Below are 144179 nucleotides of genomic sequence, written 5' to 3'. Positions count from 1 at the left end.
TCATGTCTTAAGTTTAAATCTTTAATCCAGTGAGAGTCTATCTTAGTTAATGGTGAAAGGTGTGGGTCCAGTTTCAGTCTTCTACAGGTTGCCAGCCAGTTCACCCAGCACCATTTGTTAAATAGGGAATCTTCCCCACTGAATGTTTTTAATTGGCTTGTCAAAGATAAGATAACAGTAAGTAGCTGGGTTAATCTCTTGGTTCTCTATTCTGTTCCATACATCTCCTTCTCTGTTTTTGTGCCAGTACCATGCTGTTTTGATCACTATTGATTTATAGTATAGTCTGAGGTCTGGTAGCGTGATTCCTCCTGCTTTGTTTTTATTTCTGAGTAATGTCTTGGCTATTTGAGGTTTTTTCTGATTCCATATAAAACGAAGTATAATTTTTTCAAGATCTTTAAAGTATGACAGAGGAGCTTTAATAGGGATTGCATTAAAATTGTATATTGCTTTGGGTAGTATGAACATTTTAACAATGTTGATTCTTCCCAGCCACGAGCATGGTATGTTTTTCCATTTGTTAATATTTTCAGCTATTTCTTTTGTTAGAGTTTCATAGTTCTCCTTATAGAGATCTTTCATATCCTTTGCTAGATAAACTCCCAAATATTTCATCTTCTTTGGCACTACTGTGAACGGAATAGAGTCCTTAACTGTTTTTTCAGCTTGATTATTGTTGGTATATATAAAGGCTACTGATTTATGAAGGTTGATTTTGTAACCTGAGACGCTGCTGTATTCCTTGATCACTTCTAGGAATTTTGTAGTAGAATCCCTGGTGTTTTCAAGATATACAATCATATCGTCTGCGAAGAGTGAAAGTTTGATCTCTTCTGACCCTATATGCATACCCTTGATCTCCTTTTCTTCCCTAATTGCAATGGCTAAACCTTCCAGTACAATGTTAAAGAACAGTGGAGACAATGGGAAGCCTTGTCTGGTTCCTGATCTGGGTGGAAATGATTTATATTTAACTCCATTCAGTACAATATTGGCTGTGGGTTTGCTGTAGATGGCCTCTATCAGTTTAAGAAATGTCCCTTGTGTACCAATTTTCTTAAGTGTTCTGATTATGAAGGGATGCTGGATATTATCAAAGGCTTTTTCTGCATCAGTTGAGAGAATCATATGTTTTTTTTTTAATTTGTTTATGTGCTGAATTATATTTATAGATTTACATGTATTGAACCAGCCTTGAGACCCTGGGAAAAACCAACTTGGTCATGATGTATAATTTGTTTGATGTGTTGCTGGATTCTGTTTGTTAGGATCTTGTTGAATATTTTTGCATCTATATTCATTAGTGATATTGGTCTATAATTTTCTTTTCTTGTTGGGTCTTTTCCTGGTTTGGGGATCAGGGTGAGGTTTGCTTCATAGAACGTGTTGGGTAGACTTCCTTCTTTTCCTATATTTTGGAACAGGTTGAGTAATATAGGTACTAGTTCCTCTTTAAAGGTTTGGTAGAATTTTGACGTGAATCCAAATGGTCCCAGACTTTTCTTTTTAGGGAGATTTTGTATGGTTGATGCTATTTCAGAACTTGATATAGGCCTGTTCAACATTTCCACTTGATTCTGGCTAGTCTTAAAAGGTGGCACACTTCCAAGTATTGGTCAATTTCCTTCAGATTTTCATATTTCTGAGAATAAAGTTTCTTGTAACATTCATTAAGGATGTTTGGAATTTCTGAGGAGTCTGTTATTTCATCTTTGTCATTTCTGATTGATGAAATTAGAGATTTACTCTGTTTTTTTCCTGGTTAGGTTAGGCAAAGGTTTATCTATTTTATTGACCTTTTCAAATAACCAACTTTTTGATTTATTGATCTGTTGTATAATTCTTTTGTTTTCAATTTCATTTAATTCTGCTCAATTTTGGTTATTTCTTTTCTTCTACTGGGTTTGGGGTTGGAATGTTCTTCCTTTTCCAGTTACTTGAGATGTCCCATGAAGTTGTTCCTCTTTTTACGTTCTGTTGAGGGAGGCAGGGTTGCAGTGCGATAAAATCCCTCTTAGGACTGCCTTTGCGATATCCCTGAGGTTCTGATAATTCATGTCTTCATTGTCGTTTTGTTCCAAAAATTTGGCAATTTCCTTGTTAATCTTATCTCTAACCCAGCTATCATTCAGCATAAGGTTATTTAACTTCCATGTTTTTGTATGAGTATGCAGATTCTTGTTGTTACTGACTTCAACTTTTATTCCATGGTAGTCCAAGAAGATGCAAGGAATAATTTCTATTCTTCTAAATTTACTGAGGTTAGATGTGTGACCTAAGATGTGACGGATTTTGGAGTATGTTCCGTGGACTGATGAGAAGTATGTATATTCAGTTTTGTTGGGATGAAATGTTGTGTAGATGTCTGCTAAATCCAAATGTTAGATGGTTTGGTTTAAATCTAAAATTTCCTTGCTCAGCTTATTATTGGAGTATCAAGCCAACACTGCCAAAGGAGTATTGAAATCCTCAACTGGAGGAAATCAAATTTTTCATGTCTGTTAGAGTTTCTCTTATAAATTGAGGTGCATTCTGGTTGGGTGCATAGATATAAATAATTGAAATCTCATCATATTGAGTATTACCCTTAACAAATATGAAGTGACCATTCTTATCCTTCCTTACTTTTGTTGGTTTAAAGCCTATTGTGTCTGCAAATAGAATTGCAACATCTGCTTTTTTCTGATCACCATTTGCCTGAAATATGGATGACCATCCTTTCACCCTGGGTCTATATTTATTTTTTAAGGTAAGATGTGATTCTTGTATGCAGCAAATACCTGGCCGGAGTTTTCGTATCCAGCCAGCCAACCTGTGCCTCTTTAGAGGACAGTTTAAACCATTTTCATTAATGGAGAATATTGATAAGTCTGGTAAAATTTTGGGTATCGAGTTTTTTAAAAGTCCAGTGGACATTTTTAATCCTTTCACCACTGTGGAAGTTGGAGTTTGATCAAAGTTTCTGAGTGAGTTTACTTTTGTGGTAGAGGATGGGCTGGTCATTATGGAGGATAGGTCTGAGAATATCCTGAAGAGCTGGTTTGGCTACGGCAAATTTCTTCAATATAAGAATGTCATTAAGGTATTTAATTTCTCCATCATAAATGAAACTCAGTTTAGCTGGATACAGGATCTGGGGTTGAAAGTCATTTTGCTTTAGGAGATTAAAAGTTGATGACCACCCTTTTCTAGCTTGAAAAGTTTCAGCAGAGGCATCTGCAGTCATTCTGATATTCTTCCCTTTGTAGGAAATGGATTTCTTACGCCTGGCTTCTTTCAGAATTTTCTCCTTCATATTAACTTTAGTGAAGTTAATTATGTTATGCCTAGGGAATATCTTATTTGGGTTGAGTTGTGCTGGGGTTCTGAAACTGTCTGCTATCTGAATTTCAGAATCTCTTGGCATGTCTGGAAAATTCTCTTTCATTATTTCATGGAGAAGGGCCTCTGTGCCTTGTGAAGCCACTTCTTCGCTTTCAGGGATTCCAAGGAGGCGGATATTAGCCTTCTTCCAGGTATCCCAGAGCTCTCTGAGAGAATGATCCATTTTTGCTCTCCATTTCTCTTTCTCTCTGAGAGTTTGGGAGCGTTCAAAAGCTTTGTCTTCAATGTCAGAAATCCTTTCTTCTGCTTGCTCCATTCTGTTACTGAGGGATTCTACTGTATTTTTCAGATCTTTGAGGACTGCAAATTCTTTCTTCAGTTTGTCAAAATCTTTGGTAGTTTTGTCTTTAAATTCGGTGGGGTTTTTTTTGCAGTTTTGGCCAGGGCTGGGCTTGAACCCTTCACTCCTGGTATATGGGGCTGGTGCCCCACTCCTTGAGCCACAGGCACTGCCCCTTGTCTTTAAATTCATTGAATTCTTGAGACAACTTTTGAATTTCTCCTTGAATTTCTAATTCCAACTTTTGAATTGCTCCTTGAATTTCTATTTCCAAATTTTCCTCCATTCTATTAATCTTGTCTCCAATCCAAATTTCTTTTTCAAGAAAAAAATCTCATCTTTATTTTTATCATTAAAATGTTGTTGAAACATAACCATTCTTTCCATCTTCAATGTAGGCCACAAATCTCTATAGTATTAGCAGTGCCTGTGACTTTAGCAGTCCTGTAACCAACAGAAATCACAGATGTTTTCATGCCTTGCTACCAGTGTTGAAGGTATCCCTCAGAATATCAATGCTTCAAAATTAAAGTATTTTTTTATTTTTTATTTTATTTATTTATTTATATTTTTATTAAATCATAGCTGTGTACATTGATATGATCATGGAGCATCATTCACTAGCTTTACAGACCGTTTACCAAGTTTCACATATACCCTTGTAAGATGCACCGCTGGTGTAATCCCACCAATCCCCTTCCCTCTACCCACCTTCCCGCCTCCCTCCCCTCCCTTTCCCCCTTCCCCCTATTCTTAGGTTGTAACTGGGTTATAGCTTTCATATGAAAACCCTAAATTAGTTTCATAGTAGGGCTGAGTACATTGGGTACTTTCTCTTCCATTCTTGAGATACTTTACTAAGAAGAATAAGTTCCAGCTCCATCCATGTAAACGTGAAAGAGGTAAAGTCTCCATCTTTCTTTAAGGCTGCATAATATTCCATGGTGTACATGTACCACAATTTATTAATCCATTTATGGATCGATGGGCACTTGGGCTTCTTCCATGACTTAGCAATTATGAATTGAGCTGCAATAAACATTCTGGTACAAATATCTTTGTTATGATGTGCTTTTTGGTCTCCTGGGTATATACCCAGTAGAGGGATTACAGGATTGAATGGCAGATCTATTTTTAGATCTCTAAGTGTTCTCCAAATCTCTTTCCAAAAGGAATGTATTAATTTGCATTCCCACCAGCAGTGCAAAAGTTTTCCCTTTTCTCCACATCTGCGCCAACATCTCTGGTCTTGGGATTTTGTGATATAGGCTAGTCTCACTGGAGTTAGATGGTATCTCAAAGTAGTTTTGATTTGCATTTCTCTGATGATTAAAGATGATGAGCATTTTTTCATATGTCTGAAGGCCGCATGCCTGTCTTCTTCAGAGAAGTTTCTCTTCAAATCCCTTGCCCAGCCTGCGATGGGATCCCTTGTTCTATTCTTGCTAATGCGTTTGAGTTCTCTGTGGATTCTGGTTATTAAACCTTTGTCGGAGACATAACCTGCAAATATCTTCTCCCATTCTGAGGGCTGTCTGCTTGATTTCCTTACTGTGTTCTTGGCTGTGCAGAAGCTTTTAGTTTGATGAAGTCCCAGAAGTGTATTTTTGAAGCTGCTTCAATTGCCCGGGGGATCCTCCTCATAAAATACTCGCCCAGCCTGATTTCTTCAATGGTTTTCCCTGCACTCTCTTCTAGTATTTTTATAGTTTCATGTCTTAAGTTTAAATCTTTGATCCAGTGAGAGTCTATCTTAGTTAATGGTGAAAGGTGTGGGTCCAGTTTCAGTCTTCTACAGGTTGCCAGCCAGTTCACCCAGCACCATTTGTTAAATAGGGAATCTTTTTCCCACTGAATGTTTTTAATTGGCTTGTCAAAGATCAAATAATGGTAAGTAGCTGGATTCATCTCTTGGTTCTCTATTCTGTTCCAGACATCTACTTCTCCGTTTTTGTGCCAGTACCATGCTGTTTTGATCACTATCGATTTGCAGTAAAGTCTGAGGTCTGGTAGCCTGATTCCTCCTGTTTTGTTTTTATTTCTGAGTAATATCTTGGCTATTCGAAGTTTTTTTTCTGATTCCATATAAAATGAAGTATTGTTTTTTCAAGATCTTTAAAGTATGACAGAGGAGCTTTAATAGGGATTGCATTGAAATTATATATTGCTTTGGGTAGTATAGACATTTTAACAATGTTGATACTTCCCAGCCATGAGCATGGTATGTTTTTCCATTTGTTAATATTTTCAGCTATTTCTTTTCTTAGAGTTTCTTAGTTCTCTTTATAGAGATCCTTCACGTCCTTTGTTAGATAAATTCCCAAATATTTCATCTTCTTTCACACTATTGTGAATGGGATAGAGTCCTTAACTGTTTTTTCAACTTGACTGTTGTTGGTATATATAAAGGCTACCGATTTATGAATGTTGATTTTGTAACCTGAGATGCTGCTGTATTCCTTGATCACTTCTAAAAGTTTCGTAGTAGAGTCCCTAGTGTTTTCCAGATATACTATCATATCATCTGCGGAGAGCAAAAATTTGATCTCTTCTGACCGTATATGGATACCCTTGATCGCCTTTTGTTCCCTAATTGCAGTGGCTAAAACTTCCATTACAATGTTAAAAAGCAATGGAGATATTGGGCAGCCTTCTCTGGTTCCTGATCTGAGTGGAAATGATTCCAATTTAACTCCATTCAATATGATATTGACTGTGGGTTTGCTGTAGATGGTCTCTATCAGTTTAAGAAATGTCCCTTCTATACCAATTTTCTTAAGTGTTCTGATCATGAAGGGATGATGGATATTATCAAAAGCTTTTTCTGCATCGATTGAGAGAATCATATGGTTTTTTTTTTAATTTGTTTATGTGCTGGATTACATTTGTAGATTTACTTTTATTGAACCAGCCTTGAGACCCTGGGATAAAACCAACTTGGTCAGAATGTATAATTTATTTGATGTGTTGCTGGATTCTGTTTGTTAGGATCTTGTTGAATATTTTTGTATCTATATTCATTAGTGATATCGGTCTATAATTTTGTTTTCTTGTTGGGTCTTTTCCTGGTTTGGGGATCAGGGTGATGTTTACTTCATAGAACGTGTTGGGTAGTCTTCCTTCTTTTTCTACATTTTGGAACAGGTTGAGTAATATAGGTACTAATTCCTCTTTAAAGGTTTGGTAGAATTCAGATGTGAAACCATCTGGTCCTGGGCTTTTCTTTTTAGGGAGGTTTTGTATGGTTGATGCTATTTCCGTACTTGATATCGGCCTGTTCAACATTTTCAGTTGATTCTGGCTAAGTCTTGGAAGGTGACGTGCTTCCAAGTATTGGTCAATTTCCTTCAGTTTTTCATATTTCTGAGAATAAAGTTTCTTGTAATATTCATTAAGGATTTTTTGGATTTCTGAGGAGTCTGTTGTTATTTCATCTTTGTTGTTTCTGATTGATGAGATTAGAGATTTTACTCTTTTTTTCCTGATTAGGTTGGCCAAAGGTTTATCTATTTTATCGACCTTTTCGAAAAATCAGCTTTTTGATTTATTGATCTGTTGTATTATTCTTTTGTTTTCAATTTCATTTAATTCTGCTCTAATTTTGGTTATTTCTTTTCTTCTACTGGGTTTGGGGTTGGAATGTCTTCCTTTTCCAGTTGCTTGAGATGTCCCATTAAGTTGTTAACTTCCTCTCTTGAGGAAGGCTTGCAGTGCTATAAAATTCCCTCTTACAACTGCCTTTGCTGTGTCCCAGAGGTTCTGATAGTTCGTGTCTTCATTGTTGTTTTGTTCCAAAAAGTTGGCGATTTCTTTCTTAATCTCATCTCTGACCTAGCTATCATTCAAGATAACGTTATTTAACTTCCATGTTTTTGTATGCGTATGCAGATCCTGTTGTTACTCAGCTCAAGTTTTGTTCCATGGTGGTCTAAGAAGATGCATGGAATAATTTCTATTCCTTTAAATTTACTGAGTTTAGACTTGTGACCTAAGATGTGATCGATTTTGGAGTAAGTTCCACGGGCTGATGAGAAGTATGTGTATTCAGTTTTGTTGGGATGAAATGTTCTGTAGATGTCTGCTAAATCCAAATGTTGGATGGTTAGGTTTAAATCTAAGATTTCTTTGCTCAGCTTCTTGTTGGAGGATTGATCCAACACTGCCAGAGGAGTGTTGAAATCTCTGACTATTATGGAGCTGGAGGAAATCAAGTTGCTCATGTCTGTTAGAGTTTCTCTTATAAATTGAGATGCATTCTGGTTGGGTGCATAGATATTAATAATTGAGATCTCATCATATTGAGTATTACCCTTAACAAATATGAAGTGGCCATTCTTGTTCTTCCTTACTTTTGTTGGTTTAAAGCCTATTGTATCTGCAAATAAAATTGCAACACCTGCTTTTTTCTGATTACCATTTGCCTGAAATATGGACGACCATCCTTTCACCCTGAGTCTGTATTTGTCTTTTAAGTTAAGATGTGACTCTTGTATGCAACACATATCTGGCCTGAGTTTTTGTATCCAAACAGCTAACCTATGCCTCTTTAGAGGACATTTTAAGCCGTTCACCTTAATGGAGAATATTGATTAGTCTGGTGAAGTTTTGTGTATCGAGTTTTTCAAAAGTCCAGTGGGCATTTTCAATCCTTTCGCCAGTGTGGAAATTGGAGTTTGATCCGAAGTTTCTGAGTGAGTTTACTTTTGTGGTATAGGATTGGGTTGGTCATTATGGAGGATAGGTCTGAGAATATCCTGAAGAGCTGGTTTGGATATGGAAAATTTCTTCAACATATGAATGTCATTAAAGAATTTAATTTCTCCATCATAAATGAAACTCAGTTTAGCTGGATACAAGATCCGGGGTTGAAAGTTATTTTGCTTTAGGAGATTAAAAGTCTGTGACCACCCTCTTCTGGCTTGAAAAGTTTCAGCAGAGAGATCTGCAGTCATTCTAATATTCTTCCCTTTGAAGGTAATGGTTTTCTTTCTTCTGGCAGCTTTGAGAATTTTATCCTTCATGTTAACTTTAGTGAAGTTAATTATGGTATTCCTGGGCGATGTCTTATTGGGGTTGAGTCGTGCTGGGTTTCTGAAGCTGTCCGCTATCTGAATTTCAGAATCTCTAGGCATGTCTGGAAAATTCTCTTTCATAATTTCATGCAGAAGGGCCTCTGTGCCCAGCGAGGCCACTTCATCTGTTTCTGGAACTCCTATGATTTGGCTATTTGCCTTCTTAGAATTATCCCAGAGCTCTCTGAGAGAATGATCTGTTTTTGCTCTCCATTTCTCTTCCTCTTTGAGAGTTTAGGAGCATTCAAAGGCTTTATCTTCGATGTCAGAAATCCTTTCTTCTGCTTGGTCCATTCTGTTACTGAGGGATTCTACTGTATTTTTCATATCTTTGAGGGCTGCAAATTCTGGGTTCAATGTGTCTAAGTCTTTGGTGGTTTTGTCTTTAAATTCGTTTAATTCTTGAGACAACTTTTGAATTTCTCCTCAAATTCCTAATTCCACATTGTTAATCTTGTCTGCAATCCAAATTCTGAATTCAATTTCTGACATCTCAGCCAGTTGTTTATAAATGGGATCTTCAATTGCATCTGCCTTATCTTTCCTTGGGGCGGGGGGGTTGATCTATTCTGGTTATTCATGTTACCAGAGTTTTTCCACTGATTCCGCCCCATGATTGTTTTACTCCCTCTGATTTTTTTCCCCTGGGGCTTTGTCGAGGGCCTGTTCAGTGTTGTGGCCTGAGAAACTGGGGCCCTGTCTGGTGTGGTGGGGCTAAGTGGTTCTGTCTTGTTTTCAGCTGGTTCTGTTCCACCCTAGTGAAACAGATACTTTGGATTGAAGTCTCAGCTGTGGAGAAATATCAGGAACTAAGTCACCCCGCCCCCCAGCAGCAAACAATTGGAAAAGAAAAATCAAATCTTCCTACCACCATGCAGCCAGGGCACCACCTGATTTGTCCTCAGGCAATTGGTTCAGTCAAAAAGGTCCAAATCAATTGTCTCAGTCTGCACCTGTCTCGGGTGAGAGAGTTTAAGAGGTCTTTGGGAACTGGATCACAGGGGTCTGGTCACTTCTCTGGTGTGGTTTGCTTCAGGGCTGCATGGAGTCAGCAGAAGCCACCCAGCCAATAAGTCAGTCTGGGAAGGTTGCTGCCTCCTTCCCCACCTTGCACCACTGTCACACCCAGTCACTGATAGCCCTGTAGTTGGCTGACCCAGTTGCCTGTAGTGAATCGGTACTCCAAGAGTTTGTACATGCCTGAATCACAAGGAAGTCTGCCAGGCCGCTGCGCTCTGCCTCTCTCCAGCAGGAGGAGGTGAGGCCTGACAATCAAGTGTGCTTGATGAAGGTTGAGGGGGGGACAGGCCTTCAGACTTTGGAGCGAGAGCAGAGGGGAGTGTGGGGAGTGCTGGGAGCCTGGGGTTGCGGGCAGAGAACACACACAGCTTTATACAGTTTTATGCCTGGCCGTGTTGTCACCAAAAGAGGGCTGTCGCACTGTGCCTCAGGGAACTGCCACTCTGGTGCAGTCCCCTCTCCGCTGACGGACCGGGACTGGCCTCCAGACCACAGTGTGAGTGAAGGGGAGCACTGGGAGCTCAGAATTCCACGTAGAGATATATACAGTTTATACAGTTGTATGCCTGGCAGGAGGATGCCGTGGCACCCTAGTAGGGGAGGTAGGTCCAGTTTTCAGAGGGTCTCTCCTGTGGAGTGTAGTGGGAGGAACTTTGAACTCTGCCCAGTTGTTTGTGGGGCACTCTGAGCCGTTCTCATGGGGGAGGGGACTCCCATCTGCTTGGTGATGGATTTTGTACCTTTTGTTTGTATCCTTGTGGTCGCAGCTCGCCTCAGCCACGTTGACGTGCGTTCTACAACCTTCTCTCTTAGTGTAGCTCAAATCCACCAGGTTACTTGCTGAATTTTTGTCCTTTAACTGTCCTTCTGGATGGGAGCCTCTGTGGAAAGCTGGCTTCAGTCAGCCATCTTCGCAATCCAAATTTTGAATTCGATTTCTGACATCTCAGCCAGCTGTTTATGAATGAGATCTTCAGTTACTTCTGGCATATCTTCAGTTGGGAGGGAGGTTGATCTACTCTGGTTATTCATGTTTCCAGAGTTTTTTCCGCTGATTCTGCCCCATAATTATTTTATACCATTGACTTTTCCCCTGGAGCTTTGCTGAGGACCCGTATAGTGCTACTGCCTGAGAAACTGGGAACCTGTTTGGTGTGGTGGGGCTAAGTGGCTCTGCCTAGTTTTTGGCTGGTCTCTGTCTGAGCCTAGTGAAACAGCTACTCTTGGTTGAAGTGTCAACTTTGGAGAAATACCAGCAGTCAAATCACCCTGCCCCACACAGGCAACAATTGGAAAAGGAAAATCAAACCTTCCTACAACCACACTCTCAGGGTACCACTTGGCTAGTCCTCAGGTTATTTGCTCAGTTCACAAGGTCCAAATCAATTGTCTCAATCAGCACCTGTCTCAGGTAGAACAGTTTAAAAGGTCTCTGGCAACTAGATTGCAGCGGTCTGTTGACAACTCAAATATGACTTTCTCCGGTGCTCTGTGGGGTCAGGAGGATCCACTCAGAAAATAGATTAGTTTGGGAAGGTTGATGCACCTCTGTAACACCCCACCTTGCACCTCTGTCACACCCAGTCACTTATAACCCCACAGGGCTTTGACCCAGTTGCCTCCAATGAGCAGATACTCCAGGGGTTTGCACCTGCGTGAATCACAAGGATATCTATGTCTCTTCAGCCAGGCTGCTGCTCTTTGCCTCTCCAGCAGAGGGAGGTGAGGCCTGACAACCACAGGAGGCTGGGGCTGTTCACTCAGTTCCAGCTCCGCCCCTGATTGATGTTACTAACAGAACAGAACATCTTTGCAGGAATTTGTTTTTGTCACTGCTAAATTCCCCTGCAGAAGAGAAGCTGTTTTGAGTTCCCAGTACCTGTGCCTCAGGCCCTGTCTTTGCCGCTGTTATTAGTATTTGCAGCACAGTTACCTGTCAGTTCCAGGCTCTGCCTGCCCTCCTTTGTTTACGCTGATGATCCCCTGGGGGCTGGGTGCATCTTCTGCTCAGTAAAGTGGTCCTCTGGGTCAGCCCCACCCTGGGAATCTCCTGGTTCTGCGTGTGTGTTTTCTAGTCCCCATGGTCCACCCAGGCCGGTACCGCTTCAGGCAAACCCTTTACTCACGGGGCCTGCATTTCATCCCAGATCTGTTCTGCCAGTGGTTGCCACCTGAGAAGATGCCCGGCCTCCTCTGGTTGCCCAGAGAGACAGGGGGTTTGACTCCAGAATATCCGGGGGTGAACCCTATTGTTGCCAAAAATGGCTGCTGCTCTGCACCTTGGGGCACCGCCACTCCAGTGTGGTTCCTCATTAGCCGACTTCTCCTCACTCCCATGTGGCAGAATCAGCACTGACTTGCTGCAGTCCAGGCCCTGTCCACACCCCTCGAGAAATCACCCTAGAATCTGGACTCCTGGGGGACAGCCTCCAGACCTCAGAGTGAGAGTAGCAGGGAGTGCTGGGAGCTCAGAATTGCAGGTAGAGAATATATACAGTTTTACACAGTTTTATGCCTGGCAGTAGAGCGTCATGGCACCTTAGTAGGGGAAGTAGGTCCAGTTTTTAGAAGGTCTCTCCCGTAGAGTATAATGGGAGGACTTTTGAACTCTTCTCATTTGTTTATGGGGTACTCTGAGCCATTCTAATGGGGGAACAGGACTTCCATCTACTTGGTGATGGATTTTGTACCTTTTGTTTGTATGCTTGGGGTCACAGCTCGCCTCAGCAGGGTTGATGTGCGTTCTTCAAACTTCTCTTCTGGCGCAGCTCTAATCCACCAGGTTACTTGCTAAATTTCTGTCCTTTAACTCTCCTTCTGGATGGGAGCTTCTGTCGAAAGCTGGCTTCCGTCAGCCATCTTGTCTCTGCCCCCTGGCAGGTACCTTTTTAAAAATGATTTCCTTTCCTTTGAGTAGATACCCAGTACTGGAATTGCTAGATCAAATGATAGGTCTACTTTTATTTCTTTGAGGAATCTCTGTACTCTTTTCTATAGATGTACTAATTTGCATTCCCACCAAGAATGTTTCCTTTTCACTGCATTCACATCATCATTTATTGTTTGTTGACTTTTTATTAATGAGCATTCTGACAGGGGTAAGGCAGTATCTCATTATGGTTTTAATTTGCATTTCCCTAATGATTATTGATGTTGACTATTTTTTTCTTTTTCTTTTTTTGGACATTTGTCTATCTGCTTTTGAAAAAACTCAGCTCACGTTTTTCCTAATTTTTGATAGGGTTGTTTGGTATTTTTCATTGCTGATTTCTTTTATAGGATCTAGATATTTATCCTTTGTCAGATACAAGTTTTGTGAATATTTTCTCCCATTCTGTAGGTTGTCTCTTTTATCTGTTGATTGTTTCCTTTGCTGTGTAGAAACTTAAGTTTTTTAAATTTCAGGTTAGTGTGAGGGTATGAACAACTACTTTACAATATTTTCATTAGTTAGGTAGAGTTCATCTTGTAGTTGTGTCCTGCACTCAAAAGATTTGCCACATACCCTTACATTGTGCTCAATAAGTGGGAGCACACCAATCCTCTCCCTTTCTCCCATCCCCACCACGCTCCCCCCAACTTGAATTGAATTGAGTTTTTCTCTTATGTGGGCATGTATTGGATTGCCTACTGGCTTCATATTAGTATTAAGTACATTGGATATTTGCTTTTCCATTCTTGTGATGCTTTACTAAGAAGAATGTATTCCACCTCCATCCAGGTTAATACAAAAGATGTGAAGTCTCCATATTTTTTTATGCCTGAATAATGAGTGTTCATGGTATACATATAACACATTTTGTTAATCCATTCCTGGGATTATGGGCAGTTAGGTTGTTTCCACATCTTGGCAATTGTAAAATGAGCTGTGATAAACAATCTAGTGTAAATGTCCTTATGATAAAATGTTTTTTCTTCTCGATAGATGCCAAGTAATGGGATTGTGATCAAATGAGAGGTTTCATTTGAATTCTTTGTGGATTCTTCATACTTCTTTCCAAAGAGGCTGTATGACTTTGCAGTCCCATGAACAGTGTAAAAGTGTTCCCCTTTCTTCACATCCATGCCAGTGTCTGCACCTTTGGGACTTTGTGATGTTGGTTAATCTTCCTTAGGTTAGGTGATATATCAAGGTGGTTTTGATTTCCATTTCTCTGATGATTATGGATGATGAACATTTTTTCATATGTTTGTTAGCAGCCATTCCTCTGTCTTCATCAGAGAAAGTTCTGCTCATGTCTCTTGCCCAGTGATAGATGGGGTTGTTTGCTCTTTTATTGTTTATTAATTTGAGTTCTCTACAGATTCTAGTTATCAAGCCGTTGTCAGATTTATAACATGCACATATCTTTTCACATTCTGAGTGTTGTCCATTTGCTTTAATTGTTGGTCCTTAGATGTGCAGAAGCTTTTCAGTTTGATTAAATCCCATTTGCTTAGTTCTGTTGTTGTTGCAATTGCCATTGGAGTCTTCATAAAATCTTTCCCTCATAAAATCTTTCTTGACATCCTCAAGAATTTTCTCACACTTTCTTCTAGGATTTTTATCCTCTCATACTTGATAGGATTTCAATTTTTGAAATTTTTCTGAGACTTGTTTGTGTGCTAACATACAGTCTATGCTAGAGAATGTTCCCTATGTTGATAAGAAGAATGCATATTATTTAGCTGCTGGATAAAATGTTATACTAGTGCCTGTGAGGTCCTTTTAGTATAAAGTATAGTTTAAATTCAATGCTTCCTTGTTAATTTTCTGTCTAATGCTAATAGTGGGTGTAAAAGTTCCCAATTATAGGTCAGGTGTGGTGGCATACGACTGTAATCCTACCATTCTGGGAGGTAGAGATGGGTGGATTGCTCAAGTGCAGGAGTTTAGACCTGCATGAGCAAGAGGAAAACCCTGTTTCTACTAAAAACAAACAAACAAACAAAAAAAAAGTAGCTGTCAGTTGTGGTGGGTGCCTATAGTCCCAGCTGCTTAAGAGGCTGAGGCAAGAGGATTGTTTGAGCCCAAGAATTTGAGGTTGCGGTGAGCTTTGATGCCATGGCACTCTTCCCAGGGTGACAGAATGAGATTCTATCTAAAAAAAAAAAAAAAGTCTCCAATTATTATCGTATTTGAGTCCATCTCTCCCTTTAGATCTAATAATATTTGCTTTATAAATCTGAGTGCTCTAGTGTTGTGTGCATGTATATTTAGAATTGTTATATTCTCTTGCCATGCCAATCTCTTTATCATTATGTAATGGCCTTCTTTTTTCTTTCTTTCTTTTTTTTTGCTTTAGAGACAGAGTCTCACTTTGTCGCTCTCAGTACAGTGCTGTGGTGTCACAGCTCACAGCAACCTTCAGCTCTTGTGCTTAAGTGATTCTCTTGCCTCAGCCTCCTGAGTAGCTGGGACTACAGGCACCTGACACAACACCTGGCTATTTTGTAGTTGCAGTTTGGGTGAGCTGGGCCTGGGTTTGAACCCTCCACCCTTGGTATATGGAGCCGATGCCCTACTCACTAAGCCACAGGCACTGCCCTTAAGTGAACAATTTAATATCTTTAAGGTCATTATTGATATATGATGACTTTTCCCTATAATTTTGTTAATTATGTTCTTACTGTTTTGTGATGTTTTGTTGCTTTCTTTTTCTCTTATTGTTTGTCATTGTGGTTTGATTGTTTTCTGTAGTGGTAACTTTTGAGTTCCTTCTTTTCCTTATGTGTGTGTTTGCTCTACCAGGGTATTTTATGTTTTGTGTGTTTTTGTCATGGCAGATATCATCCTTTGATATTGGTAGAAATCATCCTAATGCTTATAACTCCTTTAAGCATTTTGTGTAGGACTGGCCAAGTGGTGGTTAATTCTCTCAGTTTTGGCTTGTCTATTTCTCTTTCATACAGAAAAGATAACTTTGCTCAATATAACATTCTTGGTTGATGGCTTTTTCTTTTCTTTCAGCACTTGAATTATATAAACTCATTCTTTCTTTGTCTGTAGAGTTTCTGCTGAAAAAGCTACTATTAGTCTGATGAGGATTACTTCATATATGACTAGATACTTTCTTTTTCTGTTTTTACAATTCTCTCTTTGACTTTTGACAGTTTGACTAAAATGTGACATGAAACAGAACTTTCTGGGTTGTGTCTATTTGGAGATCTCTGTACTTTCTGTATCTGGATATTTAAATCTCTTGCTAAAATTGGTAAGTTTTCAGCTATTATTTCATTAAATAGATTTTCTATGCCTTTGAGCTTATTTTCACCTTCTGGAAAACCCCTGATTAGAACATTTGGTCTCTTTATGTCACAATAGGACTTCTTCACTTTTTTTTTTTTGCTCTTTTTTCTTTTTCTTTTTTTCTTACTGAATTATTTCAAAAGTTCTCTCTTCAAGCTTTAAAATGCTTTCTTCTACTTGACCTAGCCTATTATTGAAGCTCTTGATTATATAATTTATTCATCCATTCAATTCCTCAGTTTCTGGATTTCTATTTGGTTCTTCTTCTTCTTTTTTTTAATCATAGCTGTGCACATTAATGCAATCATGGGAGTACAATGTGCTGGTTTTACATACAATTTGAAATATTTTTCATCAAACTGGTTAACACGGCCTTCATGACATTTTCTTACTTAAGACATTTATATTCTACACTTAGTAAATGTGACATGTACTCTTGTAAAATGCACCATAGGTGCGATCCTACCGATTACCCTCCCTCCACCCATCCTCCCCCCTCCCCTCCCCTTCCTCTCCCCTTCCCCTTCTTCTTGAGCTATAATTGGGTTATAGCTTTCATAAGAAAGCTATAAATTGGTTTCATAGTCTAGGTCAGGTCAGGTCTAGTCAGATAGTCATAGTAGGGCTGAGTACACTGGATACTTTTTCTTCCATTCTTGAGATACTTGACTAAGAAGAATATGTTCTAGCTCCATTCATGTAAACATGAAAGAGGTAAAGTCTCCATCTTTCTTTAAGGCTGTATAATATTCCATGGTGTACATATACCACAATTTATTAACCCATTCATGGGTCGATGGGCACTTGGGTTTCTTCCATGACTTAGCAATTATGAATTGGGCTGCAATAAACATTCTGATGCAAATGTCTTTGTGGTAAAATGATATTTGTTCTTCTGGGTAGACACACAGTAATGGAATTGCAGGATCAAATGGAAGGTTTACTTTTGTTCTCTCCAAAAAGGCTGTATTAGTTTGCAATCCCACCAGCAGTGTAGAAGTGTTACCTTTTCTCCACATCTACCCATCATGTTGTGTTTTGTGACTTTGTGATGTAGGCTAATCTTGCTGGGGTTATATCTTGCTATGTGATATCTTAGAGTGGTTTTTATTTGCATTTCTATGATCATTAAAGATGATGAACATTTTTTCATGTGTTTTTTGGCCATTCATCTGTCATTCTCAGAGAAGTTTCTGTTCAAATCTCTTGCCCACTTATAGAGGGATTGTTTGCACTTTTTTTTTTAATGTTTAATTTGAGTTCTCTGTAGATTCTAGTTATCAGGTCTTTGTCAGATTCATAACATAAAATCTTCTCCCATTCCAAACACTGTCTGAGAAACAATGTTTAATTTGGGCACCTTGTAGTCCATTCTAGTTGACAAACATAAAATTAACCATTGCTGTGTTTACTGAGGTGATCATGTGTTTTATTCTATAAATATGGTATATTTCATTGACTGATTTTCATATGTTGAATGAAGCTTGCATTCCTGAATAAACTGCACTTGGTCATGGTAAATAATTCTTTTTATATGTTGTTAGATTAAGTTTACTAGTATTTTCCTAAGGGAATTTGCCTTTCTATCACAAGGCAGATTTTTCTTTTTTTTCTTTTGGTGATGGCTTTATTTGTTTTGGGATTTAGAGTAATACTACTTCATTGAATAATTTAAAAAGTAATCCCTACTCTTCAGTTTTTGGAGTTCATGAAGGATTAATGTTAACATTTTAAACATTTGGTAGAATTTATCACTGAAGTAATCTTTTGACCTTTTTTGTGTGGGAATTTTGTGATTACTAATTCAGTATTACTTATTATAGGTCTAGTCAGATTTAAAATTCTTTCTTGAGTCATTTTTGTTGATTCATGTTTGTCTAGAAATTTGTGCATTTCATCTAGGCTATCTAATTTGTTGGCATATAAATGTTCATAGTATTCCCTTATAATTCTTTTTATTTCTGTAAGGTTGGTAGTAATGTTCAATACTTTATTTTTTATTTTAGTAATTTGTTTGAGTCCTCTCTTGTATTTTCTTGGGTAGTCTAGCCAAAGGTCTGCCAATTTTTTAAGTCATTTTAAAAGAATCAGCTTTGGTTTAGAGAATTTCTTTTACTAGTTTTATATTCTTTATTTCTACTTTAATATATATTACTTCAATCTTTCTGCTTTGTTTGGGTTTAGTTTGCTCTTCTTTTTCTTGTTGTTTAAGGGTAGGTTATTGATTTGAGGTCTTTCTTCTTTCTTATACGGGCATTCATAGCATAAATTGAAGCATATTAGAAATATATGAAACATATATTTAGAAATAGAAACATATAGCATATTAGAAAGAGGAAAGACCTCAAATATAAACTATAGCATAAATGAACTATATTAGCTTCATCCCATAGTTTTTGGTATGTTAGATTTTAGTTTCATTTGTCTCAAAGCATTTTTAAATTTTCCTGTGATTTCTTGTTTGAAATATTTTTTAAAGAAATATAATGCTTACATTTTTATGCACTAATGAATTCTTAATATGTTCTTCTCTTTTTGATTTATACTTTCATTTTGTTGTGGTTGCAGATTATACTTTGTACCAGTTCAGTCCTTTTAAATTTCTTGACTCTTACAAAATAATAAAAACTCTAGATGAAAGTGTGGGAAAAACTCTACAATATCAGCTTTGGGAAGTAATTTATGAAGAAGACACCATTAGCAATCACAGCAATGATAAACATAAATAATTACAGTGTTTCTTGTAGATAAGATACAGTTGGATATTTTTAAAAGCTATTTTTCCAATCTTTGTATTTTAATTGGAGTCTTTAATCCATTTACACTTAATGTAACCATTAGTAAGGTAGAATTTATATCTGCCACTTTGCTATAGGTTTTTAATATGTCTTAGGCTTTTTTTCTTCCTTTCCCCCTCAATTCTTGTTTTCTTTTGTGTCAAATGTTTTCTACTGCACCATTTAAATTTCCATGTCCTTTCCTTTTCTAATATTCTTCTGTTATATGGTTTCCTGAGGATTACTATTAACATCTTAAATTTTCATAATCTAGAGTGGATCAATGTCAATTTAATTTGAATAGTATACAAAAACCTTAGAGCTCTATTTTCTCTTCTCTCCTTTGTTCTATCTTCATACAAGATGCGTCTTTATACATTGTGTGCCTATTAATATAGATTTTAAATTGTTAATTTATGTAATTCTCTTTTAAATCAAATAGAACAAATTACAAATAAAAATTCATTCTTCTATTCTTACCTATGTAGTTGCCTTGACTAGTGCTCATTTTTTCTTGCTGTGAATTTATTAGTGCCCTTTAATTTCACCCTAAAGAATTCCCTTTATTATTTCCTATAGTGTAGGTTTCAGGTTCATATATTCCTTTTTCATTTATTTCCTTCAGAAAGGAGGAGGCCATATAACCATGAAAATCATTAGGAATGACTGATAAATTGATAAAACAATAATTACTCTTTCTACAAATTTATTTTACATTCTTTGGAAATACTGTGGTTTCTTTATTTTGAACCAGTTTTAAAGGTTCTCTTGTTGTTAAAACTTTAAAAAGTTATTTTTCTGTAAGAGTGATGGAAAAACTTTTCTTGAATATAACAGTACAAATAATTAAATTATGAAGAATACTTTGGTCTCAGATTATGAAATAAATTCTTTGTGAAATAAAATCTGGATCTGTAAACAATGGCATTTTTTCTTTAAAAAAACAACTGAACAAATAATGGAAAGTTTGGATAAAGGGGCAGAGCATAATTCTTGAATATTAAGTGGTAAGATTGTCTTTCGTAACTCCATTCAAAGTGTTTTATACATATTTATTTAAACCTCACATGTGTCTATCTGTAGATCATTTGTCTACAAATGTTTGTCACTAGATCATTTACCCCAGAGACAGGAGATACAATCAAAGATATAGCTAGAGGAATCTAGACTCATAATTTTCTAACAGAAGCAAATGTTAGAATAACCTTTGTATAAATAATAGCTAGTAAGTTTAGAAAGAGCTAGTAGGTATTTGTCTAGTACCATATGCAGTTACTTATGGACAAAGATGAATCTAAAATAGGCTTTCGTGGGAATGCAAGCCTTTAAGTCAGCGAGAAATTTATTGTTGTTATAATACATGTGTTGGTATCATTGGGACCAAACATATATTGCTTGATCTTACTCATAAATAGAGCATTGCTCAAAGCCATTTTGGGGAGTACCTTCTCAGCATGACATTTTGTTATAAATTAAGTTGATACCTGTGAGCTTTGGTCACTAACAGCCTATATTCTTGTTAAGGCAAGATACGTGTATTTTCTCTTAGCCAACTAAAGACATTTCTTCTAAAAAGAGTCCTTCTGGGGAAAAGTCTGTAATCCTAACACTCTAGGAGGCCAAAGCAGGTGGACTGCTTGGGTCAGGAGTTCAAGAGCAGCCTGAGCAATAATGAGACCCCATCTCTATAAAAAATAGAAAAGCTAGCTGTGTGTTGTAGTGAGTGTCTGTAGTCCCAGCTATTGGGGAGGCTGAGGCAGGCGGATCGCTTGAACCCAGGAGTTTGAGGTTGCTGTGAGCTAGGCTGATGCCATCACACTCTAGCTTTGGCAATAGAATGAGGCCCTGTTTCAAAAAACAATTCATTAATTAACTAATTAACCAAATAGTCCTGCTGAGCCTTTGGAAAATTAAGTGCCTAGGTTAAGTACCCTCCACACAGAGAAACTGGTATGGATCTGGTTAATTTCTTAACTATTAGGAATCCATTTAGAAAACCGTTAACCAACTCAAATTGAAAAAATAATTACCATAAGATATTTGTGGCTTCTACCTGTAGTTCTCAGGCTTGAACTCAAGTCTTTCCTGTCTTGAATGTGATGCATTTGAACAAGGGAAATGTAAATAAAATGACCTTTTTCCATTAATCTTGACACTTTATGAAAATCAGTTCTAAAACATTATTTTGGGGGGTAAAGGGTGTTGACAGAGGAGCTTGTTTTTCTCAGGATCTCTATCTGGCAGGTTATCTGAGGTCTGGTTTATTTACTTCTTCCACTAGGTGGCAGGACTTTTAAGCAAGATTGCAAATGTGTCCCAGAAAGTCCTCTTGGAACAAAGAAATTAGAATTGTCAACATTTGAATCAGGTCAAGGCGTTTGGCTTTCTTATGCCTCTGCATTTCTGTGACTACCTTGATCCACATTCCTCCCCATTATGAAGTTTATTTTTCCAGACAAACAATGCATCAGGAATGTGCTTTCACTTTTGGCATCATGTCTCAATTGTAGTAGTGATTTTAATCACAGATCTTTGATGGAAACATCTATAGTTTCTTGTTTTCAGGAGGAAAGAGAGGTGTATTCTAGACTTTGAAATGACAAGAGAGAATCTTTTATTCCATCTAAAATGCCCAGGAAGGAGGATGGGTTTTTGGTGTTGGTGAAAGAGGGTTGGAGTGTTTGGACCTGAGTAGAATGAAAATAGGTAAAAAAAAAAAATTGATATTAAGATGTGGCAAACTACAAATGTAAGGGAAAGTTGATTGCTTTTATGAATTAGGATCTTGTGGATCACTGGGTCTGAATCATGTTTTACTAAGTTTTCATTACTGAATAATGGCCTTTTTGGCTCATGATTCAATGTGAGTGGCATTTGGGTGATCCTGGCTAATTGAGAAATTAGTCAAGATGCTTTTGAAATCATATCATCAAATACAAGTGGAAAATATTTTCCCAGCTATCTGAAAATAAACTGGTGAAAAATGAAAAGGTCAAATTGCCATAAACCCTTTTGGTTTTTTGTTATGGGCAGTTGTGAATAGCATCACTCACTCTCAGATAACTGGAGCTTGAGTTACATGAAATAAGCCTTTGGAATTAAGTTAATGGGTGGTCTTCACTTTAGTTTGTTACTCTGGCACTTGGGTACCAATACTTAATATTCATGATTAAATCCAAGGAGAAAAATGTTTGAAATTACAACCTCCTCTAGTGTTTGGAGAAGAATCTCATTTCAGCCAAACTTTTTATTTAACCAACATGTTTTACCTTCCTTAATGGAGAAGGGGTAGAGTTCCAAGTACTATTAAATGTTTACCTTTGGTTCACTTGCTGTAGAATGTGACAGGTTTGCAGATGTGTTTCCAACACAAAGACAAGGAACCTGTGTCTCTCCCTGCTCTCTTTTTCTCCCTCCCTCCCTGCCCTCTTTCTCCCTCTCTCTCTCAACACAAAATCTCACAAAAGCCTTATAGTGCAGATACAGCTGCTGCTGGCAAAGTTCAGGCACAGAAATTCCCCAAACCTGTTATCTATTGTCTCCTAGGCCACTCCTGTGGATGTGGGACGTTCACACACAGGTTCTCTTATTTATAAACACCTCTTATGAAGACAGCCAAGGGTGCACCCTCTCAGGGTGGGTGATGGGTGCAGCATGAAGGAGTAAATGGGTGGGATGGTGGTAAGTTGAAACCCAAGCTGTTCTAATCCTTCCCAGCAGGACAACCTAGAAGCTCTGCCTCTCCTCCTGCCTCTTCATCCTCACAGCCCCTGTTGTTCCCAGATCCAGGAGGGTAGAGAGAAGTAAATAAATAGTGTGTTTATTGAATGGGGGGAGGGTTGAAGGGATGCTTGGAGTTAAATCCCTGCCAGGGAACTTCAAAAAGCCTCTGAAGACTTTAAAAAAAGCTACTAAGGGTGGTTCTTTGATTTTTACTTTGGTGGCCTTTGCACTCTAGGCATGCCTTTGACCCACTGCCCTGCCGGCCATGATTCTCTTTCCTGTCTCTTTTGCTCCTTGAAACTCTTTGGGTTGAAGCTAAGGTGCGGGAGGGGAATATTATTTGAAAAGAATGACCAGTGTGATGACTTTTCAGTCTGGTGCGTAATTCCTTTGGTGACTTTTTGAAACATTGTTTGTATCTTCCACAAGGTAGATCATACACTACTCAATTGTAAAATAAAAATATTCTTTTCTCTCATATTTTAGAACTCGTAAATCCAATAGTTTGTGCTTGACTATTTAAGGTGTTACGCTTATGTGACTCTGTATGTACTTTCTCTTGAGTAGGGAAACTCGACTTAGACGCCATCAATAAGCTAAAGCTTTTCTAACAGGCAAAACACTGTATAAATATACTCACATGTTGTAAAGGGATGGCTTTGGAATTAGACTCATATATTTTAAATTTCTGTTCCAATATTTATTACTATTTGATTTTAGACAAGTCATTAAACTTCTTTGTGAGTTGCCTTTCTATCTCTGTAAAAAGTGGATATTAATATCTTTCTTTTAGTGCTCTGGTGATTAGAAGAATCAATGAATGTTAAATATGGAGCATTCATTCTGATGCAGAGTGTGGGTCAGTGTATGTTAAGTCTTTCCACAATCCATGGTAGAATGTGTTTTGAAACAAGGATCAACTATGTAGTAATGCTTCCAAAATGCTATGTTCTTGCTTGTTTTTAAAAATTTCAGATTAATTAGCCGGGCGTTGTGGCCGGCGCCTGTAGTTCCAGCTGCTAGGGAGGCTGAGGCAGGAGAATTGCGTAAGCCCAAGAGTTAGAGGTTGCTGTGAGCCGTGTGACGCCACAGCACTCTACCCGAGGGCAGTACAGTGAGACTCTGTCTCTACAAAAAAAAAAAATTTTTCAGATTAATATGAGGGTACAAATGATTAGGTTATCTCGTTTGCATTTGTTAGGTGAAGTTCAAGTTGCAGTTGAGCTCTTCATCCAGGGGGTGTGCTGTAAACCCTTACATTGTGCCCAGCCAAGGGCATAACAACTAAAGCAAACAGACACCCTTAAGAATGCGAGAAGACATTTGCCTGCTACAAATCTGACAAAGGGCTTATAACTAGAATCTTCAGAGAACTTAAACTAATCAATAAGAAAAGAGCAAACAATCCCATTTACAGGTGGGCAACCCATATGAACAGAGCCTTCTCTGAAGAAGACAAATAGCCACAAACACATGAAAAAATGCAAATCAGAGAAATGCAAATCAAAACCACCCTGAGATAACACCTAATCCCAACTGGTTAATTTTTAAGCACTGTAGAAAAATTTTCTCTGGATGTATTTGAATTATCTGCTGATGGCACTCTTTCCTGGAAGAAATTCTGGGAGAGAAAACAGCATTAAAGACAATATTTGGTGAATGGGGAAAAAAATTAAAACCTGAATGATGCTCTAATCTGGGAGATTTTTTTCCCCAGTAAAAAATCTTTCTTTTTCCTCGTTGATACTCATCTCTAGACATATAAGCATGTGCCATTCTCCACATGTTAGTGCTACTTTTGAAGATATTGAGGTACTTCTGTCTGTTTTATAGAAATCTAACTTCAGGGACAACAAAATCAAAATATTAGAGCTTAAAGAGACTACTCTTATTTTTAAAATTAGTACTTAATGGATGTTCAGATTTTAGGGGTAGACATACTTTAATACATTTGTATAATTTGTAAAAACCAAATCGGTATAATTGAGGTATCTATTACCTCTAATATTTATCTTTCCTTTATGCTAAAAATAGTCGAATCATTCACTTCCAGCGATTTTGAAATATACAATAGATTCTTGTAAACTACAGTCACTCTACTGATCTATCAAGCACTAGGATGCATTAATCGACTTTTCTTCATTCCTCCTCTCCCCTATACTTCCTAGCCTCTAGTAACCGTTGATCTACTCTCTATCTTCAGAAGATCCACTTCTCTAGCTCCCACATATGAATTAGACCATTCTATCTATTTATCTGTTTATCTTTCTGTGAATGGCAGTTCACATGATGCTGCCCAATTCCATTCATATTGCTGCAAAGTAGAGGATGTCATAGTTTTATGACTAAGATTCCCCTGTGTATATGTACCACATTTTCTTTACCCACTCATGCATCAAAGGGTGCTTGTGTTGATTCCATGTGTTGGCTATTGTGAACAGTGCTGCAATAAGGGAGTGCCGATATAGCTTCGGCATTGATTTCCTTTCTTTTAGATATATATTCAGTAATAGAATTGCTGGATAACGTGGTACTTTTATTTTTAGTTTTTTTGAGAAACCTCCATACAGTTTTCCATAGTGGTTATACTAACTTACATTCCCCTTTCTTGATATCCTTGCCAGCATCCGTTATTCCCTGGACTATCGTTATTATTAAAAGAGCATGTTGTGACTCGGCGCCTGTAGCTCAAGTGGCTAAGGCGCCAGACACATACACCAGAGCTGGAGGGTTCAAATCCAGCCTGGGCCTGCCAAACAACAATGACAACTACAACCAAAAAATAGCCGAGCGTTGTGGTGGGCACCTGTACGCCTAACTACTTGGGAGGCTGAGGCAAGAGAATCACTTAAGCCCAGGATTTGGAGGTTGCTGTGAGCTGTGATGCCACTGCGCTCTACCCAGAGTGACAGCTTGAGGCTCTGTCTCACAAAAAAAAAAAAAAAAAGCATGTTGCAGGACCTAGAAAAGGACAGAGAAGCCAGAGTGACACGCAATGAGCCCATGGCGGAGCAGGGATCAAAACCAAAGTGTCTTTATGGCATGAACCTACTTGTCCATCCACAGATGAATGAATAAAGGACATGTGATGTATCACACACACATATATACGTATATATAGATACCCCTGATGGAATACTATTCGACTTTTTAAAAAGAAAGATTTTGTAATTTGTGACAACTTAAATGGAATTGGAGAACATTATGCTAGGTGAAATAAGCCAGGCACAGAAAGACAAATACTGTATGTTCTCAGGTAAACATGAAATCTAAAACCGTGGACCTCATAGGAGCAGAGAGTAGAATGGTGGTTACAGAGGCTGAGAGGTGGAGGAAGTGGGGCAATGAGGTCAAAGGGGACAAAGGGGACAAAGGGGACAAAGCCTCTCAAGTGGAAATAGTAACTTCAAGAAAATAGAGTGACTTTCTTTCTAGATCTAGTGTACAGCATAGTGAATTTAGTAAACAAAATAAAATAAATTTCACTCTTTTGAAATCAGTAAGAGAGTAAATTTCAAGAGTTCTTACCACAAACAATAACAGTTTGAGGCAATAGGTATTAATTAGTTTGATTTAATTATAGGGTGTTTCTAAAGCCACCATGTACAGGGAAATGGGAAATTGTAGCTAAATGTACCTTTATTTACAAAATATTGATTACGAAATTTTATTAAATAGTCACAAAATAGTCTCTATGTGTCAGCCACCTCTTTGTTCAATATTTTGTAAAGAATATTTTGTAAATAGAGTGCTTTAGCTAGAATTTCCCATTTCCCCCTATGCATGGAGACTTTGGGGGCACCCTGTATTTCACACTGCATTTGTAGATTATGACATCATTTTGTACCTCACAATAATATATAACTATAATCTGTCAGTTTATGATTAAAAAATAAAAATAAATCATATTGTACACCTTGAAAAAATTTCAAGCATCTTGACTTTTAATCCAAAGCTCCATATTTCAGAAAGGGTGTTTCTTTGATAGATATACTTTTATTTTTTTATCTCTCAGTGACTAAAAAGATGAGAGCCCCCATTAGGAAGGTGGGCTTTTTTTTACTTGTTCTAAAGTAATCCTCTACTGATTTGGAAGAGAGGAAGCAGGTGCATTCAAGATAGCATGAAGGAAAGAATAGAGAATGACTTTTCCTAACTGGCATTCCCACAGCTGTTTCTCCTTGGAGGGAAATCACAGGATACAGAAACTTGAGTTTGTCATTGTTTTTTTCACCACCAATTACAGATAAGCACAGACTACCCAATTTTGGGAGTAATGAATTAAAATAATTTGTGGGAAATCAGAAGATGTATGTATTAAAGCTGTACAGGTATAGGAGACATTTCTCATGTGGATTTGTTTTGATTATTGCATAAAACTAAATTATAGTGAGATCTCTCAGGCTCTGAAGTATGAATTAAAGGTTAATGAACAGTCTCTGGCCCAGATCTCTCTAACCTGCGTTCTGCATTTTCTTCCAAGAGCAGTGTTTGCTGCCAACCATACCGGATGGGACATCTGTAGCAAAGACTGGAATGGAGAATTTCCTTCTGAGTTTGAGGTGTTATTTTTCCCATGGTTTGATTCGCCTGGCATTCTTTGCTTGGCATTTTTTCCTTTTCCTTTGCAAGGAAAAGGGAGAAATGAGGAGCATTAGTTGCTGACGAAGTCAAGAGGGCGCTGAGGCTGGCTGGGTTTATTACTTTTGGCAGATCAACGGTGTGATGTGGTTTCACTTCCTATTTGCAGAGCCTTTCTAGAAACCTGGGCTCCGTTCTCTGGTGAGTCTACCTTGTCCGCTCCTATACATTAAAAGGGAGGAAGTGAAGGTCCAAAAGGAGGAAAGGAATTTTGAAAAGCAGATTCTTGAAGAAAATAGGGGCCCTCAGGAGAATGCTGTGGGATCAGAAGGGACAGAGCAGAAGACGATCATGAATGTGTTGAAATTGCCTTTCCTCCCGTGGAGACTCTGTAGAATTTGCACGTGTCATCTCCCTTACAGCCCAATGTAGCCGGCAACAGTAGTAACAGCAATAGCAGCAGTTACAAAGGGCACGTGCGTGGTGCTTCCTAGTTGCTTGCACACTTTCATTTCTATAAAGAAGGTATGAAACACAAAACACACTTTTTGAGTATTCACATTAGTTTTAATGTGGCTTTCTCCCAGAGCCTGGGCCCCAGGATGATGGCCTAGTTTGGCACAAGTAGGAGACAGTGGGCCTGGCATCTGCTATCTGGTTTTGAGCTCAGCTCATTTGTTAAAGGCTTGAATGAGGCACAAGTTCCCAGGCCTCTGTTTTTCTCATCTTTAATAAGATAAAATTATATTAGATGATCTCTAAGTAATTCTCCCAGCTCTAATATTCTTATTCTATGATCCATTTCCCTGGATGGGGATAAATTTTTATCTTAAGCAAGACACCATTTGAATGTTGAAAGACTAACTCTGGTCCTTGACAAAGTCCCTTATTGTAACCAGTAGTTTTGTTCAAAGGTTAACACTTAGTTTAAAAAACTGTTATCTTTTCAAGCATGCAGCTAGCTAAGAAAATATTGCTTTTATCACCACCATTGCTATTGGAAGTGGAAATTTCTCCTGGAAAAGATTCGAATGTCTGTGCGTATTCCATGTATTGTATAACTACCTCAACAGTGTAACAAGTCTAACAAAAACAAGAATCACTTAGGAGATGCTGTAAGCCAAGTCTTCTTAAATGTAGATTCTAAGCCAGGGAGATCTTTAAGCTGCACATGTAAAAACTGGTTCTATGACATGGCCAGGAAAATGCAGGCAAATGAAGTGAGAGTGTGGAGACAGAGAGGGACAAGCCAGCTGTGTTTCAGCAATGATCCCGTGTGAGCGTGTGTGTATGTGCAGGTGTATGTGTGAGAGAATTAGAGAACTGGAAATGATCAAAATATCAAGTGTATTCAGAGAGTTAGAAAATGAAATGACTGGAACCTTGCTTCTTTAACTGGGGACTATGATTTTTCTATACAGTTGTTTCTTTTACCCACACCTTAAAAGAAGATCTTAAAACAGCAAGGCAAACTTCAAGTGGCATGGGAGAGAGAGGAAAAACGCCAGTGAGAATATTTTCTTTTTTTTTTTTTTTTTTTTTTTGTAGAGACAGAGTCTCACTTTATGGCCCTCGGTAGAGTGCCGTGGCGTCACATGGCTCACAGCAACCTCCAACTCCTGGGCTTAAGCGATTCTCTTGCCTCAGCCTCCCGAGTAGCTGGGACTACAGGCGCCCGCCACAACGCCCGGCTATTTTTTGGTTGTAGTTTGGCCGGGGCCGGGTTTGAACCCACCACCCTCGGTATATGGGGCCGGCGCCTTACCGACTGAGCCACAGGCGCCGCCCGAGAATATTTTCTTTAGTAGAATACCTACTTCTGGGCTTTGGGTGTCTAGATATATTTCTCCTTAATTTCAAGAAAGATCTGAGGCTTGTTATGAGGAGTTATGTCCTTTTCCCATGCCCACTGTATGCTTTTGTTTTATTTTAGTAGCTTTTTTATTATTCATTCTAAGGACCCTGTTTCATTAAAAAAAAAACTTTTTAAAATAAACTTTTTATTTTGGAGTTTTATAATTATAGAAAAGATGTATGATAGTATAGGGATGTATATTATTGATGTATCACTATTAACTAAACTCCAGACTGTGTACAGTTTTTACCCGTTTTTCCATTCAGATCCATTTTTGTGTTCTAGGATCCAACCCAACCCCACACTAATCCATTAGCCCACTATTTTACACAGGCCAACAGAAAGGTCTGAATAAAGATGCAAATGCCTTTAAGAGGTATGGCCTTTTATCTGGCTTTTCCACGATGTCACAGAGGTCATGCGGCACAGTGGTTAGCTGGATTCTGCTTTGCTGACTGAGCCCTGACAGCTTTGGCTGCTTCTCCTTGGCACTGCTGGTTGCAAACCTCGCCCCGTGCACTTATCAGGCGGTCCTGTACTCTCACTCACAGACACTGGGAATCACTTAGCTTCAGAGCTACCTCTAGGGTGGAGAAGACATGCCTCAGATCCAGGCAGGAAAGGAGTCTCGAGGCCTTTGTTTCCCGGGGGGCCAGCGATTAGCCCTGTGTGGGAGGAGTTGTGCCTGTTTTAGTCACTCCTGTCTTTCTGGGCCCACCTGGAGCCTGACCCTGCAGGCTCTCAGTAAATATTTGTTGAATGAATGAACGTTTGAGAAGGTGAGAAGCAGCAGAGCTGTAGGAACACCAGCTGAGACAGAGAACACCACTGCTTGGCAAAGGAAAAGTCTTTGGCCCTCTCGGTCCCCACCCAGGTGGCCTTGGCAGAGACAGAGACTGGGGAAGGAATCCTCTCCCGACGGGGCAGCTCAGAGTTCTTCAGCTGTTCTTAGCTGGAAGCCTCACTTCACTACATCACACCTGGCTCTATTTCAGAGATTAATGAACAGCATCTTGTCAAGTTTAATATATCGCTCTTGGGGAGTTTACTATGACGATGTAATCATAAATTCCCTGAGCTGCGAATTACACCTTAAGGACTTAAATGAAGTTCTAGTGAGAACTAAAGAAACAGGAATCACCATAAAATGTAAAAAGTGCCAGTTTTGAGAGAAAACTGTAAATTTTCTAGGACATTAGGTTTCAAAAGAAGGATTACACACAGACTAAACAAAGTAGAAGTCATAAAAATTTAAAGACACCACAAAACATAACAAAAATAAGATCCTTTTTAGTTATGACAGAATTCTAAAAGGAAACTTACACCAAATTATGCCACCCAGGCAGAGCCATTAATTAACCTAATGAGAAAATATGTTCCATTTCCATGGCCAAAGCATGTCAGGAAGCCTTTGACATTTTAAAAAGAGAAAGAAAAAAGAAAGAAGAAAGCAGGAAGGAAAGAAAGAAAGCAAAAAAAAAAAAAATAGAAAGAAAGGCAATTGCATCATTTCAAAAAGTTTTAAATGTTAACTTATCAGTTCAAGAACTCTGAGGTACTTTTGATAATATTCTCAATGACTCCCTGGGGGAAATTTTGTAATTGTTACATAAATAAAAGTGTAGATTACAAAAGCAGTATTGGAAAAAAGAAGTTGGAGTCAAGGGAATTATTGGGAAACTAAGGATGAGAATCTTAATACAAGCTTTGCTATTGACTTGGGAAGAACTTCACAAGATGAACTTGAGCAATAAAGAGAGAACAAGAAAGGGCCTCCCTTCCCTTCGTCCCCCTAAAGCTACTTTGCCTCAAATGAAGATTAAAGCAAAGTATGGGGATATAAAAATCTGTATTTTAAAACAAAACTGTATTTTTTTTTCTACTCAATCCTAGGTTGACGTTTAAAATCAACCCTCTTTCTGTTTCCTGGTAATCCCATTGATTCTATGACTAATGTTGTTTATCCTGCAGTCAAATTTGTTTCCTCTCTGGGTTGTCATTTTCCTACCCTCCTTCTTCCTAAGGCCCCTCAATATCCCAAATGTCTCTTCCTGTTTTTAGGGAGCCCTGAAGTTAATTATAAGATCAGAGTGACACCTGGGCAATTCACACACGCTTTCTTTTTTCCTCCTGAGAAGTGGAGATAATAATATTTCCCATATATTTCACAGAAGTTGTTTTAAGGATTAGTGAGGTCATAGGGGCAGAGTGCTTTGAGGTCGTCAGATGAAAAGGGTTATAGTAGTCTAACATGTTATTAGTCAGCGTTATTCAAATGGCTGTATAGTCTTGTACCAGCAAAGTTACAGTCGAGAAGGTATTAGTCAGGGGTTTATGTATTTCTCCCCAAGATTACTCTTAAAACTGAAATTGCAAAGTGGTCCCAGTTGTGAAAGTTGAAACCAGAGTAGGTATGAAGACTCTGGGCCTGGTTCACGGGCATCCCAGGTGGTGTTGTGTGGCCTGGACGGGCTCCAGGTTACACTTTCTCTGTAGGGTAACCTGCCTGTTTGCACTTTCAAAGGTGATAGACAGTTAACAGGGGCCTGGCAGCCCCAGAAATTTTGCCTTAGGGTCCGAGGTTGGAGATATTTTTCCAGCCTACACTGCAAAGGTATTCTAATTCTTATTAACCTTATCAATCCTGCCAATCATTTCAAGAGGTCATCCACTTGACTTATGTCACTGAGTAGAAGAAATGGACTCTCGAATCACCATTCTCCACACTGAGCTTTCTATTTACCTCCCTTCAGGGATAAAACCACGAGGCCACTGAAAATGCTCAAAGATGTGCTTAGACTTCAAGAACTCTAGTGCCTCTTGGCCTAGTATCTACCCTTGCACATTAGAGCCCAGCTAGGATGTTAGGTGTGCCCAAAGATCATATTATTGAACTAGACCTTTAAATGAAGATTGAAGGGACAAATTGTTTTTAAGTGTGAAAAAATGCTACGGATTTTTATATAGAAGTTGTGTCTTGATGATTAAAACATTTTGAAATGGATTTAAATGCTAAACTTTATTTCCTTTTAGTTTTTTAATTTTTTTTTTTTTTTTTTACAGACAGTCTGTCATCCAGGTTCGATGCAGTGGTATGATCATAGCTCATCGTAGCCTCAAACTCCTAGGCTCAAGCAATGCTCCTTCGTTAGGCTCCTGCGTAGTTAAGACCATAGATGTGTGCCGCCATGCCCAACTAATCTTTAAATATTTGTAGAGATGGGAGTCTCTCTCTCTGTTTCCCAGGCTAGTCTTGAACTCTTGCCATCAAAGGATTCCTACTGCCTCTGAATCCCGAAGTGTGGTAGATATGAATCACTGCACCGGCCTCTCTAAACTTCTGGTTTATGTTAGATATATCAAACTTGCCGATTCTACAGCTGTTACTAGATCAAAGTCTGAATACAGCAACTGAAATTCTTTGGTTCACTTGGGTGGCAAATTTTGACAGTGTCTTAGTTCTCAAATTTCAGTTTCTATCAGTCAGAATCTCATGGAGGGCCATTAAAACACAGATTACTTCACCTTTAGGATTTCTAACCCAGTAGTCTGGAGTGAGGCCTGAGAATTTCCATTTATTCACAAATTCCCAGATAAAGCTAACGCTGTTGATCAAGGGAGCATAATTTGAGAACCGCTGTGCTAGGAGCATGGGCTATGAAATCTCAAGTCTAGACCAGACCCTTATCACACAAAGTATGGTCTTGGACTGGGGTATTGACACCAGCTGGAACCTTTTTAGAAATGCAGTTTGAGGCCCATTCCAGACCTCCTCTCTATGAATCTGCATGTCACAATCACCCAAATACTTAGCATACGCATTAAAGTTTGAGAAACACTACCCTACAGGTCCCTGTATATTTGTTATTAGGCAGCATCCTGTGGATTGTTCTGGATTCTCAGGATGGAGGGCTCTTGAGCCATGTACCTTTCTATTTGAACATAGCTCTGAGTGAACGTGGCCAAGGAGCTCCCTGAGAAACAGCTTAAGCACAATGTAGTGCAGGGTTTTACTCAACTCTCATTCATGTCTCATCAAAGAGTAAATTAGACCTATAAGAATGGCCAAGGAACTAAACGAATAGGAGAGACTCTAGTACTGGACCATGAGTGGCGTGACTCCTGTGAGCCAGAACTCTACGAAGCAGATGGAGCCCATAGGTGTCCACGTTTTGGTCTCAACGTGCAATTCTCTGCAGCAAAAATGTTAGTGCTGCTCTCAGCAGAGAGGGCTGCAGTTCTGTGTGTGTGGGGCCAGGTGTTCAATATCAAATAACACTGCCCTGGACCCAGCAGTCCAGAGAAAAATGTAAATGAAACTTAAACAGTTATGATAAGAACGAGTCAGCCACCCGGCCCACTCTCTCCCAAGTCATCCCCATCTCTAGCTCTTTTCTTTGCTCACAGTGCTGAAATTCCTGGGAGTGTCTTTAGAATTTCAAATGCAGTTTTGTTTTGTTTTTAAGAGACTACACAAACCTCAGCAACCAGGGTAGATTTATTGAAGGTTCTGGACTCAAAAGACTTCACCTGGAAGGACTCATCAGGATATACAGCTAAGGACAGAGTTTGAAGGTTGCAGTTTACTAAATGTGTGGATTTTTCTGTTATATCAGGTATTTGGTGTATCTCTCACTGTTTTGCATTCTTCTAGCAAGTCGTTAATTTGACAAGTATATTACTCAGTATGGGGTTCTGTGGGGAAGTACAGAAATGAAACTCCCTGGAGGAAAAATAGGTGTGAACATCAACAAAACAGGAGTACAAGGCTGAGAGAGTTCGGGACCAGGTGTCTTGGCGGCAGGAAACCTTGTCCAGAGTCAGTGCCCATCTCTGAGGTGCAGGATATATGGGAACACTGTGAATGGAAAGTGGTGATGGGGACGGTGGCTGTACTGTCTCTTCATGTCACTCTTTTTCAGCTTCCAGTGGACACTGGAGCCCCTTATTTGGATTAATGAGCAGACACCAAGACAGTGTGGACTGGAGGGGGAGCCTCACAACCCAAGCAGCTGGATAACGGGTGTTAGTGGATTTAAGCCGCCCAGGGCTTCCCAGTGCACTCAAAACGAAACCCAAGCTCCTCAAGAGTCCTACAAGACTGAGCATAATTGTCTCCTGCCTCCATCCCCCCTTCATTCTTTCCTTTGCTCCCCATACTTCAGCCACTTTGGCATCCCCAGCCGCTGTTGTTTTGTCTCCAGGTCTTGGTTTTGTTCCTGCCTTGGATGTCCTCCCAGCACTCCCATATCCTTCTCCTGGGCTGGGATTTCCATGGTCTCCCTGTTTAAAGGAGCTCTGGCTCCCAGTTGCTGCCTCTGCCATCACCCTCTTCATTTCCTTCTTAACTGTCCTATTTAGCTGTCACTCTAGAAGTTGGTGGGATAAAGCAACAGCAATCATTTTATTATATGTTGCCATTTCTTTGGAATAGGAATTGAAGAAAGGTTTGACTGGGCAGCTCCTGCTCAGGGTCCGTCAAGTCATCACAGTCAGGAGGTGACTGGAGGTGGGACACCCGAGGCTGGAGTGGCTGGAGAAGGCAGGATGTGGTGACTTTCCTGCATGTGGTCTGCAGGTCTCTCCATCAAGTGGGCGAGTTTTAGCTTTTTCATAGCATAATGCTCGCAGGGGAGTTCAGCTGCTTACTTGGTGGCTGAAACCTCCAAGAGCCAAGTGTTCCTATGAGTAAGGTGGAAATTGCATCATCTTTTATAACCCCGCCTTGAAAGTGGCTCACCATCATTTCTACTTTTTATTGGCCCAGATTCAAGGGTGGAGGAATAAGACTCTGTGTCTTGATGTCTAGGAAATAAGCGGGATGGGAGATCGTGTTGCTCTCAACCTTTAAAAAATGTGATCTGCCACAATGTCACTTATTGCAACATGTGTATGGTGCTAATTGTTAATGCCTCTAATACGTCTCCCTCCTTAGAATATATACTGTCTGAGGGCTGGAGCTTTGTCTGCCTCGATTATTCCTATGCCAGTAGCCCAAACAGTGTGTGCAATCGTTGTTTAGCTGAATGTTGAATGAATGCCCAAGTGCCAGGACAAATTCACGAGTCAACTCATGGAAGTAAAACACATCATTTGGAAATAGCCTTTCCTCCTTGATCCACCCACTTTCTAAAGGATGCAGCAGTAACTACACAGCAGCAATAAGAAGTCTCCCCTGCCCCTTCTTCCTTTTAAGTTGACCTTTCTCCAATGCAATTCAGTTTTTATTTGAAAGTCACAGACATTCTGAAGCTTTTCCTCTCCTGCTGAGCCTTTTTGGCCCTGGAAGCTCACCATCCAGACCTGTTTCATAGAGATGTAATCACTGCCAATAAGTGCCTTCCTTTCCCCCCCTGCTCAGTGCAGTTTTGCCAGCAGCACTCCAAGTTCTCCAATATAGGACGGTGAGTATGTCGAGGGGATTCCCTGATACAGACACTAATTCACTTGGACCACATTTTACCTAGCCAGACATTGAAGTATTTGTTCACATATTCAATTTGCATATAAATTTTCAGGTCTTGGTAAGGGACTATTTTCTGAGAATTTGAGGGCTCCCTGTAAGTTTTTCCCTCAGTGAGCTCAACTCTTTACTATAATACACATATCTCAAGAGTTTTGTTGAGTTGCTTAGAAAAGCATTTGGGAATGATGAAACTGAGATTGAATACATGCCTTTGAAAAACTCTGTAAATTTTTTTTTTTTTTTTTTTACCAAAGTTGGTAGCAGAGTGAGTCTAGCTAGAAAATGAGCAAGCTTACCAACAAAGCATGACTTCATTGTCTTATATTAAACTCATCACCAGAAATAAATGTTTGAAAACAAGATAAGAATAAATATTATCATTAACTTGGCAGGATCACTGTGGGAGGCAACACAAATGTCTAGGAATTTGGAGTAATTAAGTAATTATGACCTTAACTCGTTTTCTTTTTAATGAAGGAACAAATTTAAATAAACTTCAAATCTCGGGCGGCGCCTATGGCTCAGTGAGTAAGGCGCCGGCCCCATATGCCGAGGGTGGCGGGTTCAAACCCAGCCCCGGCCAAACTGCAACCGAAAAATAGCCGGGCATTGTGGCGGGCGCCTGTAGTCCCAGCTGCTCGGGAGGCTGAGGCAGGAGAATCATGTAAGCCCAAGAGTTAGAGGTTGCTGTGAGCCGTGTGAGGCCACGGCACTCTACCCGAGGGCGGTACAGTGAGACTCTGTCTCTACAAAAAAAAAAAAATAAACTTCAAATCTCCCCTTCTCTTTTCTCCTTACCAGAAGCAATTAATTATGCCAATGAGAAAGGAGGCCATTTTGGTCTCTTAGACTTATAATGAATTGTATTTGTTCCATGAAACACTTGTTTCAAAGCAATTTCACTACATTATCTTATTTGATGTTTGCAAAACTATGCCAGTTATTTTTATATCCATTTTTTCAAATCTGAAAGAAAGCACAGATTTATTCCTGGTCCTCATTTCTTCCAAATATTGATTAAATAGCTCTTGAATATGGTGGCTCTTAGAAGACTACTAATTAGTGACTGCTGAGGCTCTGACTCAGTTTTCACTACTGGTTCAGGACCTTGCCACCGTGTTATCATCTTCTAGTCCAAATTACCTTGGACCTCAAAGTATAAATAGAGATTAATTTATAAAGTCAAAATTAATTCATGGGCATTTAAGAATGGTCTACTTGTTAAATATATTTGATCTTTCATGTGAATTTGTACAGTTACCAAATAATGAATAACCTTTATTTAGCATGAAGTATATGCCAAACACTGGTTCTTTACATGACTCACCTTACTCTATCCGTAGAGGTGCTGTTGTTGCCTACTTTAAAGATGAAGGTACCAAGGAGTACTACTCAGCCATAAAAAGGAATGAAATAATGCCTTTTGCAGCAACTTGTGTGCACCCTGGGTTAAGTATCCTAGGAAGGGAACAACAATACATGGTCATGTAGTGGTATAAAGGATGTTGGCAACTAAGAAGGGGGAGGAGGAGGAAGGATAATAACATATATATTGGAGGTACAATTTACATTACCCTGGTGATGGGTAACTAAAAGTTCTGAGTTCAGCATTATACAATTCATCCATGTAACAAAAACACGTCTATCTCTTAATATTTTGAAATAAAAAACACTTTAATAAAAGATGAGAGGTTTGGGAGGTCAGGATGTATGCTTCTGGCAACATAAGAGAGAAGGGACAGGAAATGGTGGAGCGTGGATTCCACCAGGTCTGTTGAACTGTGAGCCCAACCTCTGATCTTCCTTTCTACACTTCTTATTACACCTCTTGACCACCCTCCAGGGCATGCTGATGGAAGTAAACAGCTGTGATTCCCTTGAACAAAGTAGAAGAACAAGGCATTAAGTTAAAATTTTGAACTTTTTCATGCATTTTCTTTGTAAGGCAGGACAAGATGTGATTACATGCACAGGCTCCAGAGCTATTCTGTCTCATATAGTAGCCACCGGCCATGTGTGGCTACTGAAACACTTAGAATGTGGCTACTAGGACTGAAGAACTGAATGTCTAAATTGCTAAATTTTAATTAGTTTAACTTTAAAAAATGAAGCTAAATTCAGTCATCAGAAAGCTTTTAAGTATGTTTGAAACAATTTTGGTATTTGAATCTTTTTTTAACTGTGAATTTTATGCAGACTAAATATAGATACAATATTTTACATGAAAAATTTGCATCTGAATTGAGATGTGCTATACATGCTGAATATACCATAGTTTTCAAGGACTTAGTATAAAAATGTAAAATGTTTTGGGCGGCACCTATAGCTCAAAGGAGTGTGGCGCTGGCCCCACATGCTAGAGGTGGCAGGTTCAAGCCCAGCCCTGGCCAAAAGCTGCAAAAAAAAAAAAAAAATGTAAAATGTTTTATTAATAGTTTTTATATTGATTACATGTTGAAATGATAATATTCTTGGTACATCGAGTTACATAAAATATATTACTAGAATTAGTTTTACTTGCTTCTTTTTACTTTTTTTAATGTGGCTATCATGGCTACTAGAAAGTTTAAAATAATATATGGGGCTCACATAATATTCCTATTGGATAATGCTGTTCTAAAGCAAGATTGCCTGCATTCAAATCCTCACTCTACCATTTAACAGCTGTGAGACTCTGTGTCCCATTTCTTCATCTACAAAATATCATAAGGGTACCTACCTCATGTGGTTGTTGAGAATGCTAAATGACTTAATATATAAATATTATAACTCATTGGGAGACAATTCTCCACGGGCCTTTTGTTTCTGCATGTCTTCTGAATAAGCACTGAATGTCCTTGTTCTGAACAAGGTTTTCAAGGATGCTTGTATGGCAAATAGCCTTGAGAGGCAGCAATAATTTCTCCCTGTAATGTAAAAATGAGATAGGTTTGTTTATTATCTATAAAGAATTTAGGATCCCTAACTGAAGCCACTGCCTGCACAGATATCACTCGGCTCCTTCTGTGTCACCATGTGAATGCCAGGGCTCAAGGAACTAGTTATTGGTTATGGATATTGCTGTGAGTAATAAATTGTCCTTTGTTTCTGACCCAGGAGTCTCGTGTCTCCTGCCAGATCCACGAAATTGTGGTGGGCTAACTCGTTAGCTTCTGAGTAGAGTGAAACCTCAGATTCTTCACAATCCTTGATAGCTTTTGGAACAGGTGCCTGGCACATGGCACATGTAAGTTTTAACTATCACTACCACAAACCCTACGCATTTCCATTAGTTTAGCTGAATCACTACGGTCGTGTGTCTATTGTGTCTCCTTCCACTTGGGGAGGCATCTTTTCTTCACTTTTTCTTTGGAGCTCTGACATTCCCTTTGGCTCTTTATTGCTTATCCCTGATGGCTATTTCAGATTACATGTGGTGAAACTGCTAGAGCTGAATCTTACAGATCAATATTATGAATTTGATTTTCTTTCTCTCAATATTGCTTCTTACTCCTCCAAAATTCTTCTCTTCCAGGAGAATTTTATAGAAGTAAATGTAAAGGCATTTGGTTACAGTTTCATGCTCCTGGCTCCTTTTTCTGCATTTTTATAATTGAGGAGAATTTGGACATGACTAGCATCAGTTCCCCTTTCTCCTGCCCACCACCAATTCTGTGTAATTCCTTCATTTGTATACACTCAGAGATGTGCATACACTTGATTATAGCACATAGTTTTCACATATGCATAGTGGATTTTGACAACGCTATAAAACTATACTTGGAGTTAAGAATTTTACCTGTTTTGGTCACAACCCAATGTAAAATGTTAAGAGCAAAGAGCATATACAGTATACCATTTGGAATAAACAACAGGATCAAAAGAGAATAAATTCAAAGGGAATATGAAATATTTTGGTATGAATTATAATATAAAGAATTATCAAACAAACATGTTATTTATTTATTTATTTATTTTGAGACAGCATCTCACTCTGTTGCTCTTGGTAGGGTGCTATGGTGTCATAGCTTACAGCAACCTCAAACTCTTGGACTCAGGTGATCCTCTTGCCTCAACCTCCCAACTAGCTGGGACTACAGGCACCTACCACAACACTAGGCTATTTTTCTTCAGAGATAGGGGTCTCGTTCTAGCTCAGGCTGCTCTCAAACTCCTTAGCTCAGGTAATCCACCAGCCTCGGCCTTCCAGAGTGCTAGGATTACAGGTGTGAGCCACTGTACCAGCCAAAATGTTTTAACTGAACTGTCTGAATTGCTTTTCGTTCTACATTTTGAAGTAGCCAATATTAATAATAAAAAAGCCCTCTATTTTCTTATTGGAAACATATTTAAATTTAACTAAAATTACATAAAATTACACATTCAGTTCCTTATTTGTGCTAGCCACATTTCAAGGTTTGATAGTCACATGTGGCTGCCGGCCACCAATAGGACAGTGCAGATAGAGAATGTTTCCGTCATCACAGACAGTTATACTGGGCAGACCTGTTATAAAAACTACATAAATGTTCAGATCAGATAGTAAGTGTTGTTCTTTCACAAACAAAACTCAATTTGTTTCCATAGCTTTTGACATAATTCCAGATAAGCTTACAACTCTAAATAGCATGGTTAGACCTTGTTGTTAGGGGAAAATTATAAAACTTTATTTCTGAAAATTCAATGCACACCAACAACACCAAATGCTGGTGAAAATAGGGAGCTCTCATTCATTGCTGGCAGAAATGGGAAATGGTTCTTCCACTTTGGAAGACAGTTTAGCAGTTTCTTACAAGACTAAAAATACTCTTCCCATTCAATCCAGCGATTGAGCTTCTTGATATTTACTCAAAGGAGTTAAAAACTTGTATCCACACAAAAACATATGTGTAGTTGGATACAGCATCTTTATTTATTATTACCTAAACTTGAAAGCAACCAAGATGTCTTTCAGTAGGTGAATAAGTAAACAAACTGTGGTACATACAGACAACGAAATATTATTTAGTGCTAAAAAGAAATGAGCTATTAAGCCACAAAAAGAGATGGAGGAAATCTAAATGGATGTTACCCAAATGAAAGGCGCCCGTCTGAAAAGGCCCTACTCTGTACGATTTCAACCATATAATATTTTATAAAAGGCAAAACTATGGAGACAGTTAAAAACTCAATGGTTGCCATGGCTTGAGCAGAGGGAGGGATGACTTGGGAGAGCACAGAAGATTTGCAAGGCAGTGAAACTACTTTGCATGATAATATAATGGTGGGTACGTGTCATTCTATATTTGTCATAAACCATAGACTACACAACACTAAGTAAACCTTAAGGTAAACTATGGACTCTCGGTGATAAGGATGTGTCAAGGTAGGTTCATAAGTTGCAGCAAGTGTACCACTCTGATACAGGATATTAATAATGGGAGAGGCTGTGCATGCAGGGGTAGAGGGTATCTGGGACATCTCTGTACTTTCTGCTCAATTTTGCTGTAAACCTAAAATTGCTCTAAAAACTATAGTCTCCTTGTAAAAAATAATTAGTTGGAAAAAAAACCCAGTATTAACACATAAGTTCGTTTTTCAGTTTTTCAGGGTCTTTACCTTCACTGAAATATATTTATTCATGGTGATCTTTTCCATTTAAAATTTTGTTGTCTTAGGCATCGTTCACAGTATTCTGTTTTCACTGCATATTATACTGGCAAAATTTATACAACTTAAAACTGGCATGCATTTTATTTATAGAGCACATTGCTTTAGCAACACAGTTTTAGTTTGAACAGATAGATGAATGCCAACATACACGGCCATGTTGCACTTGTTTGTGTGATTATGATGCTGTCTCTGGAAACCAGAACAGCTGCTGTAGTAACACCAGAAAGCAGCCTTGCTGCGGCGACTGCCACACCCAAACATCTCACTGCCGTGGTGTACATTCTGCTCCATTAAACACAAGCCTGGAATTAAGGTTTGGGTCATATCACGGTTTCCTTTTGGAGGCAGAAGGTCACGCTTCCTTACGTCTTTTCCAGTACTACTATTCTGTCCTTGAAGTTAAAGGTGCCTCTCAACCATAGATTAGATCCTGCTCCTCAAATGTGGATTGTGTTCCAAGAGTGCTAACATGGCCTTGGAGTTAGTTAGGAATGATCTGGGCTCCAGCTCAGACCTACTGAAGCAGAGTCTCTATTTTAGCAAAGTCTCCGTGTGACTGGAGGCACACTGCCGATGAAGAAGCACCAGGGAAATGAGACCGGGGTTGAGTCTGATGGCATTGCTGAGGCATGGTGCCATGGGTTGAATTGTGTCCCCTCCCCTCTTCCCACCTCAAGTTCCTATGTTGAAGTCAAAACCCCCCAGTACGTCAGAGTGTGACCTTATTTGAAAAGAGGGTCTTTATAGAGATGACACAGAGGAGATGGGCCCAGACAGATCCTCCCTTCACAGCCCTCAGCTACCCTGGAGGACTGTGAGCCAATACATTTCTGTTGCTTAAGCCACCCAGTGTGTGGTCGCTGTTGGGCAGCCTGAACAGACGAATAGTCATGGTTCCTATGTCTTCGATGGTCTGGAATTGGCTGCCTCTTACATGATATCAACCAGGCATTTATGCCCTTTTATGTGCCCAGAATACTGTCAGGTAGGATGGCTACAGCAGTCCTCTTGGGGTCATAGTTCACGGAAGAGACAACAATGACGTTTCTGACAGTTGCAGAACCTGACACTGAGGACCCTGGAGCGGGTGGCAGCGTCCTGGGAATAGTAGTGTGCTTCCTCAGGATAAAGGGAATGATGGGCATAGATGAGACAGGACCTTCGAAATTTAGAGGGAAAGCTCTAGAAGACATGAGAGAATTCAAGAAGGAACCTACCAGGATGGGAGGACAGAAAAAGGGACATGTGAACAACATATGAGGCAAAGTGACCACAGACCCACAGAAGGGTGGGAGGAGAATCGGGCGAAGAGGAAGCCGAGAGCCTAGAGGAAAATGGGCAAGTCTGTTGTGATTATGGAGCCCCTCCCCCCAAATCAATGAAATGGAGTAATGTATTTCTTTTTTTTTTTGCAGTTTTTTGGCCGGGGCTGGGTTTGAACCTGCCACCTCTGGCGTATGGGGCCGGCACCCTACTCCTTTGAGCCACAGGCGCCGCCCCGAGTAATATATTTCTAAGACCTGCGATTCCAAGCCTGCACTTGACATGACTCCTGGAATTAGTAATACCTAGTAGAACTACCTCTTGGAGCTGAAGGAACCCCGGTCTCTCATTTTATGCATAAAGAAGCTGAGTCCCAGTGTACTGAGAGATGTGCCCACACCGCCTGGCTAATGAGTTGGAGACAAAGGGCCAGGATCCGCTCCCGGCAGCCCTAGCCCTCACTCTGGTCAGTACACCTGGCGTGCACGGATTTTGGTAGCTGTAGATCACAGAACGGAGTGTCTATGATAAGCAGAATTGCTTTTACGTGAAGCACATGGATTTTACATCAAGAAGTTTTAATTATAAAGCTATAAATATGTCAAAGGGATCTGACAACATCTTATTAAATTACAAGAGTGAGCTCAAGCAGTTTCGGATGCTGGCATAGTCCCAAGAAGAAGGAGTTTTATAGTCGGGAGCTCCCCGGCCTTCTCCCTCCTTCCCTCCCCACTCCATCCCCCCTTTAAATTGTTTACTGTGTAGAAATCAAATATAAGTCAAATTACAAAAATGCAGGTGAAATATTTAATCCAAATTGCTTTTCTCCCTTTTATCCTTTCATTTCTTTGAGTGATGGTAGAAATTAATCTCCAGAAAACCCTTTGGAATTTCGAATTTTCAAAGATTTTTTTTCTTCTTTTCTGATGAGGTATTAAGTATGGCTGGTATCTTAAATTGCATTTCTATTGAAAATAGTACATTAGTCTCCAATTTTCTTAAGAAAAGCATAAAGGAGCGGTTTCACAGAAATAACTGTCACATTAATGTCAGACTCCCAGGGACATGGCAGCTGAGAGTTGTGACAGTACAAATGTGGCCTACAAGATTCTCAGTGACAGCTTTCTATTGGTAGCTGCCTTAGAAAGATGGTTATGTGTCAGGTTTTGAAGAGGGATCCTTCTAACCTTATTTTATTGTGATCACATGGGATCCGAGATAAGAGTTTCTCAATATATCTTCCCAAAGATCTTGTCACAATCCATTCTCATCTCCCCATGTCATCTTTCTTCTCACCTGTGTCTAAGTCACCTGTATTAACATATGTATCAACCAGGATCTAACAGAGGGAAATGGAAACCACATCAAGGGTTTACAACAGAGGGAATTTAAAGCAGGGAACTGATTGGGGATGGCAGAGCTGAGAAGCCAAACAGGGGACAGTTAAGGAAGCTGGAGAGATGAGCAGCAGCTTCTGTTGCTGACAGTATGCATGCAATATTATTTTCAAGTATGTGAGAATTCTTCTTGGTCTGTCATGGATTCAAAAAATAGAACAAAACACACAGGCCCTGGGCTGAGCCACAGCGAAGGCTAAGTGCTGGGAGGGCAGAGCACGAACGAGAACTCTGGTCCTTCCAGGGCCACTGTGGGAATCAGCGAGAGGACCCTTCACAATGATGCCTTGCTTGACTTACAACTTCTAGGAAGCAATCTGAGCTCAGGGACACATTGTGAACAAGCACCCCGTAACACACCTTATTCTCTTAGAAATAATAACCACTTGCAGAGAGAACGCTTTTCCTTTCAATGAGTCAGAGATGTATTTATGTGGGAAGAAAGGGGACTTAGATGAAAGCATTTTGCTCTTCTAAAGAATATTGGCAGGTTTTATATTCATGTTCAAAACAGAACATAAGATCTTATACAAAGACCCTTGGTAGGGTTTACTGAAGGCAAAAGGGCAAGGTCAGCAAAGTCTGGGGCATCTGCGGTCACCTTTTTTCCTGTCCCCTCCCCTCCTCCACATGCTCCCTCCCTTCAGTTTGAGCACTCAGTATTCCTAGCTGCTCTTCTTCCAGCTTCCCTTATTCTTTCTAACTTGGAAGGATCAGGGGTAAGTTACTTAAAACTTAGAATAGATTCAAATCAGTGTAACATCTTCATTGCTGCCTAACAGAGTTGCACAAGGAAAATGACCCTTCACAACAGTAGCTTATATTGTGGAGGGAACATGAATAATGACAAAAGACAATAATATTTTGAAGTAGTTTGAGTATAGAATATTTTAAAATTAGCATTTATATAATCAGTCTGAATATTTTGAAACCGTTTTAAAATTCTGAAATAAAAGAGAATTTTAAAATAGCACATGTACATCGAGTCATAAGATAAAAAGTTTAATACATTTGATCACGTTAAAAAACACAAAACACAGCCAATCTAACCAAATTTCAGGCATGCATTTACATAAATATATTAAATTAAGAAAAGAAATTATACACTTAAACATCCTTTTCACCTAAAATTCATTAAATCCACAGATCAACAATAAAACCAATTCTCTGCATTTACCACTTCAAGATATAATTGTTCTATTTTAAAGATAACACAACACTTGTTAGAATTTATATGCATTATACATATATTATATATTACATAGATAGTGTGTATACATATGTAGTGTTTGTACAGATAGATAAATATATATACATGGGTGTGTGCACACATACAGATACACACAGATGTACTTTAGGCCATCTGTACTATTACTGCCAAAGTCTAAGGTTGAGCTGAGTTGGAGCTGTTGGATGTGATTATGGTCTTTTGCTTCAAACATGCTTTTCATACCCACTGGCCTCACAAAGGCCTTGTCTTTTCTACAGCACATAATCATAGTAGGCACTTCAATACATATTTGTTGAATTAGTAAATGAAGACATGGTGAATAATAGAGGGATGACCAAAGGGAACTGCATATTGTAATAATCTTGCTAAATAAATCAGATTAGTTCAAAATCAGAGGGATTACCTGACCCAATGACATTGTATGTTACTTTTTGGAAAGAATGTGTTACTATTTATAGCAACACCAACTGGTGCAGGTATTAACCCTGCTCCCTTTTACTTGTATCTGCTCTCACTACTTGTTTCTGTAGTCTCCTGCCTCTTATTAACAGAAACCCAAGCATGGACTGGTTCTGGTAGGCTCTGTGAGTAAGTCTCTGGACAAACTGTCCTAATTTTCAGCAACCGAACGGTAAATGAACTTGAGGAACCAAAATATGTTGGAAAAATGATAAAGATATTTATTCCTTAAAATGGGATAAAATCACAGGTAAAGCTAGGAAAGACACAAGAGTTTTCATTTCAGTATTATTCTATGCTTGTTCATTATAATGATTTGATTTTTTTTCATTTTAATTAGATGGGTTTCTTTCAAATAAATAGTCTATTATAGCATGTCCCGAGAAACCAAATTCCAAAAATCACATAGTTCCTCAGTTATCATTTATCTTGTTACTATATGGTTCTTGATGGAATGTATGCCCAAACATATCCTGTGAATACAATGAGATATGGGCGCTATCTCATTTCTCATAGGGTTGTCAATTTGGTTTCTCAATGGTAGTATCATGAAAGGGGCATCTATTGTACATAAAATCTTAATTTATTCTAAAAAAGTTATATCTCAGATTTTGAGAATTGAGGTGAAGAAATATGCAACATACATTTTGGGCATAGACCAAACCTGATCACACCTTGTTCATGTGAATGGAACTATCAACTAGTTACTTTTTAGTGCAAAAACAATTGTATAAGGATTAGTGTCTAACTGTAAAGACAAAGCTTATTTTATATTTAACCATTATAAATTTTCCTTCTCTGTTAACATATTTTATTTTAACTTAGAAGCTTATAGTCAATTGAGAAACTCACTATGTATTTATATTAACTTGCTTATTATGTATACATGTACTTTGGATTTAAGTAGCACATTAATTTATATATGCAAACCCCTCCCAAGAAACCCTGAATGAAAGATGATGTCTGTCTTTGTGGTGTTCACGAGAGATTACCTTAGAATTAATGTTGAGTTGATAACCATTTTCTTCTTCTTCTTCTTTTATTTATTTATTTTTTTGGTTATTATATAGTCTGACAAGAAAATAATAACAGGTTTTAAACATAGAGTTTATGTTGATGAAAGGGACCCATTATTTATTTTTTATTTAGTGAACTGACTTATATACGCCCTATACAAATGATATGGGTAAATGATGGGTGTACCTGGGTTCATGTTTAATGAGGAATTTAAAAGTGCTATTCTCCTAAATGAACAAACCTCCCCATAGCAGCTAAGAAAATCGTCACTATGACTGAGAAAGAAAACAGCTCTACCACACTCCCTCACAATTCCATGAATACATCTTACTCTCCTAAAATGTCATTTTAAGGTAATTTCTGAAAGTTATTCAGTTAAGAGAAATAAGGGTTGAAGTTGGCTAGAATTTACCAAGCTCCATGGTCATGTTTTTAATATTGAAATGCTTCTGTTCTTAGGTTTCCTACCTTTCTTGACATCAGATTAATGAGTAGAGTGTTGGTGTGACAAAGAAAAAGAAGTTAAGATAATAAATGTATATCTCTCTCTCTTTTTAGATATTCATTCTAAAGAGGAACTTTCTGATGGCTTTGCCAGCATTCATGGCAATAGCTCCGCCAACTCTCTGGAAGTAATAAAAAAAAAAAAGTACATTTTCTGGCCATGGGACTTTGGTCTGAGTTCTCTGCAAGTTCAAATCTCATCCTGGGAGAGAGGAAAAGAAGATTCTTTAATCTTTATTAAGGAATTAATTTTTATTTTTCCTCATAGATTGGGAATAACCTTCTTCAAAACTGACTTCCAAGAGATGGTTATTGCTTGGATAGGCAACAGCTACTAACTTTCCCTGCTGTTAGCTGAACCTCTTCCCTGGGGTTAGCCACCATGTCTTTCCCGTGTCTATGCAGAAAGAGCTGAATTGCAGCCTCTGCATTGGGAGTCCTTTATGCTTTTTGTTATCTCTTTCAATGATTATAATAGACCAGTCCAGTAGGTTATTTGTCTCCTATTTGTCATGATATATATATAGAATTTGAGCAAATGTGGCACCAAGAGAAGGTATTTTTCAGAAAAGCAAAGAAAAGATCGTAATTAGCAAAATCAATAGCAACCTACCTCAGGACACTTTCATGATGGCGACACTGTGGACATGTCTATTTAGTCAAAGCCAATAGAAAACAAAGAAGAAGGAAGAAGGGAGAGGATGAAAGGGAAAGAAGGGAGAAAGAGAAGTCATAGATGTCAGAGGTGACATTTTACAGAGATACTCAGACTAATTGTTAATCAGTTAACTCCAGCTGCCCATGTTATACCTATTTTTCCTCTTAAAAATCTGGGTTTGGGCGGCGCCTGTGGCTCAGTGAGTAGGGCACCAGCCCCATATGCCGAGGGTGGCGGGTTCAAACCCGGCCCGGGCCAAACTGCAACCAAAAAATAGCCGGGCGTTGTGGCGGGCGCCTGTAGTCCCAGCTGCTCGGGAGGCTGAGGCAAGAGAATCGCGTAAGCCCAAGAGTTAAGAGGTTGCTGTGAGCCGTGTGACGCCACGGCACTCTACCTGAGGGCGGTACAGTGAGACTCTGTCTCTACAAAAAAAAAAAAAAAAAAATCTGGGTTTGGTTTTTCTTTCATATTTCTTTTTCTTTTTTATTGTTGGGGATTCATTGAAGGTACAAGAAACTCTCTTTCATATTTCAAAGTTAAGAGACTTAACAGAATGTTCGACTAATAAAATTTTAATGTGTACTTTGAAAGACCCTACATACAGCATCTAACCTTGTATTTTACACCTACTAGGCTTGTTTTATGATTCAGAGATTAAAAACAAGGTCAAAAGCAGGTGGATTAAAAATTGTTAGTACAGGGCGGCGCCTGTGGCTCAAAGGAGTAAGGTGCCAGCTCCATATGCCAGAGGTGGTGGGTTCGAACCCAGCCCTGGCCAAAAACTGCAAAAAAAAAATTGTTAGTACATTGTTATGTAATTAATGTCAAAGGAATAAAGAGGGAAGAAATAACTGTTTTGAGGCAAGTAAATGACAAAGAGAACAATTCTCTATTTAGGCTGTTTGTATCTGCTGGTCTGGGTAGGTTTTTGGCTCTTTATGTGATTGCTCATTAATCTGAGAAAACTTCTTAGTATTCTTTGTGATAAAATAAAAGATATTTTACAATAGTTACATTGAAATAAAATTCCAAGAAGAAAAAGCATGGATGGAAGTAGTTTTTTGCCATCACTCAAGTTTCTGAAATCTTTCCTTTTTTTCACTTTCACAATCTGCCAATTCAGTTTCCCTATTATCTCAAATAACTATCAAGAAAACAAGGTTCTATGAACCATGACAAGAATGTGGCAGAAACAGTGGTAGAAAGGTTATTTTTAACTATTTCACTTCACATTCAACTGACACCCAAAGCTTAAGCTTGAGAATGAACAGGGAATAATAATAGACATTTTTCTAGTTTTTTATTTCATCTTTATCTTACCCATCAGTGTTCTTACCGAGGACATTTTTCTTCCATTTTAGACTGTGTGTGTGCTTTATGAACTGAGTAGATGTTGGCTTTCATGTAATGAAGCAATAACTTTTTCCCTAGCTCATACTTCTTAACCCACTCCTACCTGCCTCCCATCATGAATCACGGAAGATAATTCTACAGTCACGCATTTAAAACATCTACTTAAAAGAAAAGGTCAAAGAGAGTTTTTCAGTCAACCACTTAGTTTAAAATATGTAGCCATCAATTAACCAGCGCTATCTACTTTCTTCCTAAAAACAAAAAGAAATGACTCCAATGACTTTATTTACTTTGCTTGGGTTTAATATCCATGGCTCTTGGTATCTTCTTTTGAGAAGAACTTGGTCTTTTATTCTAAGGACTCACAATAGAAAAGGCAATGACACCTGGGGCACATATGTTTTTCTAAGTCACTTGAGAGTCTTTCACTTGGGAAAAAAAGCTGGATTAAAAAATCTGGATCTGGTCAATTTAGATATTTTTAAACAGTAGAACTAAAGGCAATAGAATGTATTTTTTTTTTCTTTTGGGGAAGAGTTGGAAAAATTAAATGTATAAGAAGAAACTTCTGATATTTCAGGTCTTGCTAAATATGGAGCAGCATCCTTATTGTTTTCAGTGAAACTAGGAATGGGAGAATGTGTAATAAAAACTGCACGATTTGACAGATTTAGACAGCTGGCTCCCTCACAAGAAGTTCACATTTTGTTAATGTCACCCATGTTGAATAAGGGACTATTAGATGGTAAGGTCCATTAACAAAAATGGTTGTCAGGACTTTTTTTTTTTTTTTAAATTGTAAAACTTTCTGTGATGGAATTCAGTAAAAGGGCTAAGCAGAGAAAGCAATGGAGACAAAAGATTGCTATTAACCTACAGATGCAGGCAACTCATGGTTCATTGCAAGATTTGTCACACTGTTGGGCCAATGAAGTGTTAGTGTGACTAGAAGGGACCACCCCTTTTCTGGGATAAGAGGGCAATTTGGTCTCCATGCTCATTTAATCCTGAGACTTCTTTGAATAGACTGTCAATTGAATCTAAATTGTGCAAAATTATGCATGCACTTTTTAATGCAGGCTATTGTTCACTAAGCACTGAACCAAGATTTCTCAACCCATTTCCATTTGGCATGAGGTCACTTGAAACTTAAGTAATCATATATGGAAGACAAGAGCAGTGTACTTAACCAATCTTTCTACATTGTGGTTTCTATATAAATGCTCACTGGGCTTTAATTGCAAATCTCTCACTTTAAAACAATAGAGAACTACTAGCTGCAAGTTTTTTTTTTTTTTTTAATTGAGGCTCATGTTCCTAAAGGTAAGGAGCAGGTTTGGAAAGTCAGCTGGTGCTGCATGATTTATACTGCTCTATAATTTAGATTTTAGAGGATCAAATGTTTACAGAAGAAAGACAATGATAATGGTATGTACTTGTCATGAGAAGATGTGTTTTTTCAGTAGTGCAAAGAGGCCTTATAGTTTTGTTAAATTCCAAACAGGAAGAGCTGGCCTCAAAAACCTTTAAGAAAAATGTCTACTAAACTATTAGCAGTTTTAAGTTAGAACATGTCATTTCTTTAAAAACCTGAACAAAACATGTACAAAAAATTTATTGATACATTAACCAAAGAGGATTTTCATTGAGTTTGGAAGGAACATATACATTAAAAGGCATATTTGGCAAGAATTATTATATTAAAAATTTGTACAAGTGACAGCTTACAGAGCCAAGATTTGTTAAAAACGAGTGAGCTCTTCAGAGAGGTTCGATTCAGTGGAGATCTGCAACATTCTAATCACATATACTCTGACAGTCTTGCTATGGTGAAAAGCATTTTACAAATGTTTAATGCTGGAATTTTATAAAGATTGGCTGTTTTCTTGCTTTTTCGTCCGTCGTTAATGATTACATGTTGGCACAAGGATACATTGCTAGATTAGATCCACAGCACATTAAAGACTGTTTGCTTTCTCACTCCCCTTCTTTCCAATTAAGATGGTGAAAAATGTAACTTTAGTATTTTACAGGACAGGGTAAAGGTGTTTCATCTAGGTGATGTCTATATTATAAAAATAAAATAAAAAATATAAATAGATAACACAAACCCAGTGCCTATTGTTAAATCAAATATACAATAAAAGCAGACCTTTTAGGAAGATTGATTTTAAAACATGCTGTTATGATTTAATTATAACACACTTGAAAACAATCTTGAGATTAAGGTGAAGTAACCAGATTTCTCTGCCAACAAGAAAGGTAAGTGCGTAACATTCAGTAATTGGATACACCGATAAAAATGAAGATTACAATTTTATATCGTGTTGCTCACTTAGAAAGTCCTTGGGGAGTTCTGAAACATTCTCTCATCGTATATCCTTTAATATAAAAATATTGCCTTTTTTCTTAGATCAGATTGCACAGCGTTTCAAACTCCATTAAAGTTGACTTCAGTGATTACAGACAGAAAATTCCTAGGAAGTCAAATCATCTCTTCTGGTGACATAAAAATTCCGTTATCAATTTACAATGGAATTTTGTGTAAATTACTCTGTACAAGGAAGTATATATATTTAAAACCCATCTGTTATGTAACCACACGTGTAGGGGTTATGAGTGTATGTGTACGTGCATATGTGAACAAATGTGCCAACACACACACAGAGGATTTCCACATTTTTGGAAATTATTTTTAAATTAATAAAAGAGAATGAAATCACAGGAGTATGTAGCAGGATGACAGTCTCTCTCTCTTTTTTTTAAAATGACAGGATAAAAAATAAATGCCCACTGGAAAGGAATACTCAAAACAGTCCCAGAAACTATACAATGTAACTTGTTAGATCCAGCAAATAAGATGTCATGTCAATGATCTGATCAAGAATACCTGCCCTGGTCACTCTGCGGATGTTTCTGTCCACCTGTTCACACTGAGGACCAAGATATCCTTTCTTACAGAGGCACTTGTTCGGTCTGACACAGACACCTCCATGACGACATGTGGGCTCACATTTTGCTGGGTGGAGACAAAGAACAATAAAGTTACACTCTCGTTCTGTGTGCAAAAACAGCCCCCCTATGAGACTTACAAGTATCTGCTGAGTAAGGGATGGGAGGGAAAAAAGGAGGAAAATGGTCACACAATGGTCTGAAAGATATTAGTAAATACACAGGCAGGAAAACAGGCTTTCACACCCATGATTCCTTGAGAATCAGAACTCAGAGGCCAATGAGAGACATTTCTAGGGAAGCAGAGATCATGAGAAATAAGCGTAATTCTTTGCAGAATTGACTCTATTTCCAACAAAGATTCCAGTCCTTGCAAATCTGTTCCACAGGGGTTTTTCCTACAGAGGGCTTTCCAAGGCCTGTGTTCCTGATCTTTCAAGGCAGGGCCTCAGCACAGGAGGGGCCCAGCCAGAGAGGGAGGCACGGAGGCTCACACATCTCCAATGCAACATGAGGGAAAGGGGTTTTGCTTTTTGGTGGAATATCCGCCATGTACACTCCCTTGGATTCCTCCTCCTCCTTGTTTCCAGGGGGCACACAGCATGTGCTTTACTCCAATTACACATGGAGGTCAGTGCAATTGGCCAGTGAGGAGTATTCTGAGTAAAACTTTATGGGGTTACTCCGCAGCACAGAATTTCTTCATTAAAGAATGTCTACCACTACAGTACACATAGGAAATGACTTACTGATGAGATGGAGACATAACATTGAATGTATAAATTAATCATAATTTACTAACAAGATAAATCTGGGAACTGCAGCCACTGTAGACAAAATCAAATACCTAGAAGGTAGTTCCTTATATGTTGGGGGGCAGGGTCACTTTCACCTTTTTAAAGACATTAATCAAAATCTAGGAGACTGTGGTTGATGCATAGGAAAGAATAAGAAGAAAAAATAGACTATTTTCTCCTTTGAATTTGTGGGAGATGAGTAAACTGTGTGGGTATATTAATAAGGTTCTTGCTTACACAAAAAATATAGTGAATATTTTTCACTGGGCATGGTGGCACGATCCTGTGGTCCCACCTACTTGGGAGGCTGAAATGAGAGAATTGCTTGGGCCTAAGAGTTTGAGCCTAGCGCCTGGGCAATAAAGTGAGATCTCTAAAAAAACAAAAACAAAAACAAAACAAAAAGAACTAAACTAAAATTACAATGAAAAAATCCCAAGTAGATTACTTTTATAAAACAGTTTGTCTTATTTTATATATTCAAGCTATTTAAATTTATTCAGTGGAAAAATTAAAGTATTTTATTGAAATAAAATTTCACGTGAACTCAAAGAATGTCTATATTTATTATAGCACACATTAATATTTTAATATTAAGGTACGTATAATGGCATGTGTTCAAAATACTTTGTCCACCTTCAGTTTAAACATGCTGTCACTAGAAGGCACTCAGTAAATATTAGTTAACCGATGACTTGAGGTGACATAAGAGGTTAGGCAAAGTACAGGGTAGGGAATACAACAGAATGGATACTATATAAAAGAAGCTGAGCCATCAAAGGAAGCAGACTCTGCTTTGGTGGAATATTTGCCATGTACACTCCCTTGGATATAATAGTAAGAATATGAATATTATATATTTGGACACTGATCCCTATTTTGATCAACTAAACAAAAAGGTAGACATAATGAGATCAATAAAATGTAAGCATTTGTTTTAAATGATATAATTAATTTCTGTGGAGTTTTAATTTTGATGGCTCTGTCCTAGATATACAAGCACAGTATTAATCAATCTGTTATATTATTAATGCTGAGCCAATTAAGGCTTAGAATATATGTTGTCTATATGACAATATATAAAGTAGATAAGTTTTGGTTATAACTTCTTGAAACAAATGTATCTTTAGAATAAGGATAGCATTTATGAATTAAGAATAATATTAAATATTAATTTGAGATTTTAATTTTCATTGGCAAGAGGTATTTTAATATTTGAAATAGCAGAGATCAAAATTTTTTCTGTGTGTTCTGTATGCTGGTTGCTAAAGATGCATTTTCAACCTTTACATCTGAAACTCTAGGTTTCTAAATTCATCTGATTTTCCTACTTCGTGTCAAGTAGAACTTAAACATCACTGCGCATAATTGATGAAATCTCAAGTTAAAGGATAGAATGACCCTGGAATAAATCTCTGAGCAGCTGCATGTCTAGTTGATAGTTCACAAGGGAGTAGCAAAAAGAATTACAAAATCTCATAATATGCCTCTAGAATAATTGCTTTTTCCCCTTTTATTTAATAACACCCGCTGAAAAGCCCCGTTTTTTCAGTGTGCTGTTAACAAGAAAGCAAGCAGTAAGGCCGGCGATGGCATTTATGGGGTGTCTGGAAAATGCTCGCACTTGGAGAGGAGCTTTGCAAACACTAAGTCACTGGCCAGTGTGAAATCTCAGAACCCAAGGCCGAGAGCCCCGTGGGGATGATCTGGCTGTGCTATTTTCATTTTTCACTTGTTGAAAGGACTCAATCCTTTAGGTTTTTTTTTTAAATATTTCTGACTAACTTACGTAAGTGAATCATTTACATGAAGAAAATGAGAAAGATTTTCTTTGCAAGTTCAGAAGCAGATGAGCATTCATGTCACTGTAAATGGCTCAACACACATGAGCACCAGGTAATTCCGGAAGAAACAACTAATGTTGAATTCTTGGGTACCCAAGGGTTGTCCCAACCCCGGCGTTTGCTAGTTGAAAATAGAAATACTAACCGATTCTGCAGAAGTCCCCCTCCCAGCCTGGGCTGCAGCAGCACTTTCCAGTGGGGGTACAGTAGCCATTCCGACAGAGCCGGGCGCACTCTGAGGTCAGCATCTGGGCAGGCTGCACAGTGGCTCTGCACTCCTCAGGCACTAAAGGTCTGGTCAGAACACAACAGTTGAAAGTGGATTTTGGGTTGAAAATCAATAGTGGAGTGAAATCTAGCAATTTCATAGTTTACAAAGAATGGCTCTTGCTTTCTAAAGAGACCTTTCAGCCGGGCGCAGAGGTTCATGTCTGTAAACCTAGCACTCTGGGAGGCCGAGAAAGGTAGACTGTTTGAGCTCACGAGTTTGAGACCAACCTAAGTAAAAGCAAGATCCTGTCTCTACTAAAAGTAGAAAAACCGAGGCAAGAGGATCTCTGGAGCTCTAGAATTTGAGGTTCATGATGCCACGACAGTCTATGCAGGGCGACAGAGTGAGACTTTGTCTTCCCCCACCAAAAAAAAAAAAGAAAAGAGAGAGAGAGATCTTTCTAAGTGATTCAGATTTATAGCTTTCTAATAATAGAAAATACACATCAATGAGGAAACAAAAGTGAACATATTAGACATTCTTAGAAACTTTATCATGATCAAAACTCATTGAAGAAAAGTGAGAATTTAATTATATCGACATTTTATATTTAATAACTAAGAATTTCTGTCAAGTGCAATGTTTAAAATAAAGATGGATGGATGTTTTAAAACTTTTTCCCACAGATCTATAAAAAATTTTTAGGAATGCCATCTAAGATAGTTTCATTTGTAGGTGACACGGCTGGCAATATCACTGGGCTGAAGGTATTCCTTAAAAGGAACCCCATAGCCTAAAAGCCTGGGAATCAATTTTGCATTTCTTTTGTGATAATATATTCAGATTGATTTTTCTTGAAGGGGCAACATAATATATGAATGTATGTAGACTAGTCAAAGTTTAAACCATAGGGAAAAGAGGGAAAGAGCCACATATATACGTATAATGGAGATTTTACGTATATATATTTTAATTTGATTTTGTCTTGCTGTGAAGAACTCTAGTAATTGCAAATAGAAACATCTTACTTGCAACATAAAAAGTCATAGATTTTGTTTTAATTGTTCTCTAACTGCCATCATTTATAAAGGAAACCAAGATGCCTTCAGAAGATGTTTTATGGTTCTTTTTGTTTTTGAAGTAAGATGTTGTCTTTCAAACTGGGCCAGGCTATGAACCATAGTCACACTACTCTTGCTGAATCTTTGGAAAAAATTGTGCAGAGGCACTTTCCTGTCAGTCACTGTTATCAGTCCCACAATGTGGTGAGAAAGCTCTTTTCTGTGAAGGAATGTAAACAAACGTTTTCATCACCAGTCAAATCACTAGCATTAGGATAGTCAAAGCAATTGGATTCCTTAAGCACCATCACAAAGAAGGTGATCATTATAGGTCAAAACCACCACAAGAGGTAACCATCACAGAAAGCTTTCTGAGATAAGCAAATAATTAAGTCCTACAGACTCTGTTTTTTGGAGATAAGTTACCTCCATGGTTATGTCCCTAAGGAATATGAACAGCGGTATTAATTTGGGGCCTGATCTCAGGCTGTTTCTGCAATGACATTTAAAAACAACTAGTTACTTCTCCAGCTTCTCTTCCCATTGAAAGTCTGGACTCTACATTTAAAGTTCTACATTCAGAAAACTCTCTTAACTCTATTCAACCTCTTATTTAAGTCTAGAAATGGTCAGGTTATATGAAAGTCCCTTAGGGCATTCCATGGACTGAGCATATTTTTGTTCAGAAAACATTAACAAACATTTTTCATGTATTCCCCAATGGAGTCTTTCTGGGAGTCAAGTTGGGATAAGGTGGGATAAGGCAGAGAGTTCAAGGAGTCTACTAAGAAAAGTAAGGGCATTCATTGCCTTTATCTTCTTGTTGAACAGCCCTCATCTGTCTGCTGTGAGTCTTTCTTATTTAAAATTCTTATTTGGGGGGCAAGACATGATTGCAAGAGGGACTTTGTTAACAAATGCAATCAGTGTAATCTGGTTTATTGTACCCTCAATGAATCCTCAACAATTAAAAAATAAATAAATAAATAAAAATAATAAAATAAAATTCTTATTTTGTTTGTGAGACAATGGTGGCATTTTTGACCACCAGACAGCAGTTTTCCAGTGGCCATGACGTCCTTCTGATTCCTAGGTCATTAGCATTTACTAAGTGGCATTCAGTAAACAGGTTTCATTCTAACTGATATTGTAGAATTCTGTGCATTTCTGTTCTTTACTCGCTTGTTCACCATCTCTCTGAGTCATTTAAGAGAAGAGACTCAGAAATAGAGTGTATCAAAAAGTATTATACGTTATAAGCAATGCAGAATTTACAGGCACACAGCTCGCATGCTGGTCCACGAGATGGTTTATGCCTAATCAGATGGCTCTGAAGAGAAGACATCCCTTAGATCAAGAATGTAGGTGAATTCAGTTAACAAGATGTTGCCTTTTTGAGGTAAAGTATAGGAACACTGACTCATGCTCACTGGGAAAGGAATGAGGGTGAGGAATGAGTGGGGAAATGGATCCAATATGGCAGTTCTTTAGGGAAGGAAATACGACCCTTGTTTCTCCGTTGATCCCCCAATCAGCAGCTTTGACTATTTTCGCCAAACATTCAAATTTACAGAAACTCAGATTATAGAGGGAATTCTAAATTGTTTTTTGCCTAAGGTACATGCCAATTTATCTGCAAATGTAGTAATTATTTCACGTTTGTGCTCGTTTACAGTAGCTTTTATAGGGCTATGTGGCTGTCACATATAAACACTATAGTTCCCTCAAGTTTTTATTTAAATACCTGGCAAAATTATCTTTTTTCTTCTATCAAGTTGATAGCTAACATTGCTTACTTAGCACATTAAATATTCTCCCTCTCCTTTAAAAAAAATACTTATTTATTTCTCTAAACATTAGGCTCCATGATCCCTCTCTTTTAAACTGTCATTCTAACCTGAAAATTATATTAAAAAAAATCACTAGTCTTTTATAGAACCTCACTTCTCTTAAGGAATGAGTTTTTTTTTTTCTTTTTTAGTTATTGTTTGGGATTCATTGAGGGCATGAAGAATTAGGTTACACTGATTGCATTTGTTAGGGAAAGTCCCTCTATAATTGTGTCTCGCCCTGATGAGAGATGTGCAGGATAAAGGAATGGGTTATTTTTTTTTTATTATTATTATTTTTGTAGAGACAGAGTCTCAGTTTATGGCCCTCGGTAGAGTGCCGTGGCCTCACACAGCTCACAGCAACCTCCAACTCCTGGACTTAAGTGATTCTCTTGCCTCAGCCTCCCGAGTAGCTGGGACTACAGGCGCCCGCCACAACGCCCGGCTATTTTTTGGTTGCAGTTTGGCCGGGGCCGGGTTTGAACCTGCCACCCTCGGTATATGGGGCCGGCGCCCTACCAACTGAGCCACAGGCACCGCCCAAGGAATGGGTTATTTTATCTCCCTCTCCCCTTCTCCATTCTCTATTGAAAGGAAAGTTTTCTGAGGGCAGAAGCTGCATACTCAGTACTCAGGTCCAATCACTTACATGGGCAATCTCTGTGCTCTTCATGGGGGGAAAAGACATAAACAATAGAGTGCCGATCCTTACAGAGACCACTGCGAGCATGACAGAGATGCAAACACAGAGATGATGCAGGGTAACCTTTGCTATGGTGCAGGTGCACATGGAATGTCACAGAAAGCAGATGAGGGAGCACTTAGCTTAGGGTTGAGGGACGTGACAGAGATGACATGTAAGCCATGACATGTAAGCCATGAAGTATTTTATCTTCTTCAACTACTTATATTCATAGGAGTTGGGAAAATACTGTGTAGTTGATAAATGCTTATTAAATTAAATTGAATGTCTACAGTAGTAACTTTCTCAAATATACTCTGTTCTCTGGAATATAAACTCCATAAGGAAAAATACTTTCTCTCTTCTACTCTGTCTCCCCAGGACCTAGAAGAGTGTGTTGCACATGGGAGGTCCTCAATAAAAATCTGTTAAATGAATGAATGAAATTACTAAGAATATGGAATTTTAAAAGGGTGTTTGATTCCTATCTATTCTATTGGATGAAGATATTAGGAAGAAACAGAGTATTAGGGGAAGGAATATCACTAAAATCTAATTGCTGTATTCTCGTATCATAAACATAAAACTAAAAACCCTCACTGTTTCTATTGCCTAAACTAACGCATCTCATAAAATTCTTCTAAGGTATAGTTAAATTTATTTTAAAAGATGCATTTTATACTATTTATAATAGTAAATAAACAAAAGGTTAAGAAGTTAAGGTAAGTATGAGATAAAAAGATAGGATTGTTTTCTTCTCCATATGGGTATTCAGTCAACACATTAAAATTTATTTTTCTGTAAACTACACAGCTATGATTTAACAATAAAAAAGATAAAAAAATTATTTTTCTAGTAATATACCTGTATTTGGTAAAATGTCACAAGGATTCGTGGTGACCCCAACAATACCCTTCCAGTCACACTTTGTTATAGTGACATTGTCCCTTCTATGGAAAAGAACAGTGTTCTTTTACATGGAATAAAGAGAAAGGAAAGGGAATAAAATAGTACCTTTGAACATTATTATTATTGTAATGTTATAATAGAGTATCTTACGTATACATAAATACTACACACACCCATCTAGATGGGATCTAAACAAAAATCTAGAGTGTCTATCTGTGATAAACTCATTTTTATACTTATTTCATTAGACTGAAAAACTGGGTATTTTAATGTGTATTCTAATAAGATTCATTTAAATAGTCTTGTTCTTCTTTTAAACAATCACTTTTTAAACTTTTGGACCCTTAGCTCTACTGAATGAAGTCAGAAGTAGCTTTCAAAACAGAAAACGTGCTCAAGAAGGTGTTTAGACTTGTAATAAAAAATATAGCAAGCCCATTTGTTGATAGCTATCCCCACAGCCCTTGAATTTAATTTAGATCAGAAAAACATATTTCCTAATCCATTCACACGTGATAAATAATGAAACACTAAGGGGCTAGTGTAGGAAGCTGCCCAACATTCTTTAATATATAAAGTATTGTTTTCAGAAATGTAAGACATTTTCTTAGAAATCTACTTTGGCTGGCTTTGTGTAGCAGTGTGAAGAGTTGGATACTTTTTTGAAAATAAAGAGAGAAGCTGAGAAGCGTCAGTAATTTATAACACACATACTTGATGACTTTTTGTGAATAGCGAAGGCTGACAATGAATGTCTCTGGGTGGTGAGATTATGGATGGTTTTAATTTAATGATATTTAATTTAATAAATGAAAAAATAAAGTCCCTGTGAGTTCATAGGGAGGCCCCAGGGATATATCCTGTCTGAGCAGCACTGCCCTTTCGAGTAAGGACTGCAGAAATCTATTTTGTGTTTTACAAATGTAAAGGGGCTCATTCTGAAATTTTTGTTAGGCATCCAGATTTTAAAACCGTTTCATTGTAATCCAAGATCGCACACAGATCATCAACAATACTGTTATATAAAATCTTAACCCACTGGAGGTTTTAGAAGGTGGAATAATTCTGTAACCAATCTTGGACAGCAATCTGCTTACGGTGGGATGGTGACACCGGAATCGTCTCACTCCTTTAAAAGTTATGTTGGAACACATGGAAAGGTATTCCCTTGTACCTGTAACATTTAGAAAACTATTTAAAAATCCCCCATTCTCATGAATTAGGAATAACTGGTAAATCTAAATCCTCATTCCTGTAGTGTAATCCCTGAATAGGAGCACCTGTGGGATCTGGGTGTTGATCAGAAATGCAGAACCTCAGGCCTTGCCCAGACCAATTCCAACCTGTACTTCCCCAAGTTTGTCAGGTGATTCACATGCAAGTTCAAGTCTGAGAGGCCTGGTTCTCAAGTAGGACCATTTCCCAGCTAGGAGCAATTAGTGTGGCCATTAATTAGTGAGTTCGGGAGCTTCCAAGCACAGAGTGCTCTGAGGGATTATAATGGGGTGGAGTCTAAGTTGCCGAAGCAGATTCTATGGTTTAATGCATTTCCTCATGCTATAGGTAGTTTGATACACAGTGATCATCCTTCGCCCCTCATTATCTGTAAAGACAACACTCAACACTTCTACCCTCAAAAAGGGTAGGGAAGGGGACACTTTCTCATGATGAAATATAGATGCCACTCTTTTCCATCTGTGCAGCTTGAAGCACAGCCATACACACTAGTCTAGCAGCGGCTGCATCATCTATTTTATTATTCAAGTGCTTTTCTTCAAGGTCAGTACACACACTGATATTTCCCCCCACCCCAATGACCTATTCCTGCAGGTCAGTATTTCTCTCTTGAGCGTAGGTTTCCTCATAAGGAGTAGAAATCTGGATTCTGATGGATTTATCGCAAGTTTTATGAATATTCACAGCCCTTTTGCAGTAGCTTTAAAAATGATAATACATTATGCAAATTCAATTTGGTTGTGAGGAATCTTATACATGTAACACAATCATAATCCAAGAATATTAGAGCTAATGGAATCTTTTCCTGTATAACCAGGCAACATCCAGCTTGTTAGGATTTCACAGGAAGTGAAATGTACATTTCCTAACAGTATTTTCAATTAGGAAATGTACATTTACATCAGCGTGCCTGTGAAGTCCTAAAGTACTGTTTGAAGTACACCAAGAAATTGAATGGTTTAAGAGTTACTGCTTTCATTTCATTCTTAAGGATTATACATTATATAATATGTAGGCTGCAGAGATATACAGAGGGTGCCAAATAATGTGTACACATTTTAAGAAAGGAGAAAACTGTATTAAAATCATAATGCTCAATATATACTGATAACAACAGATGAATGCGACAGTCACAGGAAATGTGACTTGAGTATTACAAATGTAATACAGGGTTTTCCCCATCTTAAAATATGTATATATTTTTTGGCATTCTCTGTATTTGTATATATTTCCAAGTAACCCCAATATTGCAATAAAGAGAAAGAAAACTTAAATTCAAGAATAACTCTAAATTTGTGTACATCATGAATTATAAGAATTTTTTATTTGTATTATATGTTTCTAAAATTCTAATTTAGGAGGGATAAAGCTAAGGTTTTATCTTATTTCTAGATAGTATATAGAGATTTCTTTGTCCTGCAATGTTCTGGATAAATGGGGCTGGGCCTTAGCCTTCTTTTTTTGTGACTGATGTTGTTTTCATTTTGAGGTTTTCTGAGATTTAAGTCTTATTCCTTACCTATCCCTCAAATGCTCACTTAGAAACAGTGTTGACTGGCTTTAACAACGAGGCAGTTTGGGACTGAGTTGGTGCTGAACTCAAAGGGGACAGAAGCAGCACTAACTTGGTGAGTCGAGCTATAGGTTTGGTGGCTGAGTGCTAATAATATTATCAGAAATTTAAAAAATGCTTGTTTAATTTTGTTCTATGGTTAAAGATGCAACCATAATAAAAACAAATAATGAAGCCACCTACAGTTTTCAGTAGCTTTCATATTTAACTTTATCCTCATGACAGAGGGCTGGCTTTGTTATCCTTAAATTGAAAAGATCAGAATGTCAGTGTATCAAGATATTACATGGCCTTCACACCACTAGTTACAGAGAGTTCTGGAATTCTTTCCTAGTCCCATATTCCTTCCACTCAACTTCAGGAAAAAGATGGAAAGGTACCCACATTTCAGCTACTAACCTCACTAACCAAACATCAATCCACAGTCCACCAATATCTAAAAGGGTGGGTGGCTCTCCTGTTCTCAACTTTAATGCACTTTATTTAATACACTTTCTCAGCTATCCCTACACACTTTTTCTGCTTAACTCAATGTGTATAGAGAAAACCAAGAAACGATTATTAAGGAAACTAAACGACAATGTCATCCGCTTTTAGATAAAAAGACAAGGTCCGGTTTTATCAATTTGCCTTAGGTATTTGTTGTATTATATTTGCAATGTCTTAATTTCAACTAAAATGATTATGTTTTCAACTATAACTGTGAACTATAATTATTAGCAGCAAATACAGAAAAATAGACATTTCTACTGTAATTCAAAGTATATGTCCCTGAAAAATCTTATATTCCACAAAAATATATGCTAAAACAATGATGCTGATACGGCCTGAAAGTTTGTGTCTCTCCCAGTTCTTAAGTTGAGGCCAGACACCCCCCATGTGTATTAGGAGGTAAGGCCTCCGGGTAATCAGATTTAGATAAGGACAGGAGGCTACAGCTTCCATGATGGAGTTAGTGCCCTTATAAGAATGGTCCCCAGGGAGCTTGTGCTTCTTCCCATTCCCTCATGGCAGGATGTTGGGCCAGGAAGTGAGCCTGCACCACGAATCTACCATGCTGGCACCCTGATCTTGGATTTCCCCCAAACTGTACAAATAAATGTCAGTTATTTAAGCCACCTAGGTATTTTGTTATAGCAACCTAAGCTAAGACAAAAATTTATGGAAACAAATTGGGTTGAGGCAGACCCTTCAAGATCTGTGCAACTTTGTAACTAAAGGGCTAAGGAAAACAGAAGTTGGTACCTTGGGAGAGAGTGTGGGCACCCCAGTGAGCAGCTGGGCAGCAGCTGGAAGCTGCCTCAGGAAAGATTAGAAACACACAAAAACAAAATGGTGGTGGGAACAGAGCTCTGGAAAGAGGAAGCGCAGCCTGCAGAGAGCCATGCAAGCCTGGGGGTGCTTCTTGAAGGAGGCACCTGGTGCAGGCACTAACTTTTCATTAGCGCACTCAGCTGAGAAGGCTTTCTGCCTGTGCAACAGTTAGGCAGCAGGCTTGTTGCTTTCCTTATAATTGTTGCTACAGTTGCTTGAAAAGCTATGTAACTTTCATGTTATGCAGATATCATTCTCTTTTATATAAGAGCTCATTAGCATTAAAGGAAAGCATACTGTAGCTGAACAGGCTTGGGTGGGGAGCGAAACGGGGGTGAGTTTTGCCCACCTCAGCGCTTCCTGGACCATTAACCTGTCAATTTGTAATGTCTGATGTTCTGGCATAGTTTTTTTCCTCCCTAAGTGCTATTTATCTGAAATAATATATTTTTTAACATTTTTGATAATATGTGCAATCTTCTGATTTAAGCAAAAACAAGCTCCTTAGGGGATAGGACAAAGTTCTCATTCATTTTCTTCCTCCATAGTGCATAATAGAGCATCTTCAACACAGGAGGCATGCAAAAAGTACTTGTAGGCTGATCAAGTCAGGAATCTTGGATTATACGTGTACTTATTCTGATAGAATACAAAAATAAGAACTGAAAAACCAAGGCCCAATCAAAAAGCCAATGCTATTGTTTTCTAGAATAAAGGAAATATATTCGTTCAGAGTTTATGTCTAAAATCAACTTTTAAACTTAAATATCTAATTCATACACCATAATTGAGAAAAATGTTCGATATCAAATATTGTTATGTAAAGTAATACAACGAGTGATTTTTTTCCCATGTATTTATACTTCTTTAATGAAATGAAATTAAGTCAGGATAGTGACAATTAATATTCGCAAACAGAATAAATAAATAACACTTTGATAACAACATAATTCCAAAGACTTAAAGAATGCAGTATTTTAGAGTTATCTAAAACATAAATTCTTGTCTCCTACTTTCCACTTATAAAAAAATAGATCTACCAGTGTTTTAATCTCATATCACATGAAGGTAGAAATTTTAAATATCACTAAATGCTTTCAAGAAGAAGAAAATTTGAAACAAGTTTCTGTCCTATAGACGAGCACAAAAGTGTCAATTTAAATTCCTAAAGATGATTACGTTGACATATTTCCAGATTTTGATGTTCATTTATCATTCATCAATGTCGACAAAAATAAGTCATTTAAGTAACAATTTTTTTAATTCCACAAAAATGAATTAGCAACAAAATGATGCTAAGATGCAATTTTATTTTCTTATAGCTATATCTTCCTCTAGAAAACATCTTTAAAAAAATTGCACGACTGTTTTAGACATATCTAATGCTATAGTAAATCTGCCTTTATCTCAGGTACTGCAATAGCTGATGCTTACACTGCCGTACAGTTCAAGTCTAAGGTGTTCAGGAGATCTACTAACACTGGACTTCTAGCCTTATCCCAGAAGGGAGGGCAGTGGTGATGGTGGTAGTAGACATAAGAATTTATTTTAAAAATATGCTTTTAAGAGTTTTTTACTCTTAATAAATGTCTCATTTTTAGGAATACAGTCTTCATTATTCGTATTTTCCATTTTATATCTTTTGAATGAATGCCAATTCAAAATGGCAATTCGATCAAGTTTTTAGTGCAATGTACACTTACTAAGGAGCTGATATACCAACATTCAAAATTCTAAGTCGACTATACTTAGTATAAAACAGAAAATTCCTTTGAATGCTGTGGTTATATATTACATCTCCAGAAAATAGTATATACATATAAGAAAACTGGTATATATTCTCACCATAAAAAAAAAGCATGAGAGGTGATGAATATGTTAATTAGCTGGGTTTAATAATTTCACAACACATACATTTATTTATCAAAACATCATGTTGTATGCTGTAAATACATACAAATCTTACTTGTCAATTATACTTAATAAAGATGGGGAAAATAATGAGTTTAGATTCTTCTTAATGGCTGTGGGGAACTAGTGAAGGATTTACAGGGGAGAAATAGAGTCAGTTTTGCATTTTATAAATATAAATTGTCTGCATTTTGACACAAGGCATATAATTATTTTAAAAAATAAGACATTTTAAAAATAGCCACATAAAGTTTTTTTCATAACTCATTATATAATATTTATTCTGAAATAGGTGATGGCTCTATGTAACATGGCATGTATTCCCTGAGTATGTTTAAGTGTACTTGCGCATACACTCACGCATGCTAACTGTGTTAAAGTGCGAATAAAATTCTAGTTATACTTAAGCCATTATCAGGTATTATTTATGCATGCTCATCCACTCATTAAAAGTTTTGACTTTGATCTTGCCCAGTTCTTTTGCAATATATCTTTACAATTTCAGATGCTATATGGCAGCTTAGTTGAAAAGGCACTGTGCACCACAACATGAAATACGGTATACTAAGAATAAAATGTAAGCCAGCAGATAAGTGTATATCTACTTTTGGTTATTGGATACGTGAAATAATAGTGAGAGCAAAAATGCAGAAAATGCTTCCTTATCTTTTAGACTTCAAATCCACCATGCTGAATGGATTTTTATAGGGTATATACTTGTTCATGACCTCTAGTGTTAAGAAATTCTGTCATGTTTGAAAACTAGTCCCTCATGGAGCCCGTATCCCTGTTAATAGCTGAAAGGTCAATGGAGCTGCTAAACAGTTTGTATTACTGTCAGGGTGGCCATGAAAACACCACCTGCTGCAAGAGGGCTTGGCAGCTGGGTCAACAGGCACTGTGGGAATTTATCAACTCAGGGGGGCCACTTGCATAAAACTTTGACTGATGAATTGGGACTAGACTGGCTTATGGGGTGAACGCAGTTCTATTATGCATGACTTTCTTTAGGATAGTAGAGCTGCCTGACGGCTCTCTGAGACCTGTGTGAAGGAGAAACAGAACTGATTTCCTCTTATGAAGTGACTTTTTTTTTTTTTTTTTAAAGAAAGCATTCTTGGGCATCCAGTGTAATAAGGAGTAGGGTGAAGATAGTAAGAAAAAAATAGACAAAGCAGTATGTGGGGCCGTCGGGGAGAGGAGACCTGAAGGGCAATTTTTGATATTGGTCACAGAGGAATTTGGGGATACAACATTTCTGTAAAATGACCTCTCAAGCCTGGAATTTGCATTGTTAATTTATAGACCTCCTATGGGAATGATTCATGTGACTTGGTTGGGTAACAGATAAGCAATATGTTAAAATATAGAAACAGTGGGTACACAGTAATGAAATCACCATGATTAAGAATAATTTTGTTTTACAAATTCCTAGAGCAATAAACCCTGAAAGCATTTTGGAAATCAAAAAACAAAGGTCATTTGGTTTAAGTTCATTTGAAGCAAAATTAAGGAAGTTTTGTCAGTAGTGTGAAAAACTTGTGTTCTATGAAAATAAAGCTTAGAAGTTACATACGTCTGTCAGAATTCTTTAATTTCCACCCACCCCAGGAGCACTGGCTTAATTCTGGTAAGATTTAGTAAAGAGAGCAAGCATCCAAGGCAGGACTAGGATATTTGAAAACTAGGTATTCAGAGTTCTTTCGTTGTTTTTTGAGGCAGAGGATCATTATATCACCCTTGGTAGAGTGCTGTGGCATCATAGTTCACAGCAACCTCAAACTCTTGGGATCAAGCGATCCTCCTGCCTAAGCCTTCCAAGTAACTGGGACTACAGGTGCCCGCCACAACGCCCGGCTATTTTTTAGAGATAGGGTCTTGCTCTTTCTCACGGTGGCCCCAAACTCCTGAGCTCAGGCAATCCACTCACCTTGGCATCCCAAAGTGCTAGGATTTCATCATGAGCCACCCTGCCTGGCCTGATATTCAGAGTTCTTTGAAGCTCCATGGACATCTTTATCCTAATTTTGGAACTAAGAGAACCTTAAAAGTCGAAATAGCAACTGAAAATAATCCTGAATTGTATAGAATGAATACCAACAATATTGAAGAATTTAATGTCAAGTCCTACTTTAGCAGTCACTATTTAATAATATTAAATATATATTATTTAATTACTTACACAGCCCTCTGTAGAAATGAGTCAGGGGCAGAATGACGATCTGTATTTTTCTGATGGACAAAAGGGCACAGTAGAGTGAGGTAGCCCACACCGGAGCTCCCATGAAGGAAGGTTCAGAGGCGGGACCAACTGGCTCCCTGTCCCACCAGGGCAGACCCACTCTTAGCCTTGACTAGTTTCAGATGGCACTAAACAGTGAAACTGAAATTGTTGCTTGGATCTTGTGCCTAGTACATACATCTCAATCTGTCTTCCAGAACTGCTAGCGGAAGAAGCCCCACTGCCCCCAGGCCAGAGCATGCTGAACCAAGTACAGAGAGTTCTGGGGACCCTGTGAGTTGGCTGAATCTGCCTGGTGACTGGTGTTGATCCTAATGCCACTCTGCTGTGAGATGTGACTTCTTCATTCACAAAGATATTCCTGAAGTGTGTTCAATATTCTACAATGGAGGAAGAATTCATTCCTTTTCTGCTTCCCTAGGGAGGTTTTTTCCCCCTTAAATAACTCCTGAGTTCTAGATTTTTTTTCATAATAAACAATGGTATTTGAAATTTATAATAGATTATCTTACCATCCTATTCTGAGAAGGCTGCTCATTGTAAGTCATTTGAAACTTAAATAAAAGATTATGTAACTTTTACATACATCAAATTGTTCATAAAGATGGGGGTGGTGATGCTGGGACTTCATCTGCTTTTGCCAAAGTAACTTAAGAGATACTTATATGATTTCTAAACTCCCTCATTGTGTGTGTGTGTATGTGTGTGTGTGTGTGTGTGTATAGTGCAAACATAAAAAACCATAAACGCATAAATCCTATGGTAAGAATGTAACTTCTGTGACACATAATATAGAATATAAAAATTTTGTATTTTTATAATTTGGGGTTTTTCTTTTCCAGGGCCATAAATCAATTGATATTTGAGTTATTCCGAAAACATCATTCTAACAAGCCTGGGGTCTTCTCTATCAGAATACAATTAAACTAAGAGTTTAATTTGTGTTAGATTTTTGATGTAATAAAAAACAACCTACATATTGTTTTTTCTAGGTGATAAGGTTTTGTCCTTCAAATTCTGCCTCAAATGTTTTAGAAAAACAGTTTTGCTGTGGCGCAGGTATCCCGAATACTACTATGCTAGTAATGGCTTGTTTGTTTCCAAAATAATCCTGCTCACATACTTAAGTATCTGCTTATACAGAACTTCAACTCATCCGGGAAGAAATACTGTAATAATAAATGCTGACATCCAAATCGAAACAGCATGAGGCTCCCAACAATGTTTACGAAAATATTTGTTTTCTTATAGTCAGTTCAAATTTGAAATTTATGCCTCTGCCTGTGTACAAGGACAATGTCTCTGGGACTCTGTTACTTCCCCCACCTTCTGAAAAGCAAATACACATCTTAACCCAGGCCCCCCACATGACATGACTCACCAGGAACAGGCACCATAATGAGAAGACAGGCTTTCAGGTATGTCACTCTGAGACCACCCTACTTGAGGAGCCCTAAGATCACAAAGCCAAGGTCCCTCCTGGCAACCCCAGTAATTAGACACTAATAATAGATTGAAGGTGTAAAATTCACCTCACCTCACCCACAGACTAAACAATCCAGATGAAAAGAGAAAGACTTTTGTGAGAAGAGAATTCATTACCATACTCCTAAGGAAGCTTGCAAAAGCGTATCAGCTTTGACAACATAATGGAGTAACAATGACTTACTTTGAAACTAATTGCATTCGATCTAAGTGAAATCCTTACACCTCATCATTAATCATTAGAAAGGCTGCTGTTTTATGAATTAACATTAGTTTGGTTTTTACTCTTAATGTTGCCAATTTTAACTATCACCTAAGTGTCAGTTATTTCTTTTTTTTTTTTTTCATTCATTTCTTTGCTTTTTTCAAACAGGACATTGCTTTTGCACTCAAAGAGGGAAAAAAATCACTGCGATGTATAGGTGGGTATTTCTCTTATTGTGAAAGAAAAAGTATACCAGTTAATAGAAAAGTAAGGCAGTCGGGCTACAATATATGCCATGTGACACTGTCCAGAGACATTCAGAATTGATTATTCTTCCCTTTGTTGTGCAGAAGCCAATGCCCACCTAATGTTTTGTGGCACAGAAAAGGGACAAGAATCTCCATTAGTCAGTGGCTTTTGCAGGAAAATATACAGTTACAAATAATATTTTTTAAAATGGGACTCAATTGATGCCTTTAGTAAAGTTTCAGATGGTTAGAATTTCTGCTTTTGAAAGAGACTTGAAATTCAGGAATTTAAACTTACAGATGGGCTCATGAAAATACGTTAATGTAGTAGGAATATAAAATTTGCTGCATGTTGGGGCCAAAGTGTAACTAGTACAAGTGTTCAATAATAGTCCTGTCTGTGAAGATACTTAGGTTTTGTTACAGTTACTTGTTTCTAAACTTAGGACTAATGTCTATTTGACAGTGTAGAATTGTAGCAGCTTCTGATAGTTTGGGTTTTAGCCATGAAATTAACAGCTGACCAGTGACAATTCAAGATGACTGGAGAGTGTAGACGCTGTGATGGGCGGATGGAAGGAAGCAGGGTAAAGAAAACATTTTCTTTAAGGGATTAGAACAGACAGATCTTCCCTTCACTGAGTCAAATAACAAAACTCTACTTCAGTGTTCATTTGTTCAGCACACTCTTCACGAGAGCTGTGAGCTTTCAGATAGTTTTGAAATGAGGCTCAGATGCTGAACTGCCCAAATAACTTATCCTGATTACCTTACAAAAATCATACTAAGCAGCTGTCATGTCTGCAAGCATGCTGCTCATTTCCTCAACAATAAGGAGGGTTTTATTGCTTCCAACACCAGAGCCTATTCTGCCTCACATGTCAGGGTCTCCTCTGGCTCTCCACTGGGGACTCTGATTCCATAAACATAATTCTGCTCTGTGATGACCAGAGTGACACAAACAAGCTTTTAGAGGTCTGCGGAGCCCAGTCTAGCCCTCATAGACTGGAGTAGAGGGTCTTCTCAGGACAGCCCTTGCTTAGCCTAAGGAAGGGGTGGAAGCATTCATCTTGGCTGATTGCTAAATGTAACTTTTCTATCACTGATTTGAATGAATTAAAATAATTCAAATAAGAACTTTACTTGACTGAAAGGGATTACAAGAAATCTCACCTTTTGGGATCTACAATTTTGTAGAGTTTTCCATTGTGACTCTGGGTCATACTTTTGCTGCTTGATAAAATGTAAACTTCACCTGTTGAAGACAGAAATAACAATAAGTAAATTCACAGCATTATAAGACCTCACTTTCTCTTGCCCAGCAGATACACTGTATGTGTCCCACCTCCACCCATCCTCAGGAGAGTCACTTCCTAAAGGTGATGAAAGACTCCCACCCCTCTACCTCCACAGTGGTGGGACTGTGCCTACCTCCAGGACTTCCTCCCCCCATCCCAGTACTGCTCCAGGCAGGCAGATAGTCGCTCTCTCCTGGATTCTGGCAACTGCCTTCAAACTGAGCTCCCTGTTTCTCCCCTTGTTCTTCTAGGGGTACCCTCAGCGTACCAGCCGCGATTCTTTTCAGAGGAGTCAGATCATGTAAGTTGGTTCACACTCCTTTGTTTCAACACCCTCCACTAGCTTCTCATCTCTCTCACAGCAAAAGCATGACCTGACAGTTGCCAGGAGGTCAACCCTCTGTCCCCTCACTCCTTCTCCCCAGTCCTGCTGGCCCCTGGCACGGCATATGTGAGGCAGCTTCTTGTCTCAGGCTCCCACCTCAGCTGCTTGCTGTCTCAGGCTCTGTCCCAGGTCCTGTCGGTCTCCACTAGATTCCCTTCCCCCTCTTTCAAGTCTATGCTCAACTATCACCTTTCCTGACTGCACTATTTAAAACTGCAACTTCCCCAACTCCTAACAATCCCTCTTCACTATTAGATTTTTTTGTCAAAGAAATTATTTTCTAAGTGAAACATTTATTTTTTATTGTCCCCCCTTTACAATGTAAATTTCTTGACATTAGTTCAGACTTTTTGTCTGTTTGTCTGTTGCCATGTCCCTAACCCTTAGAACACAGCTTTGCAGAGAGCAGGTGCTCAATAAATATAGAATGAGCGTTGAATGGACAAGTTTTATCTTAATTTATTTCTGTGCAACAATAAAAGACTTTGGTTACCAACTTGTTACTGTTAATTATCAAAGGATTTGGGGTATTGTTTTGTAATCTTTAGTTCTTCAAAAGATTCTAACCTATATTAAAGTAAACATGGAAGAAATTGAGAGAGACACAGTGGGAGGTCAAGAGCATGCCTGCTGCTCTGTCTCCACTCTAATTCTCTAACTCTCGGTGCTAGGCCGCGTTCATAATGATGAAATGCGGCAGGTGGGGTAATCTTACACCACCCTTATTTATTACTACTTCTTCCATAAACTCAATGCATAGGATGGGTCACATGGCTAGGAAATTAGTATTTATAATTATATGTCTATAGGGTTTTGAAATTTGTATTTGATTTCCTCTCAGGAAATGGTCCCCATTCCATTCTATTATTGTGCATTTAGGACACCCTACTGCTTTTCTACTTTTTAAAAGGAATTTTATGAGGCTTATAGTAAAAATACAGACACACTGGAAAAAATAAAAATAGAGATAAAAAGCAAAGGAATGTAAGAGAAACAATATTTTATTTCATCAAGTACTTTATATAATATACTTCATGTAATTCTTGCAACAATTCCATCCTGATTTAAAAAAGAACTAATATACAATAAAAAAAGATCCTCAACACTTTTTATTTCAAAAGATGCAAAAACTCAACTCCTTTTTTCTCTTTGACTAAAACTAAGGAGTTTCACGTTAAAATGTAATTCAATAACAGCATATTTACTTTAGTTATAAGGGATATACAGAGTCAAGATTACATATGCTTTATTTTTTGTTTTTGCAGTTTTTGGCCAGGGCTAGGCTTGAACCCACCACCTCTGGTCCATGGGGCCGGCACCCCACTCCTTTGAGCCACAGGCGCCACCCCCATAGGCTTGATTTTTTTGGTTGTGCTCTCAACATAGTATTAAGTATATGTATACAGACATTTATGATATTTTAAGCAGTGGTACTAATAATATGATGAATGATAGGAAATCATTTGTAATAAGGTCTGGAAAATCAAAATAATTTAATCACAACATTATCCCTAATTCTGTCACCAATAATTCAGTTATTTTTAAAATCAGAGTTTGCCAATGAAATTAAAATTATATTGTAGAGGGTATAAGTGAGAAAAAGTATCTTTCTGGTTCCTTTGAGTAGGGTGGAAGAATACCAAGGAAAAAATTAATTATGAAATGCTTTCAATGCTGTAACAAGAAAAAGACAGACTGGACTTCTGCTGTTTAAACTGTTACATTCTTGTGGCTCTGAAATGTCCTATATGTTTCAGAAGTCTTCTCTGAGTCCCTTACTAATTCAAGTGAACAGCATGGAACTATTTGTGGTGAATTCTCCAAGTGATACATGCAAACCAAATCTGGACTTTTAGAAAAAATATTCTGAATTACAAGGGAAACACATACTCTTCTTTATTTATGCCTAGAAATCCTTCTCTGATGCTTAAGGAGAATAGTAGCTATGATTTGTTTGAATATTATTCTTTAAATGGAGTCATTATGACAGCTACATCAACCCCTATAATTTAAAATAAGTAGAGAGTAAAATTTTTACTTGCTGATTAATCTCATTCCAATTTCAACTTCTTTTGCTTGTTAAGCTGCTTAAATTTTGATAAACATACCAAGAAATATATGTTATCCCATAGGTTCTCAATGAGACAGTAATTTCTATTCTGAAAATAAGATCTACAACTTAGATTATCTCAGGCAAATTTCATGCCCCCATGGGCAAAAAAATTAGAAAAGTAGAAAATAGAAGATAAGGCAAGTTTCAAATTCCAAGAAATTTCTCATCTATTCCAAGAGACATGGACAAGTGAAAAGGATTTTAGATAAAAAATATAAACAAATTAGGCTTGGCGCCTGTAGCTTAGTGGCTAGGGTGCCAGCCACATACACTGGAGCTGGTGGGTTTGAACCCAGCCCGGGCCTGCCAAATAATAATAACAATTACAACAACAAAAAAAAAATAGCCGGGTGTTGTGGTGGGCTTCTGTAGTCCCAGCTACTAGGGAGACTGAGATAAGAGAATCGCTTAAGCCCAAGAGTTGGAGATTGCTGTGAGCTGTGATGTCATAGCACTCTACGGAGGGTGACATAGTAAGACTCTGTCTCAAAAAAAAAAAAAAGAATAATAACAAATTATTCAGATGTATAATAAAAAAATCAGTAAAAAAAATTCTCTCTTTGGAACTGAAAAATTCTCTCTTGTTCCTGCTTTCTATTTTTCTTCTTTATGAATCTGACATTAGAATTTGGAAACAAGATGTGAGAAATCCCCGGGAAAGATTACTGGAAAAGAACACGTAACTGGACCATCTTTAATCTCACCAGTAGGTCATCTTTGCTCTAGGTTACAACAAATGGAGGATTAAGATCGTTGTACTTACAAACTGGTCAAATATAGAAGTGCTCAGAATGTTTGCCTCAGCGCAGAACAAAGGCTCTTGAGTACGGAAGTGAGAATGGAGCTTGACAGAAATAGTTTATACTATACCTAATTCATCTTCTCCAAATCCCAAAATGTGGCCAGAAAAGTAGCCTCTACAGGAGCCGCTAGTGCTGAGACACAGTGGTTTTTCTTGCCATTGCTTGGTCCCGGGACTTTGCTGGAGAGTTAAAAAATTCCTACAACAAAAAAATCCCATATACCTACAATGAAAACATGCTTTTGCTTGAAGACAACAGTAAAATGTTTACAATACAATTCATAACAAATAATTGTGGTGCCACAGACCTTGCTTTGAAAGGGAAAAATAATACAGCCCGTAATGTGTGTGAGTGCTGCGAAATTCTCCCCAATTGTGGAGAAAATATTTAAAGATGCTATTTGGCTTGGAGGGGGTACTAAAAGTACCTGAGTGGGAGAAAAGCCCTCCCCTTCCTCTGGGAAATGATACCTCCTGGCCAGGAGTAGATTCCATGCTGTGCTATTAATCAGAGAGAGGGACAGGGAAGAGCATGGAATCAATAAACTTGTATAGTTCCTTGGAGCGACCAAGTACTCAGCTCTGCCATATGCCTGAAGGCCAGGGACTTGGGAAATAAGATTCTTAATTTGGATTGTATCAGATTTTCTCATAATTATCCACAATGTGGCCTTGAAAATTTAGACTAATGCTTAATTTTGCAGCATCCCTACCTATAGAGACAAATTATGTTCTGTTGCTCAAAGTGCTGAAAATCTGGCCAAAAAAGAAAAGAAAAGAAAAGAAAAAATCTTTAGCCTTCCAAGATAATTTTTTAAAAGTTAATATAACTCATGTAAAGTAAGTTCGCAAATTATTCATTTTTATGGTAAATTTATGTTGAGGATGAAGGGAAGGAAGAGCCTAAATACTATGAATGTTTTATAGTTTTATTGAAGTGCTATTTACATACCTTGACATTAACCCATTTAAAATGTACAGTTATATGAGTTTTAGCAAAGTTATATAGTCATGCAACCATCACCATAATCAAAATTTAGAATGCAGTAGTTGACCACTCAAGGGACTGTAACAAACTGGTCAAATACGGAGGTGCTCGACATAGGGAACCAGGCCTCCTGTACGGATCTGTATGTGTGGCGCGTGTCAGGTCAACTTAAGAAGGTGGTTTTACTGACTTATAACATCTCAAAAAATTCCTTCATGACTTTTTGCAGTTTGTCCCTGCTCCCACTCTCAGCCCTGTAATCTGTTTTCTGCTGCTTTATCTGTCACTTTTGCTAGAGATTTTACATGAGATTTATAGAGATTCAGCATGAGGTTTTTGAGATTCATTCATGTTGTTACGTGTATCAGTTTTTCATGCCACAAAAAGAATATTTTTAAAAGTTATTCAGTTAAGCCACTATATTAGTTATTCAATTAAACTACAATTAAGTAATGATATTTACGCATGTTCCAGATCTGCTGCCCAAAGGGAGACGATCATGTGAATGTGTTGTAGCAGTTTGCCATTTCATCAATGGGTACGTCATTTGTTATAGCAAGCTGCGGTATCCCTGGGGGTCTAATGGTTAGGATTTGACACTTTTAAATTGTGGTATCACAAAACCTACCCATTGCGATCTCCGAACACATAGCTTCCATATAGTCTTTCAGACTGGCAGCCTCGGTAAACAAATCCACCAACCAAAGGACCATTACTGAATGGTTTGAATTCTAAAAGTGATGGCTCACTTTCTGGAAAGAAATATAGCATTAAAGCAAATGAAACGTATTTTGATAAAGTAAAAGTAATAACAGACCAAGCAACAATTATTATCGTGATTTAGCTCTGAAATGTGCTCTGTGATGCATGAGATGAGGTGCTTGCTATAGATATTTAGTGAAAATAATTTGTCTTTGCTTAAATAGTATCGAAACTTAAGGGGCCTACATGGATAATTCAATGGAATAAGTGTTCTCCAAGTGCTCACTGTGATAATTGCCAAGACATAGTAAGTTTTCAATAAAATTAGAATTTGGGTATTTTGGAAATCATGATTATTTACTTTAGAACCAAAATACTTTAAGAAAACACTATTTTTTGTAAGTATTAATTTTCTTGCAGCAGTGCTTCTGCATATATTTAGTAAATAGGGATAAACCTCTGTCAAAATATATAAAATGTTTAAAAGCTCACACTAACGAAAACAAAAGCATAGTACATTAAAGGTCTTTAAAGCCACGTTTATCATAGATTTAAAAGCAGTATAACTAAGTCGAATAATGCCTTCATTTTAAATATTCTAGTAGTTTTGTTTATAGAGTTGTATGATCTATTACAATCATTCTTTTTAAATTACATGTGTATGGTTACGTATCTCTTTCTGGGCATGGATTACATACTTGAATACATGTATGTTCACTGCAGGGGAAAAGCTCTTTAGCCAGCTGCAAATTAATCTAAAAATTGCCTTTTATATACTTAATGTCAAATAAGTCTCTATCAACAGGCAGTATTTTGTGCAAAAGTTTCCGTGAAAAAGACAATAATTTTAAAGCCCTCATTGACTTCCATGTGGTTGTGGCTAATATGACATTGTAAAGTGTGGAAAAGATAAGAGAAGTTCTCAATAACCAGCATGCTGGCAGCATAATTGAATGATTGAGGTCACAAATGCAGGTGTCGAGTTGCTAGGGCCCTGCTACTCTATGCCTGGGTTTTCTTATCTGTACGGTATGGCCAATGATGGTCCCTGTCCCACAGATGTATTCAGTGAATTAAAGAAGTAAAGTTTACAAGGTGCTTCCCATGGGGTCTAGCATGTGTCAAGTGCTGTAGAGATGTCCTTAAGTACATAAATGTAGGGCTGTTAATACTGTAAGCAGTTTTAGCTGAACTCGGTTAATGTGATTGTAGAATTTAGATTAATCTACAAAATTTTATCAAGCTAACGACTCATTAGATGTTTTTCCAAAGCACATACATTATTCTTTGGTTTGGTTTTCCTAAGATGCACACCACACCCACACACACACCTGGAAAAAAAAGTAAACTAACTGAATACTACATGAACTAACACAGATGCTTCGTTCCTCATGTTAAATATTAATATTTGTATTGAGTGAGTAAACAGAAGAAGCAATCAATTTAATAATCTTAACCTACTATGTTTCCTGACTCATGATAATATTTGATACATTGCTTCCCTCAAAAGGAATAAATACTAAAATACTGAAAAAATACGAAGTGCTTTAAACCTTATTATTATCTACCTTTGTATTTTAGTGTTCCCTCTAAGTATTCTAGTAATCATGTTATTAAAAATAGTGTTTAAACAGCCCATTTCCATGACTTGTTTTTACAAGTTGATTCCTTTGTTTTCTTCAAAATGAACACTTAAAAAATTATATTCTTATTTAAAACACACATAATTTTCCTAATTGCTGAGATTAGCAGGTTGGGTATTGAGAAATTTCTCAGCTTTAAGATTCATTTTTTTCCTCTCTATATAAGATGCTAGGACACGTTCTTCCTTATTATATTAAATAAATAGAACATATTCATCTTGATTCTCTGACAAGCAAAGTGTAAGCTACAGTTAACTTGGGAAGGTCCATTACATGTTTTGGACCCACCAAGAACCCTTCTACCCCTGGCTATTAATCAAGATGGAACCCTTCGGGCTTGTAAGAATCACTGGACTTTTGAAAAGTGAGCAATTTCTCTCCTCATCTCTGTTTATGCTTTCCCAAATGCTCATTTTTCAGAAATCCTTTTCTCTTCAATTATTAAATATACTAGCAAAACCCCCAAACTTAAGCAAAATCAGCAAATTATATGCTACATACCATAATCTTTCCCCTTTATTATCTGTAGGATTCTGGCTGATGATCTGTTTTTTCCATTGGAATCTGAACAAAGTATTGTTAAATTGATGTTTATGTCAGTGGGATGTCGATCCACAGCACATCTGCATAAAAAAAAGGGGGAGAGGCACACATTAGTTCCTACTGGGGTATCTTACAGGCTCAGACTGGAGATTCCTGATGTGGGGAGAAACCCCTTGTGGCCTGGCCAGGATCCTATGGGCAATTTACTTTGGGCTTTCTAGAAACCATGGAAGGAAACATTCCCACGTGTTCCTTTACTTTGCTGAAGCTTAATGATCTCTGGAATATATTTCTTAATTTATCTTGGTATCTCCTTTTGTTAGGAATGGGCACATGGTCTTAAAAGATTTGTTAGTCTGTTGTTAAGGAATATTACATGTGTAATACACTGGTAAGGTATTAGGTGTAAAAATCAGGGCTATCGTCAACTCATATTTATGCCACATTATTAGCTGTACACTTAGTTTTGTGATTCTTATATGAAATCACTATATCCTAAAGTGTAGGCTGCTCTAAAAAAGCAAAATATGTATTCCAGTTCAGGGAATAGAGTAACTAACGCTGGTCCCCACGAGCACAAGGGTCTTGTATCTTGACACTGTCTTTGGGTTCTCCGACCCTGATCTGAGGGTGCGGCATCTCTGTGAGTTAAGCCGCGGACTGTAAACTCCATGGGGGCAGGTACCATTTCCAATGTCATCACTGTCTTCCTGTCACCTGGCTCAAAGCCGGGGAATATAAAAAAGGCTCTGATGAGTTGAGTATTTAAGTTATTAAGCCACTGGGCATGGGACTTTGGGATAAGGGAAGGATAAAGTTAAGTAATACAGTTTTTGAAGTTCTCAACAATGTGGAAAACAGGCTTGCGCTGTTTTCAGGTTTCTCAGCAGTGGCACTACTGATGTTTTCTGGCCAGATAATTCTTTGTTTGTGGGGGGTTGTTCCGCACATTGTAGGACGTTTAGCAGCGTCTCTGGCATCTGCATGCTGAAGGACAGTAGCACCGTCCACTGCACCCCCAGCCCCCCACAGCTCCAGTTGTGAAAACCAAAATGTTTCCAGACATTGCTAGACGTTCTCTGGGAGCAAAAAATCACCCCATTGGGAATCACTGTTCTAGGCCAATAAATACATTAATTCCTTAAAAACAAAACCAAATCATTGGGGTTATTAAATATATTTTAAATATAAAAACCTTTGAGAGTGGGTGTTGCTTCTGAAGAGACTTTCTTAAGAGTCATGTAGCAATTATTACAAAACAAACAACAAACCCCCAAAACTGTTGGTTCCAAGTGATCCCATTCATGATAGGCCAACTGTAAGCCTGGCCTGCCAAAGATGGGTTAATTGTTCTGTGGCAACAGTCCCTTTATTGTCCCCTTTAGATCAATGACTCACAGAATACAATACCCAGCAGGGATCCTGGCAGAGACACACTAGGACTTAAGGTGGAACTAAATCCACAGCCTGGAGAAAATTTTCCTGTAACTACCTTCCTTTTGAAGATGGAGAAAGTATGACAAAAAGATGTTTTGTCATAGTTCCAACAAGAAACAGGTCTCCCAGGGGTGGAGTTGCTGGGGGCTCTGAGCTTCGGGTAACTACCAAGTCCACTGAGAACCTCTTGATGCTTCTGACCTTCAGTCTTTTATGTGAACAAGGTGCCCGGCAGTACAACTACCTGTATGATACTATGATGGTGGATACATGTCATTACCATTTGTCTAAATCCATGGGACATCCAACTCTGTGGACTGCGGGTGATGATGTTCAAGGTTGTCAGTCCATTAATTCTAACAAACGCACCACTCTGTGGGGGATGCTGATAATGGGAGAGGTGAGCACGTGTGGAGGTAGGAGTCACATCAGAAATGTCTATACCTCCTCAATTTTGCTATGAATCTACAACTAAAAAATAGTTTATTTTAAAATAGTCGGGCAGTGGTATATGGATGCCATGGAATACTATTCAGCCATAACAAAGATGGAGAGTTTGTATTCTTAGTTAGAACCTGGATGGATCTGGAGAACACTCTCCTAAGTATCCCAAGAATGCAAAATCAAGCATCTCATGACTCAGCATTAAATTGAAACTTGTAGATTAACCAACAACATGCACATAAGAGAGAAGAACTCGTTTGCATTCAAGAAGCGGGGAGGGAGAGGGGATTTGGTAAGTTGCCACCTATTGAATACGGTGTACAGGTATATGGCACACTCGCTGGGTGAGGGTCACAACCACAAATTAGTCTTTACCTGACACACACACACACACAACGTAACCTAATTGTATGTGCCCTCATATGGATCTGAAATTTAAAAAAAAAGAAGAAAAATTATTTTGAAAGAGAATTTTATCTTGAGGCTAGGCACTGTTAACACATTTCTAAAATTCTCTTTCAAAAGATTGTATCCATATTAGGAAGTATCTATATGTGTTACCAGTTGTTTTCATTATATGTAAAAATAAATCTCTCTCCTACTTAAAAAACTGGGGTGGGAGTGGAAGGAGGAGGGCTGATAGTGAGTCTTGCGGAGGGGCGTAAAGATAATGTACTCAAGATACCTAGGTCAGCACCCAGCAGCAAAGGCTTAATAAAAGTTAGCTTTTCTTTTAGCCAACAATGAACACAGTTTCCTTTCTATTTTATGAAATCTTCTTTGGTTTAACATACCTTTGGAGGGAGGTGGAACATAAACGCCAACGTTTCCTCCAGTCCTCTCCCACCCGAGGAGGTGGGACTCCACAGCACAAGCATCTTACCACATGCATGTTCAAGCCCTCCCTCCCAGGCTTCTTTACCGAGGTTTAGGACCCCCCCCACCCCAGGAAAGTTTCAAGAAAGCTCCAGTGGAATTGTGGTGATTCAAGCTGCCTGACTTCAAAGTGCTGCTTTTGTGGTGGTATCTGTGAGTTCTGAGCTATAGGAATGGAATGTGACAGTTTCCTCCACATCCTGAACCCACCTTAAGTATTCCCTGTCGCATAGATTTTAAGATCTGCTGAGATGCCAAAAAGGAAATGAACTGTAGACTTGGGCTTTGATGGAGGGGAGGTGAAGGGCATGAGGAATTATAAAAATAAAAAGTTTGAGAAATATTCACCTTGCACATAGTGAACACTCAATAAACATTAAATAGCAATAATAACTTAGCTAGTAAATGAATGAACGTGGCCAGATATCCCTTAGTAGGAATAACAGACCATAGATCGGAATTGCTATGCAAATAGTTCATAGCATTTTTTAGTGTACTCCAAATTTCTCACTCTACGTATTACTTAGTTTTCCTTTCTTTTAGTTCCTTGTAGTATGCCAAGCAGTCATGGTAAATTCTGTTGGTATCTGCAATTTTTTCAAGGGCAAAAAAGTGAACATTTAGCTCAACTCCTTACAAATTAACACTGCATCATCTTACATGAAATGAAGCTATGATAATAAGAACTGTAATTTAATTAAAACCTACCACAGATCAGACACAATAGCTGGTGCTTTATGTAAAGATTTTAATTTAATCATTGCGGCATCCCTCCGAGGTAGTTATTATCACCTTCATTCCTTAATATATAAGGAACTTAAGATTTAGAAGAACTTGAGACAAATCAAAAGGTTTATCTCTCTGGATTATTCACATTGAATTCTTAGTTATTATGTGAATCCAACAGTGTTTATTTGGTAATAATCCCTGCAAATTTTAAGGTGGATTTTTGTAAATGAATTTGCCCTTTTCCTTGTCTAATCTGCCTTCCCCATCTGGTTCTCACTTTATAGAATTAAGAATGCTACGTACTTGGGATAATGACCTGGTGTGATTTTAGAGATACCACCTTTAGCTGCTTAATGCCAGAACAACCTCTTTTTTATTTTTTTCCCACTCCCAAATCCCCACCTGGCTTTAAAGCCGGTGAGAAGATAGACTTGTGTTCTTACCTGCCTGGATCATGGAGCCCGTGAACAAACACTTCGGGGGGCTGGTTGGTACTGTTGAAGTGTGGGTTGCTCCTGGGTATGGAGTAGGGCACATTGCACATGTCCGTGTCCACATCCAGCCGCAGTACTGAGCCCGTGAAATCACTGAGAAATGGGAGGACGGGGTAAGTTCTTTACCTATTAGTTACGTAGTTCACTTACACTAAACGAGGTGAGGGTGCTCTACGGGTAAAAGAATTATCCCTTATTTGACACAAAATTATTAAAGTTCCAAATTGTATATGGTGGGAAATGAAACCCAGAGGCAGTTTAGTTCCAGATGAGGGACTGAACCAAGACACAGCCTGATGCTGGCCGACGGCTGCAGCACCAACAGTACACTGCCTTTTTGCGCCTGTCTTCCTTATTTTTTGGCAATCTATGCATTTTACCCTCTCCCGGAAGGTCTGCGAGACAAGGAGAGGCCATTCTGCAGTGTTGAGAGGTGCCACAGCATGAGGGGCCTCTGCTCTGGGTGCTGGGTGTGACGGAGGCAGCACCACAGCACAGACAGCACACAACTACAGATCAGTAGCTCGTTTATGACAAAATGAAACATGACATCAGCATATTCCTAATTCCTCCTCATCTCATACATGCAGACACTGACCACACAAGTTAAATCTTTGACCCATCCACAAGTTGTTTTTAACTCACTGGCTCAGCTCTTTTCTCCTGAAAACATTGAAAACATTTTAACATCGCGAGTAACCTGTTTGTTGTTAGTCTTTTACCTTAAACCGTCCATTTCTTCCATATCATCCAGCGTGATCATCCCATCGCCGAGGATGATGTACAAAAAGTCGTCGGGGCCAAAGAGCAGTTGCCCTCCCAGATGCTTTCTGTGGAGTTCTGCAACTTCAAGAAATACTCTGGCTGTTCTGAGGTCAACTTGATGGGGGTTTTTCCTACAATATGGGGAGAAAACAATAGCATGATTGTTGAAGTCAGAAGATGACTCCACCGCAAAGTAAAGATGAACAATTAGGGAAGCAAACACCCAGTAGGGAGACAAGGAAACACATAGTTGAGATGAAGCTGAAAAAAAATTCCTAAAACTTTACATTAGTTTCTAAGTTTCAGAAGTAGTGTTTCAATTGAACCACTGAGGAAAAGTCCCAAAAGCCATCGTTTTTTTTTTCTCAATTTCTCTTAAAGGCAAAATAGGTTTTAAGCAAGGTGGAGATTATGATTTAATTATTACCACTTTATGCTAATTATTTGTAGCTTCTAAATGAAACACTTATGAAGAGATGATGAGAGAATAAGATTTAAAAATGTTTATGCTTTGATGCATTTGAGTGATACCTGGATACTGTGTATTCCACGACCCTAAGAATGTGGTCGTGAGGCCCGATAGCCCACCGCTCTTGGTTGGTGGTATAAGACACATACAGCTTTCCATTTTTCTTGTAATTGGGATGGAATGCAAGGCTTAGCAGTCCTCTTTCATCTCCCCCCTGCAATCAAACAAAAAACACAAAGAATTGTGAAGTTAATTATGTTCTTTATTGTGTTTCAACGGGAACCCCAAAAGAGTTTCTTTCTTTCTCTTGGATAATCTTTGCCCAACCTCTTTTCTTTCCTTCCTTGCCTATTGCACAAAAAAGGATTATAAAACATTTCACTTTGTGGAGCTCTTTAAGGGTTAGAACAAGACAATTGTCTCGTGTGGTTATCTATGCTCAAGAGTCTTATACCACTTTTGTCGAGTGATTTGTGTATGTAATCTTGGGAGACTATAAAGGCAAGTTTAAGTGCTGCGAAGAATTCTTTCCTGGGTTACTAGGTTGCTTGTAGTTCACAGAAGACAAATAAAAAGGTTCATAATCAACAGTCACTTCTAATGCAAGTCTCCAAAACCTAAAACACAGTGTGGGCTGCCAACTCCCACTGTCTTGGCAATATGTTTAGAAAACAGTTAAATTGCTTGTGTAATATGTAAACCTTTGCTTTACCCTGGAGGCATCTACATCAGTTGTCACAACGATGGTGGTCTGTTCATCATAGCTAGGTAATAGGCAGCCTTGGCCCATCTATATAGAAATGAGGCATTTTTATTCTGATCCTTTCACTGCATAGGGCTTTTCTTTATCGAAGGATGAAGAAGTGGGAGGAGGGGTAAAGGCCAAGGCTGAGGGACGGGGGGAAGAAATACTAGAGAGGAAAGGGGACACGAGGAAATAAAAGAAAAATCCCAAACAACTTTCCTTTGTTATTATATGAATGTCAAGGATTGTATACATTAGGCATGCCAAATGCTGTAACAATTAAAACATCATCGTGTTCTTAAATAGAAAGGCATTTTATCTTTCTTTTCTGCGAATTCAGCTTGTTGAAATTCAATAGGGTCTTAGCTTTTGGTCTATCCCACAAGTAGTCCAGGAATTTCTATAATGAAATCAAAGTATCTAAAATTATCTAGATCTGAGTCTTAAAGTTCAAATATTAGTAAGCCAAGGAACACTTTCTGTGTAGGGTGATGTGTTATCCACGGTGCTGCAAAACAGGACAGAAACTGAATCCTGCAACTGCCCAGAATTCATCATCTTATTTATGCCATTAAACATCACAGCATCTCCTACGTAAAAAGTATGTGATGTTATTCCTTTTGAGAGGCAGAGGAGAAAAAAGTATTTAATACTGCAACTTCTTCACAAGGTCATGCTCAGCCAACGGAAACACTCACGTGTTTTTGGCCCACAGAATAGTATGTGCCACTAGCAAAGCATGGACCTGTTTGTAGTTCTTATTCTACACGGATTTTAGAATTTAAGGTTTGGGGTATAAAAAGTTCACTTTCAATAAAAATCGCTCGATTTGTCTTCTGGGCTAGAGAAAACTGTTTTTAGATATATGCCACGTGAAGTGGAACCCTCCAACGTTTGAGAGTGTGTGAATTAACAAAGTGGTCGCAACTATCCTACAACTATCAAAAATCATCATTTAAAAGTCAAAAAAGTTAACCTTTCTTCACATTACAATATGTGTAATTTTAATTTTCATTATAAGGGTAAGACTCTAATAACTGATTTGTGGGTCTCTGTTTTCCAGATTTTCTCATCATGATGATTTTAATGTTGACTTCATGTTGCTGTTTTTCTTATAATTTTGTTAAATAAAAAAAAATCGTTTGGCTTTCTTAGGAGACACTGGAAGCTGGGATGTGTAACTAAAATTCAGCTGTAGCGAAGCCACTGCACATTTAAACCTCCTTGACGGATTGTATAAGGAGGCCCATGGGTGGGATTTAGTTTGTGATTAATTCCTCTCTCCAATATATTTCCCTCTAAAGCTGAGAGTGCAGGTTAAGTGCTGCATGGCTGCTTCACAAATGTTTGTGTTTCACTATAAGAAGCTTTCGTTGAAAGTACTTCTTTGTAGTTTTTAATCAAATCATTAGAAATACAATTTGAATTGGACAGCAACATGGTTTAAAACTGTGTTGCTTGCTTTTCAGGAATTAGGAATGTAGAATTAATGCACTGTAGAAAGACAGATGGGAAAAGAGATTTAAACAAATCCACAAGGGATAGAAGGTAATTGTTCACTTTGGAGACACACCACATGGGTGACTTCGGGGGTTTCGATGACATTTACTGAAGTGCTGAATATGGAAACAGAATGAGATGTGAAGGATTGAGAAATAAATCAAAAAAGCACTTTAAAAAATTCAGTAATTCTGAGTTTTCAGGTTATAGGATTTACATTTGATTAATCATTACATAAACGCTCTTTCTCTCTTTTGGGGGGTTAATTTCTAGGTGCAAAGTAGTGTTCTGATTGGCTTAGAAACTTGAATGATCTTAGGTCATTTCAGAAAAATATTTATTCATTTTCATAACTACAATGATGGAAAAATTTAATGTATTATGTAAATATCCTAGATTGTCTCTTGAATCTAGGGAGAAAATTTGAAAATTCTGTAACAGGACTCCTAAATGTTCAGAGATTAGAAAGACAGAGACTCCTGGTGTGCCCGAAGATGAAATTACTGATAGGCTCACATTTCACATGCAATTAGCCTTCAGAGTTATGCTGTCTATTTAACTGACAACCCATGATTTAACTGTCCCATACAAACCTGTCTTTGAGGTCTGGGTCAGTCCTTTTTCAATGTCTATATGGTGAAATACGTTGATTGGGCATTGAAGGGTTAACTTCAGTCAGTTAGAGCCACACCTCAGAGGCAGCACCAGATACTTCAGCCCCCTCCCCACCCCCCACTGCCGGCTCACTGGATCTCTAAGGCAGTGGTTCTCAACCTTCCTGATGGCGTGAGCCTTTAACACAGTTCCTCATGTAGTGGTGACCCCCAACCATAAAATTATTTTTGTTGCTGCTTCATAACTGTAATTTTGCTACTGCTATGAATTGTAATGTAAATATCTGATATGCAGGATGTATGTAGGTGACCCCTATGAAAGGGTCCTTTGACCCCCAAAGAGGTCGCGACCCACAGGTTGCTGCTCTAAGGGCTTTAACTACAGTCTTCACCAACACATTGTCCCAGCTGAGCCTGAGCACTGGCACAGGGAGCCAGGACCAGCCAGCAGACCAGACCTCCCAGGCTCTGGTTCTTCCTTTCTATTGTCTTAGTCCCTTTTATACCAGCTCTAACTGCTGGTGTGAGCCCCAATCCTAAAGGCTCCCTTCTCTTTACTGTTTCAGAATCTGATAACGCAGCTTTCCAGGCTCGGCAGAAAGAATCAAGAAAGCCTTGTGCCAATGCAACTATCCTTCTCCTTGTTGCTCCTTCCCACTCTCCCCTCATAAAGGGTGGCTTGATGGCTCGAAGGAGATGGAATCAAAAACAGAAACTCCATCCAGAAATGGCAATTATTGAATTGAGTCTATGGAGCATCTGGGGAGAATGAGTCTTTGTGATTATCTGAGCCAAGCTGGCTAAGAAAAGGAGAAAAACACAGTAACAGAATGGCAAATGGAAGAATCGTGGTCCAGGGAGACACGCCTTTCAAAAAGACACTGACTTTTAACATTATACTTTTGCAAACTGTTAACCGTTAATCAAAATGTTCATCCTTACTTTTGTGCAAACCAGTGGTTTGTCTAAATAGTCACGTTATACTCTGACTTCACTATTAATAACAAACTCTTCGTACGCATGGTGTGCTTCTGGGAATGGCGTTGCTGGAACAAAACTGAAGACCAAATGCGCAACAAGTAATTTACCAAGACTTTCAAGACTTTAGGGTTTCCTCTGTTTGAAGAATGCTTTCTTTCTTTCTATTTTTCTTTATGTATTTTTCTAAACTGGCTAGAGCCTCACCCAAGCATCCTAGGCCACCATGAGAGCCACCCTGCCCCTCTGCTCAGCTCCCCCAAACTACTCCAGCTTCTGGAAAGCACCACACCAAGCACAGGTGACTGCTCAAATCCGGTTGTTGAATGATTAGAAAATAATGTCCCCATACTCTGCAGAATCTTGAGATTGAGGGTAAAGCAAGTAACCTTTCTCAGGTGGTTTTAATAAGTATTTAATTGTCTACCATTCTAGTCAGTGCTCAGTTCTTAGGGGTGATTTCACAGTGTCCACAGCAAATAGACAAAACCCCCAAATGAAGAGTATCGATGACTTTAACCTAAGTACAAGATCAGACCTACTCCTGTAGCTTTGGGAGAACACTTTCCTGGCGAGCAAATCAAAGTTCTAGCCAATTGACTATTTCTCTTCTTTGAATAATAAAGTATCCTTGTGAAAAAGGTCAGTAATCATACCGTGATTCTAACAGAAAGTATTTTTTTTCTTTTTTAAGAGAAATTGCTGCACACAGTCTTTCCCTGTGACATTATTTTAAAGACAACATTTTCTTCATAATTTCAAAGTAGCTAAAGTTAATTTTGTTTGATTCCTGTCCTTGTTTCAAATTTGCCTCAATCTCCTTTGGGGAATGCTGACTTGTATGTTTAGGAAACAGTACTGAGCAGCATCCAACCAGAACCATGATGCACTTTGCATAGTTTTCAGTGACTTTCTAGCAAGTGCCTGACTTCCAGTTCAGCAGTCCATACTGGGTCCTTTGGTATTAAGAAGCAGTGAAATAATGGGCGGCGCCTGTGGCTCAAAGGAGCAGGGTGCCAGCTCCATTTACGGGAGGTGGCGGGTTCAAATCCAGTCCTGGCCAGAAAAAAAAAGAAGCAGTGAAACATATTAAAGTAAATAATGTGATACTATGTTCAAGATATTATTTGTGACTGCCTTTCAAAAAATATTTTATTTAATATTTATTCAACAAGTATTTATGGAATAACTATTGCATGTTAGACGTGACATTTGGCATTAGGGATGAGATGATAAGAATAAATCCCTGCTTTCAAGGAGTTTATATGTGAGAACAGATAACAAAATGTAGTTTTCAGTTGTTCAGTTCCTACCATATTCTTTATGATGTAGAATTCTCGAGAGGTTAAACAACGCTATACTATGAGCAGTCTTGCATGGCCCAGGGACAAGTATTAAAGAGAGTAAATAAATATTCCTGGTAACTTTTTACACAAAGATTGATTCATATATTAGCGCCTGAGGTTTCTCTATTCTTAAACTTGGTAAGGCAGAGGAAAGAAACTTGGTCATATAAAATCTAAATTACATGAAGAATTAGGTAGAGTTTCTACAAATTGTTAAGACCATCTTGTAATTTATTTTATATACATGACACAGGCACACAGGTGTGAATGAAGGACTCTAGTAAAATCATTGGTCTCTTAATACTGAAGGAATTTCTAAGAATTAACCTAAGAACAGAGTGCTGGTATTTTTAATTCTCTATAAACTATGGACTTTTACTACAAGGCAGGTTTTCACATTTCCTTTATTAATTTCATTTGTTGTTTTGCTGGTACACATTGTAAAAGGAAAAAGAGGACTCACGTGGGCTCCTCCTTGGGCAAATCTATGTTTTCTCTTAGACTGGAACCACTTGCTGTTCAGAAATGTGAAGACAGGTTTGTTTGAGCATTGTTAATTCAAACACAACTCCAGATTGTATTAGTTTTCTATTGAGGCTGTAAAAATTTACCACAAACTTTATGGCTTGAAACACCACCAATTCGTTATCTTAGTAAGTTAGAGTCCAACGTGGGTCTCACAGGCTAAAATAAATGTGTCAGCAGAGCCGAGTTCCTTTGTGGAGGCTCCAGGAGAGAGCTGTTTTCTTTCCTTCCTCAGTTTATAGAAGCCACCTGCATCCCCCAGTTTCTGTCATCTTTCTTCCATTTTCAAACCAGAAAGGGTGGGTTAAGTCCTGCTCATATCACATCCCTCTGACCTCCTGTCTCCCTCCTCTACTTTTAGAATTTGTAATTACATTGAGCCCACTAAGTTAACCCAGGATAATCTCCCTACGAGCTGTTCAGCAATCTTAATCCTATTGCAACCCTAAGTCTTCTTTGCCATGTAAGGTAACATATTCGCAACTTCTAGGGATAAGGATGAGAATATCTTTTTGCTCACAACACGAATAATTTAATTTTTTTTTTTTTTAAAGAAAGAATCCTGAGCATTTATGATTTGTACCTTCTTGGCCATGCCTGCCTAAGAGCACCAACTGGTGAAGTTCATCTAGAAGCTCTCATGGTAAGCTCTTTCTCACAGCCATCAGTATTGAAAGAATAACTTCATTCTTTAGAAAGAAGTGATAGCACCCTTTGGGAGGAAGGGGGGAAGGAAACCATTTGATAAAACGTGGGTGTGTGACACTTTCACATATGAATTCAATTAAGAGCCAAACTCCCATGTTAATCACAAGAGTGGTTACAAGATTGAGACACAGAGAAGGTAAAATTAAATGTGCACAAGCCGTTGCTGCTAACTACAGGACGATCTCTACATTCTAAGCTCATTAAGACTGGATTATTTTGCTTTGTTTATAAGTTGTAAAACACACTGTAAAGTCCTGATTTCTTTGCAACTTCCAGGAAAGACAAGAAGCCTTGCTTTTCAATAGTTCCAAAAGCCTAATTTGGTCTCAAAAGAGGAATCAATCCCCCTAGGACCCTGAGTTAGTTCATGGGAGGGACTGTATGATTTGGTTCTATGATACAATAAAAAATATATGTTTGTTCTTTGTCTCCTGGCACAGATCTCCTAAAACCCTTGGAATTTCTTGAGTGCTAGGACTGTCTTTTTTTATTAATAAGGAACTTCTTTAACCACCTCTGAGTTTATGAGCTAACTATTGGGGGGCCCCTAGATAGCTTTGAGGTGGGGGCTGGTAGCCAGAAGGACCAACTGTGTGATGAGAGAATTAGAACTGTCAGCCTACCCCGGGGAGGGAGGGAGAGAAGCTGGAGATGGGGTTCCAACACCAATGGCTGGCAATTTAATCGACCACATCTATGTGATGAAACTTTCATAAACCACCTAACGACGGGGCTCAGAGAGAGGGTGGCACCTCCAAGAGGGAATGGGAGCCCCTCCCCCCAATATCTTGCCTCGTGAATCTCTTCCACTTGGCTGTTCCTCAGTTGTATCCTTTTATAATAACCCAGTAACAGTAAATAAAGTACTCTCCTGTGTTCTCTGAGTCATTCTAGTGAATTATTGAACCTGAGGGGGGTTGCAGGAACCCTCGATTTTGTAGTCAGCTGGGCGTTACCCTGGGCACGCTCTTTGTAGCTAGCATCTCAGTCTTGTGCAATGAAGCCCTTAATCTGTGGGGTGGGAGCTAAAGCCCGATAGTGTCAGAAGTGAACTGAATTGTACTACTGGACATCCAATGGTGTGGGAGAATTGGTGGATGTGAGGAAAAACCTCTCATCTGGTGTCAGAAGACAAGCCAAAAAGAACATAAGAGGTTACTGACTCCATCCATTCTCTTTTCTAGAGAGGAGGGGATCATGATCAAGTCTACAGAAGAAATCAAAGGATCCTTGGTATAATTCGGTAGTCTTTCTTTCATTTGTATAAATCTTAGTCTTGACATTTTCCCCTCTAAAGTGCAGGAAAGACGAAATATATTGTGTCATTTTTCAATTCACTCTTTAAAGATATTTTTTGTTTTTAACCTTCACTGTTCTCTGATGATGAAACCAGTCATAATACGTGGACTTATTACTTCTAGTACTAATTCTCCTCTTTTTATTAAAATTTCCTCTACTTTTCAAATGTGGCTTTTCTTTTAATTACTGCAAAGTACTACAATTAACTGAATGAAGTACTACAATTAACTGAATGCTATGGTTCAACTGATCTCCTTTTGCTTAATTGTGTTCACTGTTGCCTTTCTCCAAGAAAGTACAGTAACACTTTGCTTAATGACAGTTCTAAGAAATGCATGGTTAGGCGATTTTGTCATTGTATGAACATCGTAGAGTGGGCTCACACAGCCAGGCTATGTGGGTTCGCGACGGCTCCCAGGTTACAAACCTGCAGAGTATGTGACTGTACTCAATACATGCACTGTGGGCCACTGTAACACAATGGTAGGCATTTGTGTACCTACAGATAGAACAGGTACAGTAAAAGTACAATATTATAACCTTCTGGGATCACTGTGGGATACGTGGTCTGTCATGGACTGAAACGTCACTTGGCTTGTGACTATATATACCATTTTCAAATGCTGGTGGCACCCTCACTAGCTCAAGTCCATCACACGCCATCACATCTGACAAAGAAATTCATCCTGCTTCAGATGACTTTGAAGAGCTGCTAGGAAACACCCAGCAATCCAGTATTTTTAGGAGTGTCTCAAGGGATATATTATCTCTGGTATGTAGCAATGGGTATAAGTTAAATCTGTGCTCAGGAGTGCACATTTTATCTTCTGCAAGCAACAAGTGCAAGACTAGAAAAGTACAAATGGGAGAATAAGTGATATTTAATATGGGAACCAGCTACCTGAAAATCACAATAATTTTCTTTTCCATTCTTTCCAAACAGATAAAATAAATCCGTTACAGTAGGTTAAGTTTAAGTTACAGCCCACGCAGAGCAAAGATATTAGAAGTGGCTATTTTTTAGAATTTCCATCTTTGTAGCTCCTTCTTATTCTGTATACTATTGTTCTTCTGACATTTCCACCTATGGGGAAAATGTATATACATACTCAGTTATGTACTTTATTATATTCACATTTTATGTGCTTTTGTATATCACTTGTTTTATATGTAATATATATATTTGTCAAATGGAATGAAGTTTATTATGTCAATATTTCTATTTCCTACCTAGGCTTTTATTTATTTGAACTGTGACATTTGATACATTATGGCATATTAGATATTGGACTGACTTGTATCTATTACCTTATCCTGACAGCGGTCATCTACTGTGAAACATTTAATATATAATAACTTAATAACAGAGAATATCTTGAACACTACAGGTTATCTAGCTCAGTATGAGTCAAATGTTAATATAATCTGCAGTATTCCAAAGTACAGTTTAGTTCGTTGTTGTTTTTTTTTTTTTTTGAGACAGAGTCTCACTATGTCACCCTGGGTAGAGTGCCGTGATGTCACAGCTCACAGAAACCTCAAACTCTTGGGTTCACGCGATTCTCCTGCCTCCGCTTCCCAAGTAGCTGGGACTACAGGCACCCACCACAATGCCCAGCTATTTTTTGTTGCAGTTGTCATTGTTGTTTAGCCTGCCCAGGTCGGGTTCAAACCCACCACCTCCGATGTATGTGGCTGGCGCCGTAACCGCTGTGCTATGGGCACCGAGTCCAAAGTTGAGTTTTCTAAAAAAAATCTTTTTACTCAGAGACAAATGCCTCAAATGAAATTAAACTAATTGAAATAATAAAATAACAACAGTAATAATCCTACAAAAAGCAGACACTCTTCACAAAAACAAATCCTAGCACTAAACACTTTTTTGATGAAAACAATTTACAGAAATGTTGGCAACACTCAGAGAAAGCAAAGCTCTTATTCTGTGCATTTAGGCCAACCGAAGAGAAATTAACAAAGGTTTAACAAGAATTACAAGAATATTCATGGGAATTAAAATAAATAGAGATGACAATAAAAAACTTTGTAACTTCACTAAACTTTTCTATTACACACAGATTTATTGCTTGCTATATCTTAGATTTTAAAAAGTATACATTTCTAAACTATAAAAGGGTAAAAATATTGGGCAACCATATCACTAGACACAACAAAATGTCAAAAAATGTAAATTAGAAACTAGGACAATATTCTAATATACTATAAGCTTCTTAAAGGCAGAGACTACATCCTGGTGTTTTTGGAGTCTCACAAAGCACCTCACCTACAGAGGAGGTACAGACCATACCTTCTTGTCATAATACAAATATCATGTATTGAGCACTTACTGTATGCTAGAGACTGTGCTAAGTGATTTGCAAGCATTGTTGTGTTTGAACTTTATAACTGTAGAGTTTAATACTGTTTTATTATCGTCCTTGTTTTCGGGAAAACAGAAGCATAGAGGCCTTGAGCAACTTGCCCAAAAGGCACAACTAAAAGTGGCAAAGCAGGGATTGTCTACGATCGGAGGACAAATGACGTAACCTTTGTGTTACCCGGCCCCACCCAATATTTCCTAAATGAAGAATCGATCGTGTTCCCTTATCAGAATTCATTGTTCATAAACTGAGGCAGTTTTGAAACAGTCTTACTTAGGTTTCTGAAGTTCTACAGGGGAATAAAATGCAGTTTATCTTTCAGTTACTTTAACTTATATATGTTATTTTCACTTAACGTGGGGTATAATGAGGTGTATATCTCAGTTATCTTAACACAGAGGTTAATTTAGGTTTTAAGGCAGTGTTGTGCTAGTAAAGGGACACTCTGGGAAAGAATAAGTCCCGATGTGTATACATTTCTGGTGTAAATACTCTCACCATGGCCACTTTCAAATGGCAACCTGATGTTCTTGATTATAATGGTGTGAAGAGGGGAGCGCAGTCACTCTCCAAGTCCATGACCACTGCGGGGTATTTCTACCTCCCTTCAGACTTCTTTTAGTCTCTCCCTCCATTATTACTGTACTCTTTTTGTCCTTCTGTTTCAAAATGTTGTAACTGTCCCTTTCAATGTTTCACAATCTTTTTGTGAATTAAGCTAAGGGTTCAAAATAATGAAATAGATGAGCTCCCCCCTAACAGACACAGTGTAAGGCTTCATGCCATGGCACACCTCCTGGGGGGGACAAACTGGACTTTACCTAACAAGACTTTACCTAACAAACGCAGGACTTTACCTAACAAAAGCAAAACAATGTAACCTAATTGTCTATGCCCTCTTTTTAATCTCAAATTAAAAAAAAATAATTAAATAATTTGTTAAACTTAAGGGATGAGGTATTTCTTACTGGATTTTTAGATACATAAAAACCAAAATACCTATACTATCAGAAAAAAAAAAAAAAGAAAAAAGCAGAATATTCAAAGATATTTCTATGAAACTTGCTTGGTCATTTAATAAAGGGCAAATTAAAACTCCGTGGTAAATATCTTGATACATTTCACGATGTTGCTCAGATAATCAAAGAAAACAATGAATGTAAAATCACTTTGTGAACTCCAAAGTGGTAGCTGAATTTAAGATATAGCTATTACAGTGGGCAGAAAGGTAAGCACTATCCTCACATTTAATTGTCCTATAAAATAGTAAGATTTTAAAAGAAGGGAATGTGTGTTAGAATTAGAGAATGTGAAGCCCTACATTTTAATCAGACTAGGAATGCATGTAAATTATGTACAGGAAGTATTATCTTGCGGCCTGCCATCCAAAGAACTTTTGGACTTCAGAAAATTGCAGGCATGAAAAGGCACATTTATACTTATATTTAGCACCAGGCTCAGCACATACTTTTGATAAAGATCTGTGTATATCTTTTTAGGAGATTTAGGTGGTATGTGTTACCACTGGTTTATTAATGAATGATTTGAAAGGCTTGAGGAAATTTGAATTTTTATTCTAGGGTTGAAACATACATATTAGACCACTGTAGGAATATAGACATTTTTTAGTTGAAAAAAATTATATAGAATGTTTGTATACTCTAAACTTAAACATAAAGCAATTTATTTAGTTAACAAAGGTAAGGATGAGAGAAATAAACCCCAACATTAGTGTATTCTTTAATAATATTGGTAGCAAATCACAATGATGTTCTCTCTACCAAAAATAAACCCTATGTAAAAATGCACTTTCAAGATTTATAATAGAGAAATATACATTTTTGATAATGGTAACCAGCTCTGAAAATTATAAAAAGACCAATATTGACTACTATAATACATACTTATACAAACGAAAATAGATACTGAATTTGGATTCAAACTTAGATAATCACAAACTAAGGAGGAATGAATATAATATTATTCAAGAAGCATGTGAGAGTATGTACATCCATCAAAAAAAATATATATATATGTATCCTCCAAAACTAGATGACGCTACAGAATAAAGAAAATATTATTTGTTTATGTTTGGAAATATTCAATTCTTCTCTCACTCTTATGTAATTTTTTCTTCAGACCATTCCTAAAGCATAAATAGTTTAGAAACATTTTTTAATTGACAAATATTGGACAAATCTTGTTAGAAAAGCAAATGATTTTGGGGGGGATAAGGAGGACTACTTAGAAAACACATTAACTTCTTCAGGCCCCCTTATAATTTATTTTACTTAATGAGCAAGAAGCAAGTATCCTTCTATTGTCTTGCCACTTGGGAATATGTCTTTTAGAATGACTGGGTCTATAATAAAGACAAAAAAATTTTCATGCATTATAATAATAGTCTCACAAACATTCAGACTATTAACTTTTTAACAAATTAACAGCTACTTCACTTTAAAAAAGTTTATTTTATGTAGTTATTGGAATTTTAGACTTTTATATTCAAAACTAATGTAATACAATGCACTTAACGAGATTTCATTTACCATTTTAAAAGCTAAAAACTCTGAAGCACAAACTCTGACCATTTTATTTCAGACATTAAACTGAGGTGTATAAAGTAAGTTTCCTTGATAGTTTCATGTGATTTATAACTTTGCAGTAGAAAAATCTTTTTTTCTCCTGTCAGAAAATGGGAGATGCAGGGTCTTTCTGACAAAATAAAAAAAAAAAAAATTGCAATATCAAAGATAAATGCTTAACTAGGGCAAATGGCACAAAATTGTTCTTAATGAATTTGACCTCTTGCTTTTATAAAGTTAGTTTTTTATGATGTGTGGCTAATATGGTGGTCATGCAGCTAAAAGCATTATCTTCACATCATTATATAGAAATATAACACTGGCATACTTGAGTTACCTAGTCATGTTTCACTACTCTCAGCCATTATGTATTTCCCATTGTTACTCCAAATAAGAACTCAAATTGACTTATACGAGAGCAATGCTAAGCAATTAAGTAAGATTATTGCTTTGAAAAGAAACCTTGAAAAAAAAAACAAAAAAACGAAAAACCTCAACAGTTTAGACCACCAAGGAGCACTAATAAATTTAAGGAAATATGAGGTTTCCTCCATGTGACTTCTTTTGAAAAATTATGCAATAGATTGCTGGAACTTCAAGGTCATATAAAAATTATGGTCCTTTAAAAATTATTTTCTGGGTAGAGTTTGTATTTACATGATTTATATGTCAATTAAACACGCAATTTACCAAAGTAGCAAAATCAAATTCTTTGAATCTTTGATACTTTCATTAAGCACTATTTTACAAAGTGATCACAGGGAGATTTATGTGGTCTGCAGAGAAACCAGAGTATTTTACAACGTGATCAAATGCATAATTCTAGCAACACAGCAACACTCAAGGACTAAATGTAATCCTTCCAAATATTCATTTTACATTAAAAAAAATCATTCTTATTCCAAAATGTCATTAGCTACAAGTTAATATTTGAAAAATAAACATTTGCTATGCCTCAGATATTTAAATTAAGCATTTGATATTTTGCATTTTATACTCATTCTGACTAAAAGCAATTCATATGTTTCTGAATAATTGCATTTTTAGTGTTAAATTATGTAAGAATTTATCAAGCAAAATGTTCGCAGTTCTATGCTTTCCATAATCAGGAAAGTATGATGCTATTCCATTGAGGTGGAGCAAGTCTGGGAACTATACACTATAGGTATCTGGAAAATCTGAATGAAGTCTGGATTAAAGGGAGGAAAGTGTTTTATAAAGTCAGAACAGGATTTATATAGAAAATCTTAGGGGAGGGCTTGGATTGCATAAGTTTGAAAAAGAAAAAAACTCTGAGGAGTGCAAGTAAACCTTCCTTAAGTACCAGTTCCATAGAAATTTTACCAGAAGGACAGTTTTCAATGGAAAGAAGCTCTGTTTCCTATAATTTTTAGTATAGGGTGGCCATAAAGTTCACGTGCAATTTAAATAGTTGTAACTATTGAACGATTTGATTTGCAAGGCTTAAGGAAACCTGAATTTTTATTCTAGTGAACCATCTTCTAGGGTTGAAACATACAGATTAGATCCCTGTGGGAATATAGTTGTTTGTTTTTTTTAGTTGAAAAAATACATAGTGTTTGTATACTCTAAACTTAAACATAAAGCAATTTATTTAGCAAAGACAAGGATGAGAGAAACAAACAAGCCCCAACATTTGTGTGTTCTCTAATTATTTGTAGAACATTTGTAACTATTTAAATTGCACATGAACTTTATGGCCACCCTATATAATAGAAAATTCAAGTATCTAGGGATAACATAATTTTGGACCAAAAGGCAGAATTTGGGGAAACATCAGATTTAAAATAGCATGAGACTATGTTCTTCGATATCTGAAGGAAGAACCAAACAGTGAAAGAATGACAAGTTTTTAATATGGTCATAATTCCACACATGCACCAATTTGGACAACACTTGATGGCAAATTCATGCTTCTCATTCTAACTCCCGGAATCAACATGCAGAGACAAGTCGCTGGTTTTCTACATCACAGGGCAAATGAAGTGTTTATAGTGGTTCCACTTCCCTGACTGCCAGCACCCACTCTCTTCAACACCTATAACATCATTACCATTTCTCCTCACTCACTGCACAGCTTTTGCTCTCAGGTTCACTCAGTCATCAAGGGGCAAGCTGGCAAGCCAGCTGCTTTGTGTCACTGGGAATCAAATTCCTACTCCTTCATAGCACCATGTTCAAGGGTATGGGCGCAGGGGTTTAAGCTACTTTGTTTTGCAATTCGGCCCCGCTACTTGCTAGCTTTGGGGGAAGTTAGCTCTCTGTGCCTGGTTTATCAAAATAGGGGCATGTTCCACCTCACAGCGTGTTGTAAAGCAATGAAAAGAAAGTGGGTTCTCTAACAGGACAGCTGAGTCTGAATCCTTTCTTTGTGACTTAGAGGCTGTTGGACTTTGGAGAAATAATTTAATACTTCTAGATTTCAGTTTCTTCCTATTTTATAGAAAGTGCTCTTTGTAAAGTGACAAATACATAAAAGAAACATTTTGAGTTTCTTTAGCAATTACTGGCACATATTAGCTGCTCACAAAATCAGCTCTTTTCTTCCTCATGGTGGAGAGGGGTAGGAGGCATGAGCTCACTGTTCATGTACATGAGGGTACACAACAGGCATATTAACTCTGACTGGATACAAGGATCAAGAGTTTGAGATTATACCTAGGGACAAATTAATCGTTTATTCACTCATCGAATTACTCTCTCAGAGCTATCACCCCAAACCTTGAAACGTATCAGGTGAGTTCTTGCAGAAATGATAATTCAATCATTCTTCCTAAGCATTATTACTCTGTCCATTTTAATGGTTTCAGTTGAAAAACCGTAATTGGATAAAGGGCTTGTTTTTTCCCCCTCATTTGATGGTATATGTGAGGGCCTTGCTGGTAGCCCTTAGCCTTCTCAACTGGTAGCATTAGCAATAAAGCTGCTTGTTTTACTGGATGGGTGGAATTATTTGAGATTAATAAAAAACTAATTTAAAAGGGCATCTTGCCTTTCATACGTGAAATCCAAATTTACAAAGACTTACTTAAATATATAAATAAAGATGTTTATGTTTGTATTTATATATTATGCATGAATATTTTAAAAGAAAATATAAACACAAACTCATGGGCAAACACTACATAGGTATTTCAAGAATCATTAAATGATTAAAAAAGAAAAACTTCCGTAGCAGCAATCCATCAGTCCAATTATGAACACAAATATCAGCAATATCCACAAATTGCCTCATTCTGCTCTTTCTTAAATATTTCCAGATACAAAATGTATTGTTTTTTATGTTGTATCTGCAAGCATGGATAGTGGTGATCAGGGACTCAAATGTGAAACTACCTATCAAAATTAGCACACATCACGTAATACTTCCATAAACATCTTTTTGCTTACATTTATAAGCAAAATGTAAGGTCATGTTACTGTTAATATTAGAAATCCAGGTATCTGGAGGCCCACATTTTACCACTGTATAAATAACAAAGAAAGTTGATTTTTTTGTTTGTTTGCTTTTTTTTTTTTTGGTATTGGAAAATCATCAGCAATCTTTCCAGTGTTGTGATGAATGGCAGACTATCACAGATAGATGTAAGATTGCTTGGGATCCCCTCAGCACACCATGAAATATCATTTTGTATCATGCTACACATCATTCCAAAACCAATTCTTCTAGAAGCAAGAATACGGCATATGGTGGAAGTGTCCTTGTTAATGCTGCAGTGACTTTGGGGCCATTGCTGCTGAGCTAAAACACAGATAAAGCTAAGTTTTCTTTGAATCAAGTAATTTCTTGATAGAATTCTAAAAAAATCATAGATAGGGTAAAAAAATGGTTCACTTTTCTTCTTTGGCTGTGAGAATTGATTTATTTCCATTGGCTGTGTCTGAGGGCAAGGCACTGGGTCCATTCTTCACATACATTTGTAAAAACCATATCTGATCATTTTATTTTTGCCTCCTTGAAAAAATAACAAACAAAACTTTTGGACTGTCATCATCTATAAAATAATCCCAAATAATTTACCAGGGACCCCTCACAACATGGCCCTGATCTCTTTTTCCAGCCTCCACTTCTGCCAATCTACCTCATGTTCTTGCCTTTCCAGCTGTAGTCAACGTTGATGCTCCTTTGACTTTTACAGGCTAATGCCTTTGCACTTGGTTGTTCCCTCTGCTTGGAATACTGTTCACTTCTAGCTTCTCTGGGAAAAGTTGATATTTTAAGATCCAGCTCCAGTTCTTCTGCAAAATTCTCCCTTACTCCAGAGTTCAGCAAACCTTTCTCTTTTCTTCCTAGCCCTTTCCCCAGACTTGCAAGGACACCACACTACTACCATGCCACTTCGTGTTCATTGTACCCAACAGTCTCTCTATCCCAAGGAGAGAGAATCTTTGTGGAGAGAGGGCCGTGAGGCAGCAGGGCCCCCACAACCTGGGAACATTCAGGGAACAAACCCCAGCTGCATCTCCTCCATTCCCAAAACAACCATATTCTCTTCTGCATGCTCCCTCTGCCAAGTCACTTAGCTCTTTCTTTGTCTAGTTAACTATGCAGAAATCCTTGTGATCTTTCCCTTCTTACTTCTTATCGTATGTTAACGAAGTTGAGCAGGAACCATTAACAAGATGATTGTCTTTCTTCAAGTCATTTATATTTTCCAATCATACTGTAAGACCAAAAATATGTCCTTTGTTTATGCTACTTCCTCCTAGACAAGCTGTACAGATACTATAAAATAAAGCTGATTTTGTGCTTTGGTGCTGGCTGCAGCCATCAGCTCAGTCAGACCTCCAGATCCCATCTTTTGTCTCTGTGTCTTCTCTGGTGCTGTATTTTTCTCAATTCCCGCCACTTTTACTCTGGTTCACTCTCCTTCCCCGCGTTGGTTTGCGATAAATCTTTAATGGAAATCAGTTTTTATTAGTCTTTGATTGTATCCCAAGATTGAACCCAATGGCTTCAACACCTTCAGGCATTCAAATATTCATTATATGGGTGAATAAAAGACTATCTGACGTCTATCTCCATTTCATGTCTTATATATATTTCTACCCAATGTTCTTCTCCTTTAAAATATACCTTTATTAATTAAGCTACATAAAAAAGATTTACCTAAAAAAGATACTAGAGTAAAACTTCAGCAAAAAATGGAATGTTAATCACTTCCACTTGCTATTAGTAGAATAAAGAAGCATCTTGCTAAAATATGAAAAATCTTCCTCTCCTAGTGATATGCAATGGTCTATAAAATATTAGCCTAAAATTGTTTATTGAGTTGTAGACTAATTTAAGTGGTAGTTCAGTCAAAAACAAAGGTAAGTATAATATTTCCCATTTTGAGTTTTAAGAAATGTAATGCTTTACCACCAAGTTCTTTCTCATGATAAATGTGTAAAAGAGAACAAATGGTAGGCATAGGAGTCCTGGAATCACTTCCTAGGATTAATGTCACTAGAAAACATCAGGCAAAATATCAAGGGATAGCACTAGACAATTTGTTTTTCTTTGTAACTACTTGTCTAGAGCTTCAGAGCAAAAACACTAATAAAAGTCAGTCATCATTATGATGTCATTCTCATAATTTCCTTAGAAATAAACTAGCAAGTACAAAAAATATTTATAATGTACGACATCATCTATGTGCCTTTCCATTGCTCAAACTTTTTGGATTTTATTTAGTGAGATTTCCTGTTTATTATAAAGAACACCTTTTGAGTGAAATAAAATACATTAATAAAAGCCTCTGAAAAACGATCTATGTAAATCACGTACGTGCAGGAATAGTTTAGCCATTATGGCCTGAAACAATTGTATGGCCTAGTCGAATAATTTATGAAAAGGTATTTTCATTTTTGCAACCCAAACTCTTTGAAAGGTCTTTATCAGTCACTGAAAACAAGTTCCAAATGCTACCTGCCTCCTGGTATGACAATGAGCTCTAGATGGCATTTATAACACATAAAACTTGAGGCCATGAGTGATTCAATGAATTTCTAGTTACAGTTTTCAGTGCTCCTTCTTTAAAACCATAAAATATCAATGGCTTTAATGCAGACCTAGGAGAATTGAGAAGTTTTGGGTGTATGAGAATAAACACTCATCCCTTCCATCCTTGCCTAGAACTTCTCACATGATGTGTTTCCTCATTTATCCTATTCTGCAATTATTTTCTCTGGCAGAGTTAATAATGTCTATAAATTTACAAAGCTTCTTTGATATTTAACATGCTCCTCATGACCTGTGTGTTTTAAAAGATGAAACCGACTAGGAAAAGGAACAGAAGAGCATTAGATTTCTTCAAATACATTAGAAGACACAACTCTTCCCAGTAAGTTCTAATATTTAGACTCTCAATTTATTTTTGTAGGAAAATCAAGCTCCCTGTTCATCCAGGATGGGAAAGTCTTATCTGAGCACAGGTGAGACTTGTCGTCAAGACTTACAGGAACTATGCATTTTCACCTGGTGGCTGCCTGGGACTTCAAAAACAGAATCTCTAATAAATTCTACAGAAGGACACTGCTCTGCCAACCAGCACTAAGCTGGGCTCTTCTAGTAAACCACACTTAACTTCCTTTACTATTCAGATCGCTGCTGAAGGCCAAATCAAACAGTGCTTCTTTTTCTGTTCCATAACCTATTCCAAGATTGACCCATGCTTGGGAGGCAAGCCTGACTGGAGCAAGAACATGATGTGTGTCTAACTTTGTATTAGGTTATTACGTGATGTTCCCAGAAGACAGAGAGGTGGGCATCAACGCCGTTACTGGAGCAAAATCCCTTCAAATGTGTTCATAGGCTATACTTTGGATGAGCCTGGATTGATTTTGGACAATTACTGGAGGCAGACAGACACGGATTTTAATCCTCATTTTGACAGCTACTACATGTATATTATTGGGAAGATGAGTTGACTTTTCTGAACATGAGTTTCTTTTTCTACAGGGGGTGCCAACAAAATGTATACACATGTTAAGCAAGGACAGAACTGTATTAATTGTAATACTCAATATATACCAATAATAAAAGTGAACACAAGTCGCATTTGAGCACTTCTTATAATTACAGAAATCGAAGATGACTTGAGTATTACAAATTTAATACAGTTTTGTCTTTTCCTAAGATGTGTATACACTTTTTGGTACCCTCTGTATACAAAGGGATCGTCATACCTAGATTATAAAATCATTATGAGGATTAAATGAAGTATGTTTTGTGAAGCTTCCAAAACATGGTGGAACTTCAAAAAAATGTAGATGCCCTTCCCTTTCAAGTTAAAAGGTGTATGCAAATGAGTGTAAAGCAAGGCATTTAGCTTTGATGGTGCTGAGACAGCCTAAAGGCCAATATCAAAAAGTTGCCAAAAAGTTATCAGGCACCTGAAACATCCTGAGCACTCACTAGACCAGAGGTTCTCAACCTGTGGGTCGCGACCCCTTTGGGGGTTGAACCACCCTTTCCTCTTTCACAGGGGTCACCTAAGACCATCCGAAAACACATATTTCCGATGGTCTTAGGACCCGAGACACTGCTCCTCATGTGTAGGGGTCACAACATGAGGAACTGTATTAAAGGGTCGTGGCATTAGGAAAGTTGAGAACCACTGCACTAGACCAAGTGACTTTTATGGCTCTGTGGTGTGGAAGTGATGCTATTGATGATGTAAGGCACGGAGAGATGGAAACATCAGGTTAATTTAGGGTACCTCTATATAGAACCAAAGAATTGAAAGGTGCTGGCTTCCCTTTTCCCATGTAAGGCTCACTGTACTGTGAGCACTTCTAATTAACTTTCTTGATTCCTACGTATAGGAGATTGAAATATCCTCTGGGAGACTGGTAGAAATTAAGCAGGGACACAGCATTAGGCTTTGCACCAGCCTAGAGTTAATGCATTGACGTGGACTCTAAGACACAGGCCTGTCAAGGAATAGCCGTATGGAAGATGCATTTGAAGATATATGTCCAGTGCTTTTGTCTCTCTGACCAGCTCCATCTGTGGCTCATACTTGGCACTCAGGGGCAGTCCTTCTCTACTCCAAAGCACTCTACTTATATGAAAACAACGTCTATTGTGATGGAGCTGCTGTGCGGAACACATGAAGAAAAGTATTATTATTAGGGCATCACAGGAATTGTTGCATCGATGGCTGATGCCTAGACAGATGGACGTAAGCAGGATTTTACCTGCTGCATTAAAGTTGCAACCAATGATAAGCAGACTGGTTGAATATAACAATCATGTTGAGTGACAAAGTTATGGTATGTTACCATGAAATAAATCACCCTTGCCCTGAAGAAGACTTGATGGTTTATTTTAAGTCAATCTGTTTTACAGCCTAGGGGCTAAACAGCAGTGATTTGGAAAGAAATACAGGCTAAGCATCTTTTTTTTCTTTTCAGTGTTTAGTTTTTCCATACATGTTCTCAAAACCTTTTTGTCCCTGTGAATGTTGAGCCCAGATGAGGGTCCTTTCAGAAAATTCTAACAACGGCACAAGCTGCTTTGCAGAGAAAGCGGTGGCGTTATGCTGAGCCAGTAACTGGTTCTCATTTTCATTCCTTTTCCCCCTTCTACGGGTGTCTACTCAGAGGCCTTTGTGTCTCTAAACAACTTTTTAGTAGTCTACATTAAGTCTATAACTTAATCAGTCTAACCTGTTAGCAGACATTTTATTTTTTAAGTACAATTTAATTTGATAAGCAGAGAGTAAATGTCTTCTCCATAACTTCTTTTAGGAACATTTTCTATTTTTTTTCAGTATTTTTAGCATACATTATCTTTAATCTCCTGTTTCTTTTCCATTCTAATTGCAATAACATCTTTAATCCCAAGACGCCCTGCTCTTTTAGAAGCCGCTAACGTAACAGTTCTCGGGGTCACAGATAAACTACTGCCTTTCAACCAGCCTTTATTCTTCAACAACTTTTATGTGCTTCTACTGATTTTTTAAGAGCTTAGCAACATTTCCCCAAAGACTGCTTCTCACTAATTTCCTGGCTCTTAAAAAAATTCCTCTTCTTTAAGTTTGGTGTCATAATAATACTTCTTAGAACCTCCAGGGAGGATATTGAACTTAATTATATTATAGCCACTGTAATTTGGTGGGTCAGCCACACTTACTTCCTTAACCAATTCATATGCTACTCAAGGCTAAACCAAGAGTAACCTCTCTTTATGCTTCAGTAACAAGCTGTTCCAAGAAAGCAGTTGTTTATAGTATTGAGAAACTGTTCCTCTAAGCCACATCCCAGTGTAATGTTCACTTGGCAAAAAAGAAGGTTGTATGTTGTTCAACAGGGAAATCTGCCTCATTGGACCACCCAGGAGGGCAGCAAAAATAAGTCACCTAGTAAAGGTGGTCTTTATACAAAGGTCAAATAGAACTTTACTGGAAACTTTGGGTGGACTGGAAAGTCCTGGCTTAATATAGTGAACTGCATAATTTAAAATGTGCTCAAGTTTTACTATAAGTAAAGCTCAGGGCAAGATCAATGCATGCCTGATTAAGCATTTTTTTAAAAAAAGTGATTGAAAAGGAAGAAAACGAAACAAGATGGGTTGTGTAAGCTGCTGCTTCCTAATCCTGACACAACCCTAGATCAGCCACTTTCTTACTTCAATTTTCGTCTTCTTTTATTAGTAGCTACCTGTTGTGAAGGCCACATGCTTTTCTTGATAATGGAAAGAGGGGAAGGTGCTACGGAAGTAGGGGAGCAGAAGGAGCAGCTTGGCCACCATGCTGCTTCTATCAGGCACTGACACTGAGTGGGTTAACCGCAATTCCTCAGTTTTTAAAGGGCTCTGGTTTTGGTTATTTTGTTGCCCTAATAAAGGCCATTTTTATTGATGAACAGTTACTTAATGATCAGACACAATTATAGTTAAAGAAATTTTGTTCTTTTAAAATCTATTAAGAATGACAACGATGACATGTTCTAGTTTGCTGGACATAATTCTGGTCTAGGATCTAAGTAGAACTATTCAGAGACATTTTTTAATTTTCAAAATTGTCCCAATTTGGATGATAAATTAAATGAACAACTTTAATTTATATTTTAACTATTGAACTTGGGCAGAGGAGAAGAATTCTATTATAAAAATACACTTTGGGATGAAAATGTCAGTTTTGTACAGCAAATGGCATGCGAGGCTGACGTGCAGGAAAATGACATTGGCGCAGTCCCTCTTCCCGCTGGCCTGCATGGAGAGGTAATGTCCGTGTGAGGGGGTGAGTGCTAAGTAACAGATGCAACTCAAGAAGAATGTTCTTGAGCTGTCTACTGTCGGCACAGGGTTGCAGTTACGCTGCACAGTACACAGACCATGCTGCATTGATAATGGTACAGAGCAACAGTCTATCAGGGAGGCCAAGAAAACAGAGCCAGATTTGAGTTACACACACAAGACCCAGGCATGCTGGTAACTGGTGGAAATCCTACACAAGTCATTCAGAGTTGTAAGTTACAGAATGCAACCCAAAGCTCCTAATAATGTCCCTTTCTTTTCACTAGTCCTATGTATGAAACTCTTAAAAAAAATCATGTTTCATAATGATGTCCCCCAGATTCAAAGCCCTAGGAAATATAAATCATAAAAAATTAGGATTATCTCAGATAGTACTAAAATATGTATTTAGAGTAATAGACTCAACCTTTTCAGGAAATCCCTAATTTTGTTAAAATATCTTTGTATAAATGATATTCTGGTGTCTTCAAAGATTTAAAGCAGCATGAATATTGAGAAAAACACCAACAGACCATCCAAATGTGAGGTCAGCAAACTTTTTTATAAAGGGCTGAGCAGTTACTATTTAAGGTTTTGTGGGCTATGTGGTCTCTATGAGAACTACTCAACCCTACTGCTATAGCACAAAAGTAGCCACAGGTAATACATAAATAAATTGGGTGGCTGTGTTCCAATAAAACATTATTGAAATAGGGAGTGGGCCAGATTCAATTCACAGTTTGTCAACCCCTAATCTAAGTCATACCACAGAGTATGTCTTAATTATACTTTACTTTGGCCTATAAGCTATATCATATCCACGGATATGGAAGCAGTTTATATATTGTAATGCAGTGTAAGTTTTAAATTCAATTATTTGACAATTATCTTAAATTTAATTTCCAAGAATCAACCATTGATCTTTTGTTAATTCCTTAACATTCCTAAAGCAAAAAGAAATGTAATTAGCTACATTTTTTTAACCATGGCTTAACTTTTACATTCAGTAAGTCCAGATAAATATACCACACTTAATCATTATTTCTCATATAGCTATGAAGTCTAAAATAAGTAGCATAGCTCTGGCTGTTTATTCTAAGTAAGGATTGAGATTAAGAAAATATTTTATCTCTATTCAATAATATCCAAGTTTATTTGTTTTAAAAAGAAAATGAGAAACATTAGATTGCATATCAACAGCCTGAGCAAATTAATAAGGTTTCAAAATTATTTAACAAGAGCACAAAATCCAACAACCTGACAATGGAGCTTTATTCCAGAAGTTATCACTTTAATGTGAGCCAGATTATAAAACCAGGGATTTGTTTCTAGTGCCCAAATCTTCCCCAGTTTTGCCTTTCTTTTTTTGCTTAAAGGTATCTATTCTTCCTCTCTAAACCCAAAGATTCCCAAGCTTTCTCCACATCAAAATTCACATTTGAGAAAAGATCTAAAATTTCTTCTCACTAAGCTAAAAAGTCTGGTAAAAGCAACAGACAGCTTTCTCAGGGACATTCACATTTTAACAGAGATCAAGCTAATAAAAATTCAGCTGGTGATCTTTTAAAAATATAGTTCACATACCCTTGGCTTTATAAATGCAATTCTAACTTGTTTTAATGTTTTTGTGTCATCCTTTGAAAAACAATTTCATTTCACACATAGAGGTTGGGTCTTCCTGAAAATAATTCTAATCATCAATAGCAGTAATGCTGTTGTTTCAGTCTCTCTTTTTTTCCCTCTCTCTCACAAAAGACCTGATTTCTTAGGCAGTTTCAGGTTTACAGGAAAATTGAGCAGAAAATACAGATTTCCCTTATACTCCAGACCCCTGGAATTCCCCTTTTTTCACTTTGATATTTGGTGATGCTATGAAAGAAATACATCCAGAGTGACTGGGTTGGCAAAAAGTGATATCACGTAGACTTTCACGGAAAAACAATGTATTTCTTTTGGTTAAGAGCATCTGACCAGTTAACAAGTATTATCATCCTGAAATGAATCTGTGAATTGCGCTTTCCGGCTTTCAGATTATGCTGTGAAGTTTTTGCTGATCTTCAAGTCTGCTACTTCCTACTCTATCAGTTTCCATTTCTCAGTAAATTAGTCTCCAGAGCACCTAGTATATGCCTCACATTTCTAACCATTCTCATTCAGAAACAGGAGCATTCTGGGAAAACTAATAGCAAAACATCAGACTTGTTAAATAATGAAGATTAGTTTTACAAACAATTCAGTACCAGTATGGGTCTGTGTGGCCAGAAGGATTATTTTGCCTTTCTAGGATTTAGTTTCCTCAACTGTAGAATGAAAAAAGCCACATTAAATGATTCCACTTCCCAGAGTTTTATGATTTTATAACTAAAGCACATGGCACTTGGCAAGGGCTATTTTCCTGGAAGCTCAGAAGCCACATTTGATTGATCTTGCTTTCCTAATTCTGTTCCCCAAATCAGACGGTTATGTGTAATTGACAGATAAATGAGATGCTAAAAGACGAAGATGTAAGGTGAGAGGTTCACGCTCTCCTATAGGCAATTTTGAAATCCAAACTTCTTTGAAAAGCAAAAAGATTCTTATAGTTTAAGAAATTTAGTGCCAATTTATTTGTTAGCAAAACTATACCTGAACTTTGTGAAACAATCTGTAGTCTTCATTTATTCTACTTGGGCTGAATATTCAGATGTTTTTCTGCAGATATGTTAATACATTTGATTATAAGGGGCTGGCTCAGACCTCCCCTCAACTATCAGGTAATATATATCACACATGGACATCATAACCTAATACAAACCTAAAAATCCCTGAATTCTGAAATGTATCCAGTCTTAGAGGGTTTCATGAAAAGGATAGTGTGGGGTGATGACTAAACCTGATAGATTTGTAATGATGACCCAAAGACCACAAAATTTCATATTTTACATTCAAGAGCAAGTTGTTTTCATGATACTTTCATGTACATTCTTTGAAAATTGGTAATTTTCACACATCTTTTAAATTATCAGTTAATCAAAATATTTGGTGAATGAGAAGTTCCCACTCATTGTTAGGGATTAATGGAAGTTTTTTTATGCATTTTAGTATTTTGTAGGTCAATGCTGGAAACAGGGAGACAGCCATATACCCCATAGTGAACAAATAAGTGAGAAGACATTTTAACCTATTTACAAAGTACTAGTAATCTCAAACACAAGTCCAAGAGCCCTCCATCTTTCGCTTTTTCTAGTACTATAAATCTCTACCTGAATGTTTACATGTAAAGATGGAATTTCTGGACTTTTCCTAGTTCTTCTGTTTCAATTACAGGAAGCCCAATAAACATTTGCTCAATGAATGAATCCATCAAAGAATGGCAAACGTGTAGCCTTACCTCCTATGTGGAGCCTGACCATGTTATTCTATCTATAAAAGCACAAGGAAGATCTTTAGTAATTCCTATATAGAGACCTTTAGAAAAGAGATTATTCCTCCGAGCCAAATTCATTAAATCTGTCAGCTTTTTGATCAAACAGAAAGTAACTGTATAACTATTTTCTGGGAACCATCCTCTAGGTGGGTCCCATCAGAAACTTTCATGGGTAAACGACCAGTTTTAAATGACAAGGTCTTCTCAACATTATTGTCAGCAAGTGGCAGAATAAACAGCATGGCAAGGGTCAAGTTTTCACAAAAAGGTAAAGTTTTAAGCTTACTACATGAGCAAATTAAACACTGATTTTAGCAAGAATGGATATGGCAGACAATGGTCTAATATATGCTAAGGAAAACAAGCACCTTTTTTACCGAGTACATAGGCACGTTTTAGGTAGAAAAGTGCTGCTCCTATTTAAAACGCATACATATAAGACCTAAACTAGCTTTAACTAGTTTTAGTTAATAGAAATTAACTTTTTATTTTTGAATGCTTATTGTATAGTTAACATTAATGTCAAGGACATATTTAAATGCAACAAAGAGCTGGACTCGGTACCTCATGCCTGTAATCCTAGCTAGCACTGTGGGAGGCTGAAGCAGGTAGATGGCCTGAGCACACAGGTTCGAGACCAGGCTGAGCCAGAGCGAGACCCCCATCTCTAAAAATAGCCAGGCGTTGTGGCAGGCGCCTATGATCCCAGCTACTCTGGAGGCTGAGGCAAGGGGGATCGCTTGAGCCCAAGAGTTTGAGGTTTCTGTGAGCTATGATGACACAGCACTTTACTGAGGGCAACAAAGTGAGACTCTGTCTCAAAAATAAATAAATAAATAATAAATGTGACAAACACTGTCAATGAGGAAAGAAAAAAATGACTAGTTAAAAATTTTCCCTGTTAATAAATGAAAGCATGGACCTTCTTGGATAGACTCCAGATTTGTGCTTAAGACCAGATTTTATTAAGTATATTCTATACCGGGGCATACTAACAGACTCATGAGAACATTTGGAAATGTCCTGCATATTTCAAAGTGCAAGTAATACTGACCATTTTATACTTTGATTAGTCTACAGCACTCTGATCATACTATTGTTCTGATTAAAGACAAATTAGAACATGTCATACTTGTTTACCAAAGTTGATTAAAATGCACATAATGGTGTTCAACATCACTGGAAGGAAAATGTGAACTTCAGAGCACTAGAGTGCCAGACATTCCAAAATTAGATGCTACAAAAGGACAAAAGCTTATCAATAGATGTTTCATGTTCTCAATTTAAGCAATTAGGGGGCAGTTCCCCATAAATTTCTTCTTGTGGATGCAAACTCTACAGTGTTCACTAATAAATATGATTAATGAATGTAAGTGAAATGGAAATTTTATGAAATCCTTTCAAAATGAAAATAAAACCAGGGGTTGTATAGATGTGTTTCTTACAAGTTCTCATTACCCCTTTTTGGGGAGATGAGCCATTTTCCACAGCTTAAAAGTTAATAAGTCAGTCTTTTTGACCCATTGTTTCTGGCCCTTCAGCGATGCCCCTATTTTACCGGTACATCAGATGCGGCTATCTGGGTCTATATAATTTAAAAAAGAAAGCAGATATAAATTAGCAAGAAACAAGTATTGTGTGGACATTAAGAAAATACTACCTAAATAGTTGCAGTATACCAAGGGCAAGCCTTAGTTGGGTTGCTTTACAACTCTTGAACATCTCTAAAATATGTCATATAAAAAAATCTCAGTCCAAAAAAGCCTGGGCTGGAAGGAAGGCAGATTGAATATTGAGAGCCTGGGACGCTGACTCTACATGGTCTCATCTGCTCAGTAAGCCCTCAACGTGTAATGACCACCCAGCCTGCAAACTTTTCCTCTGCTGACAACACCGGGTTTTCACCCTGGAGTGTTACTCCTTCCACACTTGCAGTTTGTGCTTTGGCCTGTGTCCCTGACTCCACAGACGGGCACATGGCCCAGGCCTGGCCGATTAGTTCATGTTCTGGGACCCATAGTGGTTCCAGAGTGGATATGGGGCCCAAGCCAGGGGGCATCCATGATGACAGTGCTGTTGGCCCTGGGGGAAACACAGCTCTCATTCCCCTGGATTTTCTAAGCTGCTCAGATGTCAAGTCTGAAGCTGCTACAATCTGTGCCATGGGAGAAAAAAACCTGTACAAGAATGAAGCCAACATAGAAGCAGATAACATTGTTTTGGTTTTCAATTCAGCTGTCTGAACTGAGTTTCTGTTTCTCTTAGGATCTTCTCCCCTGGCATTCATTTTCTCAATTTTTTACATTCAGTTCTTAAGCTGCCTTGCCTTCTAGAAAAGGAAAACCTCCAAGTCTTGCCCCAAGGGGCCGTGGGACAGTCATAGCAGGTAAGGTGACATTTGCTTTAAGAAGCCAACTGGTTGCACAGGGACCTAACACATCACTAGGCAGCTGGCCATAACTTTTCTGTGCTATCACAGAACTCGGAATCCTGCAGAAGGAGGCAGAAGGCTTCACAGGTGCCCTCTCTGGCCTCATTTTACAAGTTCAGCCTCATCTCCATCCTTTCATGGTGTTTCCTGCACGACAAGCTCTTTCTTCCTTTCTGCCCATATCCTCTAAGAATCGTCTCCTCATGAGGTGCAGCCACCTCGGATGGATGCAGTTTCTGGTTCCTTCCTTCCGCATCTCCTTAGAATAGAGCATGTACCAGGCCACTGTTTTCCTGCTTATATTTCCTCCCCTTCATTAGCCTTGAGTTTCTCATATCCTGTTGCTTTTCCTGCCCACCATCCATTTCTCTCCTGGCCAAAGCATTCTGGTTTTCCTGTGGGGAGCTACCGTACATTCTACATCCTGAGTTTTGAGTCGTCTTCCAGATACAGCTCTAGAGACGGGCCCTTTTCAGCGCATATGACACGTGATGCATGTGTCTCTTGGTCCAGGTTTAATGGTAATTGAATAGCCAATCTCCAGAGAAAGATAACGGGGAACATAGGGTAATGATTAAAACCATCAAGATACTTTCCCGTGAAATCTTCGACACGATAAAAACAAGCGAATGAACACAAAGTACACGTAGCTGTGTCTAAGCAGATCTGTACAGGGTAAAATAAGCAAACAGCCTAAGCAGTGGGGATATTAGTGCCTTGATATGTCATCTATTTTATTTTAACCGTTGCTTCCAAATTTGTTTCAAAATTGTGAGTTTGGTTGCCATTTTCCGAAGTAAGATCTTCATAGGCTCATCAACAAGTTATACCCGCTTTCTGCTGTACCATCCCAAATCCAAAGACAGATAACACAGGAAAGGGAGAAGAGGACATTTGGAGCAGAATGTTTGGAAGCCCATGTCTGGGTACTCCCAACATCAGTGTCACCAATTTAATATTTTCCCCGTCATTTAAAGATTGTTCCCAGTCTGTTGACAACTCTTTCTTCATTAGGTTTCTCTCCTGGGTGGCATTTAAACTATATTTAAAACTTACATTTTGTTTACATATGATCCTGAGCCAGAACCTTTGGTTTATAGGAAAGAATTTAGCTGGTCTCTTTCTTTCCCACTGAAAAATTATTGAAGTTGCACTAATTGCTCCTACAACTGCTTATTGTTGATCTCCTCGAAAAGACTGACATCAAATGCAAAGCTTGCCTTCCCTCACTTTGCCTATACTACAATCTGAAATATAAACCAAAGACATTATAGAAATAGCCTACATTTAGTCTGTGCATTCATACACCTAAACATTCTCGGAGTAAAAATGAGGTGTGTAATTTTTCAGAAAAGCTTATTGTCTTTAGTAATACTGCACTGAACCACGCAGTGTTTCATACACACAGGCATGCACCTACATACATATTCTTTAACCACATAATGTACTTAGAGACAATAAAACTGAACCACAAAATATGTTTCTTTAAGAAAGAATTAAATATACTGGCCCATTCAATGTCGGCCAAAACTAATGGGAAACTAATGATCTCTTTGAATTTTATATCCTATAAAAAAATCATTTCCCAATGTTTGCAGCCTAATATAGTGAAATAAGAATGTATTTTTTTCATTCAAAACTAAATCTAAATTCCTGTCTTTGATAATTTCGATGGACGTTATTATCTCCAGAAAGCATCCTATAAACTTTCTCGTCACAGGGACAACAAAAACAATGGATAGGATTTATCTTCAAGAACTATGTTGTGAAAAAGTAAATGCACTTTGATGTGATATCTGCGTTCATCTCTAATGGCTGCTATAAATTTCCCAATGCTGTAATAAATTCAAATTATCAAAATTAGAGGGATTAAATGTTCTTCAGTGTTTTCCAAATGTCACCCAAGGCGTCCGTAATTTAACGATGGATCTGTTTTGAACTCACTTCTGTTTCAAATCATTAAATGTTTGGTTATTTAAAGCTAAATCCTAGAAATAAAATGGTTATTCGTATGCTTCTCTGGAGGTTGAACAGCACATCTGTGGTTAACACTGTCCCGTGTAGGAGAGCCTCTTTCGATATGAGAGCCCAACAATGCAACTAACTGCCTCCCAGAAATTTAGAATTAGAAATGCAAAGATTAGATAAAGTGAAAGGTCAACCCCCTCCAGGCAGGAGGGGCCAGCTCCCTACCAAGTTTCTAGCAGACCTGCTTCCTCAGGGCACATCATAAAAGTAATTTACTGACAACTCACCTTACCAGGGGTCAGTTGGGGCCTCAAGTCTTCTGGAATTCACTTTTAAGAAGCATGATTAAGTGGGGACAACTATTGGCCCTAAAGTATTTATGCTAAGAACAAATGTCTGTCAGACTTAAATTCTTTGTGTGTGGTGGTTTCAGACTTGAGAAGATGTGTGCCCTGATGAAAAGCGCATAGATCCTATTCAACAAATTAAATGTTAGGATGAATATTGATTAACTGATTTATTAGGTTAAAAAAAAATACTTCAGAAATCCAAATAGACAACCTAGCCTATTAAAAAGGAGAATGTATCTACCAAATTAGTTATATCCTTTTCCATCTTTTCTAGTCTGGCATTTTTCTGATGGTGAAGGAAAAGGCATTCGTGTCATTTAAAAAAACAAAAATCAAAAACATGAAGGTGGCATTTAAGTTTAAAAATACCAACTTAAAAAAGTATATAGTGAAAGTTATTTCCTAATTAAAAGAAATCTGTTTTGAGCTTTTGTGATCACGCTGACACAAAATATTTAGCTTAATATTAAGTAGAGATGGCTTATGCATATTCAAAAGCTGCTAAAAGTGAAAATATGTTGTGTCTTGAACAAAATTAAAACAGAGTATTTGACACTGTGTGTGGGATATAGCACCAATCTATACGGTGCGTTGGAAGAGAAACTGGGGCTTACAATTGTACAGCACACTTCTCAGTGATAACAGGGGATGAGGCATACAATTTCAAGGAACACCCATACTGAAAATTATTCTTTCCAAACAGAGAATTGCTTTGGAATAAGTTAGGTTAATTGGCACTATGGGATTTCTCTCAAGGAAACGCAGAGTACTGAAATCCTCTCAAGTTAAAAATGACCAAGCAGTCCTCTCTTTCCTGTTTCAATTTTTCACATCTACTTTACTCTATCCACAACCAAATTAACTTCTGCACATTCAGATGCAGGCAGAAAAGGGGACAGTTCTTTGCCAGCTTCATGTACAGCCCGAAAGGTTGGTTTGTTAAATGAGGTTATTTGTTCAAATGCCAACAACAAAGAAAAGAACAATGGCAGATAATGGGCATATTTAATGTTTGAGAGTGAACTTTGGGTACTTTATGAGTAAGGTCATTATTTTATAATTTAAAAAGTTAGAAATTACCCATAACAACCTTCTCCTAACCCCCTTATGAAAGGTCTATATTTTTATATTCCATTATCATTTTAATCCTCTCTTACTCAGGATACCTAGATTTTGACCTTTTTGATGCTAAATCAAAGTATAATTATCTTTTGAAAATTAATCCTCTGACCTCCTTTCCCCCTTTAAATGTTCATTTCCGTAGGAAGAACACACACGTGTCTGTGTGTGTATATATCATTCAAATAGTCTTTAGTTGTGGTTACCGTTCTCATGAATTACCATTTACGACTGGCTTAGATTGATCCCTCTTCTTCACATTCCCACAATTGATATTTTCCTGTAATTTACAACCTCTCACCAGAGCCCATTAAATATGCTATGTTGCTAATATACTGAGTTTCAAAATTTGCTCTGAAAAACTATGGGAAAGAAGGTATAAATTTGGGAAACACCATGGATAGAAATGGTTATGTTTAATAGGGAAGATTTTTCTAAATCTTCCTCCGGGTATTGAGTCACTGACAGTTAGAACTGAAAGGAAACTCTGATATTAATGACCCTCTCATTTTACAGGAGAAAAATTGAGGTTCCAGTGCTCAAATGACTATTTCGTGGAACAGAAAACTGTCATGATAGAGCTGGAACGCAATGTCAGTATTCCACCCTACGCCCCTGCTTCCACCGCTGCCCTCCAAGCCTCCTCTCAGCACGCCTGCTGTTGGTCTGGCTTACTAAGTTAGGTCAGATCATGTCACTCTTCCCAAAACACTCCCTGATTCCCTATTTCACACAGTGTAAAAGTGAAAGACCTTAGCAGAACCTCCACAGGTCCTGCCCCCATCAACACACAGACGCTCAGCTTTGCAACCTCATCGCCTCCTGTCACTCTCCCCTTCCTTCCTTCAGCTGCAGACTGGTCTTCTCTTCCAGCACTGTCCACTTCAAGGTCATGGTACACCTTCACTTTCAAAGCCAGGTTTGAAAGTTAACCCATTCTGCACATTCAAGACATGATCTTGCCATTAACCTGAAGTCTCACTACCACACTAAGTTATGGCGGCTTCTAAAAGTTTTAGCAGAGCGGTGATGACCAAACAGAAAGATAAGTGCACCTGTTTGTCACAGTGGTCAGGTACACTGGGGGATGCTGCCTGGGTTTCTGCATCCTTACCAAGGGAAAAATCAAAGGAAAGCAAAGTAATTCTCACACTCTCTGCCCTGGGGCAGCACTGGGTCATCCAGGGCCTGATGACATGTCTCTTTAACATAATTCTCTTGGAAATAGTTGAAGACTTGCACTATTTTCCATTTCACAGAATTTTGGAGCAAGAAAAGAACTTAAGGTATAATTTAGTCTAGTCCTCTGACTTCAAAGATAAAGAGTGTGGAGATTCCAGAAAAGTAAGTAGATTGCTCCAAGTCTCACCACTACTTTCTGGCAAAACTAGTGCCATCATCATGTGGGTGGATGAGAGGGACAAGCAGGACGTGATCAGTTCTCACACCCCCAACTGAGGGGCCTACTGCGGTAATGTGACCTCTAGAGGTCAAAGACACTGGCAATTGACAACATCATGGTAACTTTTACTTAATAGTACGTCTAATAATTACCTGGTCACACCCAGAAGACTTTCATGGTTTTTGTTTGGCTGTTTGTTTGCCTGGAAGTTTTGTGGGCATTAACAATTAATCAAAGCCCAAATCTTAAAAAGCAAAAACAAAGGACCCCATTCATGGATAAGGAAACAATTAAGGACCTTCTGCAATTAGGAAACTATGCCAACTATTGAGCAAAGCATTTCGGAGGAGGAAGTCCTATCACTCCATCACAGAATCTTAAGATCAGCCCCAGAGTGATGTACAGAGAAACCTTGGTGTAAGCACACTATTAAAGTCACAGGATCATCTGATCTTCCAAATCCCTGGAGACTGAAATAGAGGCTTTCATGGTGACACAGGAAAAAACCACAGGTAAGTTTTCAATCTCAGGTCACAGGGTTAGTCCAGCCTAGGGTAGTAATTGAGAATTTATGACAGATGTTTGGTGACCTGTGCATGGAGGACAGTTCAAGTTTTGTTTCACTTTTCTTGAACAAGTGTGCTCACATCCATCCACAAAGATGTTTGCACTTGTGGGAGTCCCGTCACCAAATCTTTCATAGAAAGCCTGAGCATTTACTGGGAATTTAATTTGGTTATCTTTTATCCTCTTAAGAGTAGCACTTCCCCTACTTTTTTCCAACCTCAAGCATCTTTCATGCATACACACAGTCTTTTTTTTTTAATAAGAAATTCTTCTGAACAGTTTCAGACTGTTGGCTAAGGGTTCTTATGGAACAGATGTGTTTCCCTAGAAATAGCCTGAGGACAGATGTCGTTTTATTTAAGTTTGTGATCCTTTTGGATCAAAGGTGCTTTAGGATAAGAGGTTGGTTTAGAAACAGCTTACTAGAATTAAAAAAGTAAATACTTTAGGTATTCTTAAAGAGAAAGTCAGAATGTTCAATATTTGAGTATTTGAAGGGAATATTCTTTCCTCAAAAATTTTGTGGACATATATAAAACTTTAAGATCTTTTTTCATAATGTTTTATTTTAGTGTTAGCTTCAGCTTGGTGGATTTAGTTTATAATTATATTAAATACTATCAACTGCACGCAATGGTGGAATTAGTGTAGATCAAATTCATTGAACTTCTATTTTTTTTTGTTCTTGTCCTACGATGTAGAAGTATGGTAAGCGTAATTAGCACATATTTTATCTTAAATTATTATTTTTCATAGATTTTCTGTGATTTGAAGTTGAGACTCGAAGAACTGCACAATATTTAAATGAGTGAATGCATGAACTTTAAATTATAGATGGCATACCCAGAGTGAATAAACTGGAAATTTGTTAAAGGATTTACAAAATTTTACTTCCTTTTTGATGGCAATTCCTAAAAGCAATCGTGATGGTACACACTGTCACCTGGTATCACAAAGTCATGCTGGAATAGACAATTACGTGATTTAGGAAAATTTGTGTGATTATACATTACAAGATTATCTTGATAAACAGCATCTTACTTTTTAAAGCATACTTTGACTGAAAAGTCCAAAGATAATTTTAATTTCTAGTCAATGATCTAGTTTTTAAAACACTTTTGAAATGTTCCCAGTTCTGGCCACTTGGATATAACGATAGATCAACATAACTACAGACTTTAATTAAATGTCGCCTGATTAATATTACCAACCAATACATTAAAATGTACTGTGGTAATTGAGAACAGATTTGTTATACATATTTATTGTGTATCAACATTATATATGATGTATGATATGTGTGTGTGTATATATATACATATTTATTATAACATGTAAAGATGAAAGAAATCTGTTAAAAGCAACATGCTACATAAATAAACTTCCAAAGTTGGTCATGAGAAGGTAGACACAGACTGAAGAGCAAATTTCCTTACAGATTTGGGTTAATGTGCTAGGAAGAGGATCAACTGTGATCTGAGGTCTTGGAGTAAAGAAATTGAGGCCATAGCTGTATACCGGTGTCCATAAAGTTCCTGTGTGATTTAAAACTTCACGCTATTGGGCGGCGCCTGTGGCTCAGTCAGTAAGGCGCCGGCCCCATATACCGAGGGTGGCGGGTTCAAACCCGGCCCCGGCCAAACTGCAACCAAAAAATAGCCGGGCGTTGTGGCAGGCGCCTGTAGTCCCAGCTACTCGGGAGGCTGAGGCAAGAGAATCGCTTAAGCCCAGGAGCTGGAGGTTGCTGTGAGCTGTGTGAGGCCACGGCACTCTACCGAGGGCCATAAAGTGAGACTCTGTCTCTACAAAAAAAAAACCAAAACTTCACGCTATTTTAAACTGTTACACGAACTTTACGGCCCCCCTGTCTCTTCCTACACCTTACCCTTCTTGCACATTTCCCTGAGTTTACTGGTATTGACTATTGCTGTTGTTTCACTTAAAACCAGTTCCCTCTTCTTTGACTTCATGTCACGTTCACTGAGCTGACATTTAGAAAAAAAAAAATTTCCCAAGTAAAACATGATATTACATGTTAATTTTAAAGCAGCTTTACCCAACGGCCCTCTACCCAACTCCTGACACTCTAAGTCTGTGCTTTGAGCAGTAGTTGCTAGTGGGCAAAAATATGTGCCTTCTTAGTTTTCAGTCCCAGTATATTTCCTTTGCAAATCCTACAATTTATTAACTCGATGGCAGATTGACACAAACCATGTTCCAAAATAAACACACACGCACACACAAAAGACCTACATTGCTATAATATCCAGGTTGAGAAAAACTAGGAAAGCAAGGAAGTTCTGATGAGAGGTGGCTGCAGTGCCTGTGGGTGAGCTGCTCTCTGCTTAGTCACCACCAGGCATGTGCTCTGAGAAGCTCCAGAGTGGGGGTTTTACCTGCTGACGTGGGGAGCAATACCATATACCTAGTGTCAAAAGGTGATGCCACAAAAAGGAGGTGTTGTTTTTCTCCAGTGACATAGTTAAATAAAAATGTATATTCTAGGTTTATCTTGGAGGTAAAGAAAACCCCCACAGAATACAACTTTGTTTCCATGGGACTGCCATATAATTTTGGCGCAAATGCGAACACAATCACAAATTTTCCCTAAATTAACATTCAAACCCACTTTAAGAGGAACTGTTTAGATACCAGGGAGTACAGTTAACAGTAGTTACCAGACTTGGGAGTCGTTCTGGGGGCTGGGCACACTTTCTTTCCTCTCTTTCTTTTCCATATTAGTATGACGCAACAGTTGTCCCCAACCTTTTTGGCACCAGGGATGGTTTCGTGGAAGACAATTCTTCCACAGACCTTGGGAGTGAGTGGTGGTGGGGGATTAGATTCTCATGATGAGAATCAACCTAGATTCCTTGCATGCACAGTTAGTTCACAGTAAGGTTTGTGCTCCTATGAGAATCTGATGCCATCTCTAATGTGACAAGAGGCAGAGTGCAGGCTGTAATGAGAGCGATGGGGGAGCGGCTGTAAATGCAGATGACGCTCTGCTGCTGGCCATCTACCCCTCACCTCCACTGTCTGCTCCTAACAGGCCATGAAGCAGTACCGGTCCATGGCCCAGGGTTTAGTGTCCACAGTGACAGATGATGGTAATAGCTACTGCCTCCAAAGTGCTTCACACTTACATGAAACTGAGCATGCCCAGTGTTCATGGCTACCTTTCATTACGCCTATTCAACAGATGAAGAAACTAAACCCAAGGAGGATAATAACTTGCCCAGGGCCAAGAAACTAGTGCACAATGGTAGGCGCAGTGACCAGCACCCAGCCCTGTATTCTTATCTTTTCACTAAGTGTGCTGACACTAACCACATGCTCCAGTCTTTCCTCCCATGCAACATTGCTCATCAAACGGGTACAGCAGCACACAGCAGCCCAGCACTGTGGCCCAGAGCCCAGTGTCAGACAATCTGCATTGACAATCTATCTCTGCTAGGCCAGGTGCAGTGGCTCACACCTGTAATCCTACCACTCCGGGAGGCTGAGGCAGGTAGATCTCCTGAGATCAGGAATTTGAGACCAGCCTGTGTAAGAGTGAGATCCCATCTCTACCAAAAATAGAAAAACTAGCCAGGTGTCGTTTGGGCATTTGTAGTCCCAGCTACTTGAGAGGCTGAGGCAAGAGGATCACTTGAGCCCAGGAGTTGCTGTGAGCTAGGACACAACTGCACTCTATCAAGAGTGACAAAGTGAGACTCTATCTGGAAAAAAAAAAATCTGTCTCTGATATTTCCTAGCTGTATTATCTGGAGTGGTTTACTTTTTGGGCCTCAGTCTTGTCATGGGTGAAATAAGGTATTAACACCCACTTCACACAGGGATTACAGAGGTAATCAATGTAATGACTAAGCAAAGTAAGTGCTTAACAAATGGTGGCAATGATTAATATAAATAAAAGCAAAGCACTCCTGCTAACAACATCGCTTGCTCGAAAACTGAAGTGTAGTACTGGAACATATTGCATGCTTGGTATTTGCTAAGAGGACGCATCTCTTAAGGATCCTCAAAACATACACACAAACACTGGAGTGTCAGGAAGGAAAAGCAATTATTTTTAAAAGGTAAAGCTCTGCTACTCTTCCCCACTCAGGAGATACCTCTGTGATGCCTGCTACTTTTCTTTCATGAGCTAATGTCACCACTGTAACGCGGTGACAGCTAGTACCACCAGTAGCTTTTGCCTCTTCTTTTTCTAGGGAGACATTGTCAGTAGGATATGGTAGACACCATGTTCAGAGAGATAATTTTTAAAGGTGGTGAACACTTTTCCTAGGGTCCAGATTTCCTGGTTTTTCACTTCTTTCAAATAATTACTGTAAGATTTCTCAGATTTATAGCCTCCATTTCCTTTCCCTTCAAGTCTTAGGTAAATAGAAAGACATTAATGTAAAAACTTTCCTCACCTCAGCTGTGACTTAGGGGACCTACGTAGTAGGAGAAGGCAGGCATTTCCAGGCTGGAGGGAGGCCGCATCTGCCACTCCAGTCCCTGCTTCACGGAAGAACAGGATGGAAAGTAATTTATAATTAAACTGCCTTAAACTGGCACAGACCACATATGTACACGTTTATATTTATTAGAAGGTTTTATCAATAGATTAGCAAATTCCAAAATAGTGAAAGAATACCAGAAGTGAAAACCAACTTAACCAGATGGAAAATTACACCAAGATTATCTCACAATACTAAGGGACCTTTTCTTTTGTGAGAAAATTTTTTCTCTAGGGGAGTTCATAATAGACTTAAAGTGAGATCAAAATTATTTAAAAATTGAAAACAATGCTATTCATAGAGTATAGAGTGTTTGGATATAAGATGTCCACAACACTCAATAAAATATAGTTGGGTTCGTCAATGGTGCTGATACCTTGATATCGGTAATAACTGCAGCCAAAAATTTTACCTGCAGATTTACGTTTTGTTCACATTCTCATTGCACGATTTGGAATCAGAATTTTTTTTGGCCGGGGCTGGGCTTGAACCCGCCACCTCCGGCATATGGGATCGGCGCCCTACTCCTTGAGCCACAGGCACCGCCTTGGAATCAGAATTTTATAAAAGAAGAAGATGCTTAAAAGATTTTATTTTGGAGGAGACAATGTCTATCACATTTCAAATGAATTTGTTTCTACCACTATAGCAACGTTCTTTTAGATGAGGTTTAATGACGTCTAACCTGTAAGTCGATAGTTAAAAAAGTTTAAAATGTCATTCAGCATACAAAAATGTTCCGGAAGGGTGATTCTTCTATTGTATACTTAAGAAATAAAAATTTGTTGCTTTCCTTTGTCGTGTAAGACAAACTTTCTTCTAACATAAAGCATGCTTTAAAGCAAAACTTTTACCATTTTTCTGAGGAAGCATTTGATACAGAACCATCACCACATGGATATACGTGTGTGTGTGTGTGTGTGTGTGTGTACGTGTGTATATGTGTATATGCTACGTTTTCATACTACTTTGGAAAAGTAAATTTTGCTCCTCAATCTGCTTTGACTTGTTTCACTCGAGCTAAAATGCACTAACATATCACGGGTTGCCGTCTAAGACAGAGGAAAACACGAAAGGTTAGGAAGTGCAGAAAAATAGAACACTGGCCCCAGGGGTTGATGAACACTTGGATTTCACTACAGTTTCGGTGCTCACAACCCTGCATGTGATTTACAAGCATGTGAAACCACAGGCTGCCCCGACGGGGCTTGCCCTAGTGGACCCTGTGTCCTCCTCCACATGCTCCTGTGACTCCCAGCACCGGACTGTTGTCTCTCGAGAGCCCCACCTCAATAGACTCAGTCACCCGGACAATTAGCAGCTTTCAGCCTTATGTCCTCTCCTTCCCTGCTAAAAAGAGTGCTTCGAAAGCATCTTTTGAAATGAAGATCCAAGTAGATAGAGAGGGACAGGAGTCCAGTGACACTTGTTCCAATGATAGACAAGCCTGTCAGCTTTGCTTCACGCTGCCAGCCGAGGGCTGCTGAGGGTGTGAACCTCTCTGTCTTTCAACCACTCACAAGAACTGAGTGGCAGAGAACCGTGCTTGCTTCCTTGAGGGGCCACCCTGTAGGTGACAGGTGCAGGATTTCTTCTGCATACATGCAAGTCGAAGGCTGACTTTTATATCTTTGGTAGTCAGGGGTGCTTTGGTGAGATTTTGCTAGAGGATCCCCTGGTGTTCTTGTAATTTATAATAGAGTTTACAGATATAATGGCAAATCACATATTTTAGGAACAAGAGAAATAACCATTTTACCAACTAGCTGAGCACCAGATTCCAAAATGGAAATAAAATGGGAAAAACTGAAAAACTTATGGGTAATTTCCCAATTAGAATTAGCTACTGATTTTTAAATGCCATTTTTCAGAATTCTGTTTCAAGAGTCTTATGTCCTGCCAGAGTTAACTTATATCTCTTCACACAAATTGGACAAGTAATGTGTATAAACTAAGTAAATGACAAAAGGTATAGCACAAGTGACAGTTGGTGTCCAACCATTCTTAGTCATCATGTCAGGAACAGGACTGGGGTGCAAAGTAGGGAGAGAAAATTTGTCTCATTCAATATGTAACTGACCTAGAAGCCTGGCTCAGTTTAGATTAGTAGCTTTCAAAATGGCTACACATTGAAATTACCTGGGAAGGCTTTAAAAACTTGTCATTAGCGCCCAGCTAGCTGAGTCGGTAGAGCACGAGACTCTTAAAAACATGTCATTGCCTGGGTCCAAACTCCAGATATTATGACTTCATTTGGGTATCAGATTTTTCCTGAAAGCTCCTAGGTGATTATACTGTGCAGCCATTCTTGAGAATCAGTGGTTCATCATTCCCAAGGACTTTAGACAGATGAATCTGGTTCTAGTACTTGCCATAAGGTCTGATTGAGAATTCAGAAATAAACTCAATTTAAAAATTTCAAATCATCGAGTATCTTAAAGACATTTTTCCCCCCACCCCCCCCTTGGGAATGGCACATCTTTGGTAATTTCTCCCTTTGGAATGAAACAAGAACAATGACAAACATAGCAATAACTATAATGTGCATGAACACCCACAGATACATTACCCAAAATGAAGATTTTTTAAGTTTGCTCATTAATTGGCTGTTTGGGCCGTTCTTTATACCATCTAAGTACCAGTGATTAGCTTACAGAGTGCACTATAATCAAAGATCCAGCAAATCTCAACATATTTTTAAAACATATTTCTGACTTACTCTTTTAATTTCAATGCTACAACTTATTTTCTGTAGCAAAAAGAAGTCAATTCTTTAGCTTGTGCTATGGATTTTCTGCAGATTAACTTTTGCTCCGTAAACTTTAGACAGTTTATCCCCCAGGGCACTAGAATCTACTACAAGTTAGGCAGCACAATTCAGTATTTAAAATAAGGCATCATATTTTCAGCTGCAGTCAGGACTGATGTAGGAAGAGTTGTCCAAGTCCGCTAACGACTGGCTCTTTGCCGATGGTGTCTGTTAAGCAGTTAAAAAATCAGGTTCAGTAGGGACATTTAAAGAGATCAATCAACCAAGCCCAGCTCCTTGCACAAAAAAGGTCAGCCTTTACATCATGTGACGGAAATCACAGTCAATTCTCAATCAACAATGAACAGAATTCCAGATATCCTTATAGCCAGCACTAGCTTTTAGAAACTCTTATAATCAGGAATTTCTGTGTGTGTCTGATTCCTTTTACTCTTACTGGTCATTAATTAATGTCCTTGTGAGGAGCCTCTGCTGCGTTTTGTATCACTTTCTTTTCCAGCATGTGGAGGCTGAGTTTAGTACATAGTATTAATTCTGTGATTTTAATATTGCAACTGATCCTTCACCCTGTTAACCTGCATTATGCCTTCTTTCAGGGGTTTAAAGCTGACTAAACAGATAAGAATTGATACATAGTATATATAATACTTTATGAAAATTCCTATTTATACAGAATGACTTATTGACAAAATTGGCATACTGCCATGAACACATTAACTATTCATATAGCAAAGAAGCCTGGAAAAATGACTGTGAAATTGCTATGAAAATGTTTTAATTTCATAAGTCTCTGAAGGACAGACCACCAAAATGAATGATATAATCAACCGTGAATGTGTTGGCATCAAACCAACATAGCATCTTCTAGCCCTTCCCGGGGGGGAGTTTCACGGAGACTGAGATAAGAGCCACACAGGACCAGCGTAACTTACTCAAGGGAGAAAGAACGTGGTCTCATTATTCACAATACACACATAGATATCTATGTGATACGTTCCTATTCTATTGACATTACTAGTGCCAGAACACGAAAAGCATGTAAAACATTACACTTTAAAATACGTCATATCAGTGCACTGGAATAATGGATTTTGAAGTTTAGGTGCCAGAATGCCTGGAGCTTTTTTGAAAAAGGGCGGGGGGGGGTGGAATTTGCAAGAGTTCCTAGCGGCCTTCAGAACACACATAGGAAAGAACTGTCCTTGCTTGTACAGGTTTATTGCATGATGAAATGTAACGTCTCCATGTCAGCGTCAGAACAGGGCACCTCAATGAGTATCTCATCTGATACCTCAATGAAGGGTGTACGTTGAAACAGGGAGACTTTGAAGGAAACCTAAGTTAAAAGGCAGCTGCTCCTCAGGCAGTTAAATGAAATAGAAACAAGAACATCAGTTTTTTCTGAGCACTTTTTATATCTACATTTTATCCAACGTATCTTTCCAATATCAACATTTTTACTCAAAAAATATTTGAGAACTATTCTCTCAGATACTTGAAATTGCAGTTCAAAGTAAATTGGCAATATGTATCAATATGCATCACAGGATATCAGCTTCAGCTCAGTAATGCTCCTTCTAAGAAGGAACAGGAATGATGATTTAGATTTCCTTAATAGGAAATCATCCACGATCAAGTTTGATAATATGTACAAGAATGATAAATAACATTATTTACAGTAGTGAAGAAAACAACTGGAGTCATCCTAAATGTCTCAGAATAACAAAATGGTTACCCGCCCCCCTAACAAAGAGATAGAAACTAAGTATCTAAGTATTTAAGAAAAGTTTCCAAATCTGGGAAAGTCTTCATGACACATTGTTAAGTTAAAAAAAAAAAGAAGGCTAAAGAGATGTGTATATAATTTGATTTCAATTTTAAAGTTGTTTAGGAAAAAAGCTAAAAGAAAAGAGGTTCTTGCTGCGTTTTCACATTTATTAAATATGGGTCTATATTACCTTTGTAGTAATGAAAAGTTTACTTAATTTTAATATACAAACTGGAATAAAGTATATAAAAAACATTGATAGTGTTTTTAACTGATGAGATTACAGGTGATGACTTTAAAAATATTTCCCCCAACTTTTTTTCTTTTATAGAGAGCACATTTAACTTCCACAGGAAAGAAAAAAAATTCACTGCTAGTGAGTAATGTGTTTGGGGCTACTGATTGTTACTCATTAGTACCACAGGCCGGGAGTTCCCAGGACCCATTTTCAGAATGTATTTATTGAACACTGATGTGCGAAACTCTAATACCCTGTTTCCCCGAAAATAAGACAGTGTCTTATTTTAAGGTGTGCTCCCAAAGATGCGCTAGGTCTTATTTTCAGGGGATGTCTTATCTTTCCTGTAAGTAGGTCTTATTTTCGGAGGATGTCTTATTTTCGGGGAAAACCGGGTATATTATTTTAAAAGAGATTTTTAATTATTTGGTCTGAACTCTAATGAAAAGTTTTGTGGAAAGAAAGCTGAAAATACTGAGTTCAAAATATTTCCCAAATGATCTGTGCCTTGGTGCCAAAGTCCTTCTCCTTAACAGGTTTCCTTCTCTTATTCCATATATCTTGGTGACACCGTTTCATCATGAGCTTTAGGATGAGCGGTCCAAATAATGTAGCACTACCTGTATACTAGTAGCATTACCTGTATATTAGTTGGCTTACTCATTTTTTTTTTTAACTTGGTTGATACTGACTAGATCAGTAATATATCTAATTTTTCTGACCTGCTTCTTCTGCTTTTGGTGTTCTTACCTTTGAGGAGAGCACCACAACGCAAGGAGTCATACGTGACTAGAAGAGAATCAATCTTCCCTCAGTTTTGTTCTAGTTAAGAAATGAAAAGGATAACTAGCTCTTCCCAAATCGTTGCTCTGTTTCATTCTAAAAGAGTCATGAGCTGTTAAATATCTCTTGATTTTAGAATGTCGCAATTTGCTTTACAGCTTAGTACTGCTAATATTATATTGTATTACTCTCGTGGAACAAAACAGACAATCATTTTATTTACACGTCTAGATTATTTAATATGAGAATTCAAATCAGAGACATGAGAAAGAAGGCAATGGATATGGTTATATATTAGATATGCTTCTATATTAAACAGATGGCTAATTATAGATAAAAATATTTGACTTACCTGTAAAAACATTGTACCAAAAAGTCATAGTATAAGTTGTACTTTGATATGAGACAGACTCAAAAACAGATCTGGTAAAAGTATGATTTGCAATTGCCAAATAACCAGAAGACCTCCTTGTTTCTACGAGCAAATGCTGATGGTACAATCCTAAGTGGTATGCCCATTAAACAAGGTTTAAACAAAGACTTTAGAAAGATAAAAAAGTATTTTAAATATGTAAATTACATAGGGAAAGCATGTCAAAATTAAGTCTGCTCGCATTGCTCAACAGCAAATCACATATAAATCTAATGTCTTTGTCGCAATTCAGTCACCGTATTATTGTTCCCTTATTGTCTCTTTCAATGTTCTTTTTTTTTATTACAAAGAAATGCCTTCAGTGAAGAAGATAACACTAAAATCAAATTAACATAGCCAAAGCAAAAATAAATAAAATTTAAAAGCCAACCTTTATTCCACTTTGAACAAGTTTGTGAATGTCCAAATAAGGCTCCTTGAAAATTTCTCCTTCGGGGGTAAGTATCTTCACGTAGCCTTCTTTTTCCAGAATGAAGAGCCGGTGTGAGCCATCCCCACTGTGCAGGGCACCAACAGGCTGCCGCAGCCCACTCACAACCTCCTGAATACAGAAGCAGTTGTGTTTGTGCTTTCTGGACAAATCAAAGAAAACCAGTAAGCTTTTCTTGAAATGGAAGAGGTAAGGGATGCACAGAGCACCCTTTTCAAAATGTATTTCCTCTAGCAATCAATGGTTTTAGAGAATCATGAAGTGCTGCTAACCTAAGCGTCACAATATGATTTTTTTAAATGATTCTTTTAATTCTTGTCAATGGAAAAACAACAAAACAGCCTTCTATCAGAACCTAAAGGAGAGAATCAAAATACATATGTACTTAAAAATTTCCACAAGCTTGTTACCTCATCATTTGGTGACTCTAATTAAAATTAGCTTTTACTCACAATAATTAAAACTTACAGAAAAGCACGCGGAGGGAAAGTTCTATTTATAAAAATCTGATAATAATTGCGCTGAACATTTCCACAGTGCCATAAGGTAACAACAGTCATAAAATTCAAGTTTCAAACTATACCCATAAAATTCATGAGTCATAGGGAAGCCAAGCTCATAATATAAGATTAGTAGTCTAAGTATTAAAAGCATTTAAGCCATGATTTTAGAGAAGCAAACTACCAAAAAGAAAAACAAAAATAAAGCATCTGGAAGATACAGCTGCTGAACTTAAGCACAGACAGTTGATTCACTGTCAAAACCACAAGATTTGTCAGTTGGTTTTTTTTTTTTCTTTTTTAAGATTAAAGAACATTTATCTTTATGAACCTGCTGATGTCTTCCACTTTCTCATATTCTTCCATCTGGTCCAAGTAGTTCGATGCTGGTCCTCTGACTTGTTTTCTTGGAAAATCTGGGAAGCACAATCCACCATCCTTTCTTGCATAGTAAAAGCAAAACTCATCAGCAGTTGTTTGAAGGAAACCTTTAAAAAATATAAATAAGAAAATTAAAAATATAAATGAGAAACACTTAGTGTCATAGTAAAACCACTTTGTTTAACAGACATAACATGGGGGAAAAAAGAATGTTTAGAAACTATCTGAATATTCTAGGAAAAAACTGGACTAAAATAAAGAGAACACAAAATATTGAGGGTCGAGATGCCCATTTGTTTTTAACCAAAATCTAAGAACTGAAGTAAAAGTGAAATCATATACCAGATATTTTTAAGGCTCTTATGAAACACACATAGTCAAACTGTACAAACCCAGCACTGATCTTAACTGTTTTCAAGCTACCCTCGTTATCATATGTTGCACCTGTGAGCTTATCTCATCACAATTCAGCATTTTCCCCCTAAGTTTAGTATTTCCAATACTAAATAACCTCCAAAGAAGAACAAGATTAGCATCAAGAAAGAGATAGGCCATCAGGTTTTGGTCATTTTATAATTCTTAATGAATTGCCACTCACACAAGATCAAATAATAAATCTGATGAACAACGCTAAGTCATTACACACCATAATAAAGAACTGACTTACTGTGCGATGATTAAGCAATGGATTGATGCTGATCACACAGCCTTCATTTTCAAATATGGAGGTATCTTTTTTCTGCAACTCACTTATAGGAGATGATGGTTATTTTATGATATGAAAACTATATTTAAAATATCCCTTCGGGCGGCGCCTGTGGCTCAAGGAGTAGGGCGCCGGTCCCATATGCCAGAGGTGGCAGGTTCAAACCCAGCCCCGGCCAAAAACCACAAAAAAAAAAAAAATAAAATAAAATAAAATATCCCTTCAATCAGCTAGCAGAAAAGCTGACATATCACTGAGCCAAAACAAAAACATAAAATTGACTTACTTAATTGAATCTAAAAGAAAGATGGTTTTCTTTTCTTATCTATTAAGTATGTTGTCAAATAAAAACAGCTAACTTTGAATAAGAAATAACTTTATGACAAAAAAGGAACTTTGAATATTACTTTTAAAATATTAACAAGATTCAAGTCTATATCCTGCTGACTTCTGCCTTGTATAAGATCCTGAATTGCTGCTGCTGGTCTCACACCTTTAATTATATTCCAAGTTTTTATTTTTATCTAACAAGTTAGATCATTATACCACTATCAGTTCTGTGATAAAGGCACAGGGTAATTTAGCAAAAGTTTAGAAGCTATATAACACATTCAGGTTTAGCATGGATTTCTAAGAACTGGAATTTGGGGTCAGCTAAGTGAAGTTTATCAATGGGGCATAAAAGACATTGGAAGTTTATTTTCTATGTACTTGACCTTGGACCCTTCAAACCAAAAATCTTATCTTAGAACAAGAGGGTCCCAAATGGCTAAAGCTTGATGGACATTCTGGCCTAACTTTTGGGTGAAATGTATAAACTCTTAAATTTCTAAGGGAGATTCTTTGAGGCACATATCTGACTTGCGTACTAGGAAGGACCTTGTCTTCAGGAATCAAGTAAAAAAGGGCAGAGTCCTTGTGTGTGTGTGTGGGGGGGGGTGTGTGCGCGCGCACGAGTGTTTGAGTGAGAGTGTGGTGAGGGGCACAGAAAAAAAGGAGACAGAATGGCTGGGAAGGAGGCTCCATGGAAGGGGCAAGGCATGAGAAGGTTAAGTTTGAAAGAATCCAAGGATTAGAAATTTGGGAGAGGAATAAAAGTCACAGTAGCAGTTATCCATCCTCAGCAATTCACCATCTGCAGAAAATAATTTTTCTCCTCCATCCTTTAATGGCTAAACATTCAGATGAAAATTGCCTAACAGTTGTTAAACAGGATTAAACCAATTGAACTAATGATGTGCAGACATTTCACACTAAAGTACCCTGAGGAGAAGAAGTCTAACAGTGATAAAAATCATTACGATTAAAAGTGTAAAAAAGCAAGACCAACAGATACCCTCTGGTAAGCCTTCCATAGAGTGCACAACTCCACCTTTTAGTGAACAGCGAAGTATCCACCCTGCTCATTCAGGCAGAAGGAAAGACTGGTGGAGTTGAGCAAAGAGCTCTTGTCTGTTGAATGTAACTTTGGTATTTTAAAAAAGTTTTAAAAATTTATTTCTCCATGTAAATTCATAATTGGAGAATAATATTATAATCAATAAAATCCTAGTATGTGCTCACTATATTGCTTTTTAATTACATTTCTCATTTGGGGGAAAAATAAGTAGATCAGACATGAATTCAGAAATAAAATCTCTAAGTAGTAGCTACCTTTAAGGTCTATGAAAACTCTAAAGAGGTTGTCTTTTCTTAAAGCCATGAAGGCAAAGTAAATGTTGGATCATTTATATATTTATCTGTTCATGTATTGGGAAATAGGGAAAAAATTGAAGACAATTCATCTGGAGTTCTTTTCCTCTCCCAATCCCTTTCAGGTTTTGCCTTCCTCTAACAAAATACATCCTTGAGGGTACCCTCCTCTTTGATTTGTAGAAAGATGAAACTATTAATGAAGACAGTCAAATATGTGATTAGTTTCTTATAAAAATAAGGTTTTTATTTTTATTTTTTTCAATTATATAGTACTTTAATGGTAGCATATTATCCTTACAATATCAACATACATATTCATTACAAATAAGTTAAAATTTTTGAAAGTCAAATACATTAAAACATACTGAAATAATTTATGAAGAGTATATCTAATTTGCAATTTCTTTTCTTTTTCTTTTTTTTAAACAGTCTTAAGCTATTGCCCTGGGTAGAGTGCCATGGTGTCATAGCTCACAGCAACCTCCAACTCGGGCTCAAACTATCCTGTGGCCTCAGTTTTTCTGTTTTTAGTAGAGACCGGGTCTCGCTTTAGCTCAGGCTGGTCTCGAACCTGTACCCTCAAGCAATCCACTGGCTTCGGCCTCTCAGAGTGCTAGGATTACAGGAGTGAGGCACCGTGCCTGGCCTCATTTGTGATTTCTTAAAATTGCATTCAAATCTTGATCTGATGGGTTTTTAATGTTATGAAAATGCTAACTGATTTAATTCCCCCATTCATACGATTATTATATTTAACCACAACAAGTTTCTAATCATGGACCACAAGTGTAAAGTTTTTATTTTTTATAGTTTTAAACTTTTGAGAAAATAAACCATATCATTAAATAGACTTAAAAAGGGAAAACGATCACAAATTTGTTTTTATGGCAATTTTCAATAAATTAGTGTCCTAGAATTCTAAAGATACTCAGGTGCTGGGGGCAGGAGCTGAGAGGAGAGGATTACCTTACTCATCATACTTTAGGACATGGTAACCTGCCTGCCAAGATTCAGTCTAACTAACAAATCGATTACCCTAAGTAACTCAAAGAGTGTGTTATTATAGCTCACTTTTGCAACAAGTAATAAGAATGATTATTAGCACTTGACATATCCAGGGGCAGCCCCACTGCTTGTCATTAAAGCCTTCCAGAATCTCTGGAAAGCACCCTTGCTGTTGCATCCACCTCTAGAGTGGAGCTTTCATCTGGTTATCTTTCAAGGCAGCCTGGGTGGCCACCAAAAGCACTTGACATCTTGATGCACTTCAGCAGTTTTACATATATACAAACTCCGTAGAAAAATAAATGTGTCATTTGTTACTACATATGTTGATCTGGGGAGTGGGGTGCTTGCAGTGCTGTTTGCTGTGCTCTCTCTGTCAGTGGGCAAGGCTTTTATTTTAGTGTTCTGGGAAGGTAAAATAATTTCAAAAATAAAGATCCCCACAGATGAGCCCCCAAATCTAACATGTGTTATTTAACTAAGGTAGATAAGGATAAATGGAAAAGCTAAATGTTGATATCACTTTCAATTTGTAGTCCCAAAGGCAAATGCTTAAGACTTGAAGTTTACAGCAAACCTTTATGGCATCTAATCTGTTATGGCTTCTCGGTAGGCCATATAGGCAACCACGACCTATTCTACTTTGCTTTGGGGAAAATAAGAAAGAAGAAACAGCTGGTTTAAGCAAAGTCTTAGAAACATGGCTGTCATTGGCAATGTCAACGCTAATGTTTTCACATTGGATGGGTTTAGATACATGTTATGCTCTACCAAAGGCACCAAGCAATCTGAGTGAAAATGTTTTCTTAGGTTATTAAGAGAGTTCTAGTGAAAATACCAAAATCTACACTTTTCTGGGTCAGAAACAAATGTAAAATATACATAGCAATTCAAAAAATTCTCTCAGGGTTTCTTAAAGCTTGTCTTAAATACCATTTCATTTTATAAACGGTTAACTTCAGTAGATGTCTTTGCCTAAATAAACCAAATCTTGTCTTGCTAAATTCTTTTCTTCCTGTGTTGATTTTTCAACTAACAGTAACAATCCAAGTTTATAGACTTTTGGTGATAAAAGTAATCAATGCCCAAACATCTATATGTTTACTGGAGCCCCAAATATGATAATGACTGGGTATATTTATGCCATTATATACTAAGAACTTTCCATCTTTCCTATCACCTAGCCATTGTATAACTTTGCTTAAGGCATTTAACTTCTCCTGAGGCTCAGCTTTTCTCATCTGTCAAATGCAGAGAGCTCCACTGTGCTTAACTATATCACAAGATTTTTGGGGAGCACATTAGTCATTATATGTGAAAGTGCTTAGTAAGGTAATGCTTTGTTTTGATTCCTAATCATTTTTTAATTTAAGGAAGTATCTTAAAGGTCAGTGGACATTCTCCAATTACTTATCAGCTATGTGGAAGAGGAGGCTGCCTTGATATTGACAGTGATGGTGACAGTAATGAAGACACTAAAAAGAAATTTATACTGATAATCCAAAGTATGTAAAGGTTAACGGCCATATTATCAGCTTAACAAGAAATGTTAAACCAAAATACTGTCTGTAAAGTGAAATTACAGTAGGCCTTTCGGCAGCAATAAAAGGTATGAATTTGGAAAGGTTAATTATCAGGTAAAAATAGGCATTTCGAAAGGCCAGATACATTTTACGACACTCGTAAATAAGCAATTAAGAACAGGTTATCTTGTAAGGGTATGTTACAATGGTTTATTTAATGTGTGCATTTTTTTTTTTTACCTGGAATATGGCTTCGGCAGGTATAAAAGAATTCTTTGCAGTAGTCTTTGCAGAGCAGGGGAAGGACTAGGTCTCTTTCCAAGACTTCTCTCTCAGGTGAGTGGAACAGGCTTTGAGAATGTGGAGAGCAAAGTGCACACTTGATTTCCTCCAGTAACTTCCCACATTCTGTGTTGTTGGTAACAGAAAATATCTGGAATCCATAAATCAGAAACAAACATCTTTTTAGTTATGTAATGTTAGGTTGGTGTACTTATTTGGGATTGTGAAAGCAGAAAAGTCTAATTTAATTTAGCCAATAAAATTTTCTGAAAAGAATTACTGTGTCACAATACAGAGTGCCTTTATAAGGATACAAGTACCATATTTGGGGCTGGGCTGGGAGAACAAAGGGCAGGGATGCATAAAAGTGTTTCTCACCCTTGCAAATCAAAGTTTATTAATCTGTCTTGCAGGTGTGAAAATGTAAAAGACAATTACATTTAGACCGTTAAATCTTTATCACATTATTCTACCTCAAAGCATGTGCTGAATGATATTTGCCTTTAAAATTTCAAATATCTTTACCCAACTGCATGCCACGCAGAATGATTTAAGACATGGCTTATTTGTATCTTAGGTGAAAATCAATTTAATTCCTGAAATTCCTAATACGATTTTCTAAAACATGCAATTAGGTTGCATTTTAAAAATATCAATAGATTTTCAATCTACAGACTGTATAGGAAAAGTTTTCTAAAATGGGGAAATACCTGCCTTTTATGTTCTATAAAAATAATATCCCAAGTGGAATCAAAGCGGTTTAAGACAAATTTTTGTTATGTATTATATCTTAGCCAGGAAAAACTTTCTAACTAGGTCCTCCCCTATGTCTTGGGAATGTTATATTCATGAATAAACACAAGAGTTTAATCAAAATGCTTCTGTATGGTGTGCAGTGAATTTTAATCAAAAAGTTACACGTTTATCATTATTTTTACAATGATATTTTTATTATTAATTTAATTAATAATTAATTAATTTTATTATTAATGTTTTTATTTAAATGATATCAATTTGGGAAGTACTGATTCATTGAAGTTAACAACAGAATAGTTCTTGGTGTCTAGTAGTAATTTTAAAAAAACTGACTTCCAGAGCTCCTTCAATAAATATAGAAGCTAATACCTGCATAATATTTGAGACGTGACATGTAATGTTGTCTAAATCAAGCACTGATTTTTCATGTTAAAAAAAAACACAATGAGATTGAACACTTTTCCCCAATTTACCTCATTATATTTATATTAAATTATTCCTTTAGAACTGTGAACTAGAGAATTAACTTATAAAGTTCTACATCATTGCTTAAAGCAAATAATTCATTCACAAGTTGAGTTTCTAATTTGAGTAAATATGTTGGCTGCTGATTTTCAAGATAATGATATTCTAGGTGAACACAAAAATTTGGATCTGAAAGAGTAAAGTTACTAAAAAACTCATTAAATACAAATTTAATTTGTAATTTTAGTGTGAAGTATTTAAAGGAAGTATTCCCAGAGAAGTAACCCCCATTTTGGAAAAGAAATATATATGCTGTGCTGTGACTATCTACAATATTCAGAAAAGTTATTATTAATCTGTCATATTTACATTTTTTATCAATTTATGTAAATGACAATTGCCTAAATGGTTGAAGTTTTCTAAAAGGAAACATACACCAGACACTTAGAATTTGCATTCCAAGAATGTTTTAAATGTCTTTTATGGTCCACACTCTGGCAGACCTCACCAGATCTATTCAATATTAATAATGTTCCACTCTGTTCTCTTTATCATATAAGCAGTCCCCATAAAAACAAAACAACCGCAGGATGCTGAAGGCACCTCTTTTGCTGGTGAAAAACTGGGATGTAATTCACTACCTTTGGTTTTATGGGGAATATGCATGGTTGCATTTTGTTATAGCTGAAATAAAATGACCCCCATGTCTTCTCCCAGCTGCTATCCAGGAAAAGCTTGATTTTAGCACCTAAAGAACTTTGTGTTTTACAATTTTTTTAATATTCTCTGGCCACAAGGTCCCTCATCAAATGTTTCAGAAATAGGATTCAATAAATTATCTGAAATCAAGTATAATATTATTCTTTTTAAAGTTTCATGCTGTTCCGGCCCAGCAGGATGGTAACATTTTGCTCTGTGTGAGGTCTGCAGTGTAAATACCTATTTGAAGATAGATAGAGCCATCATTCTGGCTTTGGTTTCAATGAACCAATAGTGTTACTGAAGTCAATTAAACTGACTGAGCCAAAGCTGCAACACTGATAGAGACAGATGAGGATGGGTGTGTGCAGGGTAACTTTTTCCTCTTTTTGGCTTATGTGTCTGTATTTGCAAAGGTCCTTAACTTGATGTCTGACAATGCCATCAATCTTGAGAAGAAATTTAAGCTAATTTCCTGTTTCAATTTTTAAAGGCTATATATGAAACCATCAAATTATAGTGGTTTAATCTAAATATACTTTAGAAATCATGTAAAACTCTGAAACATTATTACAGCGTGCCTAGGAATGATTGTGGCTGTTGGTGACTAATCTATAACATCTGGCAGGTCATCCTTTAATCTTTAGCCACATGAAAGTAAAATCCATAGAAGAAAGGTAAGATAAATCGGGCGTACACAGGAAAGCGTGGCCTACAACTATAGCTTATCAACAATAGTAAACGGGCTGACAGAGACCTTCTGTATTTCTCTTTATTTATCAAGTAACTAAACAAAAGAGGGCAAAAAGGCACCCACATGGGTTTCAAGAGGGGAGAAAAGGAGAAAATACATGACAGTATATTAAGATGTTGCCTACAGATCACTTTGTGCACAAAAAGTTATTTCTAAAAATCATATGCCTACAAGGTTGTTCAGCTGTTGGATAGAACACTTGCGACTCTGGCCTATAGTGTTGGATTATGTCATTAAAGAGTTCAGTTTCAATTTTAGGCTAATATGTAAATAGATCATTGTACTAAGGCAGCTGTTAAAGGGACCCCAGGATGAGTTATTTGTTTAGTTGGATGTGTTCAACAATAGCCTTTGTCCCTGAAAGAGCCAGAGCAAACAAATGATTGTAAAAGGGCACACTTGAAAACAATTACTTTTCACCCATTCCTTGACAGCTTTGGCTGTGAAACCACCCAAGGTAGAGACAGCTTCTATGCCTCTGTGGCTACAAGTTAAGTTTTAAAAATGGGGGTATTTCAGTTGGTTGCGGATTCAATTTGGCTAATGGGAATTAGAATCTTTTAGCATGCTGTATTTAGAGGTTGCGATAATACTGCAAAGATAACATGATTTCCTATATGTTGGCAATACTTAGTTGTAATAATGGTGCTTAACAATCTCATTGCAATATACAGCATTATTAAAAGATACAAAAAATTAAAATGTAAAAGCATAATATTACGGTTGAAGAGTTGAACCTAATGCTAGTTCATTAAAGAAAATTGTCAATCTAGAAACTGGATTTAATTGCATGGTTGAGCATGCTCAATATTCCTACCTAGTCGGCTACTATCTGTCTAAGAAACTTCTTCCCTTAGGAAAGAGCTACTACTGTAGTTTCTTGAAAAGTTACAGAAATATTTCTGGGGAAAAGTTTTTTTCTTTCATAAACAAAAAGGGCTTTTTCAAATAGCAATCATCCCTCCCATATACACATTATGAAATAAGACCCTAACATATATTATAATCCAGGAAGGCTTACAGGAAAAAGGGAAACACTGAAGTTTATTATAAAATAACATGTTCTAAAAACTATTAAAACTTGAGAACTAACATAGGTCAAGAATGCATATGCATAGCTATATCAAATCTCTGTTTTGAACAATTTGAGTATTGTTAGTTTATAAACCACTGGTAATGGAACCAGCAAAGTGTAATGTACCAAACTTAATTCAGACACATTTTCCAAATGACTAAGGGTTGTTTGCTGGAGATTGGAAGCACGTAAAACAGAAAGGAATGCGGATAGCTAACGTGGCAGATTGCTTCCTAAAGAATGATTTCTTTAGAATAAAATTTATATAACTTCTCTTAAGGTTTATAACTCCCCTCAGTCCCATCGCCACTCCCACTTCTCCCCACTCATTAGTTAAGAACAAAGTTTTCATTCCACATGTTCCTGGAAGAGCTCAGTATTGCAGGAGTCATCTGTATATTCATTGTAGACATTGCATATAGGGAGACTTGATGACAAATATTTCTAAACTTTTCTCTGAATTTCCCGGTTCTTTAGGACCCTTGGTAAAATTCGTAAAGTGATTTGAAAGGAGCTATTTTCTAACTTAATTCAATTACAACACAGGAGCTTAATATATTGTTTTGAATAAAATGCCAGAATATCTGTTCCCTGAATCTCAGGCTACTGCTGCATATGGTAAGAATAAAGAGAGAGTTGCAGCTGAAAACCTGCAGCAAGACAGTTCTCACTCATCTGGGAATAGAGGGAGTTGGACAAATGCTGCCTCAAAAGGCACGAACATTTGGACAGAGCTGGGGACTGAAAGAGAATGATGTTCTCTAGTTTCACCCATTAGTGAACCAACTAACAAATACAATGGTGTTGTTGTTATTCTTTTGCCATAAGCAACAGGACTCTGTGTGTGGGCGACAGTTTAGTGCGGAGGAGGATAAGTCGACCCCTTTTTGTCCTATTGATTTTTTCCTATTTGCATGACTTGAGCAAATTAAATGATGCAATATGGCTTTTTGTTACAAAACAAAGTGAGAGATACCACCCAGACACATATGTTGATTCGTAGGAGCTGTTTACATGAGAATAGAGTGAAATCTACCGTGAACGGAGCATAAAAATTAGATTCAGCCTGGGTATTTTTTTTTTTTTTATTATGCCTGGGCCAGCACGACTGAAGCCCAAGTTTTCCAAGAGTCCCTCAGACCTTGACAACTGCAGTGTTGTAACAGAGGAATTCTTAATTAAACCTAAAATGGGGAAAGGGAGGGGGGGCAAAGACACCTGATTGTTTATTTCACGTGCAGTGATTGTTAATGACGTGAGCCAGCAGTCTTCCCTTGGAGTACAGTATATACCACATTCCATGGCACCAACGATATTGCAACCCCAAATAAGCTTGTCTTTACACTCAGCCAATCCTATTTTCGTATATAGATTTACTAACACAAGGAAAATGCAAATGCCATTACTCTTAAAAATAAGCTCTTGGAGCTCTTCCAAGACACCTAACCACCTCTGAAAGCCTGCATTTACAACGTTGCAAAATGATGGAGAAACGTCTCAGTTTCATGTGACAAATATGCCCCAGCAAAATCTTTCTACAGTTTTTTTTGGTTCTTCACCGGAGTACTAGGAGTTCCTTTCCGCTGGTTTAACTAATGTAATGCAAGGCACCCCCCTGTGACGGGGCTGGCGACCGTACACCAACCGTGCTTCAATATCCTTTACGATTCAATCCTCTCCCTAGCCGAGCACGTGGAGAAAACGGCACAAATCTAGAAAAATAAACCGGAAGTCACAGCCACCTTAATTTACAGTTTCACCGCAGTCAATGCCCAGTTTGATCCAAAGTACGCTGTTAATCGCGTCTCTTTTAACATATGTGCCCAGCCAGGATGCAGGTACCACGGAAACGTCTCTTTTCTGAGACCGGCAAGTTTGCCTAGCATCCGGGGGCGGGAGGGCTGTCCGCACACCTCCGAGAAACACACAACCAAATCGTGTTAGCGCTTTAGAAAAGTTATCCAGAGAACTCCCCGAACAAGTTTTGCCTTTCTCTACAGCTACCAGCACCGCCAGAGCCACAGGGAACCCCACCCAGCCAGTGTGCCAAGTACGCACCCGTGAGGCCGGTGATGGCCTACCTTGTTCTCCAGGCGTCCCAGCCCTGGGCTGTCACTCAGCAGGCAGCAAGACAGCCGAGGGTAGAAGCCACCGCACAGCATCTCTCCCCCACTCAGCAGCTCCAGCTGGGACATCATCCGCCTGTCTCTCCTTTTCAGGCGCTTCGGGGGGTTCCCATTCAGGCACCTTCTCCTCCTCGCTCCGCTCCCTTCGCCTCTTTCCCCAAACTTAGCATCTCCTTCAAAGAAGCCCAGAGCCACGGCCAGCAGCAGCAGCTTGAAGGAGAGCATCTTCAGCATCGTCTGCCCCGAGCGGCAGGGGCTGGGCGCGCGAGGATGGGGGGGACACCACTGCCCAGCAGGGGCACTAGGGCGCAGCTCCAGGAGGAGGCTGCCGGGCTGCAGGGCACCGGAGAGGCAGAGGGAGGGGCTGGGGGCGAAAATAGGTAGAGCGATGCAACTTTGCAAAAGGTAAAAGACGCGGCGATGGGTCCGATGCCTTAGGGGAGCCGGAGGAGAGAGATAAAGTTGTGCAGATGACACCGTTTGCAGCTGTGCCAATGTCAGTTGGGTTAGGGGCTTTCTGCTGCGTCTGTGAGGTGGGAGGAGGGGAAGTAGTTGGAAGAGGAGGAAGAGGAGAAGACGGTCACAGAGGTTCACTTGTCCGTGTAACTGGAGTTGTTTAGGTGGGACAGTAGCAGGAACGGAAAGAGCTCTGGCGGCGGCGGGGCAGGCGGAGGCAGGGCCAGCGCTGGGCTCTAGATGATGCTGAGGTCTCCTCTGCCGGCGGCTGCAGCTTCTCACGCAGCCTCTCATGTTTCGCTCCCTCTTTTCTTCTTCTTTTTAACTAGCGCGCGGGGAGGTGCTGCCACCGCGCGCCCCTTGACGTCACCGCTGCTCGCGCGCCCCCGCCCGGGGTGGGGGAAGGGGAGGGGGCGGCCGGGGTGCGAGCGCGTCCCCCGAGCCCCTGCGGCCTCCGGGCAGCGGCAGGGAGGGGCGGCGGGCCGCGACGCCGACGGCCGGAGGGGGAGGGCCAGCGGAGCCCGCGGAGCCCGCCCGGAGGGCGCGGGGGCCAGCGCGCTCGCCGCGCCGGCGCGCCCGGGTGGGGGGTGTCCAGGGCTCCGCTCCCCGGCCCGCCTGGGGCCAGGGCGCAGCCCGGAGATTCCGGGGCTGCCGGGCGGTTGCCTCCTGCCGGCTCCTTTCTCCTCCCCGCAGCCCCTCCGCACTGCCCCGGCTAAAGGCGGCCAAGCTGCGGCTCCGAGCGAAAGTGAGTAAGAGTGGGCCGCGGGAGGTGAGAAGGGAGGGGCGCCTTCCAGGGCCTGCCCCACCCCGGCCCCCGGCCCGCCCCTCGCCCCGGTGGAGGATGAGCCCGCAGGGGGTAGCGTTTCGGCCCCTTTCCCCTCTCCAGTCCCCCATAGACACCCTCTTTTCGCCCAGGGATTTTCAGTGTGAAGCTCAAGTTCTCAAAGATCTTTCTTGGGGTCTGACTTAAAGATGTGGGGACGTCCCAGATGCTGCGGGTCGCCGAATAGGCTGAGATGGTTTGGAGACTTCCGAAAAAGGACACCCATCCTCGCTGAAGGTTTGCAAGCTACTGAAGTGGCAGAGACGCGAGCGCGTGGCGTGGAGTGGGGTGTCGGATCCGGTCGAGCCATAGTCTGCCCCCCAAAGGGTTTGCCCCAGTTTGAGTGGTTTGGCCCCGGATTCTCGCGTTGGAGACCCCACCTGTGCCTCGGAGCTGAGCCCCGCCCAGTTGGTGCGTTCTGGGAACGCAGGTTCCCGGCCCCAGGTGGGCGGAGAGAAGTCAGTCGCTGAATCTGCGTTCCTTTTAAATCTCCCTCTCTCTCTCTCCCTCCCCTCTCCCTGTCTTCTCTCCTCTCTCTCCTTTCTCTCTCTCTCTCTCTCTCTCTCTCACACACACACACACACCTTTTAAGTCACACAAGCATGCGTGCGCGCGCAGTTTCGGGGGAGAGACTCCTGTGTGTTTAAAATTTGTTAGTTCTGGAGGAAGAATTAGTTGCAGACCTGTAGACGTCCAGACGCACCATGCCTTACTTAATCTTTGTGTATACAAATAAATTAACCTTTCCCCTAGCTAGACAAAATCTGCGTAAAAAAGTGCTTCTAAAAAGACATCTACGTTATCAAGTGCAGTGACATGACGTTTACCGGATCCCGGTAACTTGGCATCAGGATGAGCTTCTGCAGGGTTGCACGCAAAACGTGCTTTTTGTCACTTGGGTATTTAACAGGGGAGCTGATTTCTGGTCAATGGGTTTTAATGAGGAGATAAAGTTTTTTTTCTCTTTGACAATGAAGGAATGTTCACCATATTTGGATCTGCTTCGCTTCTTGGACACAGATTATATGCCAACCAAATGTGAAAGTTGGTGATTTGAGATGGGTGGCTAATTACTTTAAAGTAGTTGTAGTGGATAGGTAAGGCTCTGTCCCTTTCACTTCCCAAGCCTTCATTTACTAGGAGAGTTAGATTTTTTTCTCCAAAGAGGTGGCCAATTGTATTAAGTGCAAAAATCTGCTGGGGTGTTTGGCTCAGTACAAAGCTGGATGTATGTCCTGATGACATACTTAACGTTTCTCCCAAGGACTCTTGTGTATACAAACATGACTTCTGCACACATGTGATTGTAAATCTTCCTATTTAAGATAGATTTTAAGATTCGACATTCTTCCTATCTAAGGCTTTATTCCTAAATGGGAATAAAGTTTTATGTTGATTTTCCAAAATAAAAATCCTTCAAAAATCATATTTCTGTGGTTTGAGCTCCCATTGTAAGTGATGAATTCATATTAGTCATTTTGAACAGGCCTTCCTTATTTGTATCTCAAAACTGAGGATGCCTAAAGCTGAATAAATTTTAGTTTAAAAAAATTATACATCTGTTATAACCTGTGCCCTAAGTTTCAAGATATAGATAGCTTATAAAAGATTACTGAAATAAGACATCCTTGTTCTTTCTTGATACACGGGAAGCTAGAATAATCTCATCTAATGTTTGTAGTGAAAGTCAGTAAACTGGGCCACTGACAAGATAGCTGAGCTAAGGGTTACCCATGTAATTTTCCAAATAGTCACTAAGTGGAGTTACACAAACGGACTAACTTCTGATGTTTTTCCACAGAGAAAATTGTAAATCTTACCTGCAACTAGACTAACGGCATAATTTCTTAGGAATCAAGAATCAACACTGAATCAAACTTTCAAGGTTAAACCTTGAAAGATTAAACCTTGAAAGCCCACTTGGAGGCTGTCACAGGGGAGCATAGCCACCTACACACTTGAGCATGAAAGATCATCTTCTTTCATCAGGGAGGTCTTCCTCTTCAGTTAAACTACCGGAGTGGTGAGAAGGGGCCCCTACCCAACCACACTCATCCAAATTGGCCCTTTTTAGCAAGGAATGGAGCTGCACAAGGGTGGCCAGATCATATCTGCTCACGTCACCACTGAACAACCCTCTTCAGAACTGCCACCTAATGTTTGGGCCACACCCTATACAATGGCACCAGGAATGGGAGTGGAAATCCTGCCCAGCCTCCACTCACCAAGCAGCATGTGTTAGTATATGTCTGTGTCAAGCCAGAGGATATGAGTCCTTTTTCAGTTTGTACTACGGCACCTTGTATGGGCTAGTGCCAAGGCTGATCGTCTCATCCCTGTACCCTGCTCCTTTCAAAGGGGTATTCCTCACTCTGCAGGAAGTAGTGATTAGGTTTATTGTAAAAGATGAAATATTTGATGCAAATTGAGATTAATTTCATAGGTAAGGCCTAAAATAGGACCATGAATGTGAATTGCATGTATATGTATATGGGAGTGTATATATAGTTTCATGGATATATATTTTTATGTATCAGAAGTGAGAACAATTTAAATTTGACAAGTGTTTAAAATAAAACTACTTTGAGTTTTGGAATCAGTTTTACACATGGATTTCTGGCCTTCTTAAAATATATACTATTTCATTCCATTTCAACAAAAATATAGTAAGTGCCAGGTGCACCAGGCTAAGTAATACTACCGAATGATGAAAAATGGTACCCTGCCTCTAGATAGTTAA

The 144179-nt window shown here is 38.2% G+C and overlaps 1 protein-coding gene across 3 annotated transcripts; it reads right to left on the bottom strand.

The window, feature by feature from the left end:
• Positions 1-47973: 47973 nt before the first annotated feature.
• Positions 47974-141044, bottom strand: HHIP (hedgehog interacting protein). Of its 3 annotated transcripts, none has more exons than XM_053582195.1 (14): positions 140116-140933; positions 134244-134436; positions 129025-129181; positions 128134-128335; positions 83156-83307; positions 82582-82755; positions 81809-81952; positions 77838-77959; positions 75620-75743; positions 74072-74202; positions 70579-70660; positions 54642-54790; positions 51794-51922; positions 47974-50968 (listed from the first exon to the last, which is right to left on the bottom strand). In XM_053582195.1, the coding sequence occupies exons 1-14, from the start codon at positions 140908-140910 to the stop codon at positions 50958-50960; spliced, it is 2565 nt and encodes an 854-aa protein (XP_053438170.1). In that variant the 5' UTR covers positions 140911-140933; the 3' UTR covers positions 47974-50957. The 3 variants fall into 3 exon arrangements, with proteins under 3 accessions (XP_053438170.1, XP_053438171.1, XP_053438168.1); XM_053582196.1 differs by having other exon boundaries at positions 51798-51922; XM_053582193.1 differs by having other exon boundaries at positions 47974-51922; positions 140116-141044.
• Between the last annotated feature and the right edge of the window lie 3135 nt (positions 141045-144179).

This window comes from Nycticebus coucang, chromosome 1, assembly GCF_027406575.1.
Source record: "Nycticebus coucang isolate mNycCou1 chromosome 1, mNycCou1.pri, whole genome shotgun sequence".
Lineage (NCBI taxonomy): Eukaryota > Metazoa > Chordata > Mammalia > Primates > Lorisidae > Nycticebus > Nycticebus coucang.
This window is presented reverse-complemented; position numbering and strand designations above follow the sequence as displayed.

What these genes read in the sequence shown, in the direction of transcription:
- HHIP (XM_053582193.1), bottom strand. Translation starts at nt 140,910, where the DNA reads ATGAGAGGCTGCGTGAGAAGCTGCAGCCGCCGGCAGAGGAGACCTCAG. An exon ending in GAAGAAATGGACGGTTTAAG is followed by an intron (nt 81,953 to 82,581) that starts GTAAAAGACTAA and finishes CCCATTTCTCAG; the next exon opens with TGATTTCACGGGCTCAGTAC. An exon ending in AATAAAGGGGAAAGATTATG is followed by an intron (nt 75,744 to 77,837) that starts GTATGTAGCATA and finishes ATTTCTTTCCAG; the next exon opens with AAAGTGAGCCATCACTTTTA.